Raw genomic sequence first — 106,691 nt, forward strand, 5'->3', positions numbered from 1 at the left:
GCGAGAATCAAACAGAGGACCGGAGGCGTAAATAAAACGGTAAGGATTTAACACTTGAAAGAAGTTAATAAAGTTGAAAATTAAAAATCATAATATTGAGATAATTTCTAAATATTTATTTTTGCTCAGCTCTTGAGTTTGATAGGAAGTCCGTATTAAAACACAGAGAGATGAGAACTGGAGTTAACCTCATCAGCTGCATTCCTGCCCGGTGTAGCACAATCTCGTGCCAGGGAGGAGCGGCTGCTGAGCCAAGCATCCCACAGCAAAGGCCACACAGGAGGACTGGCCCCCTGGCCTTGCGGGCAGAAGCATTCCCCTTTGACACCCCCCTTTTTTGGCTGGAAAAATCACAGCACTGGGGAAGGTTGTTCCTTCATCTCCTGTTAGCGAGCTCTCAAGGGTTTGGGACTACAGAAGCAAACCACAATTCCTGAGCAGGGGAGGCCTGTCTGCTGTGCGGCAGGGAGCCGGGGAGCCTCTGCTCCCTCTGTGCGTGCCCCACATCTTGGAAGCAGCCCCGCTCCCAGCCTCCTTGGATAGCAAACCAAAGTGCAAATCTGTGTTCTGGCTTGTTCCAGTGGCTGTCAGCGTGTTTTCCTCTTGTCAGCAGCAATTGACTGGTCAGGTTCACCCTTGTACAGCAATTGTAACAGCTCATTGACAGACCAGTGACCCAGCCGGACCCGATAATGGAAAACTATTGATTTCTGTGGGCTCAGCAGATCTGAAATGAATGCCCAATATAATGTCATCAGCTGTCTTAGACTCTGATAAAGAGACAAAGTATCAAAGATGTGCTCCCTGTCTGACAATTTACTTGCAAAAAAAATACTGTATACAAACAAAAAATGAAGTAGCCTTTCTCAGTTTTTCCCCTAATAAGCAATGAGCAATCAATGCCTGGGTAAACACTAAGAAACCGCAGCCCAGAAGTCGTGGGGACTCCAACTGCTCTCTTAACTGAGGAGGCCTGTGACAGCTCCCCCAGGTTTTAAACTGTTGCCACAGAAGAAAAGCGTGTCAGTGAGTGACACCAAACTCTACACCCATCCACGAGCCACCAGTGAGTAATGTAAGAGGCAGAAAGGCTGCCAGGAGATGTCACACAACAGGGGCCATGGCAAACCCCTGCCTACAGGAAAGTGAAAAATCTTGAGCAAGCCCATGACACTTGAGCTAATCACACAGCCCTCCTGTGTCACAACAGATGCTCTGGGCTGAGCAAGATGTTAGGTAATGATGATAAATCCTAGTTAATACAAATCCAACAATGCAAGGTGAAATTTTACATTTGTATAGCAGCCCTCATACAGGTGAGGTGCTCATGGATAAAGAAGTGCTGCAATTGCAGTTGAAATTTTGAGAGGGGGGAGACCCAATATTTAGGGATTTTCAGTATTGTACGGGCTGTTTGCTATAAGAAATTCCATCAGTAAGTTTAAACAGTTTAAACAGGAAGACACACTGGTATGGCAGCTTTCTCGGAAAATGTTTCACTTTGGGAGAAAAAGCGATAGTTCAAAGATTGACTTTCTCAGTCTTAGGGAACCAAACTGTGGGCTGTCCTTCCCAAGTAGATCATTCCACCTGGATAAAGTAGTTGTTGCTTCTGTGTCCCTGTGGCTGACTGACAGAGCTCAAGCCTCATTGGCATTCAGGTACGTCAGGAAGCTCAAGGTCTATGGGAACTGGGATCAGAGAGGTACTGTTTTTCTGTGGGATACCAAGTGCTTGAAGTGTGCCCCAAATCCCTTCTGTAGGGCTTGGAGCCTTCCAGAACTTAACTCATTATAGATTAACCAAGTTTCCTATAAGGGGAAGGAGTTAAAAAAAACAGAGATACTTACCTTGGCAGATGCGAGTACACACCTGATTCAAGATTTAATACTAGTGGAGATTAGATCAGCTTCGTGATTCTGGCAAAAAAATGTCAAGTGACCTTGGGGAAATATTTCTTCTAATTATGAGCAATGGGTCAGTTTCATCACAAAAACACCAGCCCTTCTTAATTGTATTTTCATCTTTTGTAGCCTTCTGCTCAGTGGTTTCTCCCCATAGTGCCTCGTACCCCTCACATCACTGTTCTGTCCATGACACGCACACATGTATTGCCTTTACCTTCCCCTGACAACAGGCCCCGCTCTGTGATGTGCTACATACACTCGTCAGGAGGAAATGACTGCACAGATTACGTTAACATGACTGCAGCTGAATACATTTCAGTTTCCATGTATTTTCATTTTCTGCACACTTCCTGCTGCGTAGCCTTGGCTCCCTCTCCTGCAGACAGCTCCTGAGCCCACCTACATCCACTTGAGCTTTTACTTCGTGTTCAATTTCCATATGTTGCTTTCAAGCATTTCTCTTCTTGGCATCCCCACAGGCCCGATCCTGTGAGAGTAAATGTGCCACACCTGAGAAGTGTTATGCAAGGCTGTGAAAATTGCTGATTATGCTTTGGGTTTTTCTTTCTGGTGATAATTTTGAATTAAATGAAAAGTAAACTCTTGCCCCTCCTCCCCCCCTTTTTTTTTTTTAAATCCAAAACAAACCTCCCCAAACATTTTCCTTTAGCTAGAATGGGAGCTGAAATCTCTCCTATTCATCTAGCATAAGAGTTTTTCAGAGAACCACAACCTCATGCATGGGTGATGCTTAAATCCAGATCTCTTACCCCTGAAGAGACAGTTCTCAGCTCCTATTCCTGCCCATTTCTCAGAACCCCAAATATCATGTTAAGCCAAGCAGAGGTAACATCTCCACACTATTCCCTCCCGAAGTACAATGAACATGTTCAGGCCTTTGGATAGCAAGCTCCTGAGGCAGGGATTATGCTCTGTAGTATTACTGTTGTCATATTTTCCCTGTTGTAATGTTCCACTCACATTTATGTCATTTATAAAATACAATTAACAGACATATTGGAATCCACAATGGTCCAAAGAAAGGAATAATAGAAGTAGAATAATCATGTACATTTGCTTCCTACAACTATGTTGGCTGTGGCGACCCAACTAGCATATGGGTAGTAAAAATGAAATGCAGTCCTGAATATTTAAAAAGTATGGTAAAGCTGCCTATAGTCCTTTACACTTGGTAGAGGCTTCACAGTGGAGTTCAGCTTCTCTCTGCCTGAAAACGTCGACTCCTCCTGTCCCCGCAGCACATCTTGCCTCCTTCCAGTGAGTACCCATCACTAAGGCTTAGTACTGTTATGACCTGTTGGCTCATCCAGCCACCAAGAAAGCATCCAAACACGGTCATCAAAAATGAGCCCCTGAAGGGCTTGTATCAAGTTGTTGTCCTGCCCCAAGAAAGACCACGCTGACATGTACCTGACTCCACTCACCAAAGAGATGCACTATGGGACTAGCTGCCCCCTTGTTTTCAATGAAAAGCATCAATGGAATATGGATGGCCACTTTCGTACTAAACTGTTTCTAAATCTGTGTAAATATATATTTTATAGTGTTCAATATTTCAATAGTGTGCTACGTGCAGGTATGATCCTATTGTACCACCTCAGTTACCACCTCAGTGAGCTCTGCTGTGCTGGAAGTTATTGTCACTGGGATAGAATCGCAGAATCGTTTTGGTCGCAAAAGACCTTTAAGATCATTGTGTCCAACCATTAACCTAAGGCTGTCAAGTCCACCTCTAAACCACGTCCCTAAGAATCTCATATATGTGTCTCTTAACAAAACACCTCCAGGGATGGTGATTCAAACACTTGCCTAGGCAGCCTGTTCTGATGCCTGGGATGATCATAGCGTGCCAGTGTGGGCTGAGATTTTGTTTGCAACTGTCCTCCAACAGAGCTCAGACTGTGTTTTTTAACATTTACAAATTGGTTTGTGCAAATAACTTATTCTGCCATAAAGCAATTGAAACTAAAATGAGCAAATAACCCACATTCAGATCACTCTGAAATAATATTTTCTGTTTTTCTTTGCTGAAACAAAACAAATCCCATAAATTTTGCAGTGAGCAAAGTGCTTTGTTTCAGTCAAAATGTTTCATTTCAGGCACTTGCAACAGAAAAAAACCCCCCAAAACCACAAAGGAAATAAGAGGTTGGATTCACCACAGCTGCTGTCATTCCCTTTTTATCCACTAACCTAGTAATTAGGGCAGTGACCCAGGATGTGGGAGATCCATGTTCAATCCCTTCTCTGCCTGGAGGGATCTGAACCTCCATCTCTCATCTCTGAGGAAAGCGTCAGTGTCGCGGTGCCGGAGGGGACCCTTCTCCCCTTCTCCGCCGCCGCCTTTTGGCTTGGCCCCTCCTGGACAGGTGCTTCACCCCATCTGGGCACCGTGCAGGGCTTGGGTGCCCCACTTCACCCAGGGACGATCCAGCTCCAGAGCAGCGTTACTCCTCTGCCCCGCGGCTCGGGCTGTGAGGATGCTGTGTGCAGCTCTCAGATACCCAACACCAAAATGTTTAAGGTATATCTGAGGTGATCCCAGATCTGGGTATCAATCGCCTAAGACAGAATGTGAGTCCTCCCCCCAGATACATATTGTAATGCCAAGGCTTTTCCCCAGTAAATAAACAATATGCTGGGGAAAATAAAATAAAAATTAATATTTCTCTTAGTCTAAACCTCTTCCCACTTTTCTAATCACACTGCTACAATTTTCAATTACTCCCCTAATCAATTTTTTTCTGCTATTGTAAATTGCTGTGATGTTACTAAGAACTGGTGTCAAGAAGGGTTTCCTAATATGAACTTATTACTTTCTTGTTATCTTTTTTGTAGCTTTTAATGACAATTAATTTCATAATCAGCTTACACTAGCCCGGGAATTAGTTGTATGATATTGAGTCTAGAACTGAACATGTTAAACATCCAGCTTCACGCCTAGCTTCGCAGGGAAGCTTTGCACATGGTAGTTCATATACATCATTTTAATATCACCAATGTGATCAGCTGAAGTCCTTTTTTAATTAGGAAAATTTGGCACCTCAATGCTACATTTCTGCCAATTTCTAAATTATCTCCATTATTTTAATAATGTTATTTAAAATTATTTTCTACTATGTATTTCTACTGAGAAGAATATCCTCCTTTATTCAATATTTGCTCTATTGTTTCTGGAAGGTAAATAAATTATAAAGCACTTCTTATGAGCAGACTTTGATTGCTGAGAAGTCCACTATTTCTTGGTATTTGATAACCTTTCATTAGCGCTGACCTCTGGGGACTCTCCAGACAAGTGGCCACATGAAGTCACAGTCAGAGAAGGGGATTCACCTGTCTAAGTGTGAGAAAGACTCCTTTGTAATGAACATTAAAAATAACCAAAAACCACTCTACTTTCATCTTGCTTTAAGAGCCTCTAGCACAACATATTTATGGAATAATAAAATAGGGCTTCAGGCCTTTTCTTCCCATACATCAGTTACAGTTACAGGCTTCTCATATCACGCTTATATGCTCTGTACACTCTGTAATTTACTGTATCTCACTTCTCACAGATAATAGTCTCAAATACACTAAATTAAGTAAATCTTCTGATACTGTTCTCACATGAGAATTAAATCATGGCACAAAACTTGCTGAGAATATCCCTGTGACCACTTCAGTCCCTTCCCACGAGTAACTGTTACCCAGTCTCACCCTGTCACACCATTTTTGGTGTCCATTTATTGTTGCCCAGTACAAACCATCACTCTGATTGTTATTTATTTGTATTGCCAAAATCCAACTTCAAATGAAATCTCTAGTACCACAAGCTATGCAAATACTAAATTAAGATGCTTCCCTTCTCAAAGAGCTTGTACTCTAAAGAGGTGGTACAGACAGGTTGGGAAGAAGGAGCAGAGGGTTTGCAAGCACAGTCATCATGAAGCTGATCATGTGCACAAATAATGGGAAAACACTGCTTTAGAATTAACTTTGTATCTCCTTTGTACTGATTTTAGAAAGGATAAAAAACTGCAGAGTTACTAAAATCAGAAATTAAAATGGTGAATGAATGGTTTGTTCTGGGGAATAACATGAATCACAATCCATCAAAGTACCCTTAGACCTTCATCTCCAAAGTAATAAACATCTGGGATTTTTATACCCACTTAAGTAAGCCATAAAATGCTACTGTAAATTATCTGCATTTCACATGCATGTGTGAAGGGGGGTGTGTGTATATATGCTCATCGCTTCATTTAATTTTTGTATCAATCAAAATATATTAAATAGTACGGAAACAGTAAAAGCCTTTTTCTCATGGTATTTTAATCTGAAATTGTTCAAGAGACAAAAAAACCCAAGGTCTCGTGTTATTTTGAATCATGAGAAGATGGGGTTTTTTTGTAATGAAGGTTCACAGCTGTTGCAAACACCAACGGAATCCATGGCAGCTCGGGTGCCCTCAAGCCTAGAGCCACAGCCTGCAGCCACCTAAAGCTGGGGACAAGGAACACCCAGATGTGGGCACAAAGCCCACCCAGCACAGCTGTCCTCTGTGGTCTTTGACTCTAAAACTGCCACAAACCCATATCTGTTCCCCACAAGTCCTCTTCAGCAAGGAGAAAACATGTGTGCTGAGGAGTCATGGCACAGATTTACTAGTGTCCCATTGCCCTTGCCAGCCAGCACTGTCATTGGCCTGGGGAGCGCTGGGCAGCATCCTCACAGCAGCACTGGTGCTGCACAACCTGCCCTCATGAATAGATCCAGCAAGGAAGGAAAGCTGGAAGCTTGTGGTCATGGGCTGGAAGTCCACCCACAGAATCATGAGTGTGATCCCACTGGCATCCTGCTTTGCAGTAGAAGTGTAAAACATTAACGCTCCCATCAGCTAGTGACAATATCTGCTAAGAACTCCCCAGTTCCTAACCCCATATGGGGCACTCTTAATTTACTCTCACTTGGAGCACCAGATGCTCTAATTACATCATCCTGATCCTCTGTAAGGTGTATTAGACGAACAAATGCTACATCTATAACAGTGACAAGTGTTATTTTTAATCGCATCAATGATGGTTTCATTTCAAGGTTCAAGAATCCTCTCCAGCAGGGCCATTTTATGTTTTTACATGACCCAAGAGCCTCAGTGAGGAATTCCTGAGATACATTCACTTGTATCTGTTTACAAAAAGTCACAGGCACATAAGGCCATGAGCATTTCTTGCCCATCTGCTCCATAAATTTTTCTGTAAGGCTTATTGCAGAACACGGTAAATGAGTTATAGGTGTTCGGCTGTTGCTTTCCGGTTTTGCTGCAGTTCTAGCTCAGTATATTGCAGATAGAGCCCATACCTGCATCAGCCTGCTTGATACAATCTCTGTCCCAATTAACCTGTTAGGTACAGCGTCTGAATTACTGTAGCTGCATCAACTCTTAAAGATTCATTTACACTGCTCATACACAGGTGCTGGAAAGGACCTTGAGGTCTGTAAATTATTATATTGTAGTATTATAGAAAAGAGATGTTTTTCCCTAGATCCTGATGACATATTTAAACACAGGACAAATAGAAATCCAATGCCCTGGAGATTGATTATCCAGCACTGACAGTTTTCCAGATTACTCTTTTTTGTTCTCACACTTGATATCATTGCCTGCCTCCATTCTCTTACAGTATAAACAAAACTTCTGAAAATCAGTTATGTACCAACTTTCTGGAACAACAGCAGTAACAGCCAATGTTATGCGTGACTACTCAGGAATAACTGACCCTCTCAGCCGCACACAGAAGTATGAGACAGAAAGCCAGGAGCTCCATCAGTCGAGACACACAGCTCTGACACAGAGTGGCACCTTCTCATTTACTCCGGATCACACACAGTAGAACTTAAAGAGCTAGTCCAATTCCTCTTTATGCTATTCATTTTATAGTGTTTATCATGCTTGAAAATCAACATATAAAAACAACGAAACATACGTTAAAGGAAAAAGCACATCCTAAAATGAGGAAAACAAGCTTCTGAGCAGCAGAAGCAGCATCATGGCCACCCACTAAACTGCACCAAGCTCCACATTTAGTCCAGAATAGTTCATTTCACAAATGAGATTTGGGGCAAAAAAAGAGGGGGACAAACAAGATGGTGTACCGCCTGCTCTGCAAACGTTGCTAGTCTTGAAGAATTTCAGGTCCTTGTCTCCACGCTGCCTACTGTTGCCTCAGCACAGGTGAATATGTAAGTAGCCCTTAGTGTAGGTATCACAGGGTCTTTTGGCCGTTGATCCCATCCAACCAATTCATTTCCCAAATTTCTTCATCATCAGAATATCATCTGCAACTGAGACTTTTTGCCCTCAGGAATTTCACATGGTGAAAGCTTTTGCTGCATCAGCCCAAGTGGGGCTGGAAACATCTCTTCTTCTTTTGCCTTGTTTGCACTGAGAGCAAGCAAGCAGAAGACACAAGTGAAATTATTTGGCTGGAATAACCATTCTCGGTACTGTATTGAGTGTTCACAGCAGAGCTGAGAACTTTCTAGAGAGCTCCAGTATTAGCTGACACCTGCTTTACTGACATATTTGGGCATTGCGCTCTGTTCAGGTGAAGCATTACGATTTCTGCAACTCCAGTATTTCATTTGCCTTTAAATTGTGCCTTTCATGCTTGTAGTTTTTCCTTTACATGGGCAAACAATCTGAAATGCACCTACTTTCTGGGAGGAAAAAAGAAAAAGAAAAATAACAACAACAACCAAAACACCCCAACCAAACAAAAAAGAAAACCCACCACAACAAACAAATAAACTTAATTCAAATATTTAACTTAAAATTATTTGTCTTATAGAAATTGTTTATAGAATTGTGTCTCTAAAACATCCAGTTATTTGTTTACTTCACAGAATAATTTTGACTAACAAAACTGTGTGGCCCAAATAGTGTATTACAAATACAGGCCTATGTATTAAAGGCACGGAAGGAAAAAACCAGTTTTATAACATGATACTATCAGAGGGAGGGAGATGTGAGGGGCCAACTCCCATCAGAGCCAAGACAAGAGCTGGCAAGTAAAGCAGAGAGAGAAGTGACTGAGATCCATTCTCAAATAAGTTACTTGGGCTGGCAGTTCAGGAGGAGGAGCTGCCCTGCCTGCTGGTAGCGATGGTCTCTGAGGACCAGTGAAAGGTAAATAAATCCATTATACTTTAAAGGACAGCAACGCCCCCATGCCGGCCTCACAAACGTTTAGTAGATGGCACAGGAAGTGTAGAAGTGGAAGCAAATAAATCACCCCCCATTAGTCACACCCCGATGAGTGACCCAAGCAATTGCTAAAAACACAGAGTTAAAATATGGGCCACAGTAAAACTGGTGCCTTTTAAAATGGCTTAAAAGCAGAAGTACCCTACCAAATGGAAACCAGGGAGAAAGCAAGCCCAGCTCGCATGTTCTTGGCACCACTGGGCTCCTGTAACTGCGGACGCGTGTTACACCTTTATGGACTTTCCAGAGCGAGAACGTGGTGCCTCTCCACAGTCCACACTGTCCAGAACACACCTCACCCACTACGCTCCTGAGCAATAAAATACATGAAGTAGATTCACAGGCACGTGTCAAAAATACTATACCTTTGCGTTTTAATCTCTTTTAAAGGACAAACTCCCACACGAGGCAAAATTAGGGCCATATTCAAGCTTTTGTGATGAGAAGAAGCTGTGACTGCGTTAAAGCAAATTTGGTGTGTCCCACCAGGTGCCGTGTCCGTCCCTGAGCTGCCGCGGTCCCGGCCAGATGGCCAGTGCAGGAGCCTGGTGTGGGAATACATCTCTACAGGGAAGGGGCCGCGCGGTGCTGGGTGACCAGGCTGTCACTGCATGCAACTCAGTCACGGTATTTAAATCGCATTAAAGCTTTCTTTTATTACATACCCCCTTGGGATTTTGCCTGGCTACATTCTAATTACCAGCCTTGTTGCAGCACACAAGGGTTCCACCGCTTGCTCCCTCTCCTGTTTTATGGGAAATGACTTATTTTGCACAATCCTAATGAAAAAAACTGCAGTGACATAACTCTATCCTTTTCATCTTGTATTTCCCGTTCTATTGCCTAAGACTTTTTTCCTGTGGAAGCAAGACAACAAAATATTCAGGTTTACGTGTGTTTTTAGAAACTGCAGATAGACCCGTTAAGGCTCTCCAAAGAAGTTTAATCACTTTTTGCTATTTTCTTACATAATATATGATCTTGAAGTATCAATATATTTTTCCCCATCAGAAGTCAGCTGCACTTGTTTTTCAAAAATCCTACATTTTGCATTTCTTATTCTCCACCTACTAACCTCTCAAGTATAACATTTTAAAGGAGATGCACTGGCCCACAGCACCACCGCTGCCCTTGGCCATGGCTTTGCCGTTCTCCATTTCCCAATTGCAGCACTAACCTCACTTAAACAACACAACGATTTCACACTGCCTTACTGTTTTCATAGCTTTCCTGTTGAGTAAGATTAAAACCATTTTGACCCTTAACCAAGGCAAAATACTGATGCAGTGAAGGGCTACACTTAGACTTACTATTTCATTTGATCTCATTCCTAGGTACAGAACTGGAGATGGGCCTCATTAACCTGTGCAGGCAGAGACCACCTTTGGGTGGGAGGGTAGTTCAGATCTACAGGATAACAAGGGGTAAGAATTCTCACCTTTGCGAGTCTTCTAGAATTAACACAGACTTTTAATAAGAACCTTCCTGGTTAAAAATGACACAACTAATACTCTCCTGGAGGCAGAGGAAAGATTGGGAGAGAAAATGCTCAGGTTTTCTCTGACGATAAAGGAGTGAATATGAGCACTGGCTGCAGGCATCATGTGCTGCTGTTTGCTGGCAGCTCTGAATGTATCTGGTTCAATTTTCAGTAACTGCTTAATTTTGAGTTTGATCCCAAGCTGGTCAGAGCTTTCTCTCTGTGCACAGTAACAACAGCAACAGCAGAATGGATTTTCCAGCTTCAGTGAGACAGAAAGATGAAGCAAAGCACCTAAATTCAGCATCAGACTTGGCTGCTTGAGGACAGGAAGCTCTCATCAGCCACTCAGGGATCTCTCCAAGACCAGGACACTGGCCAAGCACCCAGCACTAGGTAGCCAGGATTGCCATTTTCAGTCTAAGGTAGCGAAGATGTCTGAAATCAAGAAGCCAAGAGCAAGAATAAGAACCTACTGCTTCAAAAAAGGGAAAGTATAAAAGATCTGTTCACTGTAAATCTGAATGCTATGGTAGTAGGTATCATATAGATCTAAACTGAAGATCCACTTGAGTAACATACCTGCTGCTTTCAATTTCTAAAGTGACACGATGAAAACATAGCTTGGACCATCACGCAACTTCCACAGCCCAGCACACAACAGGCTACAACAGGAGCAACAGGAAAGCAGGGCTTCCCTCTCTTCTCCTCACCCTTTATGAATAAATTCTGTGTCAGCTGCTGCATATTGCAGGAAATCACAGAAACCTGCAGGTTGCTGACTTTGTTTGCTGTTGGCAGTGGGGGGCAGGGGTGCTGCTCAGAGGCTCTTGGCACATTCCCACTTATAAATCTGAAATCACAGTTTAATGCCCTAAGAATTTCATGCTAGCTCTCTCATTCATCATTTACTAGTAAATAGGCTGAGGCTATTTACTATTTACTAGTAAATAGGCTCCAACATGTTTTTACCAGTTTTTAATAGATATCCCTGTTTCCCTTTGGCTCAAAGAAGCTAACCAGCTGTTTGTTCACAAAAATCATTCAAGTAAATTCTTAATTTTCTGAAAAGAATCATAGAATCATTTAGGTTGCAAAAGGCCTTTAAGATCATCAAGTCCAACCGTTAACCTAACACTGCGAAGTCCAACACTAAACCACGTCCCTAAGCACCACATCTACGTGTCTTTTAAACACCTCCAGGGACAGTGACTCCACTGCTTCCCTGGGCAGCCTGTTCCGATGCCTGACAACACTTTCGGTGCAAAAATTTTTGCTAATATCCAATCTAAACCTCCCCTGGTGCAACCTGAGGCCATTTCCTCTTGTCCTATCAATTGTTACTTTTAAGAAGAGACCAACACCCTCCATGCTACAACCTCCATTCAGGTAGTCGCAGAGAGCGATAAGGTCTCCCCTCAGCCTCCTGTTCTCCAGGCTGAACAGCCCCAGTTCCCTCAGCCGCTCCCATCAGACTTGTGCTCCAGACCCTTCACTAGCCTCATCGCCCTCTTCGGACGTGCAAATACTTGATGGTTTCAGGAAAAAAAAAGCCAACAACCCACCTTTATGCAGACAAACCAGAAAGATGGTGCAAGAGCTTCCCAGACCGGTTCATACCACGTAAGGGAACTCATGAGGCAAGAATTCAGCTTCCAACAGCAGAGTCAACTCCAGAATCCTGTGTTGGTACCAGCTGTATAACTTGGGATTTTTGTTCTGTGTGATTTATCTTCCAAAGTCACACTAAGATCTAAACATCTTCTCTTTTCCCCACCACTTAGGTACAGACAGCTACTGTCTCCATATGAAATACACCAGAAATCACACCATTAGCTATGCTTCTAAGAATACTAAGCAATACTGTCGCTGATATAGTGATACAGTGATATAGCTTGTAGGACTTTCCCAAGAAAAGCTTAATCACTGGCAGCCAATAGTAAAATAAAGTCCTGAAGAACAAGAGGAATGAAAAACGAAAAAGAAAAAGCAAATGTGGATGTAAGCAAAAACTGAGGAAAGGGAAAACAAACCAAGCTCGAAATGAAGATAATGAAAACGGTCAGGTTAGCAGCCCAGTGAGACGCAGCTAAGTACCATCCCCAGATGGGAACCTGGGCCTGAGGGCAAAGAAATGAGTTTGGGATCCTCGAAGAACATGCACATTCTGGGTCAGGGTCTTTAGTTGTTTATTAGCACTCATGGTCAGCTGCAGTCAGAGAATGATGCTGTGTTTAGTAGCAGGGGTTATTTCAGTGAGAAGGGAATGTTAGAAAATTGTGGACATCAAATAGTAAAGAGGAGCGGTTTTTTTGGAGGCAGTGAATGGTGACCCCCACATGAACAGAACCTGGAAAAATCACATTTCAGTAGCAAATTTGTGACTGAGGCCATATGAAGGTAGAGCAGTTCACGGTCCTTCATGACAGGACCAAGTGTCTATGGCTTCATATGCAGCACTTAAAAAGCATCAGTAAACATATTCCAGATGGCAAAGGGAATGGGTACAGTTGACTTTCAACACAAGTAACTGGATTTTAAAACTTTTTCCTGTTAGTGCCTATTTTTTAACAGTTTGTGGTTAAAACTTATTCCCTGGCCGTTCAGCTATTTGCCTTAACCTCCTCTCCACCAGGAACCTGAATGCACCCCTGAAGATTTGGAGGCAGAGCAAATGCAGCCATCAGCTGGATTTCAGAGACTAGAAAACCAGCATCAACCTCAGGCTCACAGTGTCTCTCCTGGTTTCCAGCTCATTTGAACCTATGCGGTCTAGTTTGTTTGTTTGTAAAAGCTTTTTTTTTCTGCTGCTTTTTAATCCAAATAAGGTTATTTTCTTTCTCTCACTTTCACACAATTGTTTTTTTCAGGGAAGAGACAGATGAAAGAATTATTTCTTGTCAGCAAGACTTGTAGCTGGGTGACACACAATTCCTTATTTGGTTAAAACACAGGTTAATGGTGTTGGCTTGTATCCTGCTTTATCAGTCACTTATTTCTGAAGCCATTTCAGAGAGCAAAATGGGATTCAGGGCTTCAGCACTTGTTGCTACAGCAGCGAGGATGGATTTGGATGAGCTTCACTGAGAGCTACAAACATGATTCACAGCTGCTGCCGCCTTAAAGCTACATAATCAAATGTTTAAACATGTGAAGTTTTCAGAGTTTCCAATAAACATATTTCTTTAAAGTGATAGATTATATTTAGGAACACTCACCATGTAAGCAAGTTTCATGTTTCAGCTCTCTGACACAAAAAGAGAGGCATTATCATCATCACTTGGCATGTAAACCTCAGCTCTTAGGAGTTAAAAGTGTACTTTTAAGTGAGAAAATAGGACGGAAAGCCCAACAGTGTTGCAATTTATAGGACACGTGTAGTACACACACTCTGAAAGCTGTAAGAAGGCTCCAGGGCTCCCTTCACTCTCCCCCGGACAGTACGAGTTATAATTCTGAGGTCTCTGGGCTCACAGTTACCAAGGATGCTATTTGCTTGGGGTTTAATTGCAGTAAAAAAAGCATGCAGAGCCTGTAAAAGGAAGTCCTTCAGCACTTTTATAACAAACTTTGTCTCCACCTAGAGAAGAGCATCCCTATAGGGATGCATTTTTTGCAGTTTTTATTTCTAGGCAAAACGAGAGCACGTCAGTCTTCAGGCAACATGTGCAAACCACACTGGTCCCCAGCAACACGCCGCAGAGCCCTTGCCTCCCGCTCTGGCACGCTAGAGCTGCGGCAGCCAGAACGTGTCCCCAAGGGAAGGGACAACACTGCTGCCACACACCCGCACTTGGGCCACAAGGTTCTTTATACACTTGGGCGTTACTTAGAAGATCTACAAAAAAAGCTGTGAGATGACTTATGTTTAAATCTTAATAGAGGAATAGGGCACTATAGTTAGAAGGCTTTATTGTTTTGTCTTTCTAAATACAAGTTTATCAGCCTATAGAGCAACTAGAAATGAGAATGAGCAGTGCCATTGTATCAACTCCAGCAAGACAGCGTGGAGGGAACCCACAGCGCAGCGCTTGCTTAAAATAAACCAAATGAAAACTGCAAGAGTCTTTCATGCTAAATTTGATCAACCTCTACATTGTTGTTCTCATTGTGTGTGTGACTGGTTGTGGTGCGGCAATGGATCCTTTAATGCTGCAAGAGGAGACTGTGGGGAATCACAGAGTGCCAGGTGGATCCAGATTTTCAGAGTACCCTGGCCCAGGTACATGTGGAGGCCACTGCACAGCTGGTGCTGTTGGGAAAATCTGCTTCTAACTGGGAAAGCATCAGCAAAACTTGATTGTACAGAGGAAGAAGTGGGAGGACACACACAGATGGGAGCTGTTGTTATCTGTGATGCAGCTCCAGATTCAGGCCCTTGGCTCTGGTGAGGTTCCCTCCACCACCAATCCTCACGCTTGGTCTCCAATACTGCAATGTAAATACCTTCTCCCTGTCTCACTTTCCTGAATTTTCAGAAGGCTACAGTGAGCAAAACCATCCTCTGCCTTGCCATGCAACTATCCAGGTAAGGGTGGAAGTCCTCAGCTTAAGCAACACGTACCATGCAGCTCACGCCAAAATAATGGGAAGAACACAAAGAAGCCTGAGGTGTTAAAAAGAAACATTTTATTGCAAGAGATTACAGACCTGGCACTATGGCCAAAATGTTCCCATTACATCAAAATTCCTATCCATGTATCAGGCAACAGCACCTACAAACCATGGTGGATTGAAATATCTCAAATCATAATGCAGTCAGCTTAAGTACCACCCTAAAAAGATTTTCTTAAAAACAAAGTCAAAACGATATAAACCAATTTTTTTATTATTAAACTCATGTTTTAAGTATCCAGGCCATTACCTATGGTGATAAAAAGAGAAGTCTGCTAACCACAGTGCTCAACTGAACAGGCTTCCTTCACAGCCCTTACCATTTAGTTAAAATCAAGTACTTGTAACTCACTGTTAATTTTTCCACATTTGTTCAGCCAACATTTTTCTTCTGTACATTTTCAGAATCAGGTAGAAGACTGAATAACCCTTTAAATCACCGCTGACACACAGGATAATTCAGAGCCACAAACAGCCCACAAAAAGCACTGGTGTCAGAATAGCTTTGCAGGAACAGCTCTCCCCATCTCAGTCTCGTGGCGCTCACCTTTCGAGGCTCCGCATGGATGTACATCTCTGAGCCCCCATTTGTGATTCGGGTTCCTCCTGCGATCCACTTACCTTGAAGACCTTGGATATTTCCCTGAGCGTGGCTGAAAAGGCAGGACTGTGAACTGGCACAGCGCAAACACAGAACGTCTGGCCCAGGACAGACTCAACTGTTCAATCCCCAGCTCTGGTGTGTTGGGTGCTCGCTCTCCCTCCCCAACAGCTGGTGGTGGCTGCGTCTGGTCTGGGCTCCTCCTCCCACCGAGGAGTCAGCAGCTCATCTCCTGTCCCACTGCCCGGGGGAGCCCTGAGGAAGCAAAGCTGGATCTGCTGGCAGAGCTGGACCACCTCGGCTTGTGGGTGCAGTTCACCTCATACAATTCACACAATCCACAGGAAACAGCATATGGCAAACAGGAGCAAATGCCCAGCGATCTTTGTGAGCCAACATTTGTTACCCACTTGCCTCCATCTCCCATTTTCCACAAATACAGCCTGAACACACAGTCACCTGGCAGTGGCTGCCACAGGCACTTCAAAAATCACTGTTCCAAGATCCTACAGAAACCTCTTTTCAAGGAATGCAAACAGAGCTTTCATTTTTTAAGACTTGGAAATATCACTGGGACTAAGGGATATAGGCAATCATTTCCCAAAATGTAGGGGTTGGTGGTCTACAATTTCCCAGGCTTCTCCAAGCATTCTGAAAAAAATTCCTTCTTAATTTTCCAGTGGCTGCTAAAGAGACCTTTACCAGAAACACCTAAGATTGTGATAAGGAACCAAAACCAACCAGACAAGTATCGCTACACCACCACAGCCTCTAACCAAAGTGAAAGAGCAACACTCATGTTTACATGTGCAATTCCTAAGTCCAGCTCTTCAGCACAGCCTGCCATGCAGCCTCTCAAGCCACACATCTCAAAACACGAGATTCATATAATAAAGTGACTGATATAATTAACTCTCTTCTACCAGATTATTTAGGATCTCTGTAGTTCTGGAAAGGGAGATTTAAATCTCCCGGTATGTAGTGACAGAAGATCTGTATTTCCAAACAACAGAAACCAAGAAAACCAACAGCCCCACTTGAGGACTAGGAGATAAAGAAAGCTTAAGGGTACTCTACTGATTATTTTTAAAGATCATTCAGTCTGTGTCAACCATACATGCAATTACTTTAATAGTCAGAAGAGTTCTAGAACTTCTAGAAATACTTCCAACTACACAGTCAAGGATGTGATGCCATGGGAGCACAGAGCTCAGAACACCCGTCGCTGAGAACCGCTGCAGAACCATCTCATTTGGGAAACTACTCGGGCTCGGAGCTCCCTGCTCTTCAGACACAACCTTGCACTGCAGCGTTACACAAAGTAGCTCACTATTGGACCGCAATGAATTAAATAGAATTAGGTAGTTTGTTCTAGTTATTATGAACCTAAGAGAGTTTTTTGCTACTGCTAAATTCTGCACAGTATGGCTTCAACTTACAAGCATTCTTAACAATACAAGATAAATATAATTTGCACTTAATTAATTTCTTCATCTGTTAAACAGCCACAAAGGACCTTTTTGGTGAGAAGGGTAAACAAGCACTCTATTAAAGCATTATAAACATACAAGGTGATTTTATCACTTCCCTCTATTGTGTCTCAATACATTGCTGTAAATCTTCCATTTTCACAACGTATATAAAAATCCCACAATCATCCACATATTTAGAAATTTGTTAGTCTGCATACACATAGTTTGTCTGCAATATACTTTAACATCCCATTTATCTTTCCTAAAATCTGTTTTTGTTTTTATTCTCCAGCCTCTAAATGTACTGATGTAGATTTTCCAGTAAAAAACAAAAAAAGGGAATACATTTTGACAATAAAGTTCTCTGCAGCAACTTGTACAGTAAACTAGCCAATAGCACAAATGTAACGATAGCCTCGACAGCTAGGATGGCCTTGTCTCACGTCTCCTGTCCTGCAGTGCTGTGTATTTTTAGCCCACCTGTTTCACCAGAAGGTTCACAAGCCTCGTGTGTTGCCTCTGAACTGCACACATACAGGAAGACAGACATTTATTCATATTTTCCACCAATCAAATGTAATGCGTCTGTGAACAAGTCAATTTATTGCAAGTAAATGTACTTTTACTTAAGATCATGAGAAGATTCTAATCTCAAGCAAGACAAATCAATTTCACAAACTTAATTCACACAATGCAAATAAACGCTTCACATTATAGACATTTAGATTTTCTTTAAACCTTTTTATTTAGAGATTTTTCTGGTAAGGAGATATACCATAGGAAAGCAATTTCACTGGCAGTGAGGTATGTATATACTCTACCAAAATACTCCTCTTGTTTTAACTGCTTTTAACTTTATTTACATATCAAGAAAATATCAATGCATATCCTTGGCTTAACTACAGTATGTTACCCTATATGAGTAAAATGAAATGTTACTTGCATACAAAATTGATCTGTAGAGGAACCTGATTTGATTTAAACAAAAATCATGTTCTGAGGACAGCTTAAATGAACAAACACAAGTCAGCATGACCAAGACACCTGCACCATATTTCCATCCTCACAGCACATTTATTTCAGTAATTCTGTAAGTAGGTCCTTAGCATGAGCATAGTGTTACAGTTTTCATACATATAATCACATCCAAAACAAGCTCTAAATTTTAAGTTGTAAACATTCTCTTCATATGTAGAAACATTTCAAACCTGTGTTCGAACTTTCTAAAATGATCAGTCTTTTAAACAGAATTATAAATGAAAACTCTACTCTAACCGTGTAGTGAGCAATGCTTATTAGTACATTTCTACAGTGTTAAATAAAATAGTAGAGGCAAACTTCTGTAGGCAAGTCAGACTTTAAGTAAATCATCATAAAGAAACAAACTTGTTAACCAAAAGATGCTTTGTAATAAAGAAAGTTGGATTGAAATCTACTATGATACAAAAACATAAGGGTAAATACCATCTTTGTTGACAAGTAGGAGGTAGCATGGATGCACCACTTTATTGTCAGTGAGAAATGCAACTGAAGTAAAGAATATTTCCTTACCACAAATTTCCAGTATTATGTACATATTTCTCTTAGAAATTTGTTTAAACAAGTTTCCCTCCACTTTTTAGTACAAAAAGCCTCATGTGATTTAAAAAAAACACTTACACACCTAGATAGAATAGTACTAATTGCCCTATTTGAATGAAACAGTCTCTTGAACTATGAAGTACATGATATTTAATGCCCTAAGTTGAGTAAATTGTATTAGCAGTTCTTGGTATTATACAAAACACTACATACATACAAACAAAATATAATAATATCTTATTTTACTATGTAATTCTTTTTGGAATAAACAGAGCCTTGATTTGGGTAACACTGAAGAGAACACGGTTTCTTTGTTTTATTAAAATCTGTCTTTTAAGTACCCATGTGCAACAATTTAAAAATGGCTGCCATACATGTAATGGTCTTGTACTGATAGTGAACACAGTAAGTGACAAAAACATAATAAACCTTAAAAACACATCTTCCACCCTATATAAAATATAAAGACTACTTACTGTAACTGTTAAGTATTCTATTTGTTTTGATGTTACTGTAATCCACTTCCTCTATTTTTCTGTCTTTAGCATTTATAAACATAATTTAGTGTAGCAATTTATTTAAAAAAATGACAAAGTATTTCAAATTTACATCCAATTAAAATTTAAAATGTTTCCTTGTTCTATGATGCTGCTTCTGCCATCAGTAAAGAAAATGAAGTTTCAGTAATTGAAGCAGGCTTTTTAAGTAGTGATGTGACTTCAACCATGCCCGCTCCAGTCCGTGGAAGATTTGCGTTGACAATGTGTCGCTGCAAGTGCTTTATCCAGTCTTCTTGAACAGACAAAGGTCCTCGAAAGACCAGACCACAAAACCTATGCAAACATTAGAATTATTCCATCAAGATATAGCTAGGTCTACTGAAAAATTAGAAAAGAAATATACTAAGTGGAAAGTCTAAATTTCCTTGAAGTTTGTTGCTACAAATTTTAGCAGAAAACCTTAGGAATTGAGTTCATTAGTAATTGAGTTCAACACAAAAAATTGCAGTTTATACAACATACACTCTTACATTTTTAACACCAGCAATAACAATCTGTTGTTCTTATGTAAGGTGTCTTTTGAAGGACAGAGTATCGCTCAGACATGACCAAAGATATTTTAGCTACAGAAACAGTCAGCAACCTAATACCTGAGCATGACTGATTCAAGCCCTCTTGTTTAAATTAAAACAGCAACTGCTTCCCACCCGCCCCCATTCAATTTAATCACAAACACATTTACACAATACAATCTTAGATCTTCTTATGACTAAAATTAGCAAGCTCTTAAGAATGTGTTCTTTCAATTAAAATACTCTATGTACCTGCATCTGAGTATGTAAACTTCATCAGCACTATGAGGTAATGGCAGCATTTTTTTCTTGCTTCCAGATCTTGACCTTGACTTCTTTTGCTTACAGTCTAAAGCTAAGAAGAGAGAGATTTTCATATGTAAAGTGATACTTGAATGAGTGTCAACCAAACATATTTAGTAAGCAACCCCTATAGCAGCAGTGAAAAGACATCTACCTCCTTGTTATTATACATTTAATTACAATGTGAATCCAAAACAATTACAGTGTGCTCTAAGAAATTTACTGGAAAAACATATTAAGCTATTTTTTTAGTTTACCACAGTGCTTGCTCTTTAATAGACTACAGAATTGACATTCAGCATTAGTGTTGTTTTAGTATCAGTAAGCAGCTACTAACCTATTGAAGAATTATACAGAAGCAAAGCACCACTGGAAATTCCCTTTCATGCATAAAACACTGTCAGAACCTTGGAACTTGTTTTTCAGTTCAAGTACCGTCATAAGACCGCTTATGTTCAACCAAGTTAAAACTTCACAAAACTGTACCTTTTAGGTAACACAATCAAGAATTTGTCATCTGGAAACACCTGCCATTTGTTTTCAGCACAAAGCAAAAGTCTGTCCTTTTATTTTACAAGTTTCAAATGAAACTTCCCCCTCACTCCTGTTTGAATTCTCATGCATCTTACAAAAATTAGGTATTAATCCTTGGCAGTGGGAACTGGTATCAGCACAATCACCAGGGAAGGCAAAGCAACTTTTAAACTTCAGCCTAAGCATTTTAAACTATATATGAAACCAATGTGTATCAACAGGAAACACCCAGCAAATGGGTTCAGTTAGCATTGAGGTCCATACCTCCCATAAACAGATGTAAGAAGAATCTAACAAAACCTGGAGATTCGAAGAAGCAGCCGAAGTTGGGGGATGAGGGGACTAAACTGAGTTAATATTGTTATGATGAACACAGCTGATAAAGCTCAAGGAAAACCAGGAAGTTTGGGACTGCCTGAACTGAGAAGCGCACCTAGCCACACTGCTATTGCAAAACACAAGACACTGACAGTAAAACCCCACAGAAGCCTGAAAACCAGTAACAAATGGTATTCTTGATACCAAAAAGGCATAATGCTATCCTACTGATGCATCTTAACAGTAAAATTTGAAAAACTGTTACACTTGTTTAAGTTTTGACTCCTTTAACATAAAACAGAAGAATAAACCTCTTAGTATGCTGAAGCATAAGACATCTGATGAGGCAAAACATTCCAATTTAAAGAACATATGGTCTTGATTGCATGCTTCATTTTTCTTACATCCTCCACGTAAGCATCTCTCAAGCTTTTACCTTGTAGCCAAACTTTTAACTTGTAGATGCACCAGACACTTCCCAGCTCCATCCCCCGATTTACAGATTCCTAGACTATCTAGAAAAATTAGAATTGATTTCTGAGGTTTGAAGGTACCAGAGAACCAATCAAAGAAGCAGATACCAACCTAAAGACGCTTCCTTCAGACCCAGGGTCAAGCCATCATTAGGAAGATGAAGCTCAACAGCATTTTTTTGATGGTAACAATGAAAGCAGTCTGGATATAAAAGCAGTGACCCAAGGCGGCTGGGTGGGGAACGAGACAGAAATGGCTAAGATAACTTCTAGAGAAGTGAATAGGTAAGGGGTCCTTTGTGCTTCATGCTCTCATCAGAAGCACATTCTTCATATAGTTAGGAAGAAACTACCAAGTAGTAGAAATATTTTACATTACCACAACATCAGTAACAACTTCACCAGAAATGTAAGCAGATTAAAACACTGAAACCCAGACACCCATTCCCTGAAGAGAAATATTTGCACGAGGGAAGACTTATCTGAAGCAGTTATTACAGCAAAAGCTTTGTCACTGCCAATTTTGCAGAATGTGATGGGAAGAAGGGGAACAGAAATCAGTGTTATCCGAATGCAAACATATCCATGAGTTGCATCTCGTGTCAGTTAGTTTGATGTCAACTGATATGAGTGGAAAAACAAAGCAGTAGACAGCAGGCCCCTTCTAGAGAAGCCTACATGCATTTGAAACAAGAACTAGCCTGTTTCCTTCACGTTGGCAAACTTCAGACATGCATTCCAGTCAAGAAATTTGATTCTATTCACATACATGCCAAGCATTTCAGAGAGCTTTCACTTTCTTATTAGATGTGAACCGGTCTTCTGCAAACCTAATGGTGTGTGTGTAATCTAAGAGCAATCAAACAGACTGCAACACAGACAGCCACTGCTGTAATGTACCAGGAGCAGTAGTTTCCACTTCCTTGAAAAGTACCTTTTCCAAGAACAATGAGAAAACAAAGGAATGGGCATCTTCTCTGAGCCATTTACAATGGAGGCTTTAGAGAAAGAAATCACACAGCAAAGAACAGAAAACATCACACTGAGAAAAAAAAAATTCTCAGAGTAACTTAGCTAAGATTGGAAGTAGATTTGCCCAAGCAAGAAGCTGTTACAAAAGATGGAAAATACTAAGAATACTAAACTTGTGTTCTGCAAGGGACATTTTTTGTTCTCTTTGTCTTTTGACATTTTAGGGGGTACAAAGCAGCATAAGCACATTTTGAAGTTACTCTAATGAAGCAGGAAAGTAAGTCGAGAAACAGTAAAATCTGGGTAAAGCTGACTGAAAACCATAATTCCAACACCAGTTACCAGAGATGTGTACCAGCAACCACCACATTAATTTCATTTTGTCTATCCAGAGAGTAACAAGTTTAAATGAAGTCACATGCACACACTGAAGTACTGTGTTGATATGATGCCTGCAAGTATCATCAGTCACATCATTTCCTCACCCACACAAAAGGGTAGCCCTGTTCTGACCAAAACTCAGTTACTGTTCTTCCAATGCCTTTACTGTAACAAAGCACAACGGCTTCAGAAAGTACATTTTTAGCACTTTTGGGAAGAGACCAAGGATAATTAACTGTAGTAAGCTCCACGGAAATTGCAGCAAATTGCCAGAGACAGGCAGCAACTACCTACCATTAATGCCTCCTTTGTGGCTATCACAGTTCCCAAACTATCATTCTTCATTCTCCATAAAGGCCCTTCTTGGAAAAAGCCTCCTACCTTCAAGTTTGGCCACCTGGTGTTTCCTAGTTGCTACTCCAAAACCTTTTTGTAAACAACCAGTTACATCGCTTCATCAAACCTCTCTGATACAGCGTGACACAGAAACAACCCACTTAAAACAAAAGACAATCAAACTTTGGAGGAATCTTCTTGAGGGACTCAATTTCAAAGCATACTATTTAGAAAAACACGTGAGGTAAAAAGGCGGCATACAAAAACTTTCTTTACCTCTGTGACCACTTAACAAGAAAGACTACAAGCAGATGGAGATGGGAGGCTAAAATAAGAATGCCTAAGACAACATGAATTAGAAAGTCAAATCAGATGCCATGACATTTGGTCCGAGATTCAAAATAAAAAGTGCATCTATAGTAATTTGCAAGCTCCACTTCTCCATGTCACCCAACATGGAACACTTCTCATTTCAGGAAGACTGAAGCTGGGTCTTTATTCAGACTTCATTACTTTTGTCATAGTGTATGAAAGCTAACACAAACTGAATAACTACATGCACAAAAGCATCTAATTAGCCATTTAAGAACACTGCAAATTAAAAAGTAAAAAATAATGAATTACTTTTCATGTATATTTATTCACTAGTTTTCAAATTCAATCACTTCCTATCTATCCTCATCATTATTGAACAGTAAAATGCATTAAAAAAATTCCTCCAGTAATTTGCTCCCTGAAGTATTTTACAGGATACTAAAAATTAACTCATTGTGCCAGTTGATTGGTTGTAACTGTAACCACACAGAATAAAGGCAAGCAAAGCCAGTGGATCTCAGATTTCTGCTGGAGCTGCATATGTTTCCACAGTGAACTTCCCGAAGCTACAATTTTGACAAAGCAATATGAAAACTTATTTGGAAGCGTAGTTAGTGGCTTCATGAACTGCTACCTCAGTCATACCACTGGCTCAACGGCCAGACACCTTGCTCCTTAGTTTATTATTCTGTCCCAAACTTCCAAAAAAGCAGTCTCCACCTACAGAAGCAAAGATGAAAGAAGAGAGTGGCAACTGGCAGAAGATGACAGCTGATAAGAAGAGATGGGAGTATGTGAAAAGACTCAACAAAGAGAAGAAGTAAAAAGCCAGGGTGCAAGAGAGAATCAAGAGACACTGGAGGGACAAGTAAAGGAAGGAAGCTGGATATACAACTGTATCAAGAAGAGTGAGATTTTGAAGATTTTGCACAGCTCTGGCCAATGCTCTGAAGACAATCAGAAGAAAGAAGCAAGTATGCCACATGCTCTGAGAACCGCTAATGTGCTACTATTCATCAAAACAGGTATAAAAAGAAATTAGCATCTACTCAAGATGAGTGATTAAATAATTACATTGTTCAAAACTGGGCTGCATAGCAAAAAAAAATAATTAAAAAAATTAATGTTCCAGTCAGAACAATCTGAAGACCACCGTGCAAGCACTAATACAAAAGCAAGTAACTACCAAATGAACCTAGAAAGGCATTTGCTATAAAGTGGATCCATACTGCATAACTATAGGCACAAATTAAGTTTAATAAACACTAACCTTGAACAGCCAACAGCCTAAAAAGTTCCACTTCTAGGATGTCTTTCTTGAGTCCATTCTCAAAATTTACCACTACACCTAACTGTGTCTATTATACTGCTAAAACTGTCAAGTTGCATTTGCAACAACAACAAAAAAAAGGGTAGGATTAACTAAATGTGACCAAATTACTGACTCTGAAGGAGGGCATCTGCTAGAAAAGCAACATGATAATAGTCAATATCAAAAACATATGCAGACAAACTGAAAAACTGAGTAGAAGAATAGTACATAAGCTAATGTAGCGCAAGGGAAGGCCTCGCTTTGATGACATGCAGAGATTACTATCCTTCTCTTACTAAACAGTAATGCCTAGATAGGTCCCATAACAATAGCTAAATAATTACAACATTCATGTTTAAACACAACTATTTAATTACAGAAAGAAATGGAGGTAAATATTCAACCAACGTGATTTCTTTTTAGTAGTTATGTTTACTTTAGAAGATGTGAAAAAGGCTTCATGAAAACAGGTGGAACCCGTATAAATATAGCCTCACTGTCTCCATACAGTTTCCAGGCTGCAGCCAAACTGGAAGATATCTGAAGATATCTCAAAACCTCTCTCAACTGCAACCACTTTTTAATAAGAAAAACTGAGATGTCCCCAAGAACAACACTCGTGGCAAAGTTTAAAACTAGTGTGTTCTAGTGAAATCTTGCATTAAAATCATTCTCTTCACAAACCTTACAATATGAAGTGGAATATCAAATAAAAACACTGTTTAGAAGCATATTTTCTGGTCTATGTGCCTTGCCTGCATTGAGCATGCTCGACTGAAAAGCCAATGAGCAAAGTCTACAACCTTTGCAAAGTTGCAACAGTTTTAATGGTAATGACTAAGTTAATAGAAACATATATTGGTTGCATAATGTTATAGCTTGAACTTAAGTGTCTCTAAGTCATTAGTTTCAACAAAAAGCCTTTGTCCACATGGTACAGGCCATTTATCTGGCTCAGCTCCAGCTGCTGAGATCAAAAGTTTTTATTTAAAAAGGTTTTGTTTCTATTTTTTTAAACTTTGTTTTTAACAACAGTTTGTTTCTAACTTAATTTTAAACAAACTTTGAGGTCCAATGACACAAGACTCAAGAGTTTTCTTTCAGTTCTTTTCAAGAAAGTGGCAACTGTTCTGGTAAGTATGCTACTAGTTCCCTAGCAAAATACATTTCTTAAAGAAAACAAACAAAAATACCTGAAAGCACCGTAACAAGCTACCTTTGCTTTTCCCATTTAGTATAAGGTAAGCTGAGGTGCAAGGAGCTTGTCTAGGATCAAACCTCTGTGTACTAAATATCCTGTTCACCAGTGTCTCTTCTAATGAATGATTGCTAAGATTTCAACGTGCAATTTAAATATATAACTACTGAAAAACATTTCACCAGTAGGTATATACACAAAGTAACTTACCACAAGGCTAATATCAAACCATAGGAGTGAAAAATGAAGTCCACTATCCTCATATTTCTACTGAGTTAGTATGAAAACTTTGAGAATCACTAGCTAAAGGCACACACTCCTACACATTAGGTATTACTGCATCTGCTGACTTCCTTCTAAATCTACTTTGTTTTAGCATTAACTTAGTATAATGTAAGACCTGGCAGCCACAGGTCCAGTCTGTATTTCTTTTAGCCTTCTGCAGAGAAAGCCTGAAACTGCTTGTCATTCTTAGCATAATGAGTTACATCTGCAGACAAGAAAAGGATTTTCCAAAGCACAGTGTGACAGTCTGTGCCTGTTGACACAGAAAACTGACAGTTGCCCTTCTTAATCACAGAATATTCCAGACTTTGTATCTCCAAATTTTCCTGACTATATTCCATCTCTGCTTCTCAATTTGCTGTTGATCATACAAAGTCCCTCTAGTCTCAGCAATAATCCAAGTAAACTCAGAAATTGTCTACAGGCAAGCAGGTCTCTGGAAATTAGTAAAAATACAGAATATTAGAGGAATTTTAAAATGAAGTATGTTTTAATAAAAAACAATAATAGCAGTGCCAAATGCTGTACTACACTTACTCCATGTCAGACCAGGTAGTTTTTGGGTTGTGAGCCAAACAAGAAATGAAACCAACTACATACAATACGTTGTTAGAAATACACAAACTGCAAAATTACTTGATTTTCCTGTTTTAAGTACAGTATTTTTAGTAACTGAATGTACTAGATTGTAAAAATCACTTTTTTTGTTTGGTTTGGTTTGTTGGTTTTTTTTTCCTCTATCTCATTTTTGAGGTATTTTTTAACATTTCATTAGAAGGCCAACTAGCTGGTTTGGAAGTTGTGATATTGTAGGAGAATGAATTTAAGCAATCATCTCTTTGTTCTGCTTACATACCTTAAGTGTTTGATCCATAATAAATGAGTAAGAATGAAAATCGGACATGAGAGTGGACAACAGCAACATATCTTTTCTTAAAAGTTGCTGAAGTTTTATGGCAAATACATTGTTTACCAGCAGAAGCCTCAAAATTATTTTGAATTAACAAATGCTTTTGTCCAGTCTGATGAGGAAAATGTATCATAGACAGACTTGCTTTTACATCTGTAACAAAACATACCTGTCCCAGTCAAAAGTCCAGCACTCTTCTTTCGTGCATAAGCGCGTAAGTGGTTGGACAGGCTAACAGCACTTGTAAACGTCGTATTGCAATGCACACACGTTCTAAGCTTCACAGGCATACCTATCATTCAAAAGAAAACTATAATCCAGTTCTCTCTTCAAAAAATGAAATTCTCAAAGCGTTGTAAAAAGTTTTCTGCAATAAAGATGGTTTAAAATATATTCACTGCATTGACGCAATTGTTTTGTATATCAGAAGGATCCAAGTTAATAGTTATTAATTTTCCATGTAGTGCTTTAAGCCAAACCATGTTATTTGGAAAAGAACAGAAAGGAGGCAACTTGAGCCCATTAGGCTACTCTGCATTTAATACCTACTATCAAGTTCCTATAGACCGCCACAATATGAAGCTCTAATCCCACAATGCAATCCTGCAATTTGAACAGCACAATTCTGTCGAGAAATTTCAGAGCTTGCAACATTTCCAATAAAAAGAATTTTAGAAGTCTGGTTGACAAAGTCGTAATTAAAAGTGTTTTACCCACATTACTGAAGAGCTCAATACTAAATTAGGCTGCTGTCGAAGGCTCAAAGAAAAAGGTGGTAAAACACACCACTGAACAGCTGTTAGACAAAACATTTTGTTCAGTGCATTTTCTGTTCATTACTTTAGATGCGCAATCGATAATGAAAGTTAATGATTTGAAGATTCTTGCTAAAATCTTCGTGCTAAGTAAATGATCAACAAAGGAACATGCTCTTTATCACAGGAAAACAGTGAAACAATACTGAACTCCTCACTTACCAGACAAAGAAACCATTATAACACCTCTGCTCAACTCCACCATAATGTTTCTCCCTTCATTTTACTAAAGATACATTGTTTTGGTCAACTAATATTTCAAGTTCTCTACTAATAAATTCTTAGAAGAATAAATAAAAAAAAGCTAAAACTACTAGCTCTAAAGCCTCTGTTTGCAGGAAATAAAAACTCCTATTCTCCAGCAGCCCACAGAAGACATGCTGTTTTTTCAGGCAAGTTACAGAAGAAAAACACCTGGCTGGTAAAAGCCTTTTTAAAAACTAAAACCAGAATTAGAAATATTTGCCCTTTTAGGAAAAACAGAAGAATTTCAACCCGATGTTAAATATTTTTCTTATTAACTCAACTGGCACAGTGCGTTAGTTGTCAAATTCTGTTACCTCATCCACAGATAATTATAGGGCCTCATTTGTAACTGTTAGTACTATGCAAGCATATGTTTATTTTTACCTGGTTGTTCATCACAACCAAAATGGTGCTACCTAATATTCAGTGGTAAATATTAAGCAGAAAGCAATACACTGTGTCAGGTCTGGCAAGCTATTTCTTTAGAATTGTTTTATAAACCTTTTAGTCTGTCAAAGACACACTTCCCTTATTAAGCAATCTCCTGTTTTAAAGGACAACCACAGACCTCCAGAAGACATTAAATGTAATTCTGTACTACCTCTACTATGTCATTTTAGAAGTCACCTTTGTAAAGAAATTGCCACACTTTTGCAGTCTCCTAAAAGAACTTCTGAGCACATTGGATTGTTGTTTTATTTGTCGAAAAGAAGACAAGAATCTAGGTGAAAAAGTAGTAGGCACTGCCAGTTCTACTAACCTGCACTGGGTAACAAGAAGAAAACCAACAGAACCAAAAAGTCAGGGGTATCAAAACAAGAACCTGCTCCTCAAACTAAATAATCCTGCAGCATTATAAGGTGGTTTCCAAACAAGAAATGGGTAAATGCGAGCTCTACATACACATTAAAAAGGATGTTGTAAGAATTGCCCAAGACTAGAAATAACTCTTATTTGACACATAGGTTAAAAGTAACACTCTAAAACTTTGCTCTATTAGTATACAGAGTATCTAGGAAGTTGATTATAGAACTGTTTCATTAAGCACAATCCTCAGCGAGTGGCAATCACTACCTGTATTGGTCAAGGGCTGTGCATCAGAAACCTGCTGGCTAGAACTGTATTCCAACAAAGCTTGAACCAGCACAGTTCTACGCTCAGGACAGACAGATCCTACACAAGCATCAGGTTCTCTCACAGCAGCCGCAATTTTGAAACGAACAAGAACTAGTCTATGTTGTAAGAGTATGTTTGCCTAAAAGCATCAAAATTAGTCGACAGCGATTCACCAATTTGGAATATTATGCATTTATAAGGGTATCAACAGTTCTGTTAGCTTGAGCAAATGCTGCTTTGCACAAACCTCAAAGATTTAAATGAAGTAGTTCCCAAACCAGCTGTTCTAATTCCCAGAAACAGGGTTACAAGCCCAAACATTTCAGAACTGTTAGTCTACCAAATATGCCTGGACACTTCAACTCGTTACTGCAGGATGTGTCTTCTTCCTTACTGAGGCTCATTTTGTGTCTGCTTTGAATTTGTAGGCCCAGCCATATGCAGAACGGAAATTGTGTGCCATGCAAGAACCCCTCAGTGCTGCCGAGGGGTGCTTTCAGTGTCAAAAATTGCTGTGCTACCTCTTGCAGTCAGCGTCCTCTGGAAATGAAACAAGTGAACAGAATCCCGAATAAAATACTCTGCACTTGCACATGTTCTATGAATTAAAGGATTATTTGGAAATGTTGTCAAGACAGCTAGAAACATCTTCTTACCTGACTGCATAGTCAAGTCCATTTTTTGTGGCTGATACATCAATGGACTGTCTTCATTTAGTGGAAGAACACACTTCTGAACAAACCTCTTTCTTGCAGTTTGATTATGAATCTTTTGAGGAGAGATATTAGGATTCCTTTCTTCTCCTAACCTCTTATTTTTCAGGAGTTCTATCAGTGTAAGTGACTGATTTTTTTTCCCATCATGTAGTACTGCTTTTGTTTCATCACATTCATTTAGGAAACTCAGCCCTTCTTCCTCTGATGCAGACACAGATGTATCTTCAGTCTTTAGGCCATTATGGTATGCTTCAAGAGGTATAACATTCTGAGATAAAAAGTCATCATTTGATGCATATTTCTGAGCAACAAACGGTCTGGGAATAATGCGGCGACTGTTCAAAGCCTTTAGGATTTTTTCATACTTCTCTTCATTTTGCATCATCTCATTCAGAACGCAGATCGGAGACTTGTGCGCATCCCACTTGGTTTTGCCAAGTCTCTTCAGGTGTCCTCGCACATGATTAGACAATCCAATTTTAGTATCAAACCAGCCTCCACAGAGCTGACACGTATGCTCAGAGGAAGTTTCAGATTTCTCAATCGCTACAAAGAAAACAATTTTCATGTTTTTTGACAATTATATGCAGTTAAACACCACAACAGCAAATCACAAGGATAAGAAGAGAGGCTTGGCAACAAGATAAAGCAAGTCTTGTTTAGTGTTCAATAAATCCCTCTATCCCCTTTAATTTATAAACAAAATTACAAAAAGAAAACAAACCTTACCTTTTCTAACACGTTTAACAGGAGTTCCTGTTCCAGTTCTTTTAAAATGTTGCATTTTGTCACTTGTTGCTATCTGTTCTGGTGAAACAACATGACGAGCTTCATAGCTTAGTCCAGCTCTGTGAAGATGTCCTCTGACATGATTAGACAATCCAACACCTGTTTCAAAGGTTGCTGGACAGTATGGGCAGGACTTCTTTTCAAGTGACAAATCAGTCCAATGGAAAACTGAATTATGCTTTGGCAATGCGGATCCCACATTTTCTAAATTCTGAGGATCATGCAAATCATGCAGGAAGTTACCACCCTCAGCATCTTCATAATACTCAAAATAAAAGCCATCATTCTGCTCATAACCAAGTGCCGATTTATCACCAGCTTCATGATCTTCCATTTTACCTTTGAATATGGGGAATAGGTTTACATGCTCCTGATTAATATCACTGTAAGATTCATCCTCCAGAGACTGTGTAGTGTAATCACATAGTTCAACATTATCCCATGAACTTTCATCCTCCGTTTCATAGCTGTCTTTTTTCTCAGCAGAGTTAAGTTTCTGTAAAACAACAACAGTAATTTTATGCAGAAAATCTGGATAACAACCCAAATAATCTCCTCTAATAGAGCCTTTCCTCTTGGATTCTTTAACCACTCTTTTTACAGCTACATGCCTACAATCTTTACAGCCTTCTGCCCTTTTGCAATCAAGATTACTTGGATCCATGACAAAACAATCATTACAGGGGCTACTTGATGAAGAAAATACATGTAAAGAACTGACAGAGTCAACCTCTTCCTTTTTTAAATGCAAAGGATAAGAGTCACTAGATTTTTTAACCATTCTGTAGTTTTCTTATTTGTGTCTATATAAATAATTACTGCTTGTTTTCACCCTAGCTTTCTGCTTTGCTGCTTGATGAAAACAATTAGGTTTCTGCTCAAAGCTATTTCTAATTAAAAGGGTCTTGTTTGTAGCATTTAGATTGCACACACTTACAGATGACTGTGAAACGCTTTTCCGAGCCTTCTGTATCCTGTAGGGTCTCTTGTGAAGTTTTGTGAAGTTACTGGACTGTGAAGTGGAGCCAAATGATCTTTTTACATCCTGTTTTAAAACAGAGTTCTTTGGAAAAGTAGATGATTGTTTGATCAACTGTTTTGTCCTGCTACTGAAATCCAAAGATTCTTCTATTATGCTGCCTTTTCTTTTTTCTAGTCTAATATGGCTACCAAAGGGCTCAATGCATGATGCTGGATGCAAATATTCCATGTGTTTTTTTAAAATGCTTCTAGCTGAAGTAGTAAATGGGCACATCTTACACATATATGCTGATGACTTTTTTGAGGATCCTAAATATGGATCTTTCAAGGATGCCTTTTTCTGTGTTTTTCTCTGGGACATGTCGCTACCGATAATTGAGCATTTGACTACTGCTCCATGAGCGATTCCTCGATGGCATTCCAGTTCATTTTCAGTCACAGCCATGAAATTGCATTCCTCACAGCAATAATATCTTTTATCTTTTTCATGGGTCTTTGCATGCTGCACAAACGTTTTGGGACAATTGGTACCAAACACACACTGTGGGCACTGTAACCGTGCGCTCCTACCCTCATCCTGAAGTTCCTTCAGCTCACGGATTTCTTCCATCAGTTTCTGCCTTCTTTCCTGGTGAATTATCATATGTTTAAGAAGTGAATTACGATCTCGAAATGTCCTTCCACATTCCCTACATGCATAGGGCCTGGGGACATTGAGATGTCGGAAATGACTGTTCCCATCTAAATGGTACATCATATGCCTATGCAGATGCTTCTTCTCCCTAAAATTCACATTGCACTTTGTACAGGGATAAAACGATGGTTCATCAGTACTGAAAGCTGATGGCGGTTCAGAATCATTCTGTTCACATTTATTTTTTAAAGTACTGGGAAAAAAAGTGCTACTGTGAACAGGAGAACTATCTTCTGCACAGTTACTAGTGGGACTATAAATGAGCTGCTGGATGGCATCAACAGCTTCCAGCTCTTCATCTGTGGATTCAGGCTTTACTTTACTCAATGAATATTTATGTGGTTCTATTATTTGTAGCTCCTCATTCTGATCTAAGAAGTCAACATTTAATAGTTTTGATTTACTAGGAATACAACTGGTATCACCAAAACAGTCTTCAGTATAGCGTGTTATTTTACTAACATCCATTTTCCTTTTTCGCTTTTTTTCTAAGCCTACTTTACAGTGGATGGGAGACTTCTCTACTGTTTCTTCATTTGTCATAAGAAACTGTATAAACTCTTTTTGTGGATCCCAGCTGGGATCACATCCCGATCCGAAATCACCTGTACCTGAGGAAACGCCTGTTAATGTATCAACACAATCATCTTTTACTAGTAAATTTTTATCATCCTCACAAACTTCTACTTGTCCTACTAAAGTGCTATCTACACTATTTCCTACTGATTTCTGTGAATCACAACCAATTGAAGCAGAGGTAGGTAGATTTTTAATGGAATGAGTCAGGTTCTTAGCATGTGCTACATCAGGTAACAAAAATAAAACTTGGTGCTGATTTGATTTCTGTGTTGTACTCTTTGCAGGCAGCTGAAGATCATGGACCACTGTCAAAGCTGAGCAGGAATCTGTGTGATGACCTACAGGCTGTCCAGTGGTTAATGAAACACTGCCTTTATTCATAATGGAAGTCTTAGTTGAGGTGGAGTGTGAAACTGGTCCATTAACAGCCGTTCCTCTAGACAAGATAAAGTTTTCACTAGAAACAGTAGGAGCACCAGTGTGTATAAATAGAGAAGTCTGGCCTCCACTTAAGGCTTTTTCAGATCTGTCCCTTGATAGCTCCTCAGGCAGAGTCAATGTATTGTTCTTCTGAAATGACGTGTCGCTCTCTTGTGGTTTAGGAATGCCACCTTCTTCCTCAGATATGAAAGTATCATCACACAGGATTTCTTCTTCTTCTTTAGCACCAATGACTTCAGTATTTATCTCTAAATCATCCATATTGCTGGTCTGTCCATTAAGTACATTTATACTAAAAAAAACAACAAAAACAAAAACCAAACAATAATCAGGCAATCACAGAAATAATGGCAAATTTAACTTACAGCTCTCTTTAGGATCACCCTTCTCCAAACTATGACCTAAAAGTATGGTTTGAATTTGTTAAAAATGTATTTTTTAAATCTAGGATATTCAATACAAGTTTAAAATGAATCAATGAAGCAATTAAAAATATATACTTTTTTCCCTATGCTATATTAATAACCATACAGCAAAACAGTCACTGCCCAATATCCCAGTTCAAAAAAGCCTGAACACCTGCACGCAAGCAAGACTGCGGAAACTGGACTGTAAAAAGCTGTGCAAATACATTCCACATGTACATTAACATAAACACAGTTTATCTTTGGTTGTTTCCTAGAAGTAAAGACTACCCAGACATCTGCTACTTATTTCAGTGTTTGTGGGGGGTTTTTTGGTTGTTTTTTTGGGTTTGTTTTTTAAATCATACTTCCCTTTAGCACCTAGGAAACTAAAATAATCTTTATGTATATCAAAGTATTACTTTTTTCAAAGTGCTTGCATACAACTGACGTGCTGCTGCACAGAAGCCTGCAGAAATGTTTACTTTGGTATTAAAGGAGAAAACACAACTAAGGTGATTTTGAACATCTGATTACTGATAGAAACATAGAAAAGGATCGAAGTCACTGAAGAAATTAAATATCTTCCCAGCCCCTTCTTACAAAAGGATTCTACTTGTTTTAAAATAAATAAATAAGATCCTGCTTATGTTATAATGCCATTTTAAAAGATAAGCAAATAAAATAGCATATTCTCCAAGATGGAAAAACCCCCACAATTAGAAGCAAATATTTAATTAGGGTTTACCTACCAGAGGAAATCACCATGTTGAATCCAGAGCATGACAATAATAGTATCTACTAGTACAGGGAACTACCACGTATTAATTCCCTCTGGAAGGCCTTGTGTACATAGATGTGTCTTTCTACAAGTGACTTTCGTTCATATACAAAATCATCTACCCAATGTTTACTGAGCACAGAGGAGTTACCTACACATGAAAATCAGAGCGTAATAAATAGGAGCGTGAACTTAAGTCTACCCCAGCATTTACCTCTCATATGGGTCCTCAGAACACAGTAAGCGTAACACATTAAAACAGCCATCTAGGAGCTGGAAACATCTATTTATATTTTACAGAAATCATATATTTTACCCTTAAAAAGTACTATTCACTTTGATCTTTTGGGGGATTTGATTCCTGCCTTTGGATACTTAGTTTCAGTCACTAATTAAGATTTTTTAATACAGCTCAGTTAAAAGGAGTCATTACCTAGACTCTTTGAATTAAGATGTTATAACTCACAACTAATATCCATGGCTCCCTGCAATGGTCCTTCATCAAAATCAAGGAAGACCACGCTTGACATCCTTTTTTCCTAAAGAAAGAAAAAAACTGGTTAAATGACACCACTTTCATCTTTATATGTCACACTGCAAAACGGCTCCAGCATTTCTTTTAGTTTTTCAATTCAACATTTTGATAGCTATCCACACAATTCAAAGCTAGCTACAGCCTCCTGGAAATTCTGTTATTGTGCTTGTTTTGTTTCAAAACAGCAAAAGGACAAAGCAAATACTTTAACCTCCTTTAAATTTGTAAAAATCAAACATTAATGTAATATGACATTTACTAGTTGGAAGACAAAAGTAACTATAAATATATTTAGAGTAGAAAAACAATGAAAAAATTTGCAATTAATAAAAAGTTTCCTTTGCTACTCAATCATTGAAATAGCCAATTTAGAAATACAGCAGTGCTCATACCAGATGCATAATAAATGCTTAAAGTGTATGAAATATTGTATTATTTATCTATAACACACTTTTATGCAAATGTTCTACCAGACACTCCAGTTCCTCATCTTCTCCTTTCATAGATTTTGCATTTCTTTGTTGGTTTGAGATGGGTCATTTTCCACCATAATAATGATTTCCAATAAGATCGCATTCAAAGCTATCACCCTAAAATGGTGATAATGCACCACCCAGCAGGAGTCTTTACATCACGCATACAAGTTAGAAATGGACAGTGAAAACATGCACTACGAATCAGTAATGCAAAAGTCAATAAAAAGAAGTGAAACCTCCAAGGATGCACAACAGCTCCAACAATTTTACAACTTAATAGTGGAAGCTTCATATAGTATCAGGCAGCAGAGACATTCACAAAAATGTTTAGAAGAAATTTAGTAAGCCAATTTTGCCTGAAAGATGTGTTTCCCTCATTTTATTACTGCAGAGGTAGACAAATGTATGCTCAGTCAATTTGAGAGCCTATATTAGCTTTTATCAACAGGAAGCAACGTTGCTAACGAAGTGGTAAATTCAGTGTTAATGAGTGGCTTCACTGTTACCACCTCTGAGGTAAAACCTTCCATGTTCCAAGTTACACCCATCTGTTCTGGTGTGAGGGGTTCAGAGGAAGAACAGACGCTTTCCATTTAAAGCAACTTCATCGGTACCCCCAGAGCAGCGGGGAGGCGAACCGAGAATATCCTGCCTGCCTGGAGACTGCAGCTCTCATTATCAGAACGGCTCCTGAAAACTTCTCACAGCTTTACGTGCTGAAGACAAAACCATGTTGCTCTACATACAAAACCATAGTGACGCTAAATATTAGTGTTAAAGCCTAAGTTTAAAAGGTGGCTAGGGCATGGTATGATCACCTTTAAACTGAGGCTCTCTTCATGAGAGTTATCATGAGCGGTATCTAAATCATTACTCCTTTCCATGTTGTGTATTTATGGAGATTGTGAACTACTCCATATGGATCTGATTAGAAGTCTTCTATGGCAATATTTCTGTCCCTACAAATTTCAGCCTTTGAATCAAGCCTGAAATGCTTTTATCAGTAATATTGCTGTTACATTTTAATAATTTTCTGCTAATTATCACATTTTTCCAGCTATCAGGGTGGCACAAATCACTATTTTATGTGCAGGACAACAAGAAAGTTTGCAGTTTTAACAGCACGGTATTAAAGAAAACATATGCAGTATCTTTTAAAATTATGGTAATTTAAAGTTTTGTGATGACACTGAGCTAAGACACAAAATTTCATTTACATTACCTACTCTATGTGTAGAAAGTTATGCAATAATAATGACAGGTATAACTAGACATATGCAAGAAAACATTTCGCATAACGCCATCATTTTTGAGGAAATGTTATCACCTCACTCCTACCATTCAGGGAGCTCAACACCCAAACTTACACCCTATTGAATCTGAATACTCTTGGGAAAAAAAAAAAAAAAGAAAAAACAATCATTGTAACAACTAAGATGTACTGAAGGCTATGCAATATTCTTTGCATATTTCCATCACAGTTTTAAAATTATCTTCTCTATACCATACCAGAAATACACAAATTACTAATTCTGTCAAAATATATTGTAATTAATCCTTACTTATTGTATTTGAAACATTAAATATCGAGATCATACTTTAAATTTGCCACAAGTCATATCCTGTTTTATCTTCTACCCAGGCAAGCACTATACAGTTAAGGTAGCTTTTATTTAAGCACAAAGTGCAATATACCTAGGAGATAGGTAAGTGTGAACATGGCAATGCTCAGAAAGTCTACACAAGTGTACACAATCCCAGGCTCAGACCTTTGTAACATGCTTTATCTAATAGGCTAGGCCAAATTCAATTCAATTATTTCAGTTAGGCCTAGACTGACTGTAGTGCAGTTAATAGTGTTATTTCTGGTTTACACACTACACTATTTACTATATAGGAATTATTTCATATTCAGAAGTAGAAAACAACCAATTATTTAGCCAATTAAGCTACATTCCATGTCTATTTAATTAAGTACTTTAAAATCTACATATTCTTTATGTTGTTTTCGTTCATAAAGTATCAGTTTTTAAAATCATAATGAGCTCTGCAGATATGACTGCCTGTGGCCACATAGTCTAAGCATTGAAAAAGTGTAAGGTCAGAACTATCTTCAAGCTGACAGATCATCATTTAAATGCCTTAAGCTAATCTTATTGTCTAAAAAATCTTGAACATCAGTATTTTTGCAAACTATCAGCACTTGCTATAACACCCTCACTACACTACGTCTTGAGGTTACTACAGAAGAAACGAGGTGATAATTGCATATTAACATAATTATTCAGTAATCCCTCTGAGCAAGCTTCCTAGGTCACTCAGTAATTCAAGTTAGATGCAACCTTCCTGTCATCAGATCTATGCTGTCCACTTTCTGTTCATTAATAATTCTTTTTTTATAGGAATGTACTTAATTCCATTGTTTGATGTACATTATTAATTGTATTTATTACCAGTATGTTCTTATTTCATAATGACAACCTTAGCTACGTAATAGAGTCACACACCATGCAATATCAGGTCATTAAAACTTACACTCCAGTGTTATGTGTACTATACTACTGCCTACTAGTAGTTGTAGTTAGAGATTTGTCAGTTTCTGTAACAAAACCCACTTCCATTTTACAAGAATTTATAATAGATCTGAAAGCCCACTGGAGCTGAAAAATTAAGATGGAAGAATTTGGTTGAGTTTGCGAAAAGCATTAAGTGCTTCTCTGTGCTTTGATAGTAAGTTTCTCATTAAATTCCTAAATATAAGCCAATGAACTAAAAGTCCAGAGCAACTATTAAGTGGCACAAAAACTTAGAAGCCATCTCCTGAATGGACTGAATTTACTCAGCTTGCTTAAAGTAAATGAAGAAATAGAAGGTCTTTCAGCAGTGCTGTAATGAAGGAAAAATGTACTTGTCCTGTGCTCTGTAAGGCTTTGTAAGTCAAGTTCTTTAAGTAGTTTTGTGAATAACCAGGACACTGGAGGGATTACTCAAATACTCAAGAGATAGGAAAGATTCAGGTTTCCACTGTTCCCATTTAGATTCTTCATTAAGACTTTGTTATGTAAACAGAGAAAACTAACTAAACCTATCATTCTGTCCACAGGCATTGCTGTAATAAAGCTTTCTCAAGTGACAGATATTAAAGATGATGGAACCAAAGTCACAGATTTTAGGCAGCAAACAGCAGACCTGAGAGAGCTTAAGTACATCACAGTACAGGACTAAAGAGGTATCTCCTTCCATTTGGCTCCACTATGTAGTCTATTTCTTCAACTTAATCACGGTAAACATCAAGCATGTAGCTTTCATCAAAAGTAAAATGTTTAAGAACCTTTGGAAAATGAAGGTTTGTATAGAGTAATAGAGGAACTAGTAGTGTATTAGCACAAACCAGACACATTGAGAAAAATAAACCCAACAAAACAAACAAACAAACAAAAACCTCAAGTTAGTTAGAGGATAGCTGGACGATATTTTTGCCCGTTTCATACAGTACTGCACACAGTTCACTCCTCCTGAGTTTTGGGTGTTACTTAGCAATATGAATACCCAATGTCAATAAAATCATGATACTTTGACCGGTAGAAGAATACCTATTACTCATTTTCCACTTCATCTCTTCTTAGAAGGTGTCCAGATCCACGCACCCTTCAAACAGAAACAGAACCACAAAGCCTGACAACCAGAGTATGAGTCAGTGACTCCTCTTGCCTTCCTCCAGCTCCTGTGTTTGCACAATAAATTCTCGAAAATACATTCCCTTCTGCACAGCAGAGACACTTTGTAGGCTGCCTTACTTAGCTCTGAAACCTACAAATGCGCCCAAACATTTCCGGATTTTTTCTGAACTTCTGTAGTGAAGAGGCTGCTTGTTCAATATGCACAACACCATGAATACTGCCCTCCCACAACTTACTTTACATACAAGTATATGGTTGTTAAAATAACTACAGTCTGAGGAGCTCCACTGAAAACTAGTTATCTTCAATTCAGATCCATAGCTGATCCCATGAAAACACAAACATTAGAGAACTCTCACAGATAGATAACAAGTCTCTCATATTAAAAATTATTTTTAAAGCAGTAAGAAAAATTACTGATACAACACTAAGAGGTTGTATTATGCCTAAATAAAGAAATACAAAGTTACTGCCACCCGCAATACGACCTGTTGTTATACTGTTGACAGATTCATTGAGTTGTCATATCTCTGTGGAAAAAAGCTGAACAAAGAGAAACTTTGAACTACGAGTCATCACAAAAGCAGCTTATCTTTTCAGGAAAATTATACTCAGAAACACCAAACCTGACGCACACTTCTTCAGAAAGTTTATTTACCTGAAACTTTTTCCTATTGAAACAATTTCTTCAAAAGCTGCGTGTCAGGTAGCAAGGAAAAAAAAAAATGTTTCCTTAAAAACATCAACATTTCAGAAACTTGATTTCTGGTCTAAAATGTTTAAGAGTGATATTTTAACATCTCACGTGTAAAAGGAAACAGTACACAACTGAAGAATGACTGTCTCACAATTCAGAAATCATAGTGGAGAATACCATTACTGCCACCAACCATTCTTAACCTTATTCCTCTAACATTGATTTGCTTGGGAAAATAAAACCAGTTTGTCACAATAGGGTGCATCATGCTAAAATTCAATACAGAAATCAATAAAATAAATGATGATACAATTTAAGTGTCACAAGAATCAGATGCATAACTTAAAAAAAAATACTCTTCCGTTGTAAGTGCTAATTGAGCAGTTTAAGATGGTTTCATTGGTAGAGACTTTTCAAATTGAATTAGGTATTTTTAAAAGATGCTTAGCCAGTACAAAAAACCAAGACTTTCAATCTGGTAACTTAAGAACAGTCACATATTGTCTAGCAACTCCCCACAGGCTTCTGTAACTTCCCTCAGCACTCCACAGTAGGGGACAGTCATGTTCCTGCAGCTCTTTGTCTAGTAGTATGATCTAGTTTGAATTGCATTGCCATTGGTTCCTACTAAAGACAAGAATTACAATCAAATATTGAATTTTCCTGTATGCAGATACACATGGAAATGACTAGCAGCATTACAGTAAGAGACATACTAAGTTTGAAAAAGAAAGACTTAATCCCTTGTGATAATACACACTATTTCTCTCCAAAACTGTTCTCTTACATACTTTTACATGCATATATAAATTGTTTTCCTTTATGTCAATATCACAGGCTCACACCTAAATAAACTAAATGTTTGAGAAAACACCTATCTAGTTCATCACCATTACCTGTGTTTTTCAGTCAGATGTATTCTTGAGCCTCAAGTATGGTTCCAAAAATTGTTTTTATCTAGACATAATAAAATGGATTATTTTAGTAACCACCAGCATTACGAAACAATAATGTTTTTGCTCATTACGGTCTATAAATAAAAGCCCTGCTCCCATCCTTGCTGTGAGACAAAATTTTTATCAGGCTACCAAAAATTAAGGGTTGTCAGCAGTACAAAGTCTAGTTGGTGGCCAGTATCTTGCACTGTATCCTGGGGTCAGTACTGAGTCCAATACTGTTCAACATCTTCACTAATGACCTGGATGATAGGGCAGATGGTACCATCTGCAAGTTTGCTGATGATATAAGACTGAGTGGAGTGGCTGATACACCAGTGGGTTGTGCTGCCATTCAGATGCACCTCAGTAGGCTGAAGGAATGGGCTGACAGAAACCTCATGATTTGATGCCCCGGGCCCGCCTTTCTATCTCTCTTCCAGTGTTCCTGTTTGCCAGAGTCCTCTTGCTAAATAAATAATATCATTACTCATTAGGTAAAGTAATATTATCTCATTCAAATTTATAAGCATGCATTTACCAAGTCTCACCACATTTTCTACTAGTATTTCTCCAATTCAGGACTTTCCACAGGATGAACCCCTCCTTCTGTGTCACCAATTACTTAGATGCCTTCTTGCTATGTCACACCTCAGAGGGGCCTAAGGATGCTGGATTCTCAGTGGCGGCTTTTCAGGCAATACAATAAAAACATTTCCTCCCCATAGAATCCCATCCCACCAGCAATGCTGCTGTAACTCTGGCCACAGCGAGTGACACATTTCACAGTGAGCGCGTGTCTAGGGGAGTACCCACATTCTTCCAGGCTCTAGTCTCACCCCTACAATCCTTACATGGGGGACAATACTAAAATGAAAGATCTGCTGTCACTGCAGAAGGTTCTGGCTTGCAGAGCAGAGGAAGCAGTCTCAACATGGAGCCATGTGCTGTCAAATTACTGCGCTATACATTCGAATTATGCTTTTCTTTGCAGCAAAGCCAATTTAAATAACTCTTGCCTCCTTCTACTCTCCCACATTCCTTCTGTCATACTTCATCAGCAATTTCATTATCTTGTTTAAAGGGCTGGGACCCACACACTGCTGAACTGGCACAACCAAGAGGCAACAATTCTGAGTAAAGGCACAAACCTTTACCAGCTTTGTTGACAAAAAAATCTACCAGGGAATCTTTTCCTAAAATTTATATCAATAAATTTAAAAGTGAAAATATAGAGAAGATTTCAGAAGGCAAAAAAGCAGCTTTGGCAAGTCCTCTAACTGCAAAAGACAACATTATGAAGAACACTACCATGAAGCAAATTTTATATTCTAAAATTACTTGAAATACCTTACTCGATCTAAGTAAACTGCTAGAAGTAAATGCTAAAATAATTCAACTAAGGAACATAAACTACATCTTCTGAGAATACTACTAACACTAGAAATACTATTAAATTACATATCAGATACGATAGCTAGATTTTCCATAGACATATACAAATGCAAATCCTTCCAGTAGGTTAAATAAAAAGTATTTTCATTTATAAAACACATCAGTAATTTTTAGAATTTTTAAAACAAATCTACTCCCCCTTAACCTATGTTTTGCAGAATCAAAGTCACTTTATCTGCTCAAAACTAAGTCCTTTTGAAGCCAGGTACTGCCACCAAGTGGTGGTGAAATTCTGTATGCAAATTTAATTATTCCACATGAATAGAACATACAGAACTGAAAACGTTCCCCCAGCTGCCAAATATGAGAAATGGTGTACTAACACAAAGACATTTAAAATTAATCAAAGCAGAACCTACAGAATTTTCATATCCAAATCTAAAACTGACTTTCCATTTAAAACTGTTTTTTTTCCTACGATTTGTTCTTTTTGTTCAGACACCTTTTGTGAATAGTTGAGTAAATAGCCCTTTCTTCCAATACAAATCCAATATATATCAACAAACTGTTTTTAATTTCCATAGCTCTGCGCAAATCCCCAATGATTACAACTACACGGCCACAAAAGTCTTATTTTCACCGTAATCCCAAATTCCAGAGAAAGGTGAATTCAGTAACCAAAGCAAAAGGCCTCTTAAGTTATAAACATCCAGCTTGTTACTTGGATAAACAATTGAACATACTTCTGTTAGCACGTAAAGACCACAGCCAGACTAAGAAGCATTTTTAGAAGTCAGGTATATTTGACTATTTTTACAGGATATTTCTCAAGTTCATTAAATTATATTGTTAAGTACTTGCATAAACTAGTCCTGAACTGTCAGTCCTATAGATCACAGATGAAAACTCGCATGACAACATGACGCTGCATAATGGACTTACAGTACAACTTTCTCAAAAACAACATTAAAAACATTTAAACCCAAATTTATTGAGACAGATCTTTGAACATGACACACTCCTCAACTTTGGAAAAATTCTGACCTTATATCCTACGATACTAAATAAAAGTTGTGATTCTTTTTATTCAGCATGACCTGAAACACATCTAGTAATTCCTCATGCTTTTTGCTTTTTTGAGTGATAAGTATTTGCTGTACATATTTTAACAGTGTCATGAATTTTAAGATTGTCTTTCCAACTAATGTAGAGACTAAACTCTGAAAGCATGCTATCTTTCCCAGTTATAAAAAGACTACCTGAAACTAACATTCTGCTTTTACTAATTGAATTTAAAACCTTAACGTAATGAATTACATTAGTGATATTAACTCATCTTTACCAGCAAACTGCTTCTCATCATCCTGTATGTTCTCAGTGATCAAGGGTTAAAAAGCTAATAAGATTGTATGTAACCGGCAGGTCCAAAAAAAAAATCTTGTTCCTTTTGAGATTAAATAGAAAAAATTCTGTCAACTTGGAGAAAGTTATCCTTACTGATGAACACAGAGAGTAAGAGTTTTTAAAAGACTCAAAGCTATATAACTCTTTACATGACCCAATGAACAGACAAGACTCATAATTTCAAGCGACAAGAAAAGACAAGGTTGCTCCCCTTAAAATCTGACCTCGCTCTGCACACTGTTACAGGGAAATTCAGCACAAGCATCTACTTTCTGTAGGGTTTCCTGTTACATAGAAGCATGACCCATTGAGTCTCGATAACACACTGAGACCAAGATTATTTTTTCCTAACTTTCCCCCGTATTTAAAACAAAATAGGTCCTCCTACGGAGCTCAGAAGATGCAGTCGGGAAGTCAGAAAACATAAGAAGACAGACTATGGTTATCATAACAAAGTACATTCACTATTTGTAAATAGTATCTTACATGTCTGTGTTTTTAGCTGGCAAGATTTTTTGTTTTTAACTTCCAAAAGTCAGGATTTTAAATCTTTTAAATTTGCACGAGAAAAGTGAATTATTTGAAATTAGAAGAACAAAAACCTCAAATCCTTTACTTAAAGAAAACGTACATAGAAAGCACATAATCAGAGTCATTAGGAAATGCATTTTGGTCAAGAGTACAAGAAAAACATTTAAGCAAATCATTAAGTTGCATTTTCAGCTATTGCTTTACATGACATAAGCTTACCCAAAAGGACAAGTCTATACAGAGTTGTGGGAGTTTATTGTTTAGAAGCCTACAAGATGCTGCAGCCACTACACTCATGAGTGGAGACAGAAGGCAGAGGCAGTTGGGAAATGCAGGTTGTTCTTTAGAATTAAGTCTTTTAGTCATCCTTGCTGCTGTTCTCTGAACCTTCTGCAGCTCTGCCATGTCGTTTTTAGTCACAGGACCAGACTAGTACTCCAGAAGCAATACACATTGCAATGCAATGCATCTATGGTACACCACAAATTTGTATAACCGGATCTGGTTTTTGTTTTGTTCTGGTTTTTGTTTTGTTCCCTGATAATGTGTAATATTTTCATTGATTTACTGACTATTCAGTTGTCATTTTCACAGAACTGTCAGAACCTCAAGATCTCCTCCAAGCATCAACAATACTGATCAAACACCACTACACTGCTTCCATGTATTCTTTCACACATTTTTCTGTCCTTTTGTTATGTATGCAAGAGTACAGTCTTTTTCCTCAGAGACCAGCTCTTTCCTATTATACACAGCTAACCATCATTGAGATGAAAGGTCTTTGGACTTCCATCCAGAAGATTTCATGCTTAAAGAACACACTCAGTTATTTATATACAAGACTTCTCAATTAATTTTCTGTATTTAAACCAGCAAAGAGATAACACAAATTAAGAAGAGAGAGAACATAAACTGAAAGCATTAGAAGGCACAGGGAAAAATCTAAATCTTTTTGTGAATTCAAGTCCCCTGCCTAGCCTTGATTATTGTTTTACACTCATCCTCAAATAAAGTATTGCCTTTTGCAGAGTTATATTTATTCCTTTTCTTAAAGCAGCACATTCCAGAAACTTGCAAAGTCTGGCTAATGCAGTAAACATCCTCTGCACATAAGTATATGCATACTACAGCAGTATAGCTTACTTCTAATTGTTCATAGCTCAGAAGACAATTCATAATCTAAGTTCTGAATCAGTTATACATTATACAAAGGAACAACACTGAATAGAGGAGTTATTTTCAGTTCCCACAAATTGTTCTGGTATAATCAGTATTTGAAAGTTGACAGCAGTTGCTCTAAAAAAGTCTTAGCAGAACAGAAGATAGAAACAAAGCAGGTCATGTCTATTTTAAAATGTACATACTACATTTAAAAAGTTACATTAAGTCTACATATTAATCAGAGATTAGAAATGAAGAAAAAGCTGACTTGAGCAAACGGGATCTCCCTCTCACCTCTTTGAAACTTCAAGTCATCACAAGCAGCTGTATTCTGAGACAGTATATTAGTGAAAGAGCAACCAGGGAACTTGAGAAGCCGGTTGTCGTTTGTTACAGAAGCCTATGTACACGAGTCCACCATGTCCTGTCTCCACAGTAGAGAACTTACAGAACTTTGGGGCCTTACCTAAAGATACGGTTGAAAGACTCAAGCTAAAATGGATTAATGCAAATCGCTCTTTGTTAAATGTTTCACATAATTTAATGAAGAAGAGATTAATTTTGAAGGTCAAAGTATTCCTGAAGTAGAACATAAGGAACATGAAGAGAAACAAAATCTGGGCTTAGGTAAATTATTTTTTGTCAAAATAAGAGCTGGGGGGAGCGGAGAGAAATGTCCAAGTTACAGAAAATTTTTTCTAGATGGACACTTTGCAAGTGCAAAGTCCTACAGCTCATCAGTACCACCAGTACATCTTCATATACTTTGTCTTTCAAATAGCGCTCAAAAAACCCAAACCAAACCAAAACCAGAAACCAACAAAATTTCAGTATTAAAAATTCAAAATGCTATTCTGGTAGCTGGTAAAATTTCCAGTATAGTTATTTATTAATAGAATAAGTGCAAGTTTAACATGCTGCTTAGACAATGCAAGTACACTCTCAGTATTTTGAAACCAGATGGATAATATGCAGAGGATGAAACTAATTTGAAGTACTCATAACTTTGGCTCACAACAGCTAGCAGAATGCCTTGATAGCTTTTTGACTATATTAGTTGCTCCAAGAAAAGCATAATTATCATAATAATCTTAAAAATTAGGGGGTGTGTGTGTGTTTTGTTCCTACTTTGGTATGGACATAGTGTTACTTCTATGATAACTTACCGTAATCAGGATAGAAATTTCAATACAATTTTCACTAACCACTTTTTTTCTGAATGTTTGGAAGTATGTGCTAATGAATTCATAGAATTTGAAAGAAAAACACCCCCCCCAACTTCTACTCACCTTTGTTTGTTTGATTTGCATTAAGCTGCAATATCCACTTCCACATTAAAACAAACCTGCAAAATAAAGCAAGAACTTACTGTACAGCTGTCATTGTTTTCTGCTTGTGTTCTAGACCATCAGAAAAGACAGGCAAGGTACAGAGCTAAGGAATCAACAGCTACAAATGTATTCTATCAGTTTTGTCTCAGGGTAGAAATACCAACATTCCAGTGGTCTTCTCTCAAATACACATGCAATTTTCAAATAACATAGGTGTTGGTACTTTAAGTAAAAAATCTACAAGAAATCACACCAAATATACACACGCTATTAAACTACTTGGGCAGAACAAGGGAAAAAAGTTGCATGGCAAGAAAAGCTCTGCTGTATTTTCTGCTTGTGCCTTCCAGGTCACCTATCTTAAGTTTCTCGAACGGGGAACAATGCACAGAAAGGAAATGGTTACAAACTAAAGGGATCTTTGAATCTTTTTAGCAAGAACAATCAACATATCTGAGATATGTTGGCAAAGTGTTGGGCGATTTTAAACCTGGGCCTCGCTAATTCCTCGCCCTTCCTAGGACAAAGTTGTGATTATTACTCTAAGTCTAGCTGGCTCATTTTAAAATCATAGCTTACTTTGCCTTCATGAAGGCTGACTAATGTCAGATTAAATGCTTTAATTTCAGTTTTGCTCATGGATCTTTAACAGAACTATACAAGGCAATTTTTCACCTCCTAGACTATATACCATTTGGAAGAGACTCTGAAAGTCACGAAAGCTGCACAAAATCAATAATGGATTTGGATATAGCATCTCTACAGAAATGGGTCTACTTCTAATGAAGACACAACAAATAGCATACAGCTATGCAGAGAGGGTTATTTGTAGCTAGACTAAACTACTGTATCCATCACCAAAACTAACTCTGAGAGACCTATCCTCACATACTGCCTAAGATTCCTTCCCTCCATTTGTTCACACACACACCTTTCTGATTCTGAGTTCCTCAGTCAGTTTGTGTCTCAAAGACACCTGCCTAAATTACAAAGAGTAAGGAAAGACAGGCCTTTCAGAAAAGTCTTGCTGGGCAATATAAAGCAACAGAAGACACGTCTCCAAGCTCCTTTCCCTAGCCCCAGGATAATTTCCTAATTATCACATTGAACTGTAGCCTTGATGCCTTAATGTTATTCAAAAGATATGTTAATTTCTCAAATAAGTTGCATTACAGAAAAAAAATGAAAATTCTTTAGTCATGTTTTAGAGTAATATTCACATTACTAGCCTAGAGAAGCAAAAGTGCTATTTTCAAGCAGTGGTGGAGCCCTACTGTATGTTACAGAAGGTAAAACTAAAGGTACAGTTAAAAATGCCCAAAAACCACAACCCCCACGTATGAAAGGCCAAAACACCTTTCAAAAAAACGGGAAAGAAGTTCTATGCAGGCTTTACATTATTAGATGCTAAGATTCACATAGTAAACCTGCCAATTTCAGCTGGGCAAAGCCAATCCCAGCCTAACACTTCTCTCACTGCAAGTAAGAATGATACCAGAGACTGCCCCCGTGCAAAATGATCTCCCACCACCACTGTCACAATTCTCACATGTTTTGAACGCTGCAATTGCTCAACATTAGTAATAACCTTTTTCAACAGATTTCATGGTTTGTGATTCAAGAGCAGATAGAATATTTGCATCAAAGGATTAATCCCAGACAACTGCAGATCAATGTACTATAGCAGGCTGTCATATAACTCATCACTCACTAACAGCTTTTTCATGGAAACACATAACTTTGGACCAACCCATTTACTGACACAAACCAGCAAGTCTTGCTCTGCAGTGCTTGTCTGGAGGGCATGTACTCTTGTACTCATTGAATGTGCTTTTTGCAGAAAACTTAAATGCCAGTATTCTTGAATGTAGGTATTCTTTGGTTCACAGGGAGCTCACAGACCACTTTGGGGATAAATTTGGGCTTACTCTATATCTACATCTGGCACAGAGGGAAAGAGAAGGGAATGGAGAAGATGTGCCATCATAATTTGGATATTCTCCAGCTTAAGGAAAGGTGTCCAGAAGTTTCACAAAGAGACATCACCAGCAAGCCAACTGCTGAAGGACCAAAGGCCTGGCCACTGCAGCCCTGTGTTACAAGCTTCAGAATTAATTCCCCTACAGACCTACAGAATTAATTCCCCTTTTCAGGATTCCAGACCCACTGGTGTTCAAATCTCCACCCAATGGGAGACAGTACATGCAGTGGCATGCAAACACCTTGATGAAGGCAATGCAATCTGCACCAAGATATCAGATTTTAGCTCAAACTATTGATGGCATTGAGACTCTATTTAAAGCAGACCAACCTACAGTACTTAACCAATAGTCACTTCTCAAAGGTCCTTCTGCGGTCAAAGAAGATTCCTCTCACTCCAGCACAATCAAACTCTAACAACTCATTTCAAGGGTGCTGACATTTGGAATAACTGAGCACCTGAAATTCTTTATCAGAAGATCCAAGAGAAGTAGTTCTCCAGGACTTCTTAAGACAAGACATCAAAATCACAAATGCTTTGGCTCCAATTTTCCTGTCTTAATTCTCACTATCAGGAAAGTGAGTGAGAATGAAAGCCCTCTCCCTCACCAAGTAATAAAGACAGCATCAAAATGGACTCAGAAGCAGGTAAGAAATATAGTTAGTTATAGGGCGCTGACCTTCAGGCCTTGCCATTCAAAGAGTGAAAAGGGGCCCACCGCAGTTACAAGGACTGCTGTAAAATGGTTAGGCTCTGATCACCGATAAGCAGCTGCCTGTTCTGATAAGGGCAGAGAACAGGAAGTAGAAGAAAACTGCAATGGTGGAGACAAGCGGTACCTCGTGTACCCTCGTGATACTGAAGAAACACAAATGGACTGAAAGTGCTTAAAAGCACAAGTATTTCTGACTAATTGGTAAGTGTGAACCAAGGCTGGTTCAATGCTAGCAATGATCCCCTTGCCCAGAGACAATACAAAAGAGCAGCAAACCAATGATACTTCTTTTCATGTAACACATAAAAAAAGATGAAGTAGGCACAAGAAGTTCTCCAGTCTGTAGGCAATGACAAAGTCACAGCTGTGGGTATTGCCCAGAGACAAAAGTACAACGTCTCAAGTGTATCTGAGCTACAGAGAGAGAAACACAAAGAGATTCTCAAAAAGCATTTGTTTGAGTAATAATTTAGAAGGCTGTCTATACAGGCTGTAAAATAATTGCTACAGATTGCACTAGACTAGTTAAAATTTTTAATCTTTCTGGTTAGCTAGAGAAAAACTACAAAAGTTTCCATAATACTGCTTTCCCAAAGAAACAACAACAGTTGCTACTTCAAAATCCAGGTTCATAAAGAAAAACTAAGGTAACTATTTCACATCTATGAAGATTTTATCCATGACTCTTGCATGAAGCTCCTAACCATTCACAATACAAGGTTTATAAAGACAATTAATCTGAGTTTAAATATAAGTTACTACAGAAAACTTGTCTAACAAGCTGGATCTTATATCAAGAATAAATCTGCTTTCAGTCACTTTCTATTATATTATTAGGGCTCTGTTTCCTATAATGAAGTACCTCCTATAATATGCCCCCCTCTGGGGAAAAAGCTTGAGAAACACTAGAACGCAAAGGTGTACAATAAGTAAATAAAATCTGCAGTAATCCTGACATGAATTTTGATCTATTTATTTACTGGTTAGCTTTCATTTCCTAAGGGATCTGTGATAACTGACATTTCTACACCTATCTGGGAAAAGCACCTAACTATCTTTAACCACCACCTTCTCCTGGAATGTCTGCAGTCAGGAACATAATTCACAGTGCAATTTTTTGGTAGGTTTATTGTTGTTCCTGCTTTGGGAAGTTTGGATGTGTGTTGGTTAGTTGTTTTTAAGAGAGTTATAATGCGATACAAAAGTAGCCTTTGCCGCATAGCTGGTGATGCTTGTGGGGGAAGGAAGAGAAAGAAACAAAGGCTAGAATAAGCTACACTATACAAACTACTTTTGTTGGTGTAAACTATGGCTTAACAGTCCCATTTCACTATATTAACATAAAACCACAGAAAAAAAGTTTGCAACTGTAATCTCGACTTCAAGTACTTTCTGGCACCTACAAAAATGTGATTAGTTGGTTGAGAATGGCATTTACTTTTATTAGGTTACTGTTGTCCCAGCATTAAAGTCTGCTAAATTCAAAAGCTGTGGGGGAGAGGAAGAAATTTCATCCTGGTATCTGATGCAGCTCTGGAAAATGTCCACAATCTTACAGAAATCTAATAATCCTAAGCATTGATGCAGGAAAAAACAGCTAGTAGAAAACAGAGACTGCTCTAAGAAAAAGCTATTACAAGAAGCCCAGAAGTTCCAGCTAAAATTGTACACACAACTATCAAGGATAAAATAACTTCAGAAGAGGACTGAAAATGCAAGAACTTAGACGACAAGTCTCCTCAATCAGTTAATACAGCTGAAAAGCTCTTTAAATACAAGCATATATTGCCATTTTCCCAACAAGTAGACAATAATGACCTTGTATGTACTAAATGTAGTTTCCTGCTTTCTGTTTGCACAAGGAGATTTCATGCTCTTTGATTTCTATTAAAAAGTGTAAAAATAACTTAATCTACATTCAGTACCCACAAATATTCATAATATTCAATGTGGATGAATTCAAATAATCACTTGAATTTAAATATGAGGTTTTCGAAAAATCACAAAATTAATTCCCTTTGAGAATTTGTAAAAGTCCTCTCAATCTATGCTATCCCAACCTTAGTTTAACCAACTATATGTCACAATCAAATTTATCAAAATTAAAATTGCAAAGGAAAAACAGTTAATGCAAAGCGATGTTTAAGTGCAGGTACCGTACTGAAGCCTGAATTATCCAGAAGTGAAATTACACAAGAACTTAACACTTCACGGTATGAAGAGACAAAACTTAAGTCATTTTACTGGAAAAGCTTCTGACTTCAAAGAATCTGCAGTGATTGAACAAGAGTGAGCAAGCAAGGGACTGCAAGAGAGATGACTGCCTCCTGCATTTTGAATCTCCTGCTAGATCTTGAGTTATCCGAAAAATAGTTCAAAGAGTCTACAGTTCTTCCTTTGTCTATTCATCACAGTAAAAAGCCACATGCACAGTTCCCAAAGCTGTGGTGGGGCTTTCACGTGGAAGTGTTGAAATGTCTCATTTTTCTTCTTGGAGAAAGTTTTGGTTTTTGACAACACCCCGTATGGGACGGTGAAGCACTTCAAGGAAAAGTGTGACAGCATAGAAAATGAACACAACTGATCATACCTCAGACTGTGAAGCTGTTTCAGTCCAAAGAAGATTACAAGTAGATGAATACAACATTAATAGGAGTATCACAGTAGGGAAAAAAAGTAGTAGCTTGAATAGAAAAAATGAACTTGTGTTTTTACCATCAATTAAGTTCAACAACAGATTTAATTATTTCAAATATCTCTATTATGTAAATGAAAAAAATGGAAAATTCACCAGAATGAAAAATATTGGGGTTTGAACAATAAAACAAAAGGTTACTTTTCCTCTCCATCACTAAACAGATAAAGAAGTAAGCATTTCAGATGTACACAATAAGCATACAATAAAGACGGAAAGATGTCTACACAGAAGCAAGGGAAAACAAATATAATTAAAGAGCCGTTTTCTTTCAGTGTACATTATCCAGTAAGTAATATGTTAGAATCAACATACAAATGAAAGCATCATAAAAGCACTAAACTGAAGTATCTGTTTAAAGATGGAGTTATGAAAATGTTTAGAATCTCAAGGTCTTAAGATAAAATATTAATATATTGTTTCTGAAGGTTGCTTATCAATGCAGTTTCCCCTTTAGGTAAGATTAGTTGTAACATTCTAAGCATCAATACTTAATAATCCATAGCTAATTAAATCAAATGGCATTCTTCACAATAAGAATTACCATAAGCAATAAGCTGCAGAGAAATATTTCACCTTCTTTATAACTTCTCTACCATTTTAAGTTACAGATCAACATACCACTTGCGTAATAAACACCTGTACATGTTCAGTCACCCTTCCACCCATTTATCTTGACTATGTGAGCCAGCTCTTCATTTGCTGCATTTATATACCTTAAATATAACAGCTTCTATCAGATAGGAACAGCTTAAAGCACAGAATGACATCATCCCTCCATTCCACTCCAGACTACTAATGGCACTGTACATAACCTTGGCATCATCCTTGACACTGAACACCTCTTTCATTATGCTGTCAGCAAAATCTTGTCAATACATTACCTGTGCAGGAACTGCCTCTGCCCTTCAGCTGTGGAACCACTCTGTCCTCCAGTCTGAATTACAACATGTTCTTTCACAATATCATCACATGAGCTCTACATACAGCAGCCCAGAATGCAGTGACTATAAGCATGGCATGAATGCACTCTGGAAGACAGAGTTACATGAGACCCTGCCTACCTCACAGAAATTTATTATGGTTCCTTACAAATTCAAACTTTGCACACGCAGTTCCTCAGCTGAAACTAAGTAAACAGAAATCAAAACCAGAGAGCTTTTGTCTGAAGTGCTTCTCTAAGGAAGCAACTGCCTTAATTAAGAAACATGCATTTTGTGAATGAAAAAAAAAATAAGAACCTCTGAGGCAGCACTTTCCATATGCTAATTTTAAGGAGACAGCCTGTTACATTTCAGGATTCATTTTTTAAATACCAAACTTTACAGTGGTGTTAGACATTTGTAGTGTCATCCTCTCCTTTCTACAAAACAAAGATTTTTTAATAAAAACATGAAGAAGGCAAAGCTAAGCATAATAATAAAAAAAGTTCAAGTTCAGGTTGTATACATCAAATTAGTTCATCCCCTTTTGTGTACCACCAAGCTGCAACATTCTGTTGTCCAAATGACTGTCTTTACATGCTATGCATTTTTCCACTGCTTGAAAGTTGTATTTTATGTATTTGGCACGTATGCCTGTAAATGAGGCAGATTTCCACTGAAATCAGTCAGAAGACTATTTTGTACAAGATACTCAAGGCAAGTGTGAAATCAGATTGTACAATAAAAATAGTACATAAGTACAACCAAATTAAATAAAGCATGTGTGCTACTTGAGAAATACCATATTTTAAGTACAGATACTTGCATTCCAAGTCATAGGCAACCATATATTTTAGATGTATACTTTAAGTAAAAGTGTTCTTAATTTTTATCAATGACCACTGAATAATCTTTCATAGGCCCTCTGAATAGAGAATAATTTATTAGCTCCACCTCTACTGAAAGAATCCAGTGTCTTTTCAGATGGAAGTCTGACAGAGAACTTTACCACCCCCCTCCCCTGCACCCCCCCCACAACAAAATAACTAAATGGGATCTGCTACAGGTATACAAGACACAGCACAAACACTGGACTCTGATGAAAAGCAGATACAGTTGTCAGTCCATTCCTGCCATCAAGTCTGCCACCTGTGGAATCCTGACACACATAAAAATGCATCAATTAATCTTCACACGTTCACTGCACTTCACATACCCCTCTCCTGACATACTACATTACACACCTCTGAAATTCTTCAGCATTAACTGCACTCTTTGCTATTAATAAAAAAAAAAAAAAGGCAAAAAGTTTATTCCACAATACATACACTTATGTCCTCATGCAATAAAATACAATGCAGATCCCTGAGTAATGTCCACTCTAGAATCCGGTCTTTATTCATAAGTCTTCAAATAGGATTTAGGTTGGCCATATTTTTTCATTTTGAACTTAAAATATAAAAATATCTTAAATGAAAGCTTTGCTGCATTAGAAAAAATAAATTAAGGGCTTAATTTCTGAAAGCTAGGATTATGTTACCAAATACTTTGTGAAATAGTATCAGGGCTTTTTAAAAAATGATTACCAAAAAAGATTAATACTCTGTACTGGGTCTCTTCTGCACGTTGTTTTATGTGGACATTATGTTTATTAATAAAATTTAAAACCACTAAGCATTTTTTGGGGTAGAAAAAGCAATAATTAAGTTTTAAAAAATATTTACTAGGAATTCATTTTTCCAATAAATAGATTGGTATTCTAAAGCAAGAATCTTGATAATATTCATTAATATCTAAATGGATTTACATCTCAGTTCCCATTTAGGACACTTTTACCAAAAGCAATATTTTGCACAACATTTCTAGTAGTAGTTAAAGCAGCACATTAACAGTCAAGCCATGTTGTTACTGAGGCAACAATGATTTCTGGTAGCCATTTTCTTTTCAGATTTAACACTGTTCCAAAGCGCACAGTCCTTACTGCAATCTCCGTTTAAACCCAAAGGCGGCAAACTGCTCAGCAGTTTTCTCTCCGGCTGCACTCTTCAGATACCTCCCTCTAGACTGCCTTCTAATGGATTTACCTAACAGTATTCTCTAATGCTGGACTCGACACCATTTCAGTTTACACTAATGAAAACGCAACAGTATGGCAGTCCACTTTTTAAAAAACTCTACATTTAGGAGACTAAAGAGTTTGCAGGACACTGGGAGAGAAGAACAGCGATGTGATTTATTATTTTAACTGGCAGGCTCTAAGAACACAGCCCAGGAGAAGATCAGCAGGTGTACAGCATTGGTCACTGCGGCAGCAGCCACAGGGAACCCCTGCTCACATCATACGTTACAAAACCAGAGCAGGTGCTGCGGCCAAGAGCAATTTCTTAGCAGATTGACATCTCTCAGGATCTTCTGTATTCAGAAAATGATTTTAAGACAAAACTAGCACACACATTCATTTCCAACTCCTCTACATTTTTGTGGTCTTAAAAACGACAACACCTCAAACACTCTCCTGTCTTTCTTCAGACCGCAATACAGTTTTTAAAAATGGTTGAAACTAAAATCCTACAGCTCAAAATTAGTGATAAATGACACTGTTTTCACTTCTTTCTTAAGAAAAAAAAAATTAAAAATCTCCCTTTCTTGATTCATGACAGTTTGAAAAAAAAAGCAATGGTACGAGGGCACTAGGAAGAAAATGAAATACATAACCCGTCATAACAGCAATGGGAGGAAACAGTGAACTGGTATTAGCACATAAGTATCCCCTATAAAACAGGATCCCAAGTTCAAACTCAGTTCCTCACAAGTTTGTTCCAGTTGAACGGGTAGCTATGCTGGGATCACGAGCTCTAATGCCTGCTGTTGTCTGTCTAGACAGCGTTTCTGACACTTCCCGTAGACCACAGCAGGAAAGGGAATCTCCCGTTCAGGGTCTCAGAGGAAATGTATTTTCTATACACACAAAAATGTAAAATCCAACAAAAAATTCCTAGATATTTCATGCACACTTAGATTTCCATAAGTATTTGTAAGCCTCTGCTTATAAACTCGTAATAAATGTCATATGTTAGGACTTATCCTTAAAATGCAGGTAGATTTATGCTGAACTCTGACTTGGTGTGGCTGAGACACTTTACTCTGATATCCCTACAACAGTAACCTCCAGCAGAGGACAGAGTAGACACTCCAGAATATTGACATCTTTGAACACCACTGCTAACTCCCTCAGAGCCTGCTTGCTTATCAGAGGACTAAGCTGTCACTACAATGAATGCTTCAGTATGAAGAAAATAACCATATAAAAAATAAAATAAATTCCAGTACTGACATTCTTCCTGCAATAGTTTTATCCAAATAAAATATACACGTATTTTATACAATTGTGTTCAACTACTGTTTATCAGATTTCAAGTAAACCTACAAAATACTTCGCTTTCTAATTGGGTTTGTAGACATGTTATTACTTATAATCTATGAAAGATCACTTTGGAGAGTCACATATACATAACCAGTAACGTAAAGCATTTCTTTCATTGGCAAGAGCCTGCCTTTTGATGACAGAGGATTAGTTTTGGTGAAGGAATAAAGTTAAAATATGCTGTTAACACCATCACCTTAATAGCTATTGAAAATGGGTTTTAACCTAAGTAAAAATCCATTCCTCACTGATCTGCTTAGTGTTCACTCTTGGTTTGGTGGCTTCCAACATTGCCCATCACCTACATAAATATGAAAAAACTACTTCCTACTTCAGATAAGCTGTAGCAATGCAACACAAACCAATTGTGGTTTACTTTTACATCTTTACACTAGATAGCTGCATTAGTGTTGGTGTCTTTACTTTACTTTACTTACTTTTTTTAAATAGCAATAACTCACATCTTACCCACATCTGGCAAGCAAATTGTGGCAAATGCCTCCACACAGCTCTTTGAAATGTATTTTGAGATCACTAGTTACCATTTTGAACACTGCATTGTACCAGCCACATCTCACCAGCACCACAACCACAGATCAGCTCTGACATAACATCCAGGTCGCATTAGCAAGCTCCTACTCACGGTCCCAGTGTTCAGTCAAACAGTGTCCAGACGTTTTATTACTAACGCACTAACTTAATCACCATAGGGAACTGTTTCTTATAGTATAATTTCCTAGTGTTTTGTAAATTTACTAAGCCTTTGCTCAAAATTATTCTATGAAATGCATTTTGCTATGAAGCAGATACTCTCGAAATCTATCCCAATGTCCCTCTACCCAAGTTCTGCAGGACCTTAAGGTCTACTTTCTACACAGTTTAATAAACTTTGATGGAATCTCCACATCAGATTGCAAGAAGGGGGAACAGTCCTAGGCAGACTTCACTTCAAGGTTAGCACTCCATTAATCCTTCCCTCTTTAAACTTAAACCAGTTAAATATTTGTGGACTCTGTTCCACCGTCACCCTCCTTTTGCTTGGCCATCAACCAGGCAAAAGCTTTCTATCTTTGACTCTTTTACTATTTGAATTCTCCCAAACACACGACAGCCAATGGACAAACGCAGTCCTTCCAACTTCTGGTTTTTTAGTAGTAAGATATCTGGGATTTCAGGTGTAAGCATGCAGCATTTCATGCAGAGACTTACTTCCAATTCATTTACATACACATAGTAGACTGTTTTTCACTGCTTTGTCACACCTCTAAATATGTATCTTCTGGCCTAGTTTCCACTAGCTAGCTATAAAGATACACAACCAATAAAGTGAGGAAGGGCATAATGGTTCTAAGAAATATATTTAAGGGCCATGACATACCTGCCACACCACAAAACAGAAAACCAATTATATCATATGTTTGGCCACTCCATCACCACCATTTTGGTCATGTGATACACATTACTATTAATATGAAATACTGATCTCATTATAAAAGTGTTGATGTTTCCATCATATGATAAATTACAGCAGTGAATACTCTTCTTCTAGCTGCAGGAAAGTGTCTTTCTGGTATGCCCCCAAAGAAGTTGTAGTATTTTCAAAAGAGACAGCAGCAAAAAGCACACCATGTTGGTTATCCTCACCTGTGCACATCCACCTACTCTGGTTGGGGCTAAAAAAACCACATACACTATATTTGTCAGTTTTCCTCACCAAATTTCCCAACCAAACTTTCAAAGTAGCCCAAGAAAGAGAAGAGACAAGACATAACACCCTAAGGCTGCTTGTTCATATGCTTTACATTAGATTACAGGGACAGTGCAAGAGAACTGGGTCCGCATGGGCTAAGGTTGTACAAAATCAAGAGTATAAAATAAATATACACACAGCACAGGTCATTCACATGACTCCATTTCAGAATATAGACACACTGAGGCAAAGAAACCTGTACATTTCCCATACCTCCCTTGTATCTTAAAAAGCACATAACACCGAGACAGTAACATATTCTTCCAGCGAGTAAACTGCTTTTGTTACTTGCACTAATAACAAAGCTTCTTAAAACAAATGAAAGTGAGCACCTAAGGTAAAGGAAAATTCAACTGGTTTAGACATCCGCAGTTTAAATAGAATGACCACCAAAACACCTTCTGCAAAAGCTTCATAAATTCACAGAGATATTGACTAATATGTCCCAAAAACTTAGTCACCTATGTCAACAGAGGTTCTGTGCCTGCTTTTAGGCTCATAAACAGGGTTGACTATTTGCCTGCTGACTGGCCCTAGAGCTACTATCCTAGTTCATTATTGAGAATTTTGTAAACATTCGAGTTAGATTTTCAAGGTTAACTCCAATATTTGATGTTTGGTTTCAGCTGGAACACTATAAAAAACATAATCAACAATAAATGCTTACAGAATTATCTGTGAATGTGAAATCTTCTGGTTTAAATGAATTAAAGGAGAGGAACTTTTCTTTAAGTTCAGGGACAACATATAGAAAAAATACTTAATTAGATCAATTCTGATAAAAATGCTCAGAACTTATTCAATTCCTGTGTAATCAACTTTAAACAGCTTCGGAGAAAAAAAAAGAGGCATGAACTACACTCCAGAACTCTCTTAAAAGTACAGAAATACATGAGGTATTACTACTAACTTAAGAAATAACCTGTCTTTACTCCTAGACTCAGAGAACACAAGAAAATTCAGATAATAAAGAAAATAAAAATTACAGGAAGTTACAGCACAGTATAAGTCAGCTTCTCCAAAATTAGACTCCAGAATACCCTAACCAAAGCTATTCCTTGACTGTCTTAAAGCCATCAAAAAATTTCCAGGAATTTACAATATTTAAAGGAAAACCATGTGATATTTGTGTCATTGACTTTTTATGAGGTACAGGCTGTCATAAAACACTCAGATTTGTACTGAAGGCAAGAATAAAGAAAAGGCAAGGGGGCTTTGGGGTGTGGGTTGGTTGGTTTGTTTTTACACTAATAGAGTTGTCCTATTAAAAACAAAGTGTAAATTCTGAATAGAAAAGTATTGGTAACAAAAGGTAACACTTGAACATTTTTGTATTCTTTCAAACAAGCTGTTGATTAACACCATATAGCTTTGGTTTTAATTTCTGAATGCAAAATCTCCTTTAAGCTCAGAAAGAAATGCTAACGAATCTACAGCAACAGAAAACATGAAGAAAATGGACAACCTTAAGAATGTAAAAAGCTGCACTTCCTCCTGCTGAAAATGGCATTCCAGAAGATGACTTAAAAAAAAATGAAATAAAAGCGAAGGTAAAACTCCTTGGCAGAATGGAAGTGAAGCCACAGAGAGATTACTATGAACAAAATCACCCTGGGCCCTAGTATTAATATTACTAAGTTGGAAGACTTTGTTTTAAGAAGATTATGGAAACCACAACACAAGGAATCACTAATTAATCGTCCCTCCTTTATATTTGAAAACAGTACATAGCAGCATGCTTCAGGACGAGCTTAACAGATGGACCTAACACTGAGTTATTTGAAATATATCAAATAGAACTTTACATAAAACAGCACCCAGCATCCAAAACATCAAAATGACCAAATAAACAAATAAAACAAATCCACTTTTCTCTAAATGGCTTAACAGACAAAACCTCCAGCTCACCATTAACACTTCAAATGACATGAAAAAATATTCTGCTGGGATACTACAGTACTTTTCATGCAAAAGTGTAAACCCATCTCTCTACTTCCCTAATGGACATTGCCGGACTTCTGAAGTGACTACAGAACCTGTACGCCTTCACAATTTTACTATATGTCAATACATTACCCTAAATATAGCCTTAATTTAGAACAGCACAATACTCTTATATTGGAAAACAATAAAGAATATCTTAATTGTTTGTCTCTATATAAAAGTTTACAAAGACCTACCTGGATAGACAGGCAAAGGAACACACATAAACTGTGGAGGAGTTCTCTGTGTGTGTGCAATAATTACAAAAAAAAGCCTCTCCCACTGTAACAATTTGTTTGTTTATTTTTGACATAAATCTTGCTAGACTATCTCTTGCACATCATCATCTCTGCTCACCTCTGCTAGAACTTCACTGGACTAAAAAATGGAGGGCAAATTCCCAAGTTGTGTTTAGTGTCTAAAAGACATTTCTAAAAATGAATTATCACAGTACCTGTATAGTATTTTTAGAAACAGCGTGACACTTGAGTTATATAGGAATCTGAATGATTTTTCCCAAGTATGATTTCTATTTTTGGTTCTCTCCCTTGTGTAGAAATAGATCATGCCTGTTAAAGCACAATATTGCTGGTAATATTGTGAAAAGCAACAGCACTCCTACAACCGCAAGAGAGAGCTAGACCTGGGGAACCTTTTATTTTCTGGACAAGCTGCTCCTCTTCCTCTCCAACATTCACACATGCCAGGAAAGAAACTGGACCTCTCTCATCCACCAGTGCTTTCCACCACATATATAGCAGTGAGAAAGACAGCAAACTTACCCAGGAGGTCTCACCACCTAGAGAATCTAGGAATGGGGACTTCTCATTTACAGGAACATGACAGCGAATACTAGCTCTACTCCTTCCCATGCTATAACTACTCCAAAGTCTCAGAATTTTTTTTCCTTGCAGCTTATCTAGGTTAATTCACCATCACATGCCACCCCAATTTATCTTGTCCCATCTTCCTCAGAAAAAAACTGCCATGACATTATTTTTTTATAATAAGTACCTGAGTAGGGAGCATGAACAGATATTTTGTTCTTGGCTTCCCAGAAGACAAAAAACTTTTTAAAGTAACTTCAGAGTTCTAAGACCCCTTATAATTTGTATACAATGCAGTTATTTTCATTACATGCCACAGGTTCTTATTTTAAGTGTTGCTCAAGAACAGAAAATATTAGATGATTTCATAGATATTAATATATATATTAAAAAGAACAAAGGAAGCAGAAGAGGACAGAGCACTTGCTTCATTATGGGAGAGAGCTGGGAGATGCCAGCTGCGAACTGTCACCTCCCACTCCCTGTGATAGCACACACAATCAAGACTTTCTCACAGAAGATACACCCATAACAACTATGGTATTGAAACAACAGAATACACCACCTCTGTGTAAATAAATAAAGTTATTTATATAGGAAATTTTCACACAAAGGCTGTCCTCTGTTGAAATAACAGGTTTTAATACCAAGCCAACTTATTGTAACAACAACAAAAAAAACGCTTCTGGAAAAAATGCTCCCCTTCTCTAACCTCCCCACTAATTATCACAGGGGAACACAGAATCCAGTGTCTTTGGTGAAGGCTCCTAAGAACATGCGTAAGAATATACGCTTTCTTTGCAAACAAAATAATCATAAATGCAATAAACTCTTCAATAACCTATACCAACTGTTTTGGTGGCTGGAAGCCTAATTTTAGTATATAAACCCTACAAAGTTCCCAACTCTTCTGACTGGAAAAGATACATTTGGAAAATTACAGATAGTTTCTGAAGCTCTACAGCCACAAAACTGTTGTATGTGCCTACATTTGAAGATGAAGAAAGATATCAGCAGCAAACACTATGAAAAGCAGCAAAACAAAACAAAAAACAAATCAAAACAAATAAAATCAACCATAACCACCACCCATCACCCCACAGACTGCAGCCAGTCATGAAGCAGATACCTACCACTTCCTACTAGCAGCAACACAGAGCAGCTTCAGAGCTGCCATGCTTTAGCAGATTAACTATCACTTTTCCAAGAGCAGTCCCCTGAGCTCCCGCTGTATGCCACTGCTGGAAAAAAATACTGGGTGGAAAACCCATCCCTGCCCCCATCAAAAAGCCACACTGCAAAAGTAGATGTGATAAAGCGCAACTCATGCTATCAATATATCAAATTATTATTCTGCAAAGAGGCAGGTAGGAGAGATTTGTTACTACTTTTCAGAATTACAATGATTAAATTTGTTAAGAAATACCTCGTTTCTTCCACTTTAACTAAAAAGGACGCATCAGGTAAAAGCCTGTAAATAAAGGTAAATTATACAAGACATGCACCTTGCACCTTGTTTTGCTTGTGTTCTATTACTTTGCTGTGGAAGATATTTTTACAAGGGAGCACTAACAGCTGGCCCTGAAAACAGGAAGGTTACAGTGATCTCGATCCCTGTCTACAGCTACAAGTGGGCAAATCATCGGGCACCTGTAACTCTTTCCATCCTGTTCCCTGAGACACATCCTTTCCCCCACTTTAGCTGCTTTGTGAAGACTATAACATTAGCAAGTACTCAAGGCAAGCAAAAAATATAATCATTCAAATACTCATAAAATAATGCCCCTTTATATATATATATGATTGCAAATTACTCAGACTGCAACTTCTACCTTCTTTATTTTCACTCAGAAGCAAATAAGACTGTACTCCAATCTCAAAAACTCCAAAGCTTTTACAAGTATGGTAAGTACCTACCATGCAACTAAGCATACTGCAGATATTTACTACACGCTAACAATGGGCCTGAACTATTCCAAAACCCAGCAATCTGACCTTTATTCTGATTTGAGCACAAACTTCACATCCTCTGGATTAAGTTTAAAGAAATACCAAATTACTAAATATCCCATGATCCTTCAGTTAGTTGATTACATGTAAGATTGAGCACTCAGGATCAATCAATAAATGTCAACTAGAGATTTACTGCTTCCAGTAGCTGGATTTAGTCACACCTGAAACCAGCAACTCCCACACAAAGAGTATGACTGGAATGAGAGTTCTCTGTATTACCAAGTTGGTTCAGAAATACTGTCAGATAATATTTAGTGTCACCAAGACCAAAAAATGCATACTCACTGTTAAGTCACTGTCCTCCCCCCGCTTTAACCTCACTGGCAATGTAAGGACGTTGCTGCAACATTTTATCAGCATAACAGCTACTATGTACAGTTGAATAGTGACAGAAATGCAGCACAACTGGATATTAATTTTTATTTGGATTATTTTATTTCCTTTTAAATATAAAAAAGCTTGCCTTTCTTCAATGAAGCAACACCACTTATGAGTAAATACCAAAGAATTCTGGGTAGACTCTGTAATGAGACGAAACAACACGGCTGATCCCGTGACTATCATGCTTTCTTCAGTTTTTTGAAAAAACAGACATTAGAAGTTTGTGTAAACTCATTGCATGGTATTCCTTGACAAACAGCTATGATTAAGCATCAAATTAAAATCTCAGGTTATTACAGTACTGTAGAGATGCACAGTATTTGTGTCCATTTTCAGGTAACTGAGGAAGTCAGTGACCATTTCACACCCTTGCCTACCAAAGAGAAGCCCTTCTACAGTTCTGTGAGTAACATCAGCATGACTTTTCTACCATCACTGCTTGTGTGAACAGTTCCTATTAACTGACACAAGCTTTTATTTAATGGACGCAGTGTATACATGCATGAGGGTGTATGGGTTTTTTCTGTGTGGTTTTTTTTTCATTAGCTTGAATATATTTTTTCATGGTACTACAAACTACATGAAATCCTTTAACCCAGACAGCCCAGTAGTATCTTTATGCATACCGGCCAGAATAACCAGCATACACAATTTCTTTGGGCAACTGAAGTTCTTTTTTCCAGTAGCTATATGAAGCTTGCATCTACATTGAAAAAAAAAAAAAAAAAAGCCAAACAAACAGCAAACCAAAATATTATTTCCCAAAATCAGCTCATATTTAGAGTGCTCAAGAAGATAAATGAACATATCTTTGGGGGAGACAGACTTGTTTTGGTTTATTTCACTAGGGACTTCTTTACACTCTGAAGTGGGTGGATGTTAGTTCCATCTGAAGGAATTGGGCTTTAGAGGCCATACCAACTTGACCAGTCTCAAAGTCAATTTAAGTGAGTGCAATATTGTTCTGATACAACCTAATTTTACTATTTTTTTCCTCCTAATCTCTGAATATGTAATACAGTATAGTCACAATCCAGAGCACAGAGGGAACTAATTCAATTTGGCTTAAAATAACTGCAACATTAGAGCAGTGTATTTGGTATTAAAATTATAATAGAGGGACTAAAACAAGTATCTTAAGACAATTATCTAATAGTTGCATCATTCGAACTTCTTTGAAGATAGAAAGTTGTTTGAAAATGTAAAACCATGAGGAAAGTGTGTTATCAACCAGCCATACAAGCACAGCCAGTCAGCAACTGTTCAAAGACCATTAATTCAAACCAGCTTCAGACGAAACTGCACAGCAAGTGACACAACTATTCTGTATTATTTCAAGTTTTAAGTTCTCAGAGCTTTTTTAAGTTGATAAAAAGTCTGAAAGTGTTTGAAATCAATAATTGCATGTGAGCACGTGTGTTTTATTACTATGGAGAATTTTATTTCCTTTCTGGGCCATTTTCTCTAGAAGTGACTTCAAAAAGGCTTGAATTAAAAGTACACATGGTAGTAGGTTCTGCTAATGCTTGCAAGAAAAAGCACACACTATTCCACCAGAAATTCCACTGACAACCCTTGAATTCAGCGTCCATATTGAAATTCAGCCTACAGTGTTATTTTAAAGTGGAAGGCATTGCCACTATTGTTTAACATCCTGTTTATTCACTTGCTGATGCTCTTATTTTAATGAATTGTTGCTGTACCAAGGAACCCCACAAGGATGCCCTAAGTGATCAGTGCCTTTTCCTCTCTCTAGCCCAGTCACCTGTTTTCAAGGATTTCAAGACAGTAGTATTCTCTTTTAGCATTCACTCAAGAACCTTCATACACATTTCCCTAGGCAAATTCCTTCTAATGCTACTAGGTATAAACTAGATGCTGGACTTCGTGAAACTTCAAAATAGTCAGAATAGTACACCTTTGCTGGATTATATTACAATGATATTTGCCATGGATTCTTTGAATATAAAAAATACCATACAGATTAGAGAAGACAGAAGTAAAAATACATCTATAAAAATAAAAGTTTATTTGGTGACATTAACAACTTCCCCCCCCCCCAAAAAAAAAAAAGTCCTGCTCTTTGGGTAATTTTTTTATTTAAAAAAAAAAAAAAATCAAATTGGATGAATGCTTCAGTTCAGAAGAAACTATTTTATAACAATATTTTGAAGACGATTAATTTCAATTCTCGTTGTAATTATTGTATAACTCTGCAGCACATCCCTCTGCAGTTACATTAGACAGGTTTGCAACATCAGCTGTGATTATAAGTCAGTGTAATAGGATTGTCACACTGTACTGCTCTTCCATGCACTCTACTTAAACTCCTCTCCAGTAAGAAAATTACTGCATTTTCTCTGCACCTTAGTGACCCACAAAAAGCTTCTCCAGATCTATTCTGCATTGTCTAATCAGTCAATTTATTCTGCCCTCAAATCTCCTGCCTTGAACAAGTAGTGAAGTATTCTATGCAGAAGAATCACATTAAGTTACCAGAACTCCAAAGCACTTCACTCTCAGCTGTGAAGAATCTTCTATTTAGAGATTTGTTTTATTATTCAAATGAAAAATTGTTCTGCAATCTCTATGAAAATAATTTTTTTTAAAAAAAGAAAGTATTGCACAAACTTCTTAGTAAAAAACACAATTCTGTGCTGGAATTCCAGAGACGCTTATCAGCCTCTTTAAGAGTGTTTGTCTCATGTGGTAATTCATTAATCTACACAACATGAAATGGCTTCTTACTCTAAAATCTGGTGCACATTCATTCCCCATATGCGTTTGAAAGCTAAGTTCCATGACACAATCTTCATAATTAAATTATGAAGAACGGGGTGGGGGGGAGGCAGGAATCAGAATATCACTGCAAATGAGATTTTGTTTAAAGGGCCAGAGTTGTACAACACTGACTGAAACCTGTTTTGATACACCATGATTGTTTCTCATTACCACCATGACTTGTCAGTTTATAGCCCACACTACCCCAACAGAAGTATTTCCAATAGATTAAAGGTTACATACAAGCCATAAGAAGGAGGAAAACTTTCTAGATGTCAGATAAACTACGTTGGTCAAGATGATGCTCAACAGTGCAACCTGATGGAACACAAACTTTGTCAGAGAAACCACTAACCCTGAAGCAGCTTGGAGCCCGAACACACGGCTCTGTACCTGAACTGTTAACTTCTCCTTCGCTGCTGTAGAGCACCTCGGCTCCGGGAGCCCCGTGCACCGCAGCCGGCGGCGCTGCCCCGGTGCGCAGGGCACACCGGCCAGTCCCACGGCGGGACCGGAACTTGCCAAGCCCTTCGCACCACCACCACGGTGCGCTTCAGGGACACCCTGCTCCATGTCAAGACGGAAGGGAAGGAAGGGGAGAGAGCGCATCGCGCGTCACCCCTGCCCCAAGACAGCAGCAGGCAGCCCTGCCGAGCTGCCCGTGAGCCCGGCGGGCAGACTGTGTGCCGGCCCGCCCTGGGGAGCCCAGCGGCAGCGCGCAGCAGAGCGCAGGTCCGGCCGGCAGCACCCGCCACGCCGCCTTGGCACGCCGGGGCAGGCGGCGGGAGGGGACTGACGCCTGCCGAAGCCCCCAGGGTCACCCCGGCCACCCCCGAGCGACGGCGTCCTCGAGCCCCGGCCGCGGCGGCGCCGCGCGGGCATTACCTGTGTCCCCGCGGCCCCGCGCTGCTGGCGGCCCGGCCCGGGCGGCTCTCCCCGCGCCCTAGGCCCCGCCGCGGCGGCACCGGGCTGCCCAGCTCCTCCGCGCCTGGCAATGGCGGCGGCCCCGCTCCCTCCTCCCAGCTCCGCGCTCACTGGCTGCGCCGCTTCATGTGACCGAACAAAACCCTCCTCGGCACAGCCCTTTGTGTCCGGCCCGGCCGGGGCACCGGGGAGGCCACTCGCCGGCTCGGGAAAGGGGGCGAGAGGCGACGGCGGGGACGGAGGGAGGCGGCGAGGAGGGCCGGGGAGGGGAGCGCCTCGGCTGCCCGCCCTCTCCCTGCCGCACCGCCACGGCCGCCGCCTCGGCCCGGCCACTTACCGCAGCGCGGGCGGCTGCGGCCGAGTCGCGGTGCCGCGCCAGGTCGGAGGCGGCCGCCATGTTCCCGATGCGGCAGGATGGAGGCAGAGCCGCCTCCCCGCCAACCGCCGCTAGGGCGGCCGGACGGCTCCCCGCACGCGCCCCGGCCCGCGCCGCCCCCACCCCACGCGGCGCCGCGCGGAGCGGCGCGCGCCCCCTGCCCTCCCCTCCCTCTGGGCTGCCGGCGGGGGGGGCGGGGGGAGGACGATTTAAAAAAAAAAAGGGCATAACGGGAAACTCACGGGCTCGCCGGGGTGTGCGTCACGCCGGGGTTACGTCCTGCGCGCGGCGTCATGACGTCATCGCGCAACTTCCCGACCCCCGCCACTCCGCGCGGGGCCGCACACACACACGCGTCCTGGGTCCCGAATCGCGCATGCGTGCGGGCTTCCCGCGTCTCGCTCCTCGGCGCCGCCCGCAGCGAGACCCCCGGCCCGGGGCGCGCACCCCTCCGCTGGTGTGCGGCCGGTGCCACAGGGCGGGCGGCAGCCCCGTTTCCGCACGCCGGCCCCAGCGAGTCGCTCCTGGCCCGGCTCCGAGGGCAAGAAGGAAATGCCTGCCGCGGGCGGCAGGGCAGTTTCCTCAGCAAGCCGCCTGGCAGCGCGGCTGCCCCGGCCCGGCGCGGCCTTCCCTCACCTGCGCCACGCTGCGCGCTCGGGAGCCAGCAGGCCGAGTGCCGGCTGCCTGGCGGTGCCTTTCCCACAGAAAGTGCAAAACTAGGTCAAGTGCTGCGGGAGCGGCGCACGGGCGCTCGCTGTGCCCGCCCGAGGGGCAGGCTCCGGCCACCGCCGCGGTGCCGGCCGTGCGGCGGGAACGGGAAACCCGAGAGCGGAGGAGATGGCCCGGCATTGTCGGGCCTTGCGGGGCGGGAAGCTGTGAAGTGACACCGAGAAAGTGGAGGCGTTCGGTCCCACTTTTAAATTCACGTTCATGCTTTTGATGGCAAACCACAATTCAAAAGGGCAGGGATGCGGGGGAGAACAGTAAAGACGTAGAGACTTCTTTGATAAATTAGATTTTTTTTTTCTCTTTGGCTTTGCTAGGCCCGGAGGATGTCACGCTGGAGTGAGAAGTTGATTAAGGCAATGTTAGAGGTGTGAGCAATCATCACTGAGAGCTCACGAAGGCGACTGAGATTTCAAGAGAGAGGAAAACAAAAAAACCCCACAGCACATGAATAGGTAGAGCCAAGAACTGTCAGTCATTCCAGCCTCTGTTCCCAGAAAAGTATTGAAGCAAATAATTGCACATCTTTAAGCACATGGTAGCTAATGAAGTGATAAGTTACAGCCAACATGGATTTGTCAAGAAAATCATATCAAGCCAGTCTCATCCCATGCTGTGACAGTATAATGGGCCTTGGATGGGAGTAGGGGTAGAAATGTTATGGCTCGACTTAAGGCTTTCAGCACCATCTACAAGAACTCTTAACTGAGCAAGCAAACCACATATCATAATGACATGGCTCTGCAGTGGTGCAAAACTGCATCAGCAATGCTGCACCGTGAAAAACAGTAGGATGTAGTAAATGTGGTTCCTTGGAGGTGGGCATGTACTGGTTTTGATACCAAGTCTAATTATGTGAATGACAGTTTACCATTCATTGGATATGCCAACAATGTCAAACTGGCAGAGCGGGAAGCATGTTGCAGGGCAAAAAAAAAACCCCTAAAAATGTTATTGAAAAGTGGTTGCAGAAATAGGATGCAACTAAATACATACGAGTGCCAATTTCAACATTTAAGTGGGAAATAACGATTGCATAATTAAAAGACTGAGAACAGATGAATAAACACCAGGTCTTCAGAAAAGGGGTTGTGTATCAGAGTAGATCACAAACTGAACGTGCGTCAACAATGTCACACCGATGTGAAAAAAGCTGCAGTATAAAGAGATGTGTAAACAGAACTGTCACATCTAGGACATAGGAAGAAATTTTCATATTTAATACTTCTAAAGCCTCAGCTGTAATACTGTGTTCAGATCGGGCTCTGCATTTCAAGAAAAAAAAAAACAAAGTCCAATAGAAGGGACTACAAGGAGGAGGAGAGGGGGAATCAAAATTGTGAAAAGACATGACTCTACTTGAAAATAGGAATGCTTGAGATTTTTTAGTCTAGAGAAGAAAATATTATGGGGAGAAAAATTAATTGTTCACTAAATCCACTGCAGACAGGGCAAAAATTAACATTTTCAAACTGCACTGGAAGAAATTTTGGTTAGACATTAGGAAGAGTTTTACTATTATATGGATAAATAAAACTGGCATATATTCTCTAGAGGGTTCTGGAAACTATATTAATATTTTTTAAGACTTAAGTTAAATATCTGCAAGAAAAGATTAGAAGTGTTTGACTGCTCTGAAGTAATGGAGGCAGACTAGGCAATCATTGTTTTCAGCAGCATTTTCTATAACTGCAGTTACTATCTGTTCTGATCCTATTTTTTCTGATAGAAATGAATCCCAGAGATACTTAAACGTTTAATGTGTTGGTGTGATCTTATGCACAGGTGTAGATATCCCCTTTGGGAGTCCTCATCGTGTTACATTCTGTATAGCTGTGTGACAACATATGTCACATGCTCAGCTAATTTGGTAATTTATAAACTATACATCACTATAAATTCCAAATTTTAAAATAATGTGTTTGTTAGTGCTGATGTAACTAGTGTGAATCAAGGCTTTTGTTTTTGTTGTTGTGTTTTGGTTTGGGTTTTTTTTTTCATGGTACCAGAGATTAATTTTCCCCAGAACCCATTAAATTTTGGGGTTTTTCTGGAGCTTACCAGTTAGGAGAAGGCAGTGTGAATGGTTTATGTTATGGGACTGAGACCCACCGAACTCATCTCATTAGAGATGGCTAGAAGGCTATTAAATAGGCCAATTTTTAATCTCCACTGAGTTAGACTGAATTCAAACTGATAGCCCACAGGCAAAAGGCTATGAATTTCATTAACAGTACCCTAAAGCACTCAGTCCCCTAATGAGTGCTAATGTTATTCTTCTGAGAATTAAGCTTGTTTTCTGAAAAGATACATTTATAAAATCAAGTTCTGATATTTTGGAGCGTGTATGGACATTTTTCCACCGCTCTTAAACACAGGAACATTGTACAATCCACAGATTTCTACTAAGATCCTTGGTCATTTGTGATCCATAATACAAGCAATATACAAGCAAAACCAAAATACAAGCAATAAAAACATGAAAAGCAAATATTAATACTACCCCTATGCTTCTTGCCAAATATAATATATTTTATTGTGATCAGTTATTTTAAGGTCAACACACACGTATTTTTTCCCTTAGTAGATAATTTTTAAACAACAGCAATTCTTGCTTCAATTCTGTAATTTCAGCAAGGAAACACAAAATTCTCTAAAAGCATTAACTTAGAGAACAAGATGAAGTCTTGTATTATATTTCACATCTATTTGTGAATAAGTAAAATGGTTAGCACAAGAAAATATGAACTTCAGTTTTAATGCTGCCCAATCTCACAATTTCATTAAGAGTTTAAACATATCTAGCACTTCAATGCCTCAACTTATTACTTGAGCTAACAGGCCCAATTCCATAAGCAGGAGTCTCTACAAAATGCTTATGATCCACACAGTCTGTGGATCCAAAGAAAAATCCACATTTGGCCTGAATTCATGGAGCACAAAACTGCAGCATTTCATCAAAATGGCAGTATGGTAAAAAGATTATATCCAGTGGTATCAGAACCCTTGATTTCTAATTCCATCAGGTTTGGCTGCTTATGCTTATAATCTGTGAAAAGTAGTGGACAATCTTAAAGGTTGCATGCTGGAATAAGAAGACTTGAGAAACACACACAAAATGATGCAAAATTTGGACTGCCTGTGTGCAAGAAATAGAAATTTTAGGACCAGCCTCCAATGAGACTCTGTAAAGATCAGTGAAAGAACGTGTGTGGCCAGTAAAGGATCACACAATACGATTCTTGAAAATTAGGCCAGATACTGCACAGCTGGCTTTTTGTTTCCAGGAATTCTGGCTGTGTCCTGTATTATTTCTCCACCAATGCAGACAAGACCTAATAATGGTTAAAACAGCATTTGAAAACCTCGAGAGAGGTTGCTACCTAGTTCCTCCTGGTCCTCATAAATGGTTATGAAAAGCTTAAACTGAGGCAGGCTCTTTCATGTTAGCAGAAAATATGATTAACTGAAACCAATTTAGAAACTGTTTCTTCATATAAACATTTTTGTAGCTGAAGCTGCAGAGGGAGAGTTGGAGCAGGTCTAAGCTGAAGCATTTTGAATGAAAGACGATTGCAAATGCCTCCTTGTAACACACACAGCAAAATCCCAAATGCCTGGAGGGAAAAACTTTTTAATGATAATTTCTTACATTTATATAGCACCTTTTATTCCCTAGGACCCCAAGCGCTTCATTAACTCTATGCAAAAAGCTTCACCATGGAAATATAGCCACTATATGCATCATTCTTTGAAAATTTCATTTTCAGTTGACACATTTCTTTCAATAACAAAATATTCTGCTTATCCTCTGCATAGCTTCCAAAACAACAACAGATAAAATGTTAAATTATATAGTTTGGAGTTGTAGAACAATTTAAGCCTGTATGATTTTAAAAATAGTAATGTGCTCATGTAATGGATACAGTGTGTTTATCCCATCCATTTTCCCTCTCCATTTACTACTTTGATCTCGTCTTTATACTGTAGGCTTTAGTAGAAAATCATGTCTTTAATAACATTTTGAAAATTGAAATGATCCTTGATGTCTGAATTTCAGACAAGAATGGGGTTTTTAGGAAAAGGTAGACCCTTTTATTAAATCCACTACTATAAATTGAAAAATAGAGAAATTTTTGAGTACCCAAGACATATGGGTTTTTTCTTTTTTTTTTTAAATAAACATCTTACCCTTACCTATGAATTTGGTCTTGTCCTTGCCCTTGGACTCTCACAACTACAAAAACAAGGTCCCAAAAACATGATATGAGAGAGATCTGTGTGTTACTGTTCAACTTGCCACAGAGTTTTACTTTTCATCCTACAGAGATGTTTCTGGTTTCTTGGCCTTTCTTACAAATATGTAGTGCTCATTTCCCCAATATCAACAAATTCAGGAACTCAGTGTACTGATTGTTTCAATAAACAGTAATTAACATTATTTCCATTGAACGTTTAGAAGAAATTACTAATAACAATGAATTTGCGCAGTTTATTTCAACATTGTAAAAATTGAAAGAGGAAAAATTACTGAACTTTGTTGTTGTTGTTTGAGCTGTTGATTCATGTCTTGTTGGCTTGCTTGTTTCATAGGCTCTTTTGAAATGCAGTTGTCAACGTTAATTAAAGAGAATTGTCTAGCCTTGTCTATTTTTCAGGCAGAACAAAAATGTATTTTATTCATAATATAAATTTAGTCTGTGCTATAGATCAAGATATTCTAGTCATCTTTGTCAGTATCAATTAAACTTTAAGAATTGCCAGTAAAACAATAAGAGCAGTAAGAATGCATAGGCAAAATTAAAACCATTAGCCATTAAAACCTATGGCCCTCTTAACAGAGATCCCAAGGTAAGGTTAGTCCTGAAATAAAATAGTTTGCAACGGAAGGATATTTAGAGACTCCGCCTAGGGAAATATTTTTGCTTGCCACTGTTCATTGCTTTTAGAACTGTTGTACTGTTACAAGTGTTTTAAATCTCCCCGCCAGGAAAATATTTCCCACATTACATAATGAAGACAACTGGTGCCCTGTTCTCTCATTGCTGGGCTTCTGTCCTTGGCACGAGTAGGAAAGAACCAGTCTGCGCTGAGACCTGCTCCCCTCGGCCCAGCCTGCGCTGGCAATTACAAACCAGCTTTTGTCTGGTGGGCAGCAGCTCCGTGCCCAGCCCAGTCCCCAGCCTCCCACCGCTGGCTCCTGCTTTCCGTCCCACCACTGAGGAGTGTTATTGTCATCTGCTCCCGCTGCCCAGAGGAGCAGCTGCTGGGGCAGCACTGCCTGCCTGGCACATGAGGCTCCATTCTTAGCAGCTCCTCAGGTACCACCATAATAAATGTTATTAATTAACAAATCCTGTGTTAAATGCCAATAATATTTACTTAACGTTGGTCTTTATGCTTATTTCCTTTTATCTTGCGTTATTCAAATTCATCCCACATTAAAAATATGATAGTTAATCCTACATCTTTGTTCTCTTCAGAAGGATGCCTCTCATGCCTAAGTTACTGAGCTCAAGTCTCACAGAATTCAGAGGTCACAAGAAAGCAGATTAGTGTAGGAAAATAGCACCATATACTATAGCACTGACCTTCATAAAAACAACAATGTATTGCCTTGGAGGGTTGCCATTTACATCACGCACAGGAAGTATTAATATATGAAAATATGCTATGAGCAACAAAACCATAACGAATTTCTTCCTGAGTCTGTTGATGAATTATAATTTAGTGGGAGAGGAAGAAAGCTGTGGCAAGAAACCAGCCTTCAATAGATGATGGAAAGGACCTAGATATAATAGGCATAAATTATCACAGCTCTGCTTAACCCAGTCTGACAATGCAGTTCACATTATAGTGCCAAAATCGCACACAGACACAGTCATTTCAAGTTCCCTGTTTCAGGTGTCACACTAGTGGCCTTAATGTATCCCTGTAGAGGACAGGGCAGAAAAGAGTCCAGCTCCTACCACTACTGACCACATGCCTCATCTTCTCCATTTCTGTCCCACACTCCATCTCCAAATCTGTGGCTTCAGCATGTCCCAGGCAGCACAACACAGGGAAAGTCAACTCCCTCAGCTCAACACCCTCGTAAAAAGGAAAAGGTTTTGGCAGCCAACCCCCACCATTTCTGTATTTCAAAGTCATCTGGGCAGATGGAAGTCAGGACATAGGTCCAAGTGAACACATCTTCACCAGAAACCTTCACCTGTAGAAGCAAGTGTCGTGTTTTAGCAGCACTTGAAAAATGAACAGCATCGCTCAGTTGCCAATGTCATTGCCAGTGTATTAGTATAACTATGTACCAGGCAGGATTTCAAACCACCTTCTTTTCCCCACAACTTCCTACTGTTCTGCCCAGTAGGCAATTGCTATGTCAGCAATTGTGATTTCTTTCATTAAGTCAGATGGACATACACCCTCTTGTCCTTATGCTTAACAACAACAAAAAAAATTATGTAAATCTTGTTTGTTTGGAAAGCATTAGAGGTTTGCATATGGGAAGACATAATAATCATATTTAAATAAGAAGTAAAGAAAGTAAAAAAGCACTTTATTACTATTAATGTGGAAGTACTGAGCTTATTTTGTGTTTAGGTAAGATCACAGCAGCAGAAAGTCTGTTTGATATGCCATACCTTCTGTTTGTTTCTTAATTGTAAAGAGTTTGGTTTTGATCAAGACAATTAATTATGAATATAGCTGAGTTTTCTAACATCAGAGATAAAGCTTAAAAAAAACTACAAAAGGTTTTTTAGAGTATATTGTACTGTATAGGTAAGTATATATCTTCAGGGCATGAAAACAGACATCTGTGTAATTGAATCCTGAAAGGAAGGGGGGGAAACTACATAAAACTGCGATAGTTTTACACAGTCTTAGAGTTAATGTGCAATTTTGAAGTGTTATTTATCAGATTCTGTGGCTGTACAGAGTCTGTATGGCATGATAGGTTGACGAAAATGAAAAGACCAAATTAAAACCTAGGGTTATTACCATGTGTGTTTTGTTGCCCAATAACTTTTTTCCAACCTCCCTGCTGGTGCCCCTCTCTGCAAACAGAGGAGAAGCATCTCCTTGCTTGGCCACATCCTTCGCTACTCATCTGCCAAAGAGTATCTTCAGTACAGTGATCCAGGCCATATTAAAACTTCTGCTTCTCTCTTGTTAACCCAGTACTTCCAGATCACATCACATCTAAACTCCCAGATGAATGACTTTGAACAGCAGTTCATTCGCCATTATCCCGTTCAGGAAATACTGTCTTAGGTTTGAGATTTGCAGACAGATCTTGTGTTACAATACCACTTCTTTCAGCATGAAGCTCATAAATGTCTCATAACAAAATCAGTGAAATAGCTGCAAAGACTTTAACGATCTTTTAACCAGGCTCAAAGAAAGAAAATTCTAGCACTATTTTTTCCTAGTAACAGAAATCTACGTATTTAAAATCACTGTAAAATAGTTATTTCAGTATTCTGGATTGCATGCTGAGTAGAGGTTTCTCAGATGAAAGAATGAAGAAACTTAGAAGAACCATCCCATTCACTTTTAAAATTTGTCCCAATTTCACAGTCCTTGGCTCTTTTTTCCAACATGTTCATAGGTCAGTGTGTGGAAATGGACTCAGGTGAGGCTTTGGAAGTGTATTTTTAGTTAGATGGTGCAGATAATTCATAGACTAAAAATGTAGTATCTGTAAAAGCAGAAATAGTCAGCAGAGCAGTTTCATTTTGGGAATTTCAGCAAAAGAAGCTGTGTCTGAACAGTCAGGAAGCACTCAAATCTATCTACTGCTGTACCAGATGTGTTTCTGTAATTCCATCCCAAGCATATTACATTTCCAAGAAGTTATGTGTGAATTATCATTCAAATATACCCCTGGTTTTGAGTTACAATGTTTATATGCTACTTAAAAGCAGCAGAACAGTTTTTACTTACTTTGCGCAAAAGATAATCCCAATTTTGAATCTTAACAGGAGCGAGATAATGGTGGTTTAATATTTCATGTAGACTTCTTAATCAGCAACTCATTTAACCCAATCAGTGTATGGCTGAACATACTTTTATAAGTGTCCCATTTACGAATAAGCAAGAACTATGTTTTTGTCACATTTTATCCATTATGCTTTCTAAAAGAGGAGGGTGTCATCGCATTTGCAATAGTACATTAGGAAGCACAGCTTTTCACAATGACTGTTAAAACGGCACATGCTGAGAAAAACAGTGCTTATTAGGATTAATTTAAGACAATGAGTACTCACTAAGCATGAATTGTGTTCATTCACTTCCATCATTAATGCATTATAGTTTATCTCATCCTTTAAAAAGAAATAATTATATATTGAGGACTTTTTTTCTTCCCCGACATAATTTAGATCCCAGGCCCAAGGAAGGGGAGCGGTGGCTCGTGACACGCGGCACTCCTGAGCTGCAGCAGGACCGTGCAGCCGGCAGTTCAGGCCAGCAGGAGCTATGAGGAGCACTGACAGCCCTTCCCTTCAGGAGTTTCAAACAGTAAGCTGTAGAAAACAAATGATGCCTGACTGTCCAAGCTTGCGTTGATCACACAGGTCTCCAGCATGCTAAGAGCAGAGAGGCTGAAAATGCTGCGGGAGAGGACACACTGCTTTTGCTGCGTAGGACCCCACAACATAAGATCATAATGCTTCATAGCAGCTGAGAGGGCTGATAGCCAGTGTTAGCAGGAGGGCAGGGCTGGAAATGATAGTGAACCTTAGGGCACGGAGCCACCAGATCACCAGGCGTACGTTAACCTTGGCCCTTTTATATTCCTCCTGCTGAAAAGGGGGAACAGCTAGTGGGAGAGCCCTTGAGTGCAGAGATGCTGGGGATCAAGGTATCTGCACAGCGGTTGCCCCTCCATGCTGTGTTAGGTCTCTAGGTCTCTTAGGCACATCTGCATGGCACAGCAAATGAGGAACATCTACCCCACAATATCAGCAGAATACCACACGAGGCCTTTCTCATACTCGTGTGACATCAGCACATTTGTACCATGTACAACCTACACACTCCCATCTTTATGTAAAAAGGCTCACTAATTGCCACCCTTCTGGTCTTGCTGCAGCAGCCTGTGGCTCCCTTCCCTGGGACAGCCAGCACCTCGCTGGTCTATCAGTCCACTCTGGGATGATTCTCTTAAGCCCTCAGAAACAGACTCTGAAGGGCTTTCCTTTTGCTTTGCAGACAATATGGAGAAGGGTGTCACACTTCCTTCTGGGAGGGAAGGTGGCTGCTCCTCCTCTGGATTAACAGAAGCAAGAAAGTCTTGGCTTACAGCTGTGGCTTCCCAAGTGTGGAATAAGACTGTCAGTGAGAAGGTGTTTCAGATGGCAGCTCAGGGGACACGATAAGGACATGTCACTGTAAACCAGAGGGCTGCGTGGCCAGACAGTGCTGAGCAGTTCTGGCACACGTACAGGTACAGTGCTGCAGTGTAAGGGCCAAGCCGTATGGCCCTGTTAGACAGGTATGGGGGTGCTCCAGGGAAAGGCACTGGGGAGTGCACAGTCCAGGCTATACGTGTGTGGGCGAGGAAACAGAATGTTTCTGAGGAATTTCCTCCCAGCATCCTAGCTGGGGCACTCCCATGGGATGAGGATGTTTCACTTGCAGGGAGGCTGACTGAACAAATCCTATTTCCCAGTAGGAGCAGGAAAATTAAATGGCTTGGGGAGCTCCCCACTGCTTATTTGGAAATGCCATGTGATCACCTGCGCACCTAATGTAAAGTGTAGTATGGATCAATGTCAACTGCAATGCCTCCTAACCATGGGATCCTTTCTTCCTCCAAAGGTTATATGATTTTCAAAAATATGCCTTTGAGGCATTGAATGAAAAAATCTCAAGTCCTGTGTTCCACTTAATTTAGAAATTACAATCGTAGGTTTTTTTCTTTTTTCTTCTTTTTTTTGATGGGGAGGTGGGTGTTGTGTTTTGTTTTACACTGGGCTGGATTTGAAGAGACTATGGAGATAGGAACTATTCATGAAAGAGCTTGTAGAGGAATCCAAAATTTCTCCTTATTTTTTTATTTTACTTCAATGGAACTGTAAGAGGGCTGGCTTGGTCCAGATTTTATTATTGTCTTTTAGAGCCTGGGAGACTCGCAGAAGCACAGCCTATGCTTTACATTCTGCTTTATGGGAATATTATTTCAGTTTTAATTTTACTACTATTTAAAAGCACTGGAAGTCCCTGCAGCTGTTTGGTCACATAATAACAGACAGACGCTAATTTCTCATGCATAGCACCCAGCATGGTGCATCAGAAAAAAGGCCCCTAACCTGCTCCTGCATTCTAATGTGTTTGTGTCACTTTGTAGGAGATCAGAATCCTGTCCAAATTCTGCGAAGTCTAATAGAACAACAGTTGCCAAATGACAAATCCTATCAGAAGAAACAGAGTAAAAAGGCATGTCTTTGTTTCTGATCTTCACAGCTTCAGCACTAGCAAGAGGAATGTCAAGGTTTCCAAAATAAAGCCCGTTAACCACTGTAACTGCTATTAAACATAAACAAGGACATAAAAATAGAGAGGATGGAAGCCAGGATATGAACATTTGAAACAGTAGCTATGTATACAATCGCCGCTTTGTTGACATTGCCGGCTCCCGGGGCAGTGCGGCTCTGCTGGCTGCAGCCGTGCTGGGGCAGAGGCAGGAGCTCTGGGGCCTGCACCATCTCAGCAGCGACAGGGAACCCCAGCAGCAAAGGGGTTGTGCAGCCACACTGCAGCGTGCTGGGAGGAGAAAACGGGCTGCAAGAGGTGCAGCCGCTCCCCCTTCGCTGGCACACAGGATGCACGTTGCACAAGGAAGCAGCAAGGGTGCCTTCACTTCCCTTCTCCCCAGTAACTCTCCTCATCTTAGTAAAGGCAAGCAAGTTAACTCATGACGGCAGCTAATTGTTCTAAAGGCTCATAGCCAGAAAAGGATGGATTGGATCTATTTTGCTACTGCGGCAATAAGACACTGGCATCCTACACCAGGTAAAATCACGTGGAAGATAATATCAAAGTGAGAACCTAATGAGGATTAGTTAGTGTGTTAAAAATATCGCCGTTTTTCTTGCATGGACACAGCCATTGAATAAATGCACTGCTCAGCATTGATCATCCATATGACATGGTAAATGAAGATGGCATATTCCTAAGTAAGAATTATGGTCTTGTCTGTACACAAAAATTGCATCTATTTAATTTAATCAGTAAAGAAATGGATGCAGCACAGCCAACACGTAGATGAAATGCAGGAGGTAAAATGACATCGTATGCATCTATTCAAGACTTAGAATTTTAGCAGCTTTGTTTTCTGCAGGTACAATGCCGGTACTTTTTGTCTGAGCTCAACACACAATGATCAAGATTCTGGATGTGAGGAAGAAGAGGAACAAAGACTGTGATCCATGGTCTGCTGGAGTCCGTGCTGCTCTTTCAGGGAGCTGCTAAAAGAAGCCAAACAGAATTGTTCATCTGCAGAATTGCACTGACCTGCTATCTGAGACATGGCCATTATTGGACTATTCCTGGTGCTTCAGTTATACAAAAGAAATACACTAAAATAATTAATTGATGTCATTAAACGACTGTGGTGTTGAACATATGTTGCACTTGAACATAATGAATGTTGACAATTCATTATTTCAAGTTTTATGAAAATACCTCTGTGATAAATATTTCTACAAATTCTAGAAGTCAGATATGGGAAGGAGAAATCTGCCCATTATAAACTGCCACAAACCTGAAGACTTGTCAAAACAAAGTGAGCTATAAAATAATAATATTCAGGCAACATCACTCTCATTAAACACCTAATGATGCCACAGGCATATTAGTGGGGAAATGCTCATGAGGATCGTGAGGAAAAAATAAATAAAAGCCCTACCCCTAAAACTGCTTGCCGAGCTGTTTGTACATTCTGCCACAGGCAGTTTCTTGAAAAAGATGGAGACGTGAATGGAGACAATGACTATTAGATGCTGGTGATGGTGAGGGCAAGCCGAAGAACTGATGCTAGAAATGAAGGGGCTGCATTTTGCTTTCAGTTATGTCTCGCATGTCTCAACATTTCATAGTATTTAAATGAATGTGTTACATAAGGCATTTCTCCTGTCTACGCCACTCAGCAGCCATATTCTCCTTTCTGGTATGGATTGTCTTGGGAAGCTTGCCAAGCTGTGACAGAGCAGTGCATAAAAGGAAATCATGCTCATAAGCTGGGGGTGGGGAGAGCTGCAGGTGAACAGATTCAGTGCAGCAACATAGCTACAGTCTCCTGTCTCAGAAACTCAGGGCTTAAATGAAGTGGGAGCCAGAATACTACTTTTAAAAAGCTGCTACAGCCCCCCAGGCATCCCATTCATTTGCTCCAAGGAGGGTGTGTGAGCACAGTGCAGTAGAACTGCTCAACACCGCACTGACTGCTGCTTTAGCAGATGGGAAGACTAAATGAGAATTTCCTCTTAAGGTGCTATAAAAGCCCTGTCCAGTTTTGGAGCCCATTCCTGCCAGATGCTGAACACCTCCTTTACACTTAGGAAGGATCTGGACCTTTTAATTAAAGACAGAGCGAAATGAGGGTGGACCCAGCCTCTAGTAGGAGTAAGCTATTACCTGCCTGCCAGGACCTGCCCAAAAGGTCTGGCGTTTTCTATAGAACTCAGTGAATGCACTCGTTGTTAATATTCATTATTGTATTTATTAATAGCTAAGCTCTCAGGTAGTTTTTGGCTTTTCATCTCTAGACCTCAATGTGCTTTACAAAGGCGATCATTATCAACAAAGGAACACAGACATCTACATTTGGGCTTTGGCACGTAAAGAGCATCTCAGTTCACCTGTAAAGGAGATTTGCCAGTTGAGCTTTACTCTGGCCACCTGCCCTGCAAACAGTCTCCAAATCTTAAATGACTGGGGGCAGGGAAAGGGATTTTCAGCTGAAGTTCAGTAACACAAACATCTTCAGGGGATTAGGCAATCCTGCACAACCCCTGCGCCTGGCTGGGAGACGTGGAGGTCAAGGAGACCCTCAGCTTGATGCCTGCGACACTGCAGCAACCTCCAGGCCTCTCCAGATCAGACCAGGATTCATTACGACAAGGTACTGCTGTGGATTACAGCACTGAGCACTTTTAACTGTTCCATCCCTGAAGACAAGATTTACTGTCCTTTCACCATCTTCAGTTGTTATAGTAAAAGACAGGTGAAGAAATGTGCTTAGGCTGATAAATTTTTTGGCAGTTTTGCACTGCACACAGACTAGGATTTTTCATCTTAATGACCTGCAGCTGAAACAGATGCTTTGCTTGAGTGTTTTAAAGCACTTCACAAAACTTAACACTAATTTATTCTTTCACAGTGCAGGAAAAAAAAAATGTTTGATATCGTTACTCACATAACAGAACAATGTGAAAAATGGAAACAGATGTTTCTCATTTAAGCATGAATAAGAAGGAAGTGAAAGAAAAAAGATGATGTCGTAGTAGTGATTACGAGAAATATGATGGCTTGGTTAAGTCAAGACAATTTCTTATGGATCTCCAGTCAGTCCTGAAAGATCTTTCTAACAACTTGGTCCCTGATTCAGCAAGCACTTGGAAATGCTGAACTCCAGCTGTGCAGGTTGTCTCACATACTTCATTTATAATTTTAAAAGCTGTATAGCCAAATGAATGCTCTACAGTTAGGAGCTGAGGGATCAACGGCACTGTTCCTGTAGACAGTAAGGCACTGACTGTTTTCACAGACTACAGACATCTAAATTTGAATATCAGAATAGAAATGAAGTCAAACTGAAAATACATTGTTTCCTGAAACACGAAGAAGTGCTTTGATTTTACTACAGCGCAGACAGAGCATGGTGAGACCCAGAAGCAGCAACCAGGGACCCATTGCGTGCTCCCCACTGAGGGGCGCAGCGCCCGGCAGGAGGGACCTGCTCGGCTTTGGCAACCGCCTCTCACCTCTCCCGGTCTGGCAGGAAGGGTCTGACTTCGGCTGCAGGGCCTTTCCCACTAAAAATACTTCCGAAACCTCCAGTGATGTGGAGAGAAACACAACCAATCCACCACTGAGAACAAAATGACTTGCTAGGGTGTGAACTGAACCTTGAGAAGTGGTGTATGTAATGTGCCCCAGTATTTTGGTATCAGGCAGGATTTGGGTACAGACTAAAGAACCAATCTTTCATTGTTGGTACTACTTTTTAATCTTAAGCCTGCCTTGGAAGGTGGAGGATCCACATAGGTCAGTGCAGACCATCAGGCTTAGGCAAGATTGTTCGCCTTCTTCCCTCCCTGCCCATCTGTCTCCCTTCCTCCCTCCGGAGTAAAGTCTTGGCCAGGAGACGTGTCCCTGCCCCAGAGCCACCACAAACAGCCCCCCGGCTGCCCAGGGCTCACCTCTGTGGAAGGCAGGACAGCCCAGCCCTGCCAGCACTCACGGTCAGGAGAGGCGTAGACACTGGCCCCACCACAGCGGAATCCTCCTGGCCATCCCATCCCATTCCATCCCACCGAGCGCCTGCTCAGACAGTTCTCACTCTTTGTTACCCCTGAGAAAACGATGTTCTCTCCAGCCTCACTGAAGTATTTTGGGCCCATCTGCACCAGCATATTCCGCCCTTTCCGGGGCAAGCCAGCCCCAACTGGCAGAAGTGACACTACTCCCGATGTTCCCAACAAGGAGGAAAGGCAAAAGAAATGTTCAGATTCCCCACGGATTACAGCACTGTTGAAAAAACAAAATCCTTTTGTTTCCAGACCACACTAATCTATTAGGAACCACTGGCCAGAAATATGGAGCAGTATAAAATTCCTTTTACAAAGAAGTACTTATACAAAAACTTGAAAACTAAGCTTCAGCTCCTCTTGTTTGAGTTTTAAGGACAATACTTCAGTTCTGGGAAACTGTCACTTTCCACTCAGCATTTTTAATATGAAAATAATGTTTCTGCAATTGTCACTGATTTCAGCATGGTTGCTCAGACACATTTGGCCCTGTATGCAGTCCACAGACCGTGCATGCAGAATTAATAATCTCGTTAACATTACTATATGCAAATGCTCCCAGGATGCAAAGAAAAATTTGTATTTCAGATTAATATTTTATGGGAATTTTGTGTGTACATGATAAATGAATAAATGGAAGGACACAAGGGGACATGCAGAACATGTGCATCATGTGCGAGAACTACATTAATTCTTAAATGTTTGCAATGGCCGCAAGATGGTTAAGGAACAAAAAGATTTATTATTGTAATTACATAGGAGGAGAGAATAAGAGAAGAAAAATGAGAGATCAAGGGAGCCATTTCATGTTACAGTTTCTCCAGCTGCAGAGCTGGCTTGAGAGGTTCTCCAAACCCTCCTGCCCCCATCCTTTCCAGCCTGTGCACCTTCTCCTGCCTGTAGATTACCATGCCTTTAATTCTGCCAATCCAACCATTTGCATGTTCAAGCTTTAAAGCAGCTCTTAATTACAACACGGAACTACACCCTTTTAGTCTGCTTGGTCTCTCATTCATTTTTAGCTGCTGTATAAGGAGAAGCAATACCAGATAAAATCTCAGCACTAATACAGTGCTCTGGATACAAAAAAAAAGAGGCACGACAGGGGGACTGAGAACAGGTCTCTGAATTTGGGAGTTAAAAAGGAGAATGATTTGGAGAGAACCATCACTGGTTCCCCACTGTTTCAGCTTCTGGGTCATCCCCTTCCTCACCTCTCCAGTTGTCCTTATTCTATTGAAGTTTTATTGCTACTGTGGAACGACATGAAGCTCTCTCATGCTTTAACTATAAGGAATGTAATATTGCATTTGTCCAAAAACCTACATGAGTAAAAGAAGATCCCTGAGGGGATATTATCAACTGCCGGCTACTTATCATTGATGGTTATTCTCTGAGACAACTCTCCTGTTTAATCTTTATGCTCTCGACAATAACCCTTCTCTCTTTTTTATCAAGTGTTTAATTTTCTTGAAAGATTTTCTCAGACTTTAGTTATTATTGAGGGGATTTTAATTTTACCCCAACTCTTTAATGGCTAAATCTTGCATATCCACTATTTCAAATAGGGGTATTTCAGTTACTCTAAGTAAATAGTTCAAGGATTTTGTCTTGATAGGTAGCTGGAAATTTTCAAATCAAAACAAAATTGAAACTGCAGTTTCTTTTCCACTTCAGAATATAGTTTTTAGTCTCGCTGAGTGACCTGTCAGTGTACTGGAATAAGAAATGGATACTGCTGGACTGCTCCAGAGCGTACTCCCATGTCAGCAGAGTTCGGTCAGGATGAGTGGCAGCCCTGTATGTGCAATCAGTTAGCTGGTTATTTCATCTGCAGCTGATCAAAGATAAACAAGACAAAAAAGACAAACAAAGGGAAGTGGTGCTGTAGAATGCATTCTTACTTTCTTAGTATCCACAAGCAATATTATTGCTAAATTTCCTCTAAACGTTTATAGTTGAACTTTAAAGCATAACGGGAGAAAAAAATAAGAAAAGTAGGTAGAGGTTCAGCAGAGAGCAAAGCCCAGAAACCCTTGAAACCCGCTCACCTTCCCTTCTCAGCAGCAACCTCAATCCTTCCCCACTGACACTGTATTTCCCCAGCCCAGTGGAAATCAGGATCATGGGTATCTAATAATAGTTACATTATTCAGGGCAGCCCATAGAGCAGGGAAAGATTGCATCATGGGACTGAGAGATCTTTTTGGGAGGCTTGCTTTGTTTTGTCATGCTGGGCACTCCCATTTCCACTGACCTTGTTGTCCACGATAACTACAACAGTTTACAACAGTCTCCTGTTCCTGGAGCCGATAAATTATTAGGTTGGGCCCATGATTTTGCAGCTCTAGTCAGAATTCCCAATATTGGCTCATTGTCTTGTCTGATCTGAACACGTGTGAGTGGAAAGGACTGAGCCTGGGTCGGGTCCTTCCCATGTGGCTGCTCCCCTTTCCTGGTTCCCAGGTTCAAATGGGAACTGGGCACATCTTTCTTACAGCCTCAAGCAAGACGGTCATTCACGCCTCTTCCTCACCTCTTTTCTGCAGGGACCTGTGCACAGGATGCAATCAGAGAGGTGCCAGGAGCTGTGCAGGACATGGCTGCTCCGTCACCAGGAATTCATGGTGGAAAAGACTTGACTGAAAGTGAGCAGGGCTACATGTCTAGTTAGTAGACACTATAATTTGCAGATCTAAATCTACACATCTGAGCTTTAAGTTTCCCCATCTGTAAAAACAGCACTGAAATACTTATCTGTTTCTCAAGAAAGTCACTAGGGTTAATAAATCAATGCTTATGCAACACCATATTGTCAGAAAAACGTTTTCCCTAAATCAACACGTTTTCAAATATTTGAGTTGATGACAGAAATTAATTTTACAAACAGGTACAACACAGACTATAAACAGTGGCTAATAATCTCAAGATGACCCCCTTAAGATTAATCCTACACTGCAAACCTCGCAGAGTATTTATTTCCCCTGTTGCATTTCTGTTGAGGCAGTTGGACTCAGCAGCCCCATTTGCTTTCTCAGTATCTGATGCCAGAGTACACAACAGTACGGGTGGAAAGAGCACAGTGAGAGGTGTAAACACCAAAGCAATGGCACAACAGACTTACAAAGAGCATGATTCTCACAGCAGGTCAGCTGAAGTGGCAGCTGGGCATTTCTGGGCTAGTACCAAGTGTCCGCTACCACCTTACAAGAGCCTTGTGGCTATCAGTCCCCGTTGACTGAAATACGTAAACATTTTCTAACAGCACCATCGCTTTTCAGAACGTATAATGCTGGTGCAGCCACAGTATCAGATGAACTTTGTCCAATACTTCATTTTTCTAATCTCCAAGGCTCAAACAAGAGATGTGTGGAGAATCTTTGTGTGCTGCCCTTCACACTTGCATTCAAATCTTCCCTGCTTAATGAGCCATGGGCTGTTGCTCTGAAACAGAGGACATTAACAGTTCAGGAAAAACAGACCCCTGCGGATTAATCACCTGGCTTCTTCATGGGCCCAGTTCCAATCAGCAGACAGTGTGAGAGCAGAATATCTCCATATACACTGCCTGACCGAGAAGCATATTAGCCAATCACTGCACTTGGTTTTGACAACCCTATAGCATGTGAGTCTTATTTCAGTGTTTATTTCAAATGAATACCAGAGGTCTCCAAACCTCACTATATTCACAGAAATTAATAACTGTGCAGCCATTACATGATTCTCTTAGCATTTGCCCCCTTCTCTGTGCCAGTGAAATCTATTTAATGCTTCTTGGTTGTTGTTAAAGTGAATGTTTTATTGCTTTCTGAACAGCACTTAACTGCTAGGTATCTCTTCTGAGTCCACCATGCAAAGACAAGGATCTCAATTCATACTGAGAACTACATTTTGCTAGAAACCGGCCACTGGCTGATGATATTCCTGCTCCTTGGTAAACCACTAATAGCTTTATTGTTACTTAGCCTGACTACTCCATTTTACTATAGAGGGGATAGTATGAAAAGGAAACAGGATTAAGTGTTGGCCAAAAGGACGACAAACCCATCAAAAGCCCTTTACCCAACCTTGAGCACAGCATAAGCAGGACACAGTGCTTAATTTTCTGGAAACACAGAGAAAGGAAACAGCCAAATAACCAGTTGTGCTGTCAGCACGATTTCCCCCATCCCACAGCAAAGTAAGTTCAGAAAAGACAAATGGCATTAAACAGTTAAACAGACCTGAACTGCTCCAATCTATGTAATGACAATGCCCTCCCATCACCATAACCCACCTCTTCACCCCTGCCCGCCCCAGCTCTCCATGCTTCGGGAGACTTTTTGAACAGAGTGATTCTAGCATAACATGAAGAAAACACCAGCTCTATCTTTTGATCATTTCTTATTCATCTCCTTTCTCTTGTTGGGTCAAATCTCAGTCCCACTGAACTCCTGATTTAGCCTATTAGCAGGGAACAGTGAACCCCCATCCTCATTTATTTCCTCCACAGATCTACCAGCTTGTTTCCCACGTTTCTACTTTTATAGCCCTCAGAGGCTACAGGAGTGTGCCGCTTTGATTGCCTTTACCTTACCCTTCCTACAGGTCATGCAGGTCAGTGGCATACCTGGAATAAACTGCGGCTGTTATTTCAACCGTCAGTCAGGCTTCAGCTGGAAGGCAGAGTCCTGTTAGCGGGAGACTGAAGTGCTGCAGAGCAAAGCAGAGGACAGTAGTGTCTGTGATGGCAACTGCGCGTTTCGGCTCCTGCCTGCTAACAGGTCTCCATGGGCACCGCTGCTCCCCTGGCTCCGCTTCCCTTTGATCCTGTTGTGTTACTGATGGAGCACTTCGGTCACCAGGGCCCAGAGCACGGTGTCTGCGCCCCTGTGACCATCCACCACAGGCTAGATCTTCCACTGGTTAAAAATTAGAAAAAGTTGTGGTGTCTTCCTGAGTTGAGGATTTGGCGCTATATTCTTAATGTTCCTCTGCCACCAAGCAGGACCTCATCAGGCAAGATGCTGAGCAACACTGGATTCAGACCAGTGTGGAGTATGCACAGCATCACAGATTCCCCAGAAACCATCCTTTACAAAGAACCACCTGAATGCTACAAAATGACCCACACGCAGAGGCCCCATAAATACAACGGCACCTCAAGCTGGATGTCTTTGTGGTCCTAAAGCTTGTGCTGGGGTTGCAAGCCCTGGATTTGGGCACATTAATTCATCACTTCTTCAAAGAGGCAAAAACACCTCTGAGAGAGATGCAAACATGTTTGTTTTATGATGACGCATAAAGACTCTGCCTGGAGTCTCCGAAACAAGCCTTCTCTTTCCTTTAGTGGCATGCGAACAGTGCACACTACATGCTTTAAATGGGATTCAAGTCACTTTTCTCATTGCTACTAGAGCATGTACTGCTGGAGATAAAAGTAACTGTCTCAGAAGAGCAGGTATGACATCTGGTACATAGCACCAAAAATAAATCTTTAACTTCCTCTCATACCTGCCAAACCTGCTCCAAGGAAATAAACCTGGGAAATATTACAAATACACACTTGTGTCAGATTTCAAGGAAGAACTGACCTATTTTTTCTTTGTCCATTTTAAACATTTCCTATGACAATATCAGTTTGCTAAAACCATGAGCTATGTTTGCAATAACCACAATCATAAAAGAAAATTGCATGCATATGAAAAAGGTAAGTGGCCTGATGTTTGCACTGGAGGTAATTCACGCTAATACCTCTATTTATAGTGCAGCAGCACCTCAGGGACCAAGCCATGCTCAGCACACCTACTCGGTAAGCACTACACAAACATGAAATCTGATAGTCTCTTCCCGGCAGCGCGCTCATACTCGTGATTTATGGAACCTGGTTGTGTAACGTCATGTAATTTGGGAGTGGTCCTTTGTTAAATTATTTTCTCTGGTCATATTTGTGTAATAAATATTTTCCATATCCTTTCAATAGCTGACCTGGCTTACAGGAAGACAAGCGACTTGTGTATTGGCGAAGATGACCTACTTAAATCAGGAACAATTAAAGACCCAGTTCCCATTTACAAGCTTGACTGAGGAACCACACACACACACACACAAAATCAAACTGAAGAAGCCAAGAAACGTTTCTCAGTGCTACAATTCCGGTCATAAGGGAGGGTCTGTGGAGGGAATCAAAAAAGGAAGCACTTGTGATTCATTATTAGCAATGTAAATAGGACACATTTGGTGGCTGTCACCATCCTGATCGCTCATCTGCTTTTATTAGTCCTCATTCTTTATTCTTATTGTCTTTGGTTTTCTGTGCTTGTCATTAGAGTTAGTTATGTTATAGGCATCTGTTTAGCATATTCTATATGAAAATGCAAATGAAGATGAAAAACAGTAAAATAAATATATGCAGCTTCCATATCATGTATATATTTGACTGCAGCACATCAAATACAAAAGAACTGTTTTTCTCTTCGGAAGCCTGCTTGTGCATTCCATGCATTACTTTTTTACCAGCAGATGGCAGTTTACCATTATTTTAAATAGGCTCCTTCGTTAATATCAGATGTTTTGAAGTTTAAGTGGTTAGTAAAAAGACTTGAGCTCATTTCAAAATTAATTTTTAATTCTATTTCCTTCTGCATCACCCTGTCTAGAAGAAGTAATCAGGAGAGAGCTGTTTGTTTCAGTTTACAGCCCTGCTGTTGACCGAGGCTAAACATTATCTATGCAGTTACCTGACAGCAAGTTCATCCAGCAGCAGTGGGCATTATCAAGCCTCAAACATTCACTGCTGCAACCATCCCCCTGAGACACACTTTACACTCCCTAATTCCCAGTCTGTGCTTGGGGAGTTGCACACAACATTACTTACACCAGTAGCAGAGGCAACATGAAGGATGCGACTCTCTACAAAGGGCCTAGTGCTTTATTTACTGCTGTGTTGCTCAGACACTGAATTTTAGGTAACAAAGAGTTAAAACTACCATCCAGGCAATGCTATGCTGCCTCTCACACTGTAGCCGAGGAGGACCAAGGGCACAGGGAGTCTGTGCCAGGAGATGTAGCCTGCAGGGCACTTTCAGAAATCCTGCTGCCACCCAAGGCCATCCTTTAACCCAGCTGGTGGTGCAACTACGAGACCTTCTCCCTTGGCCTAACAAAGGGCTGAGAACAAGAGCTTTGCTAGCGAAAAACTCCAGCTGGAAACACAAGCAAAATGAAGGGATGGGTCTGTCAGTCCAACGCTGCTTCAATGCCTGGGCACAGATTCACCCTGGGCATCACCTGCCAAGTGCAGCCCCCGCAGGCACAGCAGTGCCATCCCCATCCTCAGGCCAGGCACCAGGGAGAGACTCGTGCACCAAGAGCCTCCCTCTCCACCGACCCTGTGCCGACACTGCTCACTCTGTGAGCCCATCTTCCCACCCTGCACCAACACCTCCCTCCTTTGCATCAATATCAGCATTCAGGATGACCTGAGGAGGCAACACAGTAGTAGCTCACAGAGCTACAGATTTATTCCCTCATCCAATTCTGACATTCACCACAGCACAGAAATGCTTTTGGCAGCATCAGCCACAGAGGTTTTGGTTGGATTAAAGCAAGCCTGTGACTCCCGGTTTCTCACAGCAGCACCAAAATGGCAACAAAGAGCAGAGCTCCTCTCCCCTTAGAGCAGAGGCATGCCAGCTCCACCTTTCACAATGTATGTCAGGCACATATCAGTTTCTGCCAACTCTCCAGCCACTGAGCACCACAGTTAAGTTGAAACAGACTGTACAGAGAGCGGGAAGGAGGAAAGGGCTTTCCTCACCTGCCCATAGGCTGCGGACAGACTGGTTTTGTGGCTGGGCTGGCATTTTATTCATTTGGGTTTTGTTTTGCTTACATGGCAAACTGCCCTTTCCCTAGGGCTGCACAGCTCCTTTCAAGTCCTGCAACTTTGAATTTGTGTTCCTTGTATTCTTACAGTGAAGTGGCAAACAGGAGATCCAGAAATCTTTTTGCATCTGTTAAAGACTTAAACAAAGCTAAAAGTTCCAAAACAAAGAACACTGATACACACCAGCCTGTGACCTGTCTTGGGAATGCAGTGTTTCCTTTTACAGGCAGTCCCGCATAGTCTCTTTCTAATGATCTGCAGAGAGACTGAGAAATTCACCAGTGGCATTAAATTAGAAGTCAAAAACAACAGAGAGAGCAAATGTGTTATACAAATACACAAAGGAAGATGAAACACACGGGAAAGAGAAAGAAAATAAAACAACATTTGGGAAAACAGGACAGCATTATAGCGTGGGGAACAATAGGACAGATGTATACGTGGCATCAGACACAGATTGACCAGGAGAGATCAATAATGTGCCAAGGGGAACAGTTCAGCAGTGGTGGGGGACAGACTAACAGGTCTTTTCTCTCTAACGCTCAAGATTCCTGAAGATGCGGGATGTCGGGTGCTCATCATGGTGAAGTCCTCATGGCCAGAACTGCACTTACGACACCGACACTGTTACAACAGCCTTTTGTTGGAACAAATAGCAAATGGAAGCGTTTATGAATCACATAACGATGCTTTAGCCTTTGACAGTTCCCAAACAACCAGGTAGCCAGAAAATGCATGCTGATCAACCTGTCTTCCTCATGTGGGCAACTGCATAAGCAAAGCCGATGTTCAAGTGAACCCGACACCAACCTATCAACTTTTGTTTCATCTGAGAAGTACTTTAAATAACATTCAAAGTAGATTTAACATCAGTTATTACTTTGTTAGCTTATTGCATTCCTAAGATAATGGATTTCAAAATTGTATTTTCCAGTTGAAAATTAAAGAGCTACTTCTAGGCTTCCTACCTTTTCTTTAATAAAGTAAGATTCAATCTAGTCTCAGAAGTTGAACATTAATATAGAGGAGATTTGCTGTCATCTCAGTAAGTATCAGCAGCAATCAGTTACCATTCCCATGACTTTGCCACCCAAACCTCACCTACTCATCTTGAAAGGCAGACTGGATTTCCTATACCCACACGCCACCCCCATCTTGCAGATATTCAGGGATACCTACTGCTGTTGGACCCCAGCTCTTCTGCTCTGCTTCACAGAGCGAAAGCAGGTTTGTGCCTCAGGGCAGACAGAGGACAGCTTTTCACTCCTGTGATGCACAGGCACCCCCTGACCTCCTGAGCAGCCTGCTCACCCCAGGGAGGCTGCTGTGAACAGGAGAGCAGGGCTGGCTCACCGCACGGCCAATGCACAAACAGCATCCAGCCACATTATGCTGTGGTATGTACCTGGCGCTGGAGAGCAACACACATTCCTTCAGCGTGCAAGGCAAGAACAGAATCTTTCAGTTGTCAGACCACGCACAGCAGCAAGCAGTGCAAGTCCATTTGGCTAGCCCTGCATTTCTTGTATACACACTATCACCTTCATATTGCAGACACAGAGCCCCGATGCCTGCCTATGAGTACAGCGCACCCTTCCCAGAAACCAGGGTGAAGGGAAGATGGAAGAGACGAGACTCATCTCTTGGCAAGAGCTGGGCTCTCCCAATCTCACCATGCAGAACCAAGAACAGGTTAGCTCCTGGTCCTGCTGCTGGAGAAAACAGAGGGAAAAATCCCACATCCTGATGAGAGCCAGAGCCAAACTATGACCCACAGATTTTGTCTGAGATTTGGCATTGCCTAAATCAGGTCTTACTGCCACACAAAACACAATGGAGAATCTGTTTCCCCAGGATCTGTCCCAAAGGCTGAGCACTCTTAGCTGCTTGTGCACCGAGTCATACTGAAAGTTAAATCAGGAGCAGGACTCAGCCTAGGTTTGCCACTCTGTGAATGTGCACTGCATGGGGAGGAAGGAAGAGCTGCAACCTGAGCCTAAAAGCCAGGGTGTGCATTTCCTCTCCCCACTTTCCCCCAGCTTTACAGCAAAAACAGAGTAGCAACCAGGTGACTTGTCTTGCTGTCAGCATCTTCTGCTTTTCTGACTTTCCTATCAGGGCACAGAAAAACCATGATGCCGAACAATTACACTATCTCTCTTTGCACCAGATTTTCCATCTCCATCTGTGATATACCATGCCAAAACCTTTGCCACTTAAGTGATACGGAAAGCTGGAGATGAAGGCTCAAAATCTGCAATTTTGCCTAGAATATGCAACCAATATTTAATTAGAAATTAATATTTATGAGCTATGTTCCTCTACTATAATCTGTTCTGCCCCAAAGTATCACCACAGTGTCACTTAGAAGACAAGAAGGGTTGAGGTAAAGTTTCTTAACAGAGAAACATAGCGGAGAACCCTGTGGGTAGCAGGGGCAGGCTGGCGGCTGAGGGGACTGGGCTCTGCAAGGGTCAGGGACAGAGGAGCCCATGGACAGGAGCTTCAGGACATTAAGTACCTGGGTGCTGAGAGCTGGTGCAGCTGCAGCAACCAAGAAGGGTTTGTCTTCAACAGCTGAACCGGGCTGCGGGTCCGTCCCGGCGGAGCAGGCGGGCGATGTGTGAGGTGTCCCTGCAGCAGCTCCGTGGAGGGCAGCAGCTCAGTCAGCGCAGGAACTGGAGCCAGCAAAAAACCTGCCTGTCTCACAGCACATCTTAACCATGAGGATGTCCCTGTGCAACGTCTCTGCCCTTGCCTGCTTGTTTCTGGGTAGAACTAATGCCTTCAAATGAGCACTTCAAACCCACAACACAAAGCGGAGCTTCCAAATAACTGGATGCTTTTTAAAATTGCACCACAGTGTGTATAATATGGGAATTAAACACATGGCAGATATTCAGGATTTGACTGTGTGTGCAAAAGAGGCCATATCCCATCGGAAGCCAACCTATGATTAAAACTGGGAATAAAACAAGGCCTGAGGTCCTACAGAATGGAGAATACCCTCAAATGAAGCAAACAGCTGAAACAAAAATAACTGTTAGAGTCAAATCCCTTTTCCCCTGCTAGGTCCTCAGACCTTCCATCAGTGTGGAAACGTGAAGACTCAACTTACAACTGTTGGGTTTTGCGGCAAGTTTTCTCTAAGAACTTGGGCGTTTAGTCCAGCATCTGAGACCTTTGGACAAGATGCACAGCGCTACATCCTCTGCAGCTCTTCTACTTGGCTGGGTGTGGGACAAACAGACGACTAATTCTTCAGCCATGACTCATCTACTGTGGCAAATAACATGAATTAAGAATATACTCAGTAGGTCAGTGGGTCCTATGAATTACCAATGTTGCAAGGATTACTAACAAAATAAACTGCATGATATACTGAGTTTCATTTACAGCTTGTATACTGGAAGTAAAAATCCTTACCCTGGAGTGAATTTTGCTCAATGAAAACTCAAAAGTTTAAGTAAATGCAAATAGCCTACACTGAAAGTGTGAAAAATAAACAAAATACCATTTAATTTAATTTGAGCGCCCAAGCAAGTCATTCGCAAGTCTGTTTAATGTTTAGGAAGAAAAAGCCTTAGTTCAGTCTCTACAAATGTTTTTAGTTACTTCTGTGACTTTCCATCTCTTGAGGGTAATCTACTCCTAATAAGGACAATTGCTTAGATTTATTACCCCACTGAGATCTTGTTAAAGATCTAACAAAAGTCCTATTTAAATAAAAAGGACAATAGAATCTTTAAAGTCAGCGTAGAATTTAATTAAAACCTGATACAGAATCCATGTCTTTATGCATAAGAAAAGCAAAACCAGATTTCAAAGCTGTTAAACCACATGTAATTGGCATAAACTATCCATTGAGCCAAAGTAAAAAAAAAAAAAAAAAGAAGTAGGCTATCGTATGGAAATTGGAATCTATTAATAAATAACAAACCTGATACATGTGCACAGCACCATATTTTGCATGCATTTTTTAATTTGCCTAATTTGCTAGGCATATCTTAGAGCAAACATAAGACGCGCTAGCTGTTAAGTTGAACAAATCCAAAAGGGACAAAAAAAGACTGACTGAAATCAATGCATTAACATGCACCAGCATTTAAAAATGTTTCATAACGTTCCCAAAGAGAGCACGTAAACTGCAGCAGTCTCAGTGCAAAACTGCTGTAATTTGTGTTCCCATGTAGCCATTATTCACACACGGGAGTATACAGTTTCCTACAGTCATTTTTCATGCATGAATAGTTTAAAACCCCAAATCACTGACATAAGTACGCAAGGGGGACCTCCCTTTTGGAAGTTAACATCTCACAGTATCACAGTATGTTTGGGATTGGAAGGGACCTCAAAAGATCATCTAGTCCAATCCCCCTGCTGGAGCAGGAACGCCCAGGTGAGGTCGCACAGGAACATGTCCAGGTGGGTTTGAATGTCTCCAGAGAAGGAGACTCCACAACCCCCCTGGGCAGCCTGTTCCAGTGTCTGTCACCCTCACTGAGAAGAAGTTCCTTCTCAAATTTAACAGGAACCTCTTGTGTTACCCCTTGTCCTATCATTGTTTGCCACCGAGAAGGGCCTGGCTCCATCCTCATGGCACTCACCCTTTATATATTTATAAACATTAATAAGGTCACCTCTCAGTCTCCTCCAAACTAAAGAGACCCAGCTCCCTCAGCCATCTTGTGAACTCTGAAAGGGAATGCGAAGGTAGACGCCCGCACAAGTGCCACACAGGTCTCCGTGAGGGAGGATTTGTGTCCAGCCCCTGTCCCTGCAGGTGCGCCCAAGGCTTCCCCAGCCAAGAGTCACCAGGGGCCCCTTGGCCCCAGCTGCAGAGCCAAACCCAGCAGGGCCAGGCCGGGACAGAGCACAGAAGGGAGCTCAGCCCAACAGCTGCTTTGGGCATGTAGCTTCCTCTTCAGGTGATCATTCTGAGACCAAAAAAAAAAAAAAAGAAAGAAAATAGAATCCCATAACCTATTTCTGCATTAAAGGCACTTTTCCGTCTCTTCCACACGACAAAGGACAACCAGCTGGCCTGGGCAGGCAGACGCACAGACAGGGTCTGTGCAGCAAGGAAATGCACATGAAGATGAACGGCTCTGTGCAGCGGGGAGTGCAATTCGGCGGCTGGAAAAGGAGGTGACAAAATGGTGGCCCTCCCCTCCTGGCTGGCTCAGCTCGCACCCATCGATCGGTGAGAATGACGAGGCAGAACAGCCATCTGGGAACTCCGGCTCTCAGGTGGGCCACGCGACTCCCTTGACTGTTAAAATCCTGAGAGGACAGCATGCCAACCTTCCCTCTGCAGCACACCGGTCTCGCTTAATTTTGTTAAAATAAATACATTTCAAGCCACCGTAAGCAGCCATCTTGTTACTTTGGCTTTTCCCTATTTAAAGTTACAGCTCCTGCCTTTGCTTTGAAATTGCACTTTTGTACGAGTGTTCAGCATTTAGGGCCATGTCTTCGAAGCGCAGAAAACCCTGCCTATGGCGGCTGCGTGCCCAGCACGCCGGTCCCCCAGGGGCCCGGGAGGCAGCCCGGGGTCCCCGCCAGCCCGTCCCGCTGAGAGCTCTGCCCTCAAACACACCACGGCTCGGTTACAGCGTAAGCTTTGCAGTACCTCAACTCTCCCTGCACCCGGTGCTACCAACACCAAGGTGGAGGGAAGAGTTGATACGCGAGTGCCATAGGTTAATTTAACCCAAAGCGGCACCGCGGCACGGAACCAGCGCTCAGCCCGCGGGGAACATGGCGGCCGCCCCAAGCCCCGTCTCCATGGCGACGGCGGCGAGACCGGGGGTCACGCAGACGCGACGCGGCCCCCGCTGCAGCGGAGGGGCCTGTGCCGGGCCCGGACACCGAGGGCGGAGAAGAACCCACGGCGGCGGGCAGCGAGCCCCGAGCAGCGCGGTGTCCGGCGGCGGCCCGCCCGCTTCCCCGCGGGGAGGGGACCGGCGGCACCGCCGCGATACGCGGTGGCTCCGCTCCGCGCACGGCCGTGGGGGACTCCTCCGTGTGCCCCAGGACGGCGATTGTCGGCGTAATTAAGAAGGGGAAATGTCCAATATGAGGCCTCTGTGAAAGACATATGGAAACACTTAGTGTGCGGTGCATCCTGGGCCTTGTATTCCTCAGTGACCTTTTTAAAGAAATATGTTCTGAAATCTCTCGTCAGTGTCTGTGGGACGGCACCGATGTTTACATATGTTAGCCAGTACTTGAAATTTTATTACTGATTCCACTCGGTGGCAAAGAGCTCATTTCCCATTCCATCCGCACAGCAGCTGGAAATGTAAATTTAATGCTGCTCTTTTTCAGCTCTCTCACTAGAGGTACAAAACCCAGCACGTTTGCAAGGCAGGGGGGAAGGCGCTGAACCTGGGATGAAATTTTGGAGCATCCTAAGCACTTTCAGCCTCCTCTAAAGCTATCAATCAGAACTGCATCTTGGCGAGTTTTTACTAAACTACAAATAAAAATCACAGTTGATAATACATTAATAGCTGCCAATGGCAATTCCAAGCAGGATTTAGGATCTCAGTTTTATTAATGTCATGTAGTTCACTTGTCATATACATGAAACAAAGCCTATTTTCCAGTTTAAGGATGAGTGAAATACAGCTGTGGAACATAACATTTCAGTCTGCTTTGCTCTTTGTACACATACACTTTTTGCTAGCAACAACAGTATTGCCAAGATTCAAGCTTCTCAAAAGGCAGGGGGGCAAGTAGAGATTACTCACATATTTAACTGATTTTGCACAACAGCCCTACAAAGCCACTGGACTGGCCCAACAGCTGGTGGCACAGGGCAGGAGCTGAGCCCAGCAGCATCAACAAGCTTTTCTGACAGAACGTGCCTAGCACAGAATCACACTCTCAATGAGTACTTTCACTACCAGTTAGGTTCCCATGTCTTCGCAAGCATGTTCAGTCACACTGACTTCCAAAAATGTCTGACCAGCCAGCACAACCTTGTCTAGCAGTAGAAAACATAGCATCTACACAATCTTGTCCACAGGAGAGACGGGGGAAAAAAAAACAGGCAATGAAGGTGAGGAATGTCCCTAACTTAACACGCCAGCATTATTCCATAAGCCAATACTTCATCCAGTATTTCTTCCTCCTGTTTTGTTTTGGGTTTTTTTAGTTACAAGATAAACTGGAAAGACTTTTTTACAACAACACATCTATGAGAGGCTGCCACAGTAATCTTACCTGGTTGGGGGAACAGATTGTTGTCCTTGTCCCAGGACAGGCTGCTCTGGGGAGGGTGACGCTGGATGTATGGCTGTGCTGTGCCTTCCCTGATCCACAGCCTTGGGACTCTCCTTGCAAGCCCATATCATGATGTTTCCATGTAGGACACCAGCTCTACCTATGGCTGCAGTTACAGATTCAGTGAACACTTACTCAGCTACACCACCTGACACTATCAGCTGAGCACCGCCAGAACATCTAAAGGGTTTGGAGTAACAAAGTACTTCCTTCTGTGCATCATCCCACCACAGGAAAGGAAACAATTTCTCACAGAGCTTTGAGTAAGGAAAAGGTGTGGCCTAAAGTTATCTGGGGCCACAAATGCAAATGTTTTGATAATTACCTAAATGGATAGATGAATGTTTCAGTGCCAACACCTGAAACCTTGAAATTGGATGACATTTATAAATCAGCCTCAGAGTGACAAACAACCCAAAGGAGAATAAATGGCTACTTTGCAAAGTGTTAATGCAGATTAAATCCAGTCAATAGCAGAAGTCAGAGTTACTCATAAACTCCTCTAGTCCTCAGATCTGCTCTTCCAGAAGAAAAGCACTTTAAGAACATGACAGACACTTTGCTTTTGAGCACACTCCAGCAGACCTCAGTAGAGCTCATACACACCTGAGCAAGCAGGAGTTCACTCAAGTGAACAGGCCTGTCCCACACCTGTTACAGCTTACCCACTTGCACAACAAGCACACTATTATCTCCATAAAGCTAAAAGCAAAACAAAATAAAACCAAACCAGAAAAAGGCAAGGTTTAAGAGTAGTTAGCTCTTTTTTATCCTATCCACAGGGACCCTGAATGAACAATTGTCTTTAGGTGGAAGCTACTTCACACCCACAGAATCCAGATTTCTAAGAGCAAATGTTATTAGAATAGCAGACAGAGTTATTCTTTAAATCATGAGAAGTCTGACCTGTTGGAGAGCTGCATTAAACAGGAAAGCTTGCAATTAACCTCCCCGTTGTGTCACTGCAGGGTAAGTATTTCTTTCCAGTCTTACTTCCAATCTGAACATTTCCAAACGGTTCACAGAGCATCACCGACACCCCTCAGCCTGCTCTAGGGAGCTCTCCTCAATCCTGTCACTGCTGAAGCTTGGCTCCGTCCCACAAGCACAATCCCAGCTCCTCCACGGCAGTGCCTACAAGACCATGGCTCATATGTTTACCTTCTCTGCCAGGCTTGGGGTGCCAGACATCCCCACCCCTGAGCACTGCTCAACTCCTCTAGGAGGAGGAGGCAGCTGCCTCTTCCCCCAGTGACACAGAACCCGGGGGGCAAACACACCCTCCTTGCAGCCGCTTTCATGCCCTGCAAGAGCCCCAGCAGCACAGTACGACCAGCAGCACTTCAGGAGCGAACTCAATGTTACTCACAGACACGAGCAGGGAAAATCCCAGACAGTGGTTAACATGAGGAACAACTGAAGAGGGGCGTGGGTTTTTCTTTGGGACAATCCTTTTTGTTTACAGATAGTAGAAAAGTCAATTTTTCTTGAGCAGAGTTGTTTTTAAAAGGCAGGAAGTATTTTCTTTGCTCAAAATTCAAAGGGACACTCAGCTGCACTAAGTGTAAATATGCTTTTAGCATTTTATTAGGCGAGCTTCTTCTACTGTCAGTACAATTCCTATCGTCCGGTCACCTTTCCCCCATTACTTGCTAGGGCTGCATTTCATACACGTGCACATGCAGATATACCCGTCTACTAAACCAAAATGCAACAAAACCTCTACCCAACTTTGGATCTGCTTAAACTGACAGCAAAGCCACATGGTATACTAGGAACTACGTGTAAGTATTCTCAAGAAAATAGAATTAAATAAACCAACCAAACTAGAACAAAAAAATTACAGCCGGTCCTGTAAGAGTTTCAGACAAGAACTTGAAGTAATATCTCGTTTCTTTTCAGGTTACCATTTGCTTTGCACTAGGTTTAAATATTGAAGAATGCTGGCAGGAAAAATGTTGATGTTATTCGTCCAGTATTTCTCTAACTACCATAAGACAGTCATTTGCCAGCAAAACTTGTGCAGAGGTAGTCTCTGGTGATAGAACACATTTTAAAATGATGGCCAGATGGTGGCACAGTAAATGCCCTTCGTTTGAAGGACTGTAGGTGTCTATTAGAAATATTCCTCGTTCCATATGCATATCACAGAGGATTAGACACATACATTCCTCACACAGAACAACCGCCTCCCAGAACGCGTCAGCAGAGTATTTACTACCAAATCCAGAAGGAGTTTGTGATTCTAACATTGTCCCCATTAATGAGAAAATGTCACTATACAAAAGCTCTTTTTTTTTTTTTCCCTTCTTATGAAATCCTTCCAACAGCTGATAACTAGCGTTTATAGATTGGAGAGTCAGATAGAATTCTGAATCTATTATTTTACTAAAACCCCAGGGGTCAACTTATCACCTGAAAACCATTTTACATGGACAATTTGACTTTCATGTGGAGTGTCAGAACATACCCTAGATGGAAATCTAAAATAAATTATATGGAATACTGCCTTCTTTGTGCTGAAATTTATCGGTCCCACACTACAATAATTTTGAAAATTGTATCCCTTAAGCTACTGTGCTGAGATATTATTAACTGCTTGAGCTGAAAGAGCAGCTCTGATTGGCTGCTATAAAGTCTGTGGACAGAGACTAATTTCTGCTGAACCACATGCTTATCCGAAGCTGTTCGCCATTCCAAGCTGCCAACTTTATTTTCTACTAGAACACACTACCTATTTTATCACTATCATCTTCAGTATGCACTGTCACTTTGGTAAATCTGTTCCAGAAGCTAAAAATGCATCTAAGCTTCTGCTAATATGGTTGCCTGAGACAATCACACCCGAGAGAGGGAAAGATCCACTTGTACCTCTTATCTTCTTAATACAGGTTATTTTCCTCACTGAGCGAGCCTCCAGTCTCTGAAGTGCATCTCTGTGATATATCACAACATAAGCCAGTCTGTTTCATGGCCCACACTTTCTTAATCACTTCTACTGCCAAACTTTGGAAATAAAATCAGATGATAATGTGTTGATGCTTTGGTGAATACTTCTTTCACATCTATTAGTACAATTTTTAGAAATCACCCAACTGACCTCAGAGCCTAAAATCTTTATATAATTGAGGAGATGCTGAAAATGTTAATGATCCAGCTGCTGGATGACTATTCTTTGAGCAGAAATTCCCAGCTAGGCAGAAAAACGTCCTCTAGGCATAACATGTAAGACACAAGAATGGAGCCCTGGGCTAAAAGAAGTTTATTTCCTGCACTCAGTGACCTACCAAGTCTGGACTACAAACGGGTGAAGTAGTACACCACCACCAGGGAGAAAAAATAATCAGAATCCTAGTAATAAACTCTACTGCCTCATTTTCATTCAGATAAATTAATAGCCTTTATAATCTGACAGAAATTGCTAAAAAAGAAGTTCTGACCTGCATATCCAAGCTTCTAGACAGCACTACTTCAGTTATTTTCTAAACAGTATCAAGCCTCTCCAAGATGCCTTCAGACTAATGACAAGCCACTGTGGCAAAGCTCTCTGAGCAGACAACCTATCACTTCTGGCAATGGGATTTGGCTCAGTCAGGGCTTTGCCAAGCAGGGATTTGCAAACCAAGGTTTCACAGGTCTCTTCCAAACTCTTTATTGCCTGACTCTGCAACATCTTTCTTTTATGTTAGGATATAATGTAGATGCAGCAGGAGCCTGTCGGTAAATGAACACTCCATCGCAGTCACAGCCTTTCAGGGGGGTAAACGGCTGTTTGACTGGAACCCTGTGCTGGGTTTCTCTCACAGGAGTTGACTTCCCAGGGGTGTTCCTCAGGGATGTGGGGAGCTCTGCCAGCTCCCCTGGGCACAGGGGGTGTCTGTTCTGCAGAGCTGGGCTTTGCTGGTGCCTAAGCTCTGTGTGAGTATTAATGCCAAGGCCATGCTGAACATCCGAGTTCAGCAATTAGATGACTACTATATTTAATAGAGTTCATTATTAAAATCATCTAGAGCTATCCTTCTGCTGAAATAAAAATATTTTTGAGAATTTTGCAGTGAGCTGGAATAATTGTGATAAAATGGCATATGTAGCTTTAGCTTTCAAATACTTGCGTTTTGTTTTGGCCAAGCATCTCAGTTGGTCAGTGGTGGCCTATGTCAGGCAGAAATTTTAAAAGCATGACCTTATCTTTAATAGAAAAGATAACCTGAGGAAACTATTTGGGAGGGTAAAAGTAATATCTCTGTGTCTGTTTTAATTATACCGTACCATTTATTAAAGTGACTAGACGATGTTAGCAGGGCTTTTTCTGTCTTACCCAAACAACAGGAATTCCCTTGCATCACAAATTCACAGTAATGAAGATAAGGAAAAGTGCCAAGTTTAGAGTTGTCCACTTGTACTGATAAATATACTGAGCACTTTTAAGTGCTTAAGCTGTTGAGGTAAATGTTTTGTAACCTGTTTCTACAAATGATAACTTAATTAGCTCAAAAGAAGAAATTCGCTATTTCATAGTGGGCCCAACTGATAGAGCCTGAATCCAGCTGGAAGTGTGATCGGGTATCAACACGCAGCAGGTTAAAAAAAGTTAAACAAGCTGACCTTAATATGTGTGACTATCAGGTTCTCACTGTAGAAATAGGTATTTTTCAATATCCTTTTCTGAGCAGAAATCATGTCATTTATATGCAAATCAGACTATATTCTGCAGCTGTTTCTTCTGTGCTGAAGCCATGGGAATTATTCGCACTTAATAAAGCCTCATAAATAGGTTTTGCCTCTAAATGTGTGTGGGAGCAGCAAATATACCATAGCCATTTACAGTTACAAGCACCTTTTTATTTTGAAAGTTATATGCATCCTTTAATAGGAAGTTTCTCAGTTCCAAAAGAAACATTGTTTCATTTATGTAAACAAAATACCCTTACGGCCTTCAAAACAAGATGTTTTGCATTTTTCCCTATGCTCTACTATCTAAAATGTAGAAATTGCCATGTAGCATCAATCAAAAGGACAGTCTGTATCATCATTACATGCTAGCTCCACGCAGCATATGTTAAATACAGGAAGAAATTCCTTGAGGGCTTGGACAGATACAATTTTATCTCATACAGGTTTAAAGAACAAATATAGAAACATGGTTCAGCCAGGGTGGCCCTTATCTCAGCCGAACAGTGGCAGACAGTACACCACTGCCCTTTTTCTACATTATTTTTTCAGTCAAGCTCAACTTCATCACTGCCAACTATCAGCACACGCTACGTGCCTCAGTTTATTCTCATGTAAGCCTTCAACAAAATCAATGTGGTGTTAGTCCTCTGCAGAAAGTGAATTTTACCGCAACTAGTACCTCCTTTTCAATTTCCTTGTTAAGCAAAGGAGCTAGAGAAAACCCAGGCATTCATGGATCTCATTTCATGGATATAATTTAAAGATTGTGTCAGTAAAACAACTGACATGATACTGCTCTCTTGCTTCCACACAAAAAACAGAAGGGGTGACACAAAGAGGTAATGCAAGATACCCTTGCTTTTAGAAGGGATATCACTGATTCTGTCATAATGATGCCTTGGAGAGGTATCATTTGTGCTCTACAAAATGACTAAACTATTTTTCAGGTGCATATTGGTTCCATATGGTGGCTTTTGTTCACTCTTTATCATTACACTGACTGCCTTTAATAGCACCAATCTTTATACCTCACGTAACTATTCTGTGAAGACGTATCTGAGTAAAAATATACCCAAATAACGAGCCTGACTTGTCACAACTGCTCTTATTACTTTAACAATTACTGTAATGTTTAACTCATTAAAATCTTCAAATACATGAATAAAGTCTACATAATTAAAATTATCATGGGACATGCTGCATACAATTAAAATGACACAATACATTTACAGTATTCTATATGCTACAAACATACCTTATACACAAACATGTCTGGCAACATGCTTAAACACTATACTTATTTTTCTGCTAACAGTTTTTGAAGATCATGGATTTTGAGTGCATATTGCATTTTCTTCAGGCACAGAAACAGCTGACCTCAGTTTATATTTTGAAACCAATATATGTGACAGCACAAGGAAGCGTATAAGGAAGTTGAAGTTAAATTAAAAGCAGGTATGAGCATGTATTTTATTATGGAGAATCAGACAAGTAAGATAGTAAAACCTGACTTCTTGTCACACTGAATTTTTTTTCACTATTCCATTATGGGAAACAGTATTTTTATAATGTAAATTTTACAGAATCATCTCCAGACCAAAGTCTTTGGCATTCTGCTGTATGCCCAAATAATTACTTACACAATCCCATGATTCAAATTCAAGCCACTCATCTAATGTTACAACCCTATGCAGAATTAAAAACAATGATTGTTTCAGACTTTAACAATATTTTTATGCATTTTAGTCTGTATTTTATCTATTAATAATAGCTTACTGAAATTGTCTGATGTTACCCTGTGGAATTTAATTAGTCTGTTTTATCATCTGGGCAGCACCTGAAAGGAAGCTGCAGCAGCACCACCAGTGGAGTGCAGCCATCTTTTGCTGTACAGAAATTGATGATTCAAGTTAGAAAAGTTGAGTCCTTATGTGGATAAACGAACTCAGGCATCTCATGCACAAGAAAGGCAATATTCAGTGAGCTTGGCTCTGAATTCACAGCACACCATCTTCCCCATGCTAACTGTGTGTGGTCACTTCCATCACAGGTAATTTGGTGGGTTCCACCAGAGAGCAATCCAGCCCCCCAGTCTGAACCATCTGACAGCATCTGCGTCTTTCTAGGGGCTACACAGGGAGTCCAGGAGTGGGTTTCTCACTTGAGGTGATTCAGTTAAATGACTGAAGTCACAGCTCATTGTAGCTATATCTATACCTACCTCTTTGGGTATGACCTGGGATTTTGGGTCCCTGGTCATTCATTTAAAGCATCTGTAGAGAAATACCACAGTTCCTGACAGGGAGCCATCCCATTTCCATGGAAATCAGACGACGGTGATGGGCAGAAGGTAAACCTCTGCATTCTTACCATGACATGGAACTGGGACGTGACTAGGATGTACATGACAAGGACCGCTGCGTTAAACACAGCAGCATAGTAATTTTGAGTTAGCTCTGTCTGGAAGTTTAATTTAAAAATAATTCGGATTTGACTAGGTTTTTCTAATTCTGTAGTCAGGTTGCTCTTTCTGCCTATATTTGTTTTGAAGTATAGTCACTGTGTATCTGCAATTATTAATTGCCATAGAGACCTACTATGGTTATCACTTTTGATCTTCCAATTATTATGATTTGGAAAATGAACCAATAACAAATGCTACCATATAAAGAGTTATTCCTTCTCCTGAGAAAGAGAACACTTCAGCATATCAGTACTTCCAAACTGTTTTTCTGAAAGTAATTTAGACTTTTAAAAGTCATAGAGCTAATACAAATAATGAAGCAAAACTATGTCAAATAAAGCACTTATGTCTAGAAAAATGTTTTTGCACCAGAGGTTCAATATTACTGTCAAGGCATTGCAGTATTGAAAGATTTGTATTCTGCAATCTGTGAAATGCTGTCAGCAGCAATAATGCAATTTTGTAATTTTCCAAGGATGAAAAACAGAGATAGGAAATGATCTTATAAACCATCTGCAAAGTACTCTGAATAGCCTTGAAAGTACAGAAATGCATTTGTTATCATGTGTTCTGACTATGGATCAAATTAGAAATTAAAACTTTTTAAAAATCAAAAGGAAAAAAAAACTATATAGAAAATTAACCAGCCTGAATTGTGAAGAAACCCAATAATAACTACTAAACTCATGCACTGAGGAAAACTAAGAGGAAAACAAAATACCTGCCTGCAGGGATAATCTGCTTTGAAGAAATAGTCTAAAAATAAACCTATTCCTATAAACTAACTAAAAACAAGTAGTTATATTTAGACAATAAAAAAAAGTGATGTGAAAATGGCAATAATGTCAATTACTTTCTAGAGATTATATAAAATACCAAAGTATTTCACAGAAAAATGGAAATACACCTAACACTAACTTCCAGGTGCAACAAAAGATTTGAAGTACAGCAAAGTGAGTTATAAGCTTGGGCCTGCTGGAATATACACAGTCAAAAACATATTGAGTGGTGTGTGTCAAGGCTGCTTCTGCTATGCCATTTCATATGGAGAAAGAGTTGTATCAGAAAGCGAGTCAAAAGTGTAAGGAAGCCTTGGAGTCAAGTAAAATGTTACTAGCTGAGAAAAATACAAACAGGTAGTGCAGCAAAACATGGTTGCATTTGGTTGCACCACAAACAATGTTGCAAGAACAGACAACTGAGATTCCACGGGCGATTTGAACATTTTAATTCCACACATTCTGAATAATTAACAGTGAAAATTAATATTCTCTTGTATTTTAGGCAATATAATGTATTTTTCTAACTATTGAACTTGCCTGGTC

The 106,691-nt window shown here is 40.1% G+C and overlaps 1 protein-coding gene across 2 annotated transcripts; it reads right to left on the bottom strand.

The window, feature by feature from the left end:
• Window positions 1-18,139: 18,139 nt before the first annotated feature.
• On the bottom strand, window positions 18,140-68,172 carry ZNF644 (zinc finger protein 644). Of its 2 annotated transcripts, XM_080349203.1 has the most exons (8): window positions 68,054-68,172; window positions 46,997-47,052; window positions 35,360-35,432; window positions 31,951-34,000; window positions 30,954-31,509; window positions 30,165-30,770; window positions 20,247-20,349; window positions 18,140-19,755 (listed from the first exon to the last, which is right to left on the bottom strand). In XM_080349203.1, the coding sequence occupies exons 4-8, from the start codon at window positions 33,967-33,969 to the stop codon at window positions 19,563-19,565; spliced, it is 3,477 nt and encodes a 1,158-aa protein (XP_080205329.1). In that variant the 5' UTR covers window positions 33,970-34,000; window positions 35,360-35,432; window positions 46,997-47,052; window positions 68,054-68,172; the 3' UTR covers window positions 18,140-19,562. The 2 variants fall into 2 exon arrangements, with proteins under 2 accessions (XP_080205329.1, XP_080205330.1); XM_080349204.1 differs by lacking the exons at window positions 35,360-35,432; window positions 46,997-47,052; window positions 68,054-68,172 and adding an exon at window positions 27,501-27,623 and having other exon boundaries at window positions 31,951-34,268.
• Window positions 68,173-106,691: the final 38,519 nt, after the last annotated feature.

This window comes from Nesoenas mayeri (genome assembly GCF_963082525.1).
Source record: "Nesoenas mayeri genome assembly, chromosome: 8".
Lineage (NCBI taxonomy): Eukaryota > Metazoa > Chordata > Aves > Columbiformes > Columbidae > Nesoenas > Nesoenas mayeri.

Bases quoted from the DNA above. Each gene is read 5' to 3' on its own strand.
- ZNF644 (XM_080349204.1), bottom strand. From the start codon at position 33,969: ATGGATGATTTAGAGATAAATACTGAAGTCATTGGTGCTAAAGAAGAA. The intron at 31,510-31,950 runs GTAAGTGTGTGC...GTTGTTTTACAG, and splicing joins AAAGCGTTTCACAGTCATCT to AAACTTAACTCTGCTGAGAA. The intron at 30,771-30,953 runs GTAAGGTTTGTT...TTTTCTTTGTAG, and splicing joins TGTTAAACGTGTTAGAAAAG to CGATTGAGAAATCTGAAACT.